Genomic DNA, 144,179 nt, shown 5'->3' on the forward strand with positions numbered 1-144,179 from the left:
AGTAGTGCACAAAGAGATCCCTTTGCTGCTTTAAAGAAGCCCTGCAACCTTCAGCAGTAATCAAATGAATGGAATGGTGTAAAACGCTTCTGAATCTGTCAAGTGCCAGCGTATTAAGATAGATTTGTCTCTGGCTTTACTCTCTCGCTCATTTCAACAAAAGTGCTTAAAGGCACACAGCAGACATTGCAAAGGACTAAAATCTACAGCAGAGTGCCATATCACGTCAAATATTTTTTTTACCGATTGCAGGAGTGTTGCAATAACAAGCGCGAAATTATACCTAGTCTTGCAGCACAGATTGAGACGTGGACACCCTGCGTTGCCCAAGGCAGCCGGGTTGGGAACGTCGCGTGCAACGGCTCAGTAAAATTAGTGAACTTTCATTCCCCGCATCTAACGTATTTGGGCCCGTCTATCTTGTCGAGATAAGTTATTCGAGAGAAGACCAACTGATTGAAAGCTGTCTTCGAAAGCTCACGTACGGCCTTCAGTGTCGCAAGTGAGCTAAAAACACGTTTGGCTCACATGTTCAAACAAACTTAACAACCGACTGGAAGATTGTGTTAAAAAGTGTTCCAGTTCTTCGTTGAATGCACAAAAAGAATGCAATTATTGAAACGTCAATCCATTATAAAACAAATCTTCCACTTTCCCTCCAAAAGGGATAAAAGATATTCACCGACATCTACCTGCAGTACCACCAGCCTCACGTCACCACGACAACGAAATTCTCACTGAATGACACACACATTCCTAAAGCTGAATGAGGTTTTGAAACATTTCAGTGCGGGAACTACATCGCGTTTTCACTATTTACTGTGTGGCACCTGTGACTTTTGATGCACTGGGACATGCCCCCAGGACGTTTCGTATGTCAGTGGAATGTAATCAAAGGGACTGAAAGCAATCGGCAGGGGTGTAATCTTTGACACTGAAGACCCTATCTCCCTCACATAACTTAACCGAACTAAAGGTCTTTAAGTAGGTACAGGGGAATCTAGAAGGTGACGGAAGTGCCAGAAAAGCATAATGTCTTTCCCAAGACATTAATTGTGCCATTTCACAGTTAATATCTATGATGCTTTGTTCCTTGTTTTCGCTGTGTATACCACCCGTATGTAGTGTATTGATACCCAATGGTACTATATAAAAAAAATAAATCACCTCTCTCTGTAACGAAGCCAAAAAATGTATATATACGGATTTCGCTGACACAAAATCTGAAAAGAAATCTACATATTGCGAAAATAAAAAAAAGGAAAAATTGCAAAGGTGTTGCTTTCGGGTTCAGTCCCCAGATTTTGACGAATTTGGATACAACAGAAAATCTTTGCTTTATAATGAATCATAAAGATTTGTTTTCTTTTTGTTCTACAAACGGGTTGCTGGAAAATAACTCTTTCATATCAAGCTGTCAGTTTTGCCAGTTCTGTGCTCGTCGTCAAACAGCGAGGCGAAAAAAAAATAAAGACGTCAGAACCCTTGATGCTGCTTTAATTATCAGCGGCCAATCAGGATAACAATATGTTTCACGTTTTCGTAAGTAAACCCCGCCACGGTGGTCTAGAAGCTAAGGTACTCGGCTACTGACCCGTAGGTCGCGGAATAAAATCCCGGCTGCGGCGGCTGCATTTTTGATGAAAACGGAAATGTTGTAGGCCCGTGTGCTCAGATTTGGGTGCACGTTAAAGAACACCAGGTGGTCGTAATTTCCGGAGCCCTCCACTACGGCATCTCTAATAATATGGTGGTTTTGGAACGTTAAATCCCACATATCAATCAATCACGTTTTCGTAAGTATTGTGTGTGCATTTTTAAGATTGACAACTGACTTGCGCAGGTATTCACTTCAAAGGATTTAAAGAAATTCTCATGGGGTTCTTTTTTCTCGAGAATTATTACCACTAGGATATCGCGATCAAACAACAGTACATCGAACATTGATATCAAGAGGCCACTGTTGACCTAGTAACTCAGTTACCAAGAGGCTCATTATCCCAGAAGTTCAGAGTGATAGTGAGCACCCTAGATATTTTCGCAAACCTGACATATAAACTATATTGAAAACTTGGCCATCATCTGTTACCATGCTCTTCCACAATGATGGAATGTCTTATCATATGTAAGGTATTGTAGTTGGCATGTGGGGTGTATTGCTGATAATGCCTTCCTATATGAGGAAGCCTCGCATCTGCGTCTGTTTGGCTTCTTATGAACCAAGGCTGGAAGAGCGCCCGTAACCTCACCAAGAGATGTACACGGTTGACATGTCCTCCTACCCCAGAATACGCTTACCATCTGTAATCCCTTGATTGGACGGCTCTTCTCGCTCGGTACCCGTTCTAGGTTTTCAGCAGTACGCCGAGACATGAGTTTTCCTTTGTTTAGGGGCGTGGGGTTGACGCCTTAAGCTGGATATATTCTGCGTGCACTGATGCACAGAAAGAACATCCCCTGTGTCGCCGCTGAATTTTGTCCACATCCGCAATTAGGATGGAAAAAGTTTACCCTAATTGTGAGTTATTTATAGCATAACTGAGCTCATCTTTTGTTGATATATATTGAAGAGCGGGATAATTTTTGTGTCGTTGTAGCTAGCGCTGTGTCATATGATGTCTTACGCTTTCTTTTTGTGATGCATAATGTCGCGGGATCAAATCCCGGCGGCGGCGGCTGCATTTCAGATGGAGGCGGAAACGTTGTAGGCCCGTGTGCTCAGATTCGGGTGCACGTTAAACAACCCCAGCTGGTCTAAATTTCCGGAGCCCTCCACTACGGCGTCTCTCATAATTATATGGTTGTTTTGGGGCGTTAAACCCCACATATCAATCAATCTATCAATCATGCTACATTGCTGCTTAGCTTCATTTCATTTTATATGCGTATTATTGATAGACTTTTGCTTCCGTGCAACTGATAACCGCATACACATATTTACTGCTGTTTACCGCTCTCGTCTGCGTACATTTTTTTTTCTTTTATTGACGTATTATGAGGAGATGTTGGCGCAAAAATAGAGCACCAGCTAGTGCGTATAAATTAAAGCGTTTAAGTTGGAGCACGTAAGGTTCACGACTCTAAGCGTAACAAGTTCACATCACATACCATGGACTATTTTGCATAACACTTATGATATGACAATTCATTTGTAGTTAGTGATCACATATATGTGCACATACGGTGACGTTATACGAGTTGAAGAGCAGCCGTTACATAAACTCCACTGTCACATATTTGTCAACATACAAGTCAGCATAACGCATAACAGTAACAGAAATATACGTTGTGATATAAAAAAAACTGAAATGATCTATTACTAGCCCTGAATATATGTTTTAGAGAAATGTTTTAATACCTTTCCTGCGCATTTTTCCAAACCTCTTTTGGCCACAGGCCCAAAACTTTGCTAAACTGAGTGGTCAGTGATCTAAAGTCAATAAGGACAATCCAAGTCGGCGGTTCGGTGTATCGTGTTCTGAGCATTCTAGGAGGAGTTGGTATATACCTTCGTGTACAGAGGCACAGTCACATTTGGAAGTTTCAATTTGGCCGACTTCGTGTAAAAAATTGGAAATCACGGGTTTCCGCAGTTCAATTTACGCAAAATAGAATTTCAAATTCAATCAGCGGATCTAGTTGGGTCAAAGTTTTGGGGTTTTTGGCTAAATCGCGTATTTCTGGACATATTGAATGAAGAAAAGAACGGTAAGCCTAAGCGCATCTTTTCTTTGTGAGGCACAATAATTACAAAACTTAGACAATTATGCCATCAAAAGTATAAGGGACGCTGTCAGAAGTATCTGCACTGTAATTGTGAAGAAATAAAAGTTGTCGAAAAAATAAATTCCTGCGGGCAGAGCCCCAACCTCTGACCTTCCAATAGCGTTTCCTATGCAGTTGAGCAACCACGGCGGCTATCCTTCTATCCACTTGATAGGGTATGTGTTTGCGACTAAACTTGAATGATGTTGTCTTAAAAATGCCGCACAATCATTTTTTTGTATTGCATTTAGAGCTAAGCCACACTTGTTATGTGCTTGACGTGCTTATTCATCAGCTGCTGCGTCAGTACAACAATTGAGCAAGTCAACGAATTCCGCCATTTTTTGATTGTCGTTGACTTGACTGCTCCAAGATCCTTTGTGATTGGGTCAAATTATGATCACCGCTAAAGGTTGATGCATGAACAGACTATCAGTCCACATTGGCTACAGCCATTGGTTAGAAAATGAATCACTTTTACCATTAGAACTAGTAACGTTTTAAGGGATAGACACCACGACTGTTAGAAAGAAAAACAGAAATACAAAAAGGCTTAAGCAACGTATTACACTTCTTTGCTGGTGTGCTCGACTTGGCTGGTTTGTGCGTCAAGAGAGGGGAGTGAGACAAAGCTCAGAGCGGATAATTGAAGAAAGCAAACAAGGCGTCGTGTGTGTTGTAATGACTTCTTCTTTTTGAACATCGTATACTACCAATAATAGAAAAGGAAAATTTTCAAGTTTTCGTTTGAAGCTAAGTACACGAGTAAATACAGATCTTTCAGACGAAGGCAAATAATTTATTTAAAAACTTGTCCGATTTTGTGGTTCAAAACCAGCACCAACGCACCTGGGTGGTCGTTTTTCTTTTTAAGTAGGAAGCTAGCAATGGGTAATGTAAGAAGCTCGTATACTCAAAATATTGCAAATTAGCTCGGAGAGTTTGTCTAAATTGAGGAAAGGACAAGAAAAAATTTAGCTTTGTCCAACAAATTCGTCGTTCTCTCTTTTTATTTTTTAGCCTTTTCACCGTGCTGAAGGATTCAGCAAAACTAATTTCCAATACGTTATGTCAATGCGCTTCGAGTTTGTTCATTCACCCCCTCGCTGCTGATTCCTACTTTCCTGGTTAGATCAAACCGCAGAGTGACCAGACCTGATGATATAATATTTGGGCTTTAGCGGCCCAAATGACCATATGATTATATGAGAGACGCCGTTGTGGAGGGCTCCGGAAATTTCGACTATCAGGTTCTTTAACGTGCACCCCAATTTAAACACACGGTCCTACAGCAACTTCGCCTCCATCACAAATGCTGCGGCCGCAGCCAGGGGGACCAGACCTACAGGTGTTAGTACAGGCGCTTGTCAAGGGTTCGGTCACCGAACTAGGTTGAAGTTTTCCGCTTCAACCAAGCTTTCAAAAACTTCACAGGTTTCATTGTGCCATCGTCTCGGAAGCGGGTACTTGCCGCTAATTTGCCTTCCTTATATAACCCTTGCGTCACCTTCCAGAGAACACTTTTGCATTATGCTCTTTTAGACTTCTATGTATTTTATCATTTTAGAGGGCATACGCGGGCCCGGTATTTCCACATGTATCACCCGAGATGTCTGAAAAGTTGTTCTTGCGGATGAAGCGATCACTCTTATAGTGGTGGTCACTACCTTCTAATGAAGGCTGGAAATTGTAGCGACGGCTGACGCAGCTGCGGCTTTGACCGACGTGTTCGTATTCTAGACATGGCTCCGGTTGTGCTCTTCGCACTCGTTCTAACGGCCTTAAGTTGGCTGGTGTAATCATGGCATCATTGATATCTTTTCCTCGGTTTGAAAAAAATACAACTCGTGTACATATTTTCGCTAAACATCCCCGTTGCACTCTCTAAAGGGTGAAAATAATGCATAACCCCTCGTTACGGCAAACGCTACAGTGATATTTCAATTCCCGCTAATGAAGCCCTGATCCTCGTGGCCCCGCCGCCGTGGTCTAGCAGACAAGGTACTCGGCTGCTGACCCACAGTTCATGGGATCGAATCCCGGCTGTGGTGGCTGCATTTCCGATGCAAGCGGAAACGCTGTGGGCCCGTGTGCTCACATTTGGGTGCACGTAAAAGAACCCCGGGTGGTCAGAATTTCAGGAGCTCTCCATTACGGCGTCTCTCATATACATATAAAAGTTTCGGAAAGGTAAACTTCACATATCAGTCAATCTAGTAAACTTACCTCGTGTGACCGTAGTTGGTGGTTTGGGAGTAGTTGGCCTTGAAGTCGCTCGTGTGGTAGTTGGCCGCATCGTTGTTGTCGTTCGTCTGGTTGTCGGCCGGCTGGTAGTTCGCCACGTCATGGTTGTCGTTGGTCTGGTTGTCATCCTTGTGGCAGTTGCCCGTGGCGTGCGAGTTGTTGGTCTCGAAGTCGGCTTTTTTGTGGTTGTCAGCGGTTTGGGACTTTGTGTACTCCACGTTGACCGGGTGCTGATATGTGGTCTACTCGGAGTCGTGCGGTGAATAGTCGACCGAGGTGTTTTGCTTGGAGTCACACGTGTGGTAATCACAGGTGGTCTCGTACTTGGTGTAGTCGGTATCGGGCGCCTGGTAGTAGTAGTCGTCGTAGCATCTGCGATATACGGAGTAGGACTACAAGGGGACGAAGTCACTCGTGGTGTGGTAGCCGGTGCCCTCGGAGTAACATTGGGTGTCGGTTGGCGAGTGGTGTGCGAGCTCAATCGCTGAGGATCAGGCTTTACGCTGGTTGCAGGTATAGCTGTGCCAGTTACAACATTAGGCACAGGGTGGATTGGAATTGGCAAAAGTATTGAATCACCATCTCCTCCTCCCCTTCCACCACGTCTACCGAAGCCTTCGGTTCTGTCGGGAACCTCTTCTACACCTAATGAAAAAAATATATATATACAAGCATCGATTAGGCCTTATCGGGACCTGCACAAGGAAAACGAGTTCTCAACTTGTTTGAGCACAAATGACAGCATTGCCTCTTTCTTACTTTTTCGCTATAAAAGATTTGTGAACTTGCAGACGAGTACTATAGCCCCACATGCATATTACTGCCTCTAAACAACCAAACTTTATCACAACTTTTCACACAGGTACTTTTTATTTAAAAAAGCCCTTAAGATTTCCTTAGGGGCAATGGATAAGCGGGGCGTTACGAAAACAATTGTCATACACAGTGAATACTTATTAACAAAGAGAATGAAAAGAATCAATGCAAGCACATAGCTTCACGACACAGTAATATAGTGGCTAATAATGTAGAGAAGAATCAAAAGAGTAGTTCAGCGCATGTACAATTAGGACATATTGAAGATAACATGAAAAGATAAACGTTACAGGACGCGCAGCCACTTTAAAGAGAAAACATGAGAGTACAAAAATGAAACGAAAAGAAATAAAAATCATAAATAGGAACTAATGAATTTTACATAACCATCGCAAAAAAACGCCTTTTTTGACAAGTTCATGCATAAAAAGACGCCGTAGTGAAGGGCTTGAGAATTTTCAATTTTCTGGGGTTCTTTAACGTTCTCCTAAATCTAAGCACACGGGCGTCAAGAAATTTCGTCTGCAATTAAAATGCAGCCGCCACAGCTTCGATTCAAACCCTCTACCAGCGGCCAGCAGCCGTGTGCCTTAGCCACTATACCACCGTGGCGGGTCTAAACAACTCAACTTGACGTATTTTATATGTTGGTAGAGCGCGTTGCCCTTGTCCGGTGAATATTGACTAGCGCAATTACTTGAAAAGTAAGATTACATTGCCGAAGATGTCATTGATCTTCGCGTGGTCAGCATACCAGGTGGATACCTGGTATGCTGACCAGGTATCCACCAGGTATCCACCTGCTGAGAAGTTTCTTTCTAAGTACTCAGGACCGTTTGTCGTTACTCGGTGCTTAAGTGACATCACTTACGCTGTCGCGAAAGTGACAGCTCAAAACCGGCGTTCGCGCAAGACGCAAATTGTGCACATTGCCCTATTGAAGCCCTACAACAACCGATCGCTTCTACTCGCTCGGTGAGCTTCGTCTGGCCCGGAGGGAAATGTAACGCGGACTGAAAGAGCGAGGAAGAAGAAGAGATCGGACGCGCTCGAGAGATGGTGATTCGGCAGTGACGGTAGAGCGCTGACATTTTTCATTGAAAATAAACCCATCACATCCGTAACAGTTTTGGTGGAGCGGTGCTGGGTAACTTGCCATCCTGGACCCCGCAGCAGAAGCTCTTCGAAGAAGCAGACGCTTAGCTGGCCTACCTCCGGACAACATCAGCATGGACGACGACACAGCAATCCCATTGACGTACTACGCTGCTGCATCCACCAGCGCCACCGACACGGCACAAGGTGGCCGTCGACCTCGACAACCAGACTACTGGGCACCTGAGCCACGAATTTTCTCAGGTAAAACTGACGAAGACGTGGACGCTTGGCTAAAACACTTCGAGAGAGTGAGCCGCTACTACGAATGGGGCGCACCGGCGAAGCTCGTGAACGTAGTATTCTTCCTTGCCGGGACAGCCCTGCTTTGGTTTGAGAACCATGAACATGTCCTCCCCACTTGGGATATATTTGTTAAGGAACTGAAGGCCTGCTTTGGGGACACGAGTTCCATGAAAAAGAAAGCTGAGCAAACGCTGTCACGTAGGGCTCAGTTGCCCGGCGAGACGTGCACAACCTACATTGAAGAAGTGTTGAAGCTTTGCGGAATTGTCAACGCAAATATGTCTGACGAAGACAAAGTCGGTCATTTGTTGAAAGGCATCGCCGAGGACGTGTACAATTTTTTGATAACAAAAGAAAACTTGAACACTCCTTCAATTTTCAGGCAGCAGTGTCGCGCATTCGAGGCGTTGAAGACCCGAAGAATTTTACCCAAGTTCGGGCGCTTGGACAATGTTCCCACTGTCGCAAGTATGGACGTCGCCACCTGCGAAGACATTTCCTACCTCGTACGTCGGGTAGTTCGAGAAGAGCTCGTACGACTTCAAGCAGGTGACGTTCACCACCAATGCTCGTTCGCCACGTGCCCCGAACCACCTCCCTACTGGATGCGAGAGCGTCACGTCGAAAACCGACCATGCACAGAAACTGCAGATTTTACCCCGTGGCTTCCGTTTTCCCCGACGGGTCGTGGCCACCACCGGATGTCATCATCTCGACGTGCGCCGCTGCGAACCCCCGACCGTCGTCAACCAGGCCTCTACCAGAAGATTACTATGCTTCATCACAAAATGTTCCTGCGGAGCACGACCCGTCTCCGCGTACTTCTGCCACCTCTGCTCCGGCTAACGTAAGTCGACAAGTCCCCGTTTGCTACACATGTGGTCTCCCAGGGCATATTTCGCGCTTCTGTCCCAGACAGCCGCCTGCACCGCCACGTTTTTCGACGTATCCGGCTCATATGTACGAAACGCTGTGCCGCCACGTTTTTCGACGCACCCGCCTCGTATGCACGAAACCTGGACCTCTCACTCGGCCGACCACCGTCCCCGACAGCAATGGCCTAACGAATTTCGCAGCGAGTCCCCTGCCTCCGAGAGAAGCCTGACGCCGCCTCCGACACGGTCCCGCCGGTCGCCGTCTCCGCGTCGTCGGTCACCTTCCCCGCTTCAGCTGGGAAACTAACTGGTGCGACCGATGGAGGTGCGGTCGCGGGACGGTCAGTTTCGCCAATTCCTCCTTCTGCTGTGATGTTGATGAACAAAGTGCGTGTGTGTATAGACGGTGTAGATACTCTTGCTCTTGTAGACACTGGTGCTGCTGTTTCGGTTATGAGCCTTCGTTTCAAACATCGTTTCTTGGGTCACAAAGTTATGTTCGCGTGGAATCGTAAAGAAACTTTTCGTGGAGTTGGAGGCGAAACGTTATGCCCTGTTGGTATTTGTTCAGTTGTACTCACGATTGGTGGACAAAATTTCCGAGTTGAATTCACCGTACTGGCTCGCGCAACTCATGACATCATTTTAGGGATAGACCTCCTTCATGAATGCGGCGCTACGCTTGACTGTGGAACTGGAGAGATTCTTCTACAAAATACGTTGCCCGCTGCAATAGTTGACGATTTTCTGACTCTGCCCATCGATGCTCTTTCGTTGTCTGAAGATGTGACGATCCCTGGTCGGACAGCAGTGTTTGTACCCGTATGCTCTTCTCATGTCCGCACAGGACCCTGCACTGGACTTGTGGAGCCTGATCATGCAAACGCCATTAAGAAGAATCTGCTGGTCCCACGGTCTGTCCTTACAGCCATCGACGGACATGCTTGCTTGTGGGCACTCAACGCAGCCTCAGAGCCTGTTGTTCTACAAGCCGGATTCAAACGGGGTACGTTCGAGGAGCAGGCCACAATTGACGTGAGAATGGTCTCAGAGTCTCCAGCTATCAGTCAGACTGCGCCCAACTACTCAGCCGAGATTAAACGTATGATCAACAAGTCGTTGCCTTCTTCCGAGCAGAATGTCCTTGAGGAGGTACTTACACGCTACGCAGGAGTCTTTGATTTCGCTCAAAACAAGCGTTGTTCCATGTTGCCCGAATCCCGTATGCACCACCGCATCAACACGGGAGATGCTACACCAATACGCCAGAAACCCTATCGCGTATCCCCGTCAGAGAGGCAAGTGATCGCCGATCAGGTCAACGACATGCTGCAGAAAGGCGTTATTCAAAAGTCAAGCAGTCCCTGGGCAGCTCCTGTTATATTGGTAAAAAAGAAAGACAACTCTTGGCGATTCTGTGTAGACTACCGCCGTCTCAACGCCGTCACAAAGAAAGACGTGTATCCGCTACCACGCATCGACGATGCTGTTGATTGTCTGCACTCGGCCACATACTTTTCGTCTGTCGACCTAAGGTCTGGATACTGGCAAATACCAATGCATCCGTCTGACAAAGAGAAGACTGCTTTTGTCACGCCTGATGGATTATTTGAATTCAAAGTTATGCCGTTTGGCTTATGCAATGCCCCAGCTACCTTCGAGCGATTCATAGACTCAATCCTTCGCGGTCTCAAATGGGAGATATGTATGTGTTATCTCGATGATGTAATTATTTTTGGCAAGACACTCCACGAACACAACCATCGGCTTAGCGTTGTTCTAGACTGCGTCAAACAAGCTGGTCTCGTTTTAAACGCAAAGAAGTGTCATTTTGGTGAGCGTCAAGCCCTTGTGCTTGGATATCTAGTTGACAAGGACGGTATACGACCAGACCCGCACAAAATCAGTGCTGTCCGAGACTTCAAGCAACCGACGTCTTTGAAGGATCTACGTAGCTTCGTGGGCCTGTGTTCTTATTTTCGTCGGTTTATCAAAGACTTCGCCCAGCTTGCTCATCCCCTGACAGAGTTGCTCCGCAAAAACACTTCATTTCGATGGACCATTGAGTGTGAGGCTACTTTCGAGCAGCTGAAGTATTTGCTTACTTCCGGGCCCCTCTTGCGCCATTTCGACCCGGAGGCACTCACGGAACTGCATACAGATGCTAGTGGTATCGGAGTTGGTGCCGTGCTAGTTCAATATCACAATAGCCGGCAGCACGTCGTGGCGTATGCAAGTCGTACTTCGACTAAGGCGGAGAGAAATTATACGGTCACCGAACTGGAATGTCTTGCAGTCGTTTTCGCCGTCCAAAAGTTCAGACCTTATTTGTACGGCCGGCAATTCAAGATCGTAACAGATCATCATTCGCTTTGTTGGCTTGTCGGACTACGTGACCCAGCTGGTCGGTTGGCTCGCTGGGCCTTACGGCTTCGAGAATATAATTATTCTGTGACCTACAAGAGCGGTCGATGTCACGCAGATACCGACTGCTTATCTCGTCTTCCATCTCCAACTGTGGATGCTGATGATGATGATTTTGACAACTACCTGGCCGCAATCTCATCCAACTTCCCAAATTTGGATGTCTTTCGTCACGAACAACAGCGTGACCCTTCGCTGAAACCAATGATTGATGTGGCTCGTAGCTCTAAACGCGCCACGCCATTCGTGATTCATGACGCCCTACTATATCGCAAGAATTACTCCAGCCATGGTTCCACACTACTACTCGTCGTGCCAGAATGCCTACGTCTTGCGGTATTCCAAGCCATGCACGATGACATCACGTCTGGGCACCTTGGATTTGCCCGAACGCTTCACCGTATCCGACAACGTTTTTACTGGCCTCGACTCTGGAAGACCACCAAGCACTACGTCGCAAGTTGTGATGTCTGCCAACGCCACAAACAACCTACCACCCCATCGGCCGGCTCACTGCAGCCGGTTAAGCCACCAACATCACCATTCGAAAAAGTCGGCATAGATTTACTGGGCCCTTTCCCCAAGTCTACCACTGGCCGCCGCTGGATTATTGTGTGCGTAGATTACCTGACGCGGTATACTGAAACGATGGCAGTTGCTTCAGCCACATCATCTGATGTGTCATGGTTTCTTCTACACTCGATCATACTTCGTCTTGGGGCCCCTCGTGTGGTGATAAGTGATCGCGGCCGTCAGTTTACCGCTGACGTTGTCGAAGAGTTGCTACGGCTTTGTGGGTGTCAGTATCGCCATTTCCACGCCATACCACCCTCAGACCAACGGCCTCACTGAGCGCACCAATCGTACCATCATCAATATGCTTTCAATGTACGTCGCAGCGGATCACAAGAACTGGGATGCCGTATTACCTTTTGTTACATACGCCTTTAACACCGCGAAACACGAAGTCACAGGTTATACGCCTTTCTTTCTTCTCTATGCTCGTCATCCGCAAAGTTTCCTTGACACCATACTTCCATTTTCGACGAACGAAAATGCCAGTGTCGCGCAGACTTTGTGTCGCGCCGAAGAAGCTCGTCGACTTGCTCGGCTCCGAACTCTTTCCGCCCACGCTCGCGCGAAAGACCGTTACGACGCAAAACACCCACCCGTGACTTTCGCTACAGGTGATTTGGTCTGGCTGTGGACGCCTGTTCGAAAAAAGGGACTTTGCCAGAAGTTTCTTTCTAAGTACTCAGGACCGTTTGTCGTTACTCGGTGCTCAAGTGACATCACTTACGCTGTCGCGAAAGTGACAGCTCAGAACCGGCGTTCGCGCAAGACGCAAATTGTGCACATTGCCCGATTGAAGCCCTACAACAACCGATCGCTTCTACTCGCTCGGTGAGCTTCGTCTGGCCCGGAGGGAAATGTAACGCAGACTGAAAGAGCGAGGAAGAAGAAGAGATCGGACGCGCTCGAGAGATGGTGATTCGGCAGTGACGGTAGAGCACTGACATTTTTCATTGAAAATAAACCCATCACATCCGTAACAATATATTACTGGCTAATGTCTGCTTGCCTGCTGCAACACACACTGCGAGAAAAAAACAAACAAAGCCGAACATGGCGGTTCTTATCCATGCGGGCACCACAAACTTTGTGAAAGCCCATCGATGTGCTAAACAGTTTAACGAGACGTGAGCGATACTAAGTATGAATAAGTTAAATTAAAGCAGTGTAACACTGTCCGACGGGTTAACGAAAAAAAACAACAACAGTGTGATGAAGGCGTGGGATTAGAATCGAGAAGGTTGCTTTTTTAAACAATCAAAGCATGGCCGCCTAGATCATTGAAGAGGCCCAAACGATACAGAACAAAGCAAACAGTTTAGGTAAAATGTACACTATGGGACAAAAATATTTGCACGAGAAGTACAGGCCACGGTAAATTGAACCGAGTATTGATTCACAAGAATGACAATGTCTCCCAACATCAATTGTTATAGAGCAAAATAACCAGCTTTAACAACACAACTTCCACAATTATTCAGATAAATATACGAATGCCCTTATGAAAAATTGCGATAAATATGTAGAAGCTAACAACATAAAGCTAATGACAGAAAAAGCAATAAGGTGAATTTGTATGCAGTAATGAGAATGATAGGTAATGTAACAGGGCAAATATTGTGCTTGCATAAGCACTGAGACACCGAGAGAGAAAAATACCACAAAATATAATGACAAGAGCGATAGCCTCAAAGACTAAAATTGTCCCTGTTGAAGTATTGCATCTGATAGTATAACCAGTATGAAACTTCGTGAAAATGTTTACATAAAACAAGTACAAGGGTGGCAGCCTTCTATCAGAGAAACCGAAGCAAGCCACATGAAGAAATCATACTTATGAACGAAGATAATAAATGCCTAGCCGCTTTATATTGTGTATTCATGAAGCAGTAACAAATGGAGAGCTATTTTTAAGATCATAGTTTGGAGAGAGCTTACCCGTTCATGAGTGAAGTCCAAGAAGGACACAATCAAATAAAAAAATATTCATATTTACCATATATACTGACGCAGTATGCAATGATCGCAGAGATTTTACGGCGGTAGAAAGCAGCTTGAGCGTAAAATTGATCCAAGGCGGAGATAACTGTTGACCGACCAACTATACGTTAAAAAATTAATAAGTGGTAATATCCCTGAAATATATTGGACTGACTTCCGCTGTCCTCATTATGAATCTCCTGTATGCGTTCGCACACAATGCACCCTCGGCGGCTCGTGCCCGTATTAGCCATGACGGGACACGGCACGTGTACAGGAACAAATATAGATGTGGGAAATACGGCGAATGAATGGGACGGTGCTGCTTGTGAAGGCGCAATAAGCCAACGTCGAGCTGCTGCACCATGACGTACACAACGGCAAGAAACTAACGGTGGTGGGCCTGCCAGAGGCGTCAACAACAGAAGCCAACGGAAGCCACAGCGTGACCACGTCAAAGGAGAGAGTGCGGCCAAACACAGCAAGAACGTAGTATAGGTTGAGGATTGTTACAACGACGATTGTGTACTCTATTGATTGATTGATATGTTCGCCTCCATTGAAAATGCAGCCGCCGCAGATGGGATTCGATCCCGTGACTTGCGGGTCAGCAGGATTGCGTACTCTACAAAATGACTGTACGTGCGCAAGGATCCAGCGTACAAGGCATCTTTCCTGCTATGACCAAGACCAATACAATCGTTGCAGACAGGCAAGTAGTCAGCAGCAGCCATGGTATCAAAATGTCACAGGTAAAGCGGAAGAAAATTATTGTTGATTGTGATCTGATATATTTGGGAAGTATTCGAGTGCTGTCACACCAGCGCCTGTATACGCTGGCAATAAATATATGCATACTGCATACACAAAGACGCAGCATTCGATCAAAAAGAGAAAAGCACTGGTGGAAGCTACACCGGAACAATAAACAATACAGAGTAAAAGTACAGCACTTATTCATAGAGGAAGGGAACATTTAATGGCGCATTTTCTTTATTAGACGAAATGTAAATGAGAATCACCAGACAACAATGCTAGGAGAATCACAGAAATACTTGTTATTAGTAATTGTACTGTAAATGTGAAGAAATAACAGCAGACCGTAAGATAAATTGCCGCTGGCAAAGACCAAACCTATGACCTTCGAATAACGCGTCCGATGCTCTACCAACCGTCATATGGCGGCGGTCATCCCTCTATCCAGTTTATAGGGTACAGATGTCCACCTAGTCGTGGAAGTGTCACTGAGCGCCGCTAGTAAACGTGACGACGAGCGCGAAACACTTTTTCTGCCTGTTAGCGTGACGAAGAACGTGTTCTTATACGTGCTGGCAGCAGCCAAATTATGCTTCGTATACAACATGAAGGCTCCTAGTCTGCCATAACGTGACACCACTATGACTGATGGAATTAATTGTATTTTAAAGGGCGCTTTTTCGTTACACACAATATATTGAGTACTAACACACCAATGAAACAACTTGGGATGTTAGTAGTAATTGTACTGTAAATGCCAAGAAATAAATGTGTACGAAAAGATAACTTGGACCTGGCGGGAGCTGAACCTGCGACATCAAAAAAGTGCGACTTTGCTAGGGCAAGTTATTCCTGTCAGGCATTGTGCGTGGATAAGAAAAGTATTTTTATGCCTTATTAAGCAAAACGTTGGAGGTTAAACCACTGTCGAGACGTTGGTGAACAGTTCTCGCCATGATCTGTTTTGCCATGCATTACCGATTTAAGTGACAGCTTTAGAAACTCAGAAAAATAGAGCAGTAGTTTATCTGACGTGCTCCCAAATGATTGAACATCATTGTAACTTATCAGTTTATTTGACTGTTGAGTGTACGCTATTTTTGATGAAGAGACCAGATAGTTCGCCATTTCATTCTCAAGTTTTATTACACCGTAAGAAAGTGTCCCAGAAAATACTGTTGTACTCCAGCATCTGTCGAAATAATTAGTATTGAGTAGTTGTTTGAAGTATACTGCTCTGAATACGAAGTACACAATTGTTGAGCATTGTATCAAACTGAAAAAATTACAACAAGATTTCCAGCGGCTATTTTACTTTTGTATTGCTATTGAAGAAATAAAGCCTCCGTCGAGGCCTGCTTTAAGAAAGGGGCATGAACACAATTCTTACTTCTTTCCGTCACGAGTATGATGGCGGTAATGCCGATGAGAAAACAGAGGACGAAGCAGACGCTGATTGTGAGGCAGTACAGCGGGACCAATGAACCTCTGAAATTAAAAAGAAACAGTGAAGCTAAAGATAACTGTAGATCTCACTCACTGAGGAATTCCTGATATGCGAAGTAACCAGTGAAAAGTCTCAACATAGAAGAGTTTGCTTTCAAGTCAGATGAATGTATTCCCTGTGTGGCAACTCATTTACTTTATGATGACCGTCATAGATGCACATTATGTCATGCGTATGCCTTGCTAATAAAATGATTGTGACAACTTCGTGATTTAAATTTATTTGTGTTATGTTCTGACAGACATGAATGACATAAAAATTCAAGACATCATCTGTTCCCCACGCTAGCCATCCACTAACGTTATGTTGTGCACATTTAATTGTGCAGTAAGGCAAGGAAATGATCACCTTGCCATCGTTATGGTGCCTTGTAGTGTATGTCATGACGTCGAAGCATGTATGTTCTATTATATATGTCATCATATGTAACTCATGTTCGCCCTAGTTGATGAAACTACTACTGGCACTCCAAGACGGACATTTGCATATAATGACGCAATGTACGTACATAAAAAGATAGATAGATAGATAGATAGAAAGATAGATATATAGATAGATAGATAGATAGATAGATAGATAGATGGATAGATGGATAGATAGATAGATAGATAGATAGATAGATAGATAGATAGATAGACTCCTAATAGCAGAACTCTGAGGAAAGCTTCGCGTGTAGTAGAAGACCAATCTTGACACTTAAATGTAATCAATGCAGTTTGAGATTGTTTTCAAGTAACAAAAGCTGTGGTTTCCAAGTTTTAGCTTACGCGCAAAATGCAGGTGTTTGCGAAAAATAAAGGCACACAAGCCAAAAGAAAAAGAAGGTAATATTTGGAATCGTTGAAAAAACGAAATAGTTTCCAAAGGTAACAAAGCTTTTAATTTTTAAATTCTTTGCCGTCATCAGCCAGCAAATCTGTCACTTGAAATATTCATTCCCACGGTGGGCCACGATTATTCTCTGATGAAGAATTATTCAGCAAGAAGCAATTTTGTGTGGGGCTTGGGTTCAAAAACAGAGTTGGCAGTTGTGACAACTTGTTTAGTTACGGCACATTTTCTGCAGAAAAGCTCCGAGTAGTCGGAATTTGTTAGCCTGTGGTGAAGGGGAGGCTCAGTTTAGAGCTCGGCTTGCAGCAGCCGCTCTTCAGGTGTGGTCGATCAGACTGGGCTGGTCTTCCGTGTTCTGGCTGGCCAGCAGCTCTTTCCATCGGTCCGCTTTGGTATGCGGTATGGGTGATAAAACTGTAGTGGCCAGGCATTCCAACGTGACGTAGCGCAAAGCAGCTTCAGCTGAGCACCACGGTGTGCAGGGAAACTATACCGAGGGATGCATTCTACTCAGGGTGTTCAAATTTGGAAACGCGCCGGTTTTAATATGCTTTCAGCTGACGCATTCCTATTTTTTTAGTTTTCGGTGTGGCAGGCAAAATTTTTGAAGTCCTTTTTATTTGCTTGAATGGCTGAATAGTTGCAGGGGTTGGGAGAGGTTCCTCACGGGAGAAGTTAGAAAGTGCTCAGCTCGCATACCCTCGATCTTCCCTATCCACTACATGGTTTATCTCCAGTTACGTGTGACCCGTGCTTCATATAACATATAATATGATGCCGCAGTCGGATTGTGTGTGTGTATGTGGACGCTCGCCAGTGTCTGTAACGCTCAGTATGATATTGCTTGGCTGAAGTGCTCTTAAACGTAGGCAGTTGTGGCAAACTGCTTAAGAGTCCATGAGAACTTTCAGCGACCGTCACTCTACGTAACCGAGGGTGAGAGCAAGTGTGATCGCAGCTTCTTCAGCCTCGGTGATGTTATGGCTGGTAAGTTCTTTGCATGGTACGCGACTGTGGCTATGGCCCTGTTGTTGGCGAGGTGGTGGTTGGCGGCGTCAACATAGTACGTAGCCTCTTAGGGCATGCTCTCATTTGAGAGGTTCCACTATGGCTTCCTGCCGGCCTTGATGCGGTCTGGGATCCATATTTTGGGGAATAGGAAAGACTTTATAAGAAGCATGAAAGTGGTCGGGAATGGGCTTGCGGTGATAGTCAAGTCCGTCATGCATATCAACGGCTTGCAATCAATGAAGGATTCTGCGTGCATATTTTGTAAGAAATAAGTTCTGATAAGCAGTGGATGAAATACCGAACAATAAGCGACCAACTGCACTGTTATTTATCATTTTAAATACCAATTTTGTTGCCGTCTTTAAGTGGAGTACAGTTGTCAATAAATAAGGGTGATCGTAATGTACAACTCAAGAGTATCATACATGCGGGATAATTACGCCATCTGCCGCTGAAGCGAATCGTGTGTAGACGTGACGCAGTGGGCGCCAACGTTTACGCTTGTGGTGTCGTTGACGCTGGCTCTCCTCGCAGCGTTGCGCAGGAGCGAAACGTTGGGAGGCACAAAGCACGCGGTAATGAACCTACTGAAACTTGCCGGTCGCTGCTAATGGGCAGTGAGAAACAGAAGACTCCAATTTGACACCGAAAGCCACAGTCCACCTTTAGTTATTGCGCACGATGCGAATTCTTATCGCTCAACAATGCACAGAAGAAACCCCCTACCGGCACTACTTCGGAGATCAAGGTTCAATGCCAATATATAAGGGCTGGCCAGTGAACGGTTGGACAAAGCGAGCAGTCAGTTTTTCAATAAAGAAACTTGCTAGCAGAACCTGCCGATGTTTGTGTGGCGACGTAAGGGAGAATCAGAGGACGAGCATATGAAATGGCGGTGTAACTCCATGGGGAGGAATGTCTACAGCAGAGCGGGGAGCGAGCGTAGGATGTAAGATAGAGAGGAGGGGCGCGCCTGCGCAATAGGAGTGTTAAAGACGCTGCGAGGGATGCCTCGATAAGAGAGAGCAGGAGCGAACGCAAGCAGACGAGAGGAAATAAGTGGTGAGAGGAACGTGCACCTGCAGGAGCGAAGGAGCGAAGGACTGGTGCATGCGTAGTGCGAGTGCAGATACCGCCGACACCGTGGGACATAGGCCCGAGCAAGATGTGCTTCACATTCAGAACGCAAATTAGTTTAAATATCGCATAACTTGACATTCCCCTCTTCTTGTGGCACAGAACATAGACGATGCTTTTGCCCTGATGTGGGCGCAATGAGGCTCAAGAGGATGATTGCATAAGTCGATAAAAACTTGTAAATAATTACCTGAACATTTACCGCGAATTTCTGTGTGCTATGCGCCGATAGATCAACGAGTGAGAGGAAAATAAAAGGTCCATTTTACAAAAAAAAAGCGAACCAATGCAAACGATATCAATAAAGCTGTATTGATATACCAAGTAAGGCCACCAGCTAACTCAAATATGATCTGATAACTCGCAATTCTATGAAATGGTGGAGTAAGAAAATAGACGCTCTTGGGAAAATTTTCGAACAGTCTGTTCGCGTTGGGAGCGCTGCATGTAGAAAGCCATACGAACCACCCGCTAACGGCTGTCGAGATAGCACAAGGGCCAGTGATGGTGACTGCACCAATAAATCAAGGTGTCTGGTTGCTGCTGAACCTTTTACGAGACATGACAGCAACGAGACATGACGGCGAAAACCCCTTCAGAGTGTCCGCATATTTTATATCGCTATAAAACTGCGTAATGACAAGCTAGTTGTTTTGCACGGCACTCTGCCCACCAAAATTTGTGCGGTAAATCCGTCTAATGATTGATTGATATGTGGGGTTTAACGTCTCAAAACCACTATATGATTATGAGAGACGCCGTAGTGGAGGCTCCAGAAATGCGGACGACCTGGGGTTCTTTAACGTGCACCCAAATCTGAGTACACGGGCCTACAAGATTTCCGCCTCCATCAGAAATGCAGCCGCCGCAGCCGGGATTCAATCCTGCGACCTGCTGGTCAGCAGCCGAGTACCTTAGCCACTAGACCACCTCGGCGGGGCGGAAATCCGTCTAGAAAAGGAAACTTCTGAGGAAAAGCCAGTCACTAGGAGTGTTTTTTTTTTCATTGATGAATGTACCAAATCTTTCAGTCGTATTTTTGTTTGTAGCCGCAGTTTTAACCCTTGAACTGATCTTGCAGCGTTCTTGGGTTCAAAAATAGTTCGAAATAGTGAATGAGTTTACTTAACTGATTTCTGATATATACGGTTCTGATACCAATGTTCTGCTATGTTTGCTTCTAAACAATTTTCGGTCTGTTATCGATTATAAGTGCTACCTAGGTTGCAAAAGAACATTGAATCGCTGATCTACAAAGAAAAAACGATATTTTTCAGATGTATACTTACTTCGAGTCAGCTAAAAGTCAAGGTTATTCAGTAAGAAAATAGCAAGCTGAAGCCACTTGAAGCAAAAACCAGCAGCAACTCATAAATACTTACTCGATCCTATGCTGAATATCGACCGCATTCCTAAATTAGGTGAAAAATGGTATGCATTTATCCGTATTACTGTAGTGTAGTGACCAAGAAGTGCTGATTCACGCAAAACTAACGCAGCTGCCGCTATGTTCGATTGCTCAACGAACCATCAACCATGCTTTTAAAGAGTACTAGAAGTATATTACTACGCAATAAAAGGCCGCACGTACCAAACATTTCAGTTATATTGTACGCATTCTACACTTTCTTAATGCGAATTCACTCTCAATCACCGTACTTATCAGGTAGAGCTCTTGTCAAAATCTCAAAGAAACGCAGCAAATTTTCTCCAGCTAAAATAGCTTTCTCACTCAATGAAAGAGACGTGGACACATGTTGTGGTTGGATGCTGCGGCCTTTTTAATCATGCCAGAGTGCGTTTCTTAAATCAGGAACAGACTACACCAGCAGTCGTAGAGCTTTCAGGCTTTACTCATACATAGAGCTTGTATACAAGGTTTTTAATATTTCATGCAAGATCACTTCATTATTTGCGTGATGCAAATGAACACACGTAAAAACATGTGATTATCATAACAACTTGGTGGTTGAAAGTCGGCCGCCTATTACAAAAGGAACACACGTTACAGCACGTATTCTTAAAGCCCGTAGTGGGTGCCTAGCCAGCTCAATATTATGTCACTCGCACAATTGGTCATGGTTTAAAGCATGCTACCCGTTACAAAGAATACAGCCATATCAAGAGCTTTACTGACACAAGAAACTAGAAACTTTATTTAATACAATATAGTAATTTCGATTAAAACTTCCAGATAGCCATCCTACAATAAAAAGTATATTCTAAGTGATTGACGTACATGGTACGGATAGCACATTGCTATCGCCTTCAACTCTTAATGCGCAAGCTTAAGCATCGCCCAGTTTTTGCTGCTTCAATAGATATTTCTGACCCACTCGCTCTCGGAAGTAGCGACTTTAATAAACAAGCTCAGAATTATTGTATCTTCAGATCATTAAAATATATGATCTTCCCCTTACCCCCATTCTGCCTTTAATATATTATGTGGTGTCTTTCCTCGCTAAGCTAATGTTTGCTAAGGGCGTGTTTTCGGATGACCTAAACTTCACCAACGAATAACTAATGGTCAAAAGTGATAAAAATTATAAATATCAAACAACTAAACAATTCCTGAGTTGCGTGCATTTTGTGAAATGTTCAAGGAAGTAATCAACTACAAGCTTGAATGTTTTTTGTCGGGTTTTTTTACTAAACAAAACTTGATTCTTCCTTAACATATTTTCAAAAAATAATACACATGGCAGGTGCCACTCCTTAAAGGAGACAAAATACTCAAAACTAATTGATATGCACTGTTCTCTTGGTTTGTTCTTAGATTTTCGAAAGGCGTCTGACTGTGTAATGCAAGATAACCTTTAGGAAACGGTGAATTTTTAGTGTCCTCGGTGTTACATTTGACTTGGGGTAAGAATATTCATGCCATAGGATGCAGCACGTATGGTCCAGCTAATTGTCATTGCGCAGTCACTCAGGCCTCTATATCAGAAGCAATATAGCTTTTATATATATGCACGACATTACTAATCATCGTGGCGCTTAGGACTGGATAATGGTCTAATTATACGAAGATATCTTAGACATGACCACCGCCGTAGCTGAGTGGTAGACAATTGAAACCGCTATTTGAATCTCGCAAGTTGGAATCCTGCTGATGGCAAGTTATCTTCTCAGTCCTTTTTCTTTCTTCGCGTTTGCATTATAAGTTTTTGAAAGAAATACACTTCCTTAGTGCGCAGGGAACGTTCTCTAAGGAATACAGATAGGACACCGCTCACAATTGCAACCATTCTTTTGCACAGATAGCGGCAATATACATACACAGTCAAGAGTGGAAAGAGATCACACACAGAAAAGAGGAACAACTAATGGCGCATGTGCCAGACCATCTTATTTCAATCTTGAAATGAAATTTTGACTGAAAAATGTACATGTCTTCATTTTTCAACAGACTGATAGGCGGGGCACTTACACACTCAGTTCCTGCTTTGCGAATCAAAAACTCTTCATATAATTGCCGTGCCCTCTTGTCCTTATATCTTCCCATTACTTGGCATTCAACAAACTTCGTGGTGCACTCACAATTCACACAGTGACTTGCCAAGTGTACGTTTCTTGCGCGCTGAGAAAGTGTATTTCTTTCAAAGTTGCATTACCAACCAGCACAGGTAGCCAATCTTTCACATTTTAATGAGTAATTAAAGCATCCACCAATACTTTCCTTGGCATCATAGTCTGTTTACTTTCAGTATTATTTTGTCCAAAAAAGAAAACTAGCGCTAAAATGTCTACTTCTTTTCATCACACAAAAAAGTAATATGTTCATTCTCCATCACGTTTACGTGTTATATCTTTTTGTTCAATATCTATCAGCGCCGGTAAATGTGGGTACAAATAATCAGGTCAATGGCCATGCAAACGCAACTGACAGCTTCCATGTGCCATTTCTCTTGTCATTCGGCCAGAGCGCTGCCAGTGAAACGCAAATCGTGAAATAAGTCCTCATTTGGTGCCATCTCCCGATGAGAACAAATCATCTGATTCGCTTGGTCGTTATTGGTAAGAATATGCTCGTTGCTTAGGCACATTTTCTCAGCCCAAGCACCGAGTATTACATTGTTGTTCATGAGGATAGCGCAGTAGATTCACGAATGCACTTCTATTGAAGCGTCAGAATATAAAGCTAAAGCGCATTCAAGTTTCGATTTGCATTTTATATTATTATTTTATTTATTTTTTCATACTGCTACCTCACCGAGGTTATTGCTTGAGTGGGAAAAAACAAAAAGCAAAAGAAACAAATCAACATTCGTGAGCATGCTCCCAAAAATTCTTGAAGTGATAGCAAACAAACACTTCCGGGCATCATAATCCAGGCTTCTCTAGCTGAAGGGAAGAAACTGTATTTGAACATGTCAGTGCAGTGAAAAAAGTTGCTATGTTAAGGGCAAAGTCACTCCTCGTAGACAAAAGTCTGCAATATTTGAGATGTGATTCTAGAGTGCCTAATCAAGAAGAATTGATTAAGTTGTGCAAAAGTTGAGGCATTCAACATTGCGACCCTTCGCGAGTGTTGTGAGACCTAGCTGGGAAAGCAAATTTTTTGGAGAAAAAGGCCTGTCATATGTCTTGCAAATTGTTATGCCTGTGAGTCCACGCCGAACGTCGATGCCTCTGAAAAAGGCATTCTGTGTCAAAGCCAGCACGCAAGCCGGCTGACGAGAACAACTCAACGGCGTCATCTGGCGGCGGTGCCTTTCTGCCGCGCACGCACAGCGAGCCCGTTGCAGCAATCGTCGCCTTCCTGTCTGGCGAGTCTTACGCAATGCGTGGCGACGTCACTCGTCCTTGGCTAAAACCATACGTAGCGGCTCCGGATTTTATGAGAATGACGCGGCCCAGTGGCGACACCATTGGAGGATTCTGACCTCATGGCCAGTGGCGCTTCTGGTTGACCATTTGGTTACTCAAAGAGTCCTCCCGGTGCACATAAAAAAAGCCTTGTGGCGCGTCGCGATCACCAGACCTATGTGTCAGAGAAGGGAGCTTGGCTCTTCTAGTCGCTAAACTGTCGGCCCCAGTGCCGCATTTGTAACGCCTCTGTATACAGCCTGTACATAAACCTTGCTTAACTCACCGTCATCTCGTTCGCTCGTCTATCAGCTCTGCGCAGAAGGAGTCGTGAGCTGAAAAACCTACGCTACCGAATGGTTGGTGACCTTCCCGGCGGAGTTCGAAGCAGTGGCGCCTTCGGGACTGTGGTGGTGTCGCTGTCTTTCGTAACAGTGGAGGTCAGCAGTGAGATTCGTGGCGCCCTTCGTAACGTCGTCGGAGGTGCGCTTCGTAACAGTGGTTGGCAGCTGCGGGATCAGCCAGCGTCAGCGACATCGATGCGGTGAGTGCCTGATGTGTTCCCCTCAGTTCACCAGACTACTCTAGTTCAGGTTATAGTAGTTTATAGAAAGGCTGTGTGAAGCATTAGAGTGAGCGTTGATTGTTTCAAACAAACTCTAAGTGCTTTGAAACTAAAGTTAATGCGGAGGGGGGTAAACACGGGAGTGTTATAAATTGCTTGCGCGTCTTGCTAGTAGACTTATAGCGGGTGCGGAAAGTGAATTCTTAACAGGGGCAAACAGGAAGAGGCTAGTGTGAACGATGGAAAACCTTAAAGTGAAGGAACTGATCGAAATTTGTGGGGAACTTGGCATTACTTTGGGCCGTGCGAAACGAAAGCAAGCGATCCTTGAGATCATGAAGGATGAAGGAGTGTCGGCTGAGGAAGTCGATGAGGCCTGGGCGGATATCAAAGCACGCCGCGAGGAGGCCGAAAGGCAAGAAGTAGAAGCTCGCGAACGTGAAGAAGCTGAAAGGCGAGAAGCTCGCGAACTTGAAGAAGCTGAAAGGCGAGAAGTTCGCGAACGTGAAAAAGCTGGAAGGCGCGAACGTCGCGAGCGTGAGGATGCCGAGAGACAGCAGTGCCTCGAGTTGAAACGAATAGAATTGGCAATCTTACATTGTTCGCAGGCGCCTAGCGTAGCTTCTCCGACAGTTCAGGTCAGCTGTTATAGAATTCAGGACCAACTACCACCGTTCGTAGAAGGCGAGGACATGGCGAAATATCTCGTCAAGTCTGAACACGTCTATGAGCGAAATGCTTCAGAGAGGTCTCTTTGGACGCGGAACCTGTTAGCTCTTCTTCCCAGTGATGTGTCCGACGCGATAACTCGCTTGTCGAGGGAAGCTTTTGAAAGCTCTGACGTGGTAATGAAGTGCTCTTGAGACGTTATAAATTGTCACCCGAGGCTTACAGGCAAAAATTCCGGTATGCAAAAAGGGAAAAGAGTCACACGTGTTCTTCGTGTTTCGTTTTAAAGCCGATTTAATTGAATGGCTCAAGGGCGAAGGTTTTTTATGACGCTCGCGATAAAGTGGTAGAATGCATTGAATTGAAGCAATTCTACCACATCATCGAGGAGGATGTCAAGCTTTAGCTGCAGGACAAACTTGGTGAAGTACAGCTAAACAAGGCAGCAGAGTTAGCTGATGAGTATTATACTCGCCGAAAGTTGCACAGCAGGGCAGTGGGCGCTGAGAAGGATGAAAGGAAAGAGGGATTTTCAAAAAAACCGGATCAACGGAAACCCGATCCGCACCGAAATTTCAAGAAAGACCCGTCACTTACAAAGGACACCGTAAGGGAAGGGCAAACGGAAGCGGAGAAATCGAGTGAGATTCCTAAACAACGCACTGATACCACACGGGTGTTTGAATCACGGAAGCCGCTAATCTGCTGCGACTGCAAAAAGAAAGGGCACATCGCGATAAACTGTAAGCAAAAGTTTGCTTTTGCAACTATCGAAGAATCGGAAAAAACGAAAGCCGCGAATCTGCTACAACTACAAAAAGGAAGGGCAAATTGCGATAAACTGTAAGCAAAAGTTTGTTTTCACAACGATCCGAGAATCGGAAAAGAACACGCGGTTGTGAGATTCGTACATATCTCCAAGAAATTAGTATGAATGGGAAAACGTGTCGAGCACTTCGAGACTTAGCGGCAACCATGGACGTTGTTTATCCTTCATTGGTGTCTCCGGATGACTTTCCAGGAGAATGCGCGTGGATCAGTCAAGTCGCTGAAGAGCAGAGTGCTTGCGTACCAATCCCTACGGTTGTCATTGAAGGCCCGTTCAGTAAGGTTCGCACCAAAGCGGCTGTGTCTGCCGCGCTTCCCGACCGTTTTCCTTATCGTTTCTCTAACAACTCAGAGCAGCTTCTCAAAGAGCGGGGTAAATCGTTCTTCCCCAACTTAGCGTACATGGCCCTAACACGATCGCAAGCGCGGAAGCTTTCCCAGGAGCTTGATCTTATTCAATGTTGTGAATCATCAAGTGACCTTGGCAGAGAATGGACGGAACCTCAGAGAGGAAATTCTCCGTGTGAGTCATGTGAGCAGTCACTCGAGTGGCCCGTCGCCGAAGCGACTGGCGCGGTTTCCGTAGCTGGGCGAGACGACATGGCGCCATTCAGTCAGAGCGAGAGGGTGCAACGCTCTCGCCTGTAGCGGAAAGTTGGAGTAAGCTGTCGAGGATTCATCGAGAAACGCTCATTCGAGAGCAGCATTAGGACCTCTCGATGAAAGCGCTAATGGAAAACGTAAACTTGGGAAGAAAGAAAAAGAATGTTTCTTTTTTTGAGAAAGCAGGGCTCCTGTATCGGAGCTACACAAATGCGCAAGGTTGCAAGTATGAGCAGCTCTTGGTGCTACAAAAGTATCGTCGCCAACTATTGGAACTGGCGCATGAAAACGCGTGGGCCGGGCATCTCGACACAAAGAAGACCTAGGCTTGAGTTTTCCTTGAGTTTTATTGGCCGCAATGCTGGAAGGATTCTGAAGACTTTGTACACTCATGCGACACTTGTCAGAGAGCGGGGAAATCAACGGACAAGTGGAAGGCTCCCATAAAGCTTGTGCCAATTATCATAGAACCTTTTCGGCGCCTAGTAATTGATATTGTTGGGCCATTGTCACAGTCAAGGCAAGGTTGTCGGTACATCCTGACGGCTCTCTGTGTAGCCACAAAATTTCCGGAAGCGATACCACTTAAGGAGCTCAATTACCTTCATGTCGTGGATGCACTGCTATCTATATTTGCACGCGTCGGATTTCCTTCTGCAATCCAATGCGACAATGATAGTGTCTTCACCAGCTGCCTTACCTCTACCTTTATGAATAAATGTGGAATAAAAGTAGTGCACAGCTAGATCCATCACATACAATCTAATCCGGTAGAGCGTATGCATTCCGTTCTGAAACGGATACTCAGAGCTCTTTTCCACGAGCACAAATGCGACTGGGAAGCCTGTATTCCTCCCGCTATGTTCGCTTTGAGATCAGCTCCTCATGAGAGCACTGGTTTTAGCCCTGCAGAGCTTGTGTGTGGCAGGAGTTTGAGAACACCATTTAGAATGCTGCGCGAGTCCTGGGAGGGATTCGATGACGACCCTAATGTAGTTGCGTATGTTCTAGAGCACCTCCAGTGGCTTGGAAAAACGAAAGATCTAGTGAAAAGCAACATGAAGGCTGCACAAGCGTTGTCGACGAAGTACTACAACAAATCGGCGAAGAAGCGCGCTTTTGAAGAAGGAAGTCAGGTAATGCTGCTGCGGCCGTCCAAAAAGAACAAGCTTGAGGTTCATTGCGAAGGTCCCGTCAAAGTAATATCGAAGTTCTCTGATACCAATTATGCAGTGAAATTAGGAAGGCGGCTGAACAAATTTACCACAGTAACTTGATGAAACCATACGTTCAACTTCAAGCGGTCATAAATCTGCTGTTGAATGCATCAGAGGAAGAGGAAGCGGAAATTTTGAGTTCAAGTGATGTAATCGAAAGGGGATCGGAGGTAATCTTGGACCAGTTGAACCTACAGCCTAGGTTAAGTGAAGTCCAAAAGGAGTACCTGAGAAGGATTGTTTACGAGTTGGAAGAAGTGTTTTCGGACCGTCCCGGAAACACGACGGTGATCAGACACGATATCGAGCTAACTTGTGAGGAGCCAATCCGTAGCAAGCCGTATCGTTGTTCACCTGTGCAACGTGGCAAGTATGAGCCGCTCTTGGTACCGCATAGGTATCGTCGCCTAAAAGTGGCCTGTTACTGAGGTTGAGCGTGGTGCTCCACCTGCACAACTTTGACGTTCGCTACAAAAAAGGAAAGCTAAACGCGAATGCAGACGCAGTGAGCCGTGCGTTTACTAAGTACCTTCTCCACCTTTAGGTTTCTCGCTGGCGATTCGGGGCATAATTTTGTCCTCATCATGGCCTTAGCTTAGCGCTCTCGTCTGCAGTGAGCTCAAGGAGCCAACTTTATGTTCTATTCTATTTCGTTACGTTGTTGTACGTGTAAAAATTTGAGTTCTCATTTCAAGAGTCTTGTGTCCCACATGTGCCTCTTGATGTAGAGGGAACGAAATTCTGATACACACGTAGCTAGGTATATGTTGTCATATACTTTCTCTGGTGTTCTGTCGAGTGACCGAGGGCGCTTGCTTGTGTCGTGTGTTGTCTGTTGTCTAATCGTTCTTCACAAGTTGTAGAAACATCGACAAGTGCTGAGACCAAAGATCGTCAGAAAAGACGAGCGAAGCTTGCCGACAAGTTGTGGTGACAAGCCAGTGGAACTGGGATACGCCCTCAAGAATGGGATATGTTTCGGAACAGAGTCTGGAGTTGCATTCTCCCCATGGCCCTGGAGGCGAACCTGGAGGGACCTGGCGAGCAAGCGCGCCTGACATCCGAGCCACGTAGAAGTAGGTCGTCTTTCCGGCGCATTGACTGGCGGTGGAAGTGCTGTTATGCCTGCGAGTCCACACCGAACGTCCATGCCTCTGAAAAAGGCAATCTGTGTCAAGGCCAGCACGCGTGCCCGCCTGACGCGAACAACTCAACGGCGTCACCACGCGGCGGTGCCTTTCTGTCGCGCACGCACAGCGAGCCCGTTGCAGCAATAGGCGCCTTCCTGGCTGGCGAGTCTTACGCAATGCATGGCGACGTCACTCGTCCTTGGCTGCAACCTTGCGCAGCGGCTCCGGATTCGATGAGAATGACGCGGCTCAGTGGCGACACCATTGAAGGATTCTGCCCTCACGGCCAGCGACGCTTCTGGTTGGACATTTGGATACTCAAAGAATCCTCCCGGTGCATATAGAAAAAAAGCCCTGTGGCGCGTCGCGAGCAGTAGACCTATGTGTCATAGAAGAGAGCTTGGCCCTTCGAGTCACTGACCTGTCGGCCTTAACGCCTCTGTATATGCTGTACATAAACCTCGTTTAACTCACCGTCGTCTCGTCCATTCGTCTATCAGCTCTGCGCAGAAGCAGTCGCGAGCTGAAAAACCTACGCTACCAAACGGCTGGTGACCTTCCCGGTGGAGGTCGAAGCAATGGCGCCTTCGGAATTGTGTTGGCCTCGCCGTCTTTCGTAACAGTGGTGGCAGCGCTGGGATTCGCGGCGCCCTTCGTAACGTCGTCGGAGGCGCGCTTCGTAACAATATAAAGCGCACAGCTCTTTTTTGAACTGATTCAAGTTTGTCGATGTCACATTTCTTATGGGGGTTTCAAACGACACGATCATATTCAAGAATGAGGCGAATAGTAGTTTTGTATACCTAGGTAAGAAGTTTGGTTTGCTGAGGAGCAAGACGAAGCGTACGATGTAAATAGCCTAAACTCTTGAGCGCTTGTGGCATGTGAAATAAATATGTTTGGACCATGAGAAATTGTGTTTCATAAGAATACCAAGATACTTATATTCGGACACCCTACACTGACTAACATTGTTAAAATTTTAGTCAAACGTCAATGGGCATAAACGTTTTGTAAATGGCATAATGACTATTTTGGAGAGGTTAACATTCACTTGCCACGAATTGGACCAGGCACAAAAATAAGAAAATGAATTGCATGATCCAGTGATGATTTGACAGCATCATAAACGAAGCAGTCATCTGCGAAAAGGCGTATTTTCACAGAAGTGTGCAAAGGGAAGTCATTGATGTCAAGTAGGAATCAGAGGGGTACTAACACAGAACCCTGGGGAACTTTTGATGAAACCAGCATCGAAGGCGAGTTAATAGAGTTGAAGCGTACATATTGTGAAAGCTGCAAAAAAGAAAGTCGGATATCCAGCCAACCAATGATTCCACGGGAAAACGGCGTACGGCGACGACGCGATATGTTCGACGTGGAGGGCGCCAGCTTCGGTGGGTGCAGCCATGCTATTGCTTTCGCCAACGTTGCCATCTGTTTACTTTAGTCACTCAACGTGTATGTGAAGACGTTAGGGGGTGCTGGTGAGCACATTACACGTCGCTTCGTGCCTGCCTATCGGCCAATGAGGCCTAAAAAGCCTCCGAATTGCTGAAGGAACTTCTGATAAGTAGTTTGCTTGCAACAGTAAGTTGCCAGGCTAGTTCATAGGATGGAAAATTCTAGATGCCTCAAACCCCACCGGAAGAATGAGCAAGCCTAGGAAAAGAGAAAGGTTCTTGTTCATTGATGTGCTTTTTCGTTTTTTTAACAGAAAACCGGACTTCGCGTCGGCTTCGTTGGTTGTAAGCGAGAAATCATTTCATTCACGAACGAAATCTCGTAAATGGTGCAAACAAAATCAATAATACTCAAATCCTGTGTCATAGTGCGAAAGTAACCCTGGTAGTTTGGGAATCGATACCGGGTCGTTTGCGTGGCAAGCTCACGTTCTACCACACAGCCACGCCGCTGACTGCAATTACAGCGAAATTAACTTCACCTGCTCGAAAGTGAAGTTAAACTAACTTTGATGCTTTACAAGCCTACGTATGCTGTATACATGCTTCAGAATACGCCATGAAATGTCGCAGCAATACTGCATGGCACAAGAGTACAGTGCCATTGGGCGTCAGAACATGCGATTATCGTAATGACTTGATGACTTCAAGCTGGTCACCCACTAAAAAAGGCGCACGAGTTACTGCACCTATTCCCTTCAGGCCACGTAGTAGGTTCATAGCAAGTTCGTGAAGACTTCATCCGCTAAGTGTTACAAATATGCAGAAGAGACAGGTTATCTCTATTACGTTATACTCCTAAAGTTGAGGCTTCAGAGTTCCACATTTTTTATTTACGAGTGTTTTATGCATCAAGAGGTTCTCTTTATGACGATGTGCCAACTATCCCAGTAACAGAATATTATTAGCCACTAAAGAATGCATGATTTGACATAGAGAACGCGCAACATCACGTTTGGATCCTGCCAGTAGCAAGTCATCTTTTCACCCCATTTTCTTTCATTACATTGACATCACAATTACTCCTGATAACAACTCTTATGCTGTCCTTTGAAATAATGTATGTTGGTTCTTTTCAACAATATTGTGTCTAACAATGATAACGAGCCGTTAAGTTTCCTTTCCTTTATTCATAACGAGAGTCTCACTCTGGCAGGCATGATGCATTGAGGTGGTATGTGAGGAAGTGTTGGCCAGCTGCCATCTCGTAATATGATAACATGCTACGTGACGCCAAACAGGCGATCAGGTGTGTTCCATACTCGCCTTAATGATAACACGTGGCGCTAACTGACAGTTCCACATTTAAACACACAAAAATACCCTGTAGAGTGAACCAGAGAATGCTCTACCACTGAGCTACCACTGTAGCTCAGTGGTTGAGCATCGGACGCGTTATCTGAAGGTCGCAGGTTTGGATCCTGTGAGTTGCAAGTCATCGTTTCGACCTGTTTTCTTTCTTCATATTTACACTAGAATTATTAATAACATCCTGTATACTTTTTCTGGCATTATTGTCTCATATTTCTCATTATTGTGTCTAACAAAGAAAAAGAGTCCTCCAGTTTACACTTTCTTTCACTGATAACACGATATACACATAGCTCTATATATGTATTCTGAGTCAATACCCTGTAGTGGTAGTTTAAATAAAATTCCACCGATTTCTTCAAGTGTTGTGGTGAATACCACACTATTGCAAAGCTACGTCAAAATTAGACCACGAAATCTAAAGGCCTTCTTTGTAAAGAGAATGCAAATATATCTTTTAGGAGAAAGACACATTCCTAATTAGGCTAGGAAATTCTGCGCCTTGTCAAAAATCATGCACTGCACACATTTGGTGTATGCAGAGATAAGGTAAATACAAAAAGTGCAGCAACATATTTGCTCACCGTAGTTGCTCTGTTGTAGGGCGGATTCCAACGCTGATTGGTCAACAGCGCTCTCGAACGTGGACTCTTGGTCTGCAAGAAGAGGAACACTGCTAAGGATTTTCTTTGTGTTTAAAGTACAACGTTCCTATGAACTAACACTTATAGATATGGCTATGCTGAACGTGAAGCGGGAGCGAACTTTCCGCATGACCCTCCGGTACTTGTGATGTATGAAAGAAACAAGATCAGTTTCAGTGCAATGGCGAAGCAATGAATGCGATAATAGTAGACAAAGTTGAGGAAGTAAGACTTCCAGTTAACTCTTTTGCCTTCAATATCGCGTACTTCTTCAAAATACTGTTGTAAAATAATACGGCCACTGCATGAAGAAATATTTTTTGGCGCAACATCTTCCTGTTAAGAGCGCAACACGTAGCTTGGCATACGAGCTGTGCGCTCATGCTTGTTAAAAGAACGCGCGTGTAGCAATCACCACCGAACCCTTAAAGTGGAATTTCACAGGGGCTGCTCAAGATCCTCTTCCTCGCGTTTTTTTTTTTTGATGTCCGTTCAAGGCGAGGAGGTTTGCTATTTTAGCTCTCAGCGGCAGGTATAACAAGCAGGCGGGGACAGGCGATGTTGTCACATGCAACTTCCGAGCAAAGGACATAGGCCGGCTCGCTTGTACTTTCCGCGAGTGGTAGCGTTCACCATATCAACTCGCTCACCACCACTTGCGGGTAGCACAGAATGCCAAAGAGAGGTTATCAGTGTGGACTTTGTAGGGAGCTTGGCGGCGATGACCATAGCAAAAGCTCGTTTGGAATGCCCATATAACTTCTCTCGCAATAAATTGCTCGCTGCTGAAGGCAAAAAAAAAACAGGGCACAAGGGCGCTTCTGAAAGCAAGCCTGTAAGCGTTGACTACGTGATAACAAGGGGAAATGAGTATATTTAAAATAAAGGCTCATGAGTCTCGCACCATCATTGTCATCAAAATTGGGCATGGACCTAACGCAGCACATTAAAAAAATGTGAGATATTTATCGCAATGGGGAAGCAATGAGTGCGAACTAAAACGTCACGCGGGCAGCAGCTTAATTCTTGCAGCGTGCTGGTCAAGTATATCAGAGGCATAAAAAGAACACATACAGGACGAGCGGGAACGAACAATGGGCAGGGCTTGGCCCACCTCAGCGCGTTGTTCAAAGACAAGGAGGGATGCTCGAACAGAAGGCGGTGGTATAATCAGAACAACGCACATTACAACCGCAACAGTTTTCAGTATTTTGTTCTTGAGGAGCCCGCTACAACCCAATGAACTTCGATACTTTTCATTTTTTCTTGAGAACTATGGTGCGTGAAGTGACCCTTCTTCTGCGATGCTTATCCATCGCTCCACATTGCTAGTGAGAAAAGACAAGCTGAATTTTTGTAGAGTTTGTTTGAAGCACGCGTATTGGGCAATGTTTGAGCTGCCAAGTCCATCTACGTAAACGCCGTCTAAACCAAGACGTCAGAATATCGCGGCAACAAGCCCGTGGCCAAGGGCAATTTTATTGCTGTCGCAATGAAATGGCGATACCGGGCCGAAAAAAGTCAGGGTGTAACTTCTTCAGTCATGTCTGGCATTATTTTTTTTCAATGAGAATATATGTTTCAAAGCCAGTGGCTGTGCAGTATATAGACCGTGATGCAGAGGAGAATGAGAGTGTGCGCTCACCCCCCCCCCCCACACACACACACGCGCGCGCGCGCGTACAATAAACAGTGTGCTTACACAAACGGTTTCGTAAACTGGACCTGTATCGTGCACGACCGGCGGACATTGATTCACGCCGTCAAAATAGGATTGCATATCTAGAGGCGTCTCTAGTAAATATGCATTGAGCCGGTTGCACCGCGGTGAGAAATGAAACGAAATGGACTCGTGAGCTCCGCGCTGCAGCCAACACATTGGCAGAGCTGCGTCCGGTACTGTCGAGCGCAGAAACTGCTGTGATGTAAGAAGTGGCAGTAGCTATAAGAATTGCCTACCTATGACAAAGTTTACAAGTTTTCTACCATGACCATGTTTCACTTACCTGCGCAAAAGCTCTACTGAGAGCGTGAAAGAGCTGTGATTTTGGGCATGTTTATGAAGTTCTCAAGGAACTAACTCTTGAAGTAAATAGCAATTTGACAGTGCTGGTGGAATAGTGGAATTAAGTTCTTTAGCTGTTTTGGTGGAATCAAGTGCTTTAGCAGCGCTGACAGCCGGCAAAATGACCTAGAGCCTGCAGCCTCTGTTTTGTTTGCGAAGCGCCATCAACAGATTCAGGTATTATTCAAGCGTTCTTTTTATTTCGCGCTGCACCGCAGTTTGTATATTTATTTTCAGATACCGTTGTACAGTGGAACATACCCGCTCGACCTTATCCTGGAGAGTGATAACATGAATGCCAGCTTCCCATTCAGGGCATGTGTTGTCTCCCATGTACATTCTTCAAAAATGAAACCCTTCTCATTCCGCACAATCTGCTCTTCTTCACTCTCAGGTTACACTGCTTCTTTGTGCACTTCACGAACCCCCCACTCTACCAATGAAATGGACACGCGTGCTTTTCACTGCAAGCTGTAGCAATGCCCCGGGGCAACAATGGGCAGAGCATAACTGTGCAACAAACAGCGTTCAAAAAATGGTAAGAATCAATGACAGGGATGCTGCAGGGTCAAAGGGAAGAACTGCAAGTAAAGGTAAACATTAGAGATAACGCGGCGTCACTAAATGAAACCATTTATTCTGAATGGACAAGCTGAAAACCAAATAAACTTTTGATGCCTTAGACAAGTTAGAATACCTCCATATCGGTCTGTCACGATAGTTTTACACCAACAAATTCGAGCTCGATTACTTGTTCCGTGATGAATGATCAGTGTGCGAAGGTGCATCTTGGAGGGGGTGAGACGGAAGTCCCCTGTACCTTCAACCACCTTTATGCAGAAGCTGTAATTATTGAATGTGTGTGTCAGCTGGGTATTACCAATTCTATCGACGATTACGATACTCCTTCGTGTTCAGAAAATGCCACCTGTTTGAAATTTTGGCTATCTGCAGTAGTAGCACTGCATCACTTGTTACAATTCCCTATAAAACTACTAGGGCTGCCATGCAACGCGCACCACCCTTTGCTTTGCCGGCGTCGCGACAAGCAAATCCAGTCACAGTGCACGTTCCAGTCCTGCATGTGCGCGATGTTGACAAAGGAAGAAAGCGATGTTACAGACCAGTGGCTCATTATGTCGCCAGACTCCTCAGTCAATCTGTTGTCCTCTTTCGCTAACTGTCGTACTGGTTCGCTCTATCGGTGACACCGGGAACGCCAGCGCCTACGGTGACGCAGCTCAACGAAAGAATTTCCGAAAAGTTCTACGATGTGGCGGCAAATCAAAAGAAATTCTTTTCCGAGCCCTCATTCGTTGTCTAACAATTACCAAAAGTTATAAAACCAAACTGCTGCATTGCGGCTGCCTCAAGGCTACGAAAAATCACATTTTTTGGGAATGTCAGGGGAACCCACCATTAAAGCCAATACTGCCAGCTTCTTCACTCGAGTCTCTTGAGGCGTGTCAGTCACTCCCATCATCAAGTGACAATCGCATTCAGGTAGAAGCGATTAACTGGGCCGAACCGGTCATGGCAATCTGCTGGCAACCACCCTTCACACCACCGGCATGTTCAATTCAACGCCTCGTTGGGACTTTTAACAAAGTGGTTTTTCTCTCTCTTCTTAAAGTAAAATAGCACGAAAAATGTATGGAAGTCCTCTGGTACAGAACGCAGAGTGTTTCATGCAAGGTGGTAAAGCGACACTCTTTTTACAGGGATACTGTATATGACTTTTTTAGAAGCCGCTTATACTAACTTTACCTATCCCCTTCCAGTGGCACCGCGGCGGTAGCCCGGGAAACCAGCCCTGTCACACCAGTTTCGGGGCACGCGGCAGGAGGCACCAGATGCGTTTTCATCTAAGTGGTAATGGCAAAGCTACAACAAAATTTCGTCTTCAAGCGGCCACCATTCTAAGTTCGCGTACAGCTTGAGTTCAATGCGACGCGTTGAGTAGCCTGAGGAAACGTGGAGTGATAAAGTGAAGTGGAGCTCTGCAACACCAGAGTCGCACGTTAGGAAGAAGGAGAAATGCATTGTAACAGACGGGGCCTACGCTGCTACGAACGGCTAGACTGCTCATAAGTTACAAAAAGGCGGCGTAATACATATCTTCATGCATATAAGGTTAAACGGGGAACAGCACCACGCTCTTTATCAATCAAGCAGATAGCACTCACTCATTGCGGCCGAAGTGAGGTTGGGCCCTGTACTTTGCTCGAGATTCAAAGGAAAGCTGAGGCCCAGCTACGGCTCTGACGGCTGCAAGAAGGTCGAGAAGAGAAGACTGCGGCGCAGGTTCTTTTCTTCTTCTTGCTGACTTTCACTTGTGGCTCATACCCCCTGTGGGGGATTGACCAATGATTGAGTGGCCTTATAGAGTATTATGCAATTTTAGAGTAAAGGAATTAGGAACTTACAAAGTTTTAGAACAAAATTTTGATGATCACTGATCAGCACTTTATAAAGTTTTTGTATTAGTAATAGATAATAACGTAGACAAAAACCTCGCTTTAGAAAAGAAAAAGGGAGAAGTTTGAGTATGTCCACACAGAAGAACTATGTTAGTTTGTTAGTCTTTTCGTTTCATTCGGATAATTCTGCACTGCCTCGCAAACTTTCGCAGCTCCGGCTCAAAACGGGTGGCACGCGCTGTGAGTGGAGATGATGATTATGCACAGCAATTGCATGTATACCCACTGATGACTGCCACTTCGGCATATTGAAAAGGGTCTTGATGAAACAAGCGCAGTATGCACGATGACTGTGAGATGGCAAAGAATGGAGCGTCTACTAGCAAGTGAAAAACTTTTATTTCGGAGATAACAATCTTTTATATCCATCGCATCAAAGTACGACCCCGCAAATGATTTTTTTTAATCACGAAAAGCGTGAATACACGAAAGACCGCTCGTATGTATGGATTGTTACTTTCAAAATAAGTATTTTCGCTAGCTAGTACGCGCTTCGTCCTGTTTTCTTTCTAAGCATTTGTGCAAATCGCACTTGTGTCATTCTGATCTTTTTCACGCTTGTTAAATCATAGTAGGAACATTCTCTCAGAAGTGGGCTTACTCTGCGCCGCTTATAGTTTACAGCACTCCTAAAAAGAGGGTTAAATACGAGGCAAACACGCACTTTGGGGAAGAAAGTTGCAAGCACAGTTTTACCGCTACGATTGTGTAGCAAATATGATAAAAGCGTGACATAGTTAAAGCAGTCAGAAAGCCAACTTGCCATCGGCAGGGATCAAACCTGTGGTCTTAGGATGACAAGTCTGGTACTTTCTCCGCTAAGACACCACGGCAGTCATTCCATAGTCCAGGGTTGGTGACCTGCTGCCCACGGGCTGAAAGTAGCCCGCGAGGCATCGTTATAGACAGCTCTTAGATGACGTCAGCACCACAACACCATTTCCCCTTGCCGTTTCCTATCTTATAGAAGACATGACTTTTTGGACCTCAAATGCATGTTGCAATCACTTCCATTCGGCATTGTGAGAAACCTTGACTTTAATAAAAATTTTCCAAAACTTAGGTAGAACTTAGACGTTTAATACATCATTGCCAGTTCGCCAATTTTTTTTTCTCTTAGCCTGCGAAGCAACCCCCCTCCCTCCACTTAATTTGCCGTGCAGCCCCCAACCTTGTCTGCTCTATTGACTTGACTCTAAACTTCTTCTCACCAATTCTGACTAACTTTTCCAGGTTTACACACGCAAAAGTACCTGTCAAGGCCGACAGAATGACCACCACCTCTGTAGGTCAATTGGGAGAGCATCAGACGCGTGATTAAAAGGTCACATGATCGGTATCTACAGGAGTAACTTGTATTTTTGCCCTGTTCTTTATTTTATCACAATTATATTATACTTATAGCAGCAAGCACAGGACCGAGATGACTGGCGGTACGTGGGAGAGGCCTTTCTTCTGCAGTGGACGTAGTCGGACTAATGATGATGATGGTGGTGGTGATGATGATGATGACAATGATACTATAATTGCTGCTTTCAAGTTGCAATGCTACAAATAACGTGTCCTTTGCCTTCCTTGTCTTTACTGTTTCTTTTCTTTATAACTGTATCAAAAAAAACGAGCGCTTAAAAACGGCACCGCGTTCATTTGCAGCAACGGTCTCATTCTCTCAGACCTATAACCTTTTGGCAGTCTGCAAGGGCTTATCGGTCGGGTGTGCATTCGCAAAGAAGACGTATACAAATAGCTTGCCCGTCACGTCACCATCGCAGCTCCATAAAGTACTGCATCAACAACAAGGTGGGCTTGATTGTACAGACAGCATATTCTACAGCATATGATTGAGCTGCTTTATTATGATAACGATGTGGGCAAAATTTTTATTGGCCTTTATCTGTTAATAACAAAAGAACATAAAATTATATAGTAATAACAATACCGCTAGTGCCTTAAACCTTGCGTGTGTCATGTGGTTCATCAACAGGGTGGTTTCAATGACGTCAGTGCATGCCATCTATTGCGTTTCACGCGACACCAGCAGGGAGAGAAAAGTGTTCCAAACTTGTCGTCATGGATATACGAATGCCGCTGACTGTCAATCGCGTCTTTCCATGCACAGAAATACTCGACAAAGTGGACCAGAGAACAACCACTGCCGTAGCACGGTTTCTTCTGCATCAGCCGCGTTATCCGAATGTCGTAGGTTTGGTTTCTGCCGACGGCACTTGCCTTTTATGCAATTTTCTTTCCTGGCATTTGTAATATAACTACCAGAATAGAATGGCAATAGCGCAAATTAAGCCATCTACGCTGTCTTTAGCGTCACAATTCTTATTATCCATTGAGGTCACGTCCCGCTGATTCTCACTTTCTCAAAAAATAAAACGTGCTAGTGGAACAGCTACAAACAGTGAAGACCCAATAGTGCGTACAAAAAGTAAGCAACTGAAAATGCTGCTCGCGAGCCGTCAGGGCAGGGCGGAATACATCAAGAGCAAGGCAGGGGTGAGGGACTCCCGCAGCTGTTACTGTTTCGTGTATGTGGAAAACACATTCGCTCAACTGGCATAGCTTACTGTCTGCACTACTTGGGTTATTCATTCTGCTTCAAAAGGTCGATGTCTTGGCAGGCATAAAAAAGAATGCATGTGAATTTAGATCGAGTCTCATCCGACTAGATGGGTTCACCACTGAACTGCAAGAATGTTCGAACAGAATATTCAAACAGAATGCACCAGTGCTGCATTACTTCGTATATTAGCAAGCTGCAGCTGTGTTCTTCTGAAAATGCTATTCGCACGTGCAGGCACGGATTCTGTAGCTGCCTGTTCGACTCCGCGGATCAAAGAAATATACAAGAATGAAGGACACGGTCGGTCCGTACAGGGCGACGGTGGAGAGTAACAGTGACGCACCATCAGTTTCTGATATTGCAAAAACGAGTGAAAAAGGTAAGGTGAGGCAATTATTCATGTACCATATATATATATATATATATATATATATATATATATATATATATATATATATATATATATATATATATATATATATATATATATATATATATATATATATATATGTGTGTGTGTGTGTGTGTGTGTGTGTGTGTAACATAACGTTTGAATATTTAACGAGAACACCTAAATCACTGCGCATAACTTCTCAAACATTGGTTTCTCCGCCCAAATAAGATTGTCTGAAACATGCGAGACGACAAATAGAAATTCAGGGAAGCCCTGTACAACGAAGCACAGAACGCTCTACTCACAATGCCCTTGCGATGTGGCTTACAGGATTGCTGATACATGAGAACGCCAGTATGTATATTAGAGTGAAACTTGCTTTTGCCAGGGCGTGAATGAACACATTTTGAATGTGTTTAACAAAATTGAGAGCTTTTTAGCAGAGCAGTGCATACAGTGCGGACATGTTCACTTTGTTTGGAACACCCGATTTCCAAAAAAAAGAAGGGAGGGGGGTATTGCGACGCACAACACCAAGACGCCATAGCGTTTTATTATGAGGGAAGCAGCATACAACAGAATCAAGAAGCCATTTATTTCATTCACTCACGCTTAGATCCAACACTTCCAAGGTTTGGATGGTTGGTTAATTCTTCAACATTTTGGCACAGCCCACTCCAGGGAATAGGCCATGAAACGCGCGGTGCCTCGCTTAGTAAAATAAGTCAGTTGCAGAGTGAACGGATGGAAAGTGAATTGTTTAGTCAGTACAAATAAATAAATTAAACTCGTAAAAGTATTAAAAATATTGAGTAATCTAACCAATATGCCAAAAATAAATTGATACGTCTGTAACTATGGCAACTGAAGTAAGATGCGCCTACCAGTCCATTCTTTTAAACTCTAGTAAAAAGTTATATACAGCGTCGAAAATACTCCTGCGGCTGAAATCGAATATGGCTACACCAAATGAAAAAAAATCACCGCAAAGGACAAATTTCTTTATTGCTCTTCTTTTACCGTCCTTGTTGTTAGTAATTCTTTTTCACCTATTATCTCACAGGAATTGTTATTTCGCTGACACTGCCCGTTTTTGTCTGCTTGCTGGCTTCGCTCGTTCAATTTCATGAATGTTGGCTTGTCGAATTTTTATTGCGGCTTGTAAATACTTTCGTGTTGGTTGGTGTCTGTTTTCTTTATTTTGCTTTTTACATTATGGTACAAGTTTCTTATGCGTAGCGTGAAAGAAGTAGACGTTTTATCTCTTCGTGAAAACTACGCTTGACTGTGCATGGACGCTTTCTAACGCGGCAGGTTTGACTGTAAAGGCAGTGAGTTATTGCACGCTATAAAAGAAAATGGTTCTAGCAATAAAGTTTAATAGTATGCTGAGAGAGTTGACTGAGTTTGTTTTCTTTTTTTTGTGCTTCCGAACAGCAAGTACTTTCTTACATACGTGCGTCCTATAGCAAAGCTCGAGTGATACAGTTTGATAAGATAGACTAGTGAATGTAATGTTTTTTTAAAACTGTTTTCGAAAGTCAATGCGACCCAAAAAAGATGTCGGAATAAAAAAGTAGAATTTAGGTGCCAATAAAGGTTACCCACCTATAAAATTATGAATGATACCTGGAGTTTACGTTCAAAAGCCACCACATGATAGAGACGCCTAAGTGGAGAGCTCCGGAACTTTTGACTACGAATGGTTCTTTAACGTGCACCAAAATATGGACACATGCACCTGCTGTAATTTCGCCTGCACCAAAAATGCATCCGCCGCAGCCGAGATTTGATCCCGCCGCCTGCGTGTTAGCAGACGAGTACTTTAGCCCCCAGATCACCTTGGCGGGGCTGGCTCTAAAATATGCTCTAAAAATTCTCAAACCGTTATTTTTAAATCACAAGCCAAACTGCGACCCCTAAAGTAACTACGAGCTCTTCATTTGAAGTTTTCATAGACATTGAGCGAGAGTTGAAAGCATAAGAAACAGGAATATGAAAAAAAAAGCCGCGGAAAGAAAGGAGATCGTGATTGCACTTGGGTTGCAAACATGCAACCAGCACCAGCGCTAGTACCTGGACGCCCTAGGAAGAAGCTTCCTTTCAAGCCCGGGCGGCATCCTCGCCTAATAAAACTACACACGTTAGGTGAGGACATGTCACTTTGGGTTTGTTTTGGGGTCTTGGAGAGAACATATATTGTGTGTACTGTGGCGTGATTTTTTTGTTCTAGAGGTCACGTGACTTTATTGTGCTTCTTACGTGATGTTCCAATCTTTCCCTTTTCTATCTTCTTCTATGTCTCTTTGCGCTAAGTATTTTATGGTAACAGTAAGAATGAAACGCATTTCGGTGTTTTGCACTAACCTTGTTGCTCTGTGTTATTCCGCTTTTTCAAACACCTATTTCGTATGATTGTATGTGTGATATAATAAATTACGTTACTATACGTCTAATTTGCATGACATCTGCTGGCCGCTGCTGTGCGCACGCTAATTGTGCTAAAACTGTGCATGATTCATATGTATTGGGAATGGCGCTCTGCCCTTGTCAGCCAAAGCAGGTGACTACTGGCATCAATGGTATTATAATAGTTTCTTCGGCACTATATGACCACTGGAGCGTCTATATATTTGCATAGCTATATAGAAATAAAAATAAGCATAAAGACACAGAGAGCAAAAGGGACACCTAGAGCTGTCACGGAATCTTAGTGTTCCTGCTTTTTTTCAACTGTCATCGTTATTTTTGTTTTTCTTGACTTGCCTAATGCCTAGATCTGCATTCGTATTGCAACAATTCCAGCAAACTGCTCCAGGCCCACACTACAACCTGCAGCTACAGCGAGCCGTCACGTTCACGCAGCTTTTCACCAGGTACTTCATGCGACACGACAGTGACCTATCCGCTTTCCTGCCTGTCAGTATGATCATATACTCAAGGTTCTTATGCAATATTTTGAGCTCGCAGAGAAGAATAGCCGGCTGTAGGGGCCACCCTATTGTTCTTTTTCTTCTTGATCTTATCCACATCTCCTGATACTATCCTCTCTTATTGTCTTTTGTTTTTATAAATGCTCAAACTACTGCCTTTCTTGCCAAGAGCACTCATTGTACGCCTAAGATTCGTTCATGACTGTAATGGGTGGGACACCCAATCAACCTCCACCACTTTCTGACCTCTTGTATTTTATTTCAATGGGAGCTTGTCGCTTCGCAGATTCCCTGGCATCATCAATATTGGGATGGAACTCGAAGCAGCACAAGTTTTCACACTGCGGTGCTATGTGAAGCTGCAGAAGAAATGGAAGTGACTTAATGAGAGACCGGGCGGTGCACACTATTTCAAGGATAGTTTGAAGCATACCTTCGATCCACCATGACAGTGCCTACAGATCGGTGATATTGCCACACTGATATACACTAGTGATATCAGTGTCGCCTGTTAACTTTTTCTACAGATGCGAAATTTCTAGTTCAGAAATTTCCGCCTGCTCACTCTAGTTTCTGGGAAAAAAATGTACTTTTTCCCCCATCCACCAAAGCTTTGAGGACATTTTTCAAGCGCAGGAATAAGCCAGTAAAGTTTATAGAAATTGAAAAAAAATCAATATTACTTAATACACGGGAGTAAAGCCTATAATCTCTCGGTTCACGGCACCAAACTCTCTTATCAACTTTTGTGGACGTCCACGGCCGCGAACGTCGAGAAACAAGGTGCCTTGCGAACTTCGCTAGAGAAGCTGACGCATGGGACTGTACATACGTGCCTTGTATCTTAACACCTTTTCTCTTTCCCAGTGACCTTCTTGAGGCAGTGCGGACAACCGTATTGGAGAGGTTAAGTGAAGTGCTGCATCATGGCAATAATGGGGGCTGACAGGACACGCTTCGGTAGTTTCAGTACATGAGCTCCTCGATGTTAGAATTTATTCGTTCAACGCTCGCTTCGAGGCACGCTACCTCGCTACGTTGAGACTGGCTCCCGATTTCCGCTCTATGTTGTTTCAGTACACATTTAGTGAGTGCTTCGAGGACTTACATGTCATAGCCGGTGGCGGGACACCTTCACGCATTTATGGTTCAGGGTACGAGCACGGTCTCTCGTATTTCTGAAGCACTGTCAGGAAGTGTGCGCATGACGAATCCTTTAAACGGGTAACCTACCATTGAAAGGATACGGCACACCTATCCGTTTCCCTCCTCACATAAACACGCTTTCCACGAGCCCATTTAGAATACTAGTGTTTATTATGTGCCTGTAGGTGCCATCTTTCCGCCGCAGTCCCTGCGCCCTCCATATGGGTTAAAGTTAACTACTTCAGCTGCCAGAAAGGTTTTTACTTTATAATTGATGTCGATCATTGCTATTGAAGTGTTCTACGAAGTTTGAACGTAAGTGGATTCACATCAAACGCATCAAACAATACGATATGTACAAGAAAAAGCAGCAACCATAGCAAGCCATCATGCATCAGTGTACAATGAAGATTGAACTATTTTTGTCAAGACGCGTTTAGCTTTCCTAATATAACAATTCGTACTGGTAAAGGAATAAAACATGCTTTTTTGTTTACGACTCTTCACTGACAGGATGGGATTCCCAAATATGCTGGTACGAAAGAATCATGCTTATGGTGCTACGACAAGGAACCATACCTCAGCACTTCGCTATCGTCGCGGATGGTAACCGGCGTTTTTCTCGGAAAAAGAAAATATCCCTGAGCCAAGTCTACTCTCTTATGTTTAGGAAGTTCACTACGGTAAAGGGTCTTACACTCGGCCGAATAAAATGGTGTGCCCATTTCAGTATGTTTGAGTTTAGCACCATATTTGCAACTGTTCAACCAGTAGTTCATGCTCATAATCGCTTATGAATGCACTTTGACCCAGCAAACTAAGCGTACAGAAGCGCCTTCCAACGTAATCTCATAAGTCACAGTATTGGTTGCTGACTGATGTTGAAAACAATCATTCGTACATTTAAATGAGTGCCCTCACTGTGGAGGAACGTGCGATTTAGAGCACATGCTTTGGCGTCGCTCTCGTTACGTTTGGACAAAGAGCTCATGGAGCAAAAATGCAGCTCGGCTCTCAAGGGCTCGGAATATCAGCATAAACTTTGGCCCGTTCAAGAGAGCCTGCGATATGGCAGTTAGGTCAAGTTTAACTGTCACTGCGTAGGAACGGTCCGTGGTGTCGCCGTAATAGGTGGCACTTCTTCATATACTCCATATCTTTAAATAAAATTATTCGTTCTTCCTATCTTTCAACACATCTTCTTGCCACAAAGTCGGTCATTATTATTCTACTCACTTGCTTGATGTTAAACCACTCGGAGAGAGTCTATAAAACGACTGTACCTGCTTCGAAATTGAAATGGCGTGCTAATACAGGGTGATAATCAAGTATGGTTGCTTGCTGGGCTAGTTAGTTCATTTTAATGTATGGATCAGCGCATGGAACTAGAAAAGAAAACACGGACAGAAAGAGCGCTGACTTCGAAAAGTTTTATTTCTCTGATGATCCCAGACAAAATACAGCTTACTTAGCTTTGCAAATCTGAGTTTGGTGAAACCGGCATTGTTTATTGTGACAAATACCAGAGCTCCAAAGAAATAGTATAGGCGGTAGATTGAGATTGCTCGCTTGGGAGTGGAATGTGTCAGCATACCATCGCTTGCATTGGCTAATGAGAAGTTTTAGTTTTAGAAAATTAGTGATTAGGACTGCTTTATGTCAGCCAGTGCTTTCATTGCTGATAGAAATTTCTTTTGGCTATCATTCTTATCTTACTCGCTGTCTCTGCGCAGGTATTTGTGCCTGGTATCGTCAGTGCAATAAAGACCGTCGGCGCTTTTACTTTTCTTTTCGTGTCGTCTTTTCTAGCTTTACGCGCTATGAAAGAGGATAAAATGAGGACAGGAAGTGACCATTTTCTCTTTTCATTTGAACTTCTACTCATCTATCCCACAATCATATGGCGAGCGCAAAAAAAAAAAACGCCTGGTCTGTGCGGAAGGCGCAGCACAGTCACAGCGAAAGCTACAAGAACGGCCTTTCAGAGCCTTTTTGAAACACTCATTGGGTAACTAGTGCAAGCACACTTGCTTGATACCCAATACGTCAATATTAATAAATTTATTTGGGTAGTAGGCCGGTATTCAATATGCTATTTTTCATCATTCTTCTGAGAAGCTTCATTTACGCTAAACACTTGCAAAGTATTTTGGGCCAATTTTTCATGCAGTGGCTGACATAGATGAGGAATAATGGTTGAAGTGAGTAATCACCACAGTTAATAGAGGAACAAGAACACGCTTTTGTGATGGGTTGAGGTAATGGACGGCACACTCGTTAGGCTATCCGCATTGTGCGACGACTGGTTGTTCTTTCGCTGTCTTACAACGCTTTATAAGTCGTATTAACACGATTGCTTTCCCGACATCAAGCCTGCCAAAGGCAAGTTTGACAAGCCACAAGCACCGGTGAAACTCCGTGGTAGAATGCTGGGCTGGCACCCAGGAGACCCGGGTTGCAGCCCCACTGTGTCATTGGTGTAAGCTTTTTTCTAATTTTGCACGATGTGGTTACGGACACCGGTACCGCTGGTGTCCGTAACCACATCGTTATGTTATGGGATCGTAAGTTATGAGATCACAATCAGAGTTGTGATCTAATAAAAGATTTCACCGTAAAACCATATTTCTAACAAGCACTACCTCTCCCTAACAGCCCACCACGCATGCAGTGTGGTCTAAAATAAAGTTGATAAGAGCCAGTACACTAATACTGGCGCCGAGGCCTTCGATAATATATGAAGGGTCCATATAAGAATGAAGTGCCCTCATGTAAATCCTATTTAACCAAAATTAAGGCTCAGCCAGAAATGCTGTTTTATAAGACGTCTAAGAATATTGTCAAGTACCATGAAAATTTTTCGTAAACGCGTGTTCTCCGAAACCTTTTCATCCTGACGTTGACATATACCCTCGTCTTAGTCACCATTTCATACAAGTGATTTGCGCATACCGTATATGATATTCCAGTACCACCAAGTGGTACAAAACGCTTGCCCGATTTATGTTGATTGTTGTTGTGTGTAACCTTCCCTATAAAAACTGAGATATTACAGCTGCGAAATTGAAGTTATGAGCTGCGTAATGAAATATGGTATTACGCGTCTATGTACAATCTGCAGGCCTGTAGTTCTGCTGCTTCGCATTCAGCACAATAATATTTTTTTACCTCTGGATTGTTCTGCTATCACCAATGGAGCTCATGTATAATTACTTTTGACAGACTTGGCCCTACATGGCAGCTCTCGGTGTTCCCGAGGTCACCTAAATCATGATCAGCACTCGTAACTTCAGCCACAATACCAGGGACCTCGCTACTGCAATTGATGAGATGATGAAATTCTTCGCCAGAACCCTTCAGTGCCTGTGAGCATTCCCACATTCGTCACATTATCGTGAATTTGTTGGTAAGGCAAGCATGACGTAGACGTTGATTGCTCTTATTGCGATATCAATCATATGGACATCCTCGGCGGGATTTCGCCGCTGGCGTCCACTGACATTTAGCGTATATGGATACATATCTATATATGAGTGCGTTGCTTTAGTCACTGAGCCAAGAAGAAGCAGTTTCTTCAACGCTTAAACGCAAGCTACTTATATGTACTACTTATTACTGGCGATGCTGATCTCGGTAGAAATATTGTCTTCTCTGCATTACCAGCGAGATGGCACAATGAGCGCGCTTCACCAAATCGTGTTGACGCGACGACGCGCGCTCATGCGCTGATCTCCCATGCGTACTTTGCCCCGCGGAGGAAACGGGGGTGGAGTGGGCGTTGATGCTCACGCGTGTACGTCCTTGTTTCGTGGTGGGGACAACCGTGCGCCTTAGGCTCTCCCCGGAATCAGGCTGCTGTAGTTACCGGGCGCACAAAGGTCACTGCACTCACTGCATAGTCTCCATTTTATGTCTGTTGGCGAAATGAGTACGCTTTGTAGACTCAGCAAAGTAACAACTTAAACATTTATTCGCGTACATCTGTACTAGTGAGTTAGTTTAGTGTGTCATTTGTGCATGAGCAATGCGGGGCACATTCATACCTGCTTGCCATTCTTCGCATGACATTCCAATACGTTGTTCTCGCATTCATTGCTCCGCCTTTGCGGGAAAGCTGTGGCTTTTTAGTATAGAGAGATTTTTTCCTTTGCTAGAAGTGCAGTTTCCTCCGACATCAAGATACTTTCTTTTTCTACGTATTTTGCAGTTCCTATAGTTTCTTTATTGCCCTGGTCTACATACTCAGTGTGGCCTTCACATCGCAGTTTTTTTATTTCTTTACTTGAATAATATTAACGTTGATGCTAATGCTAAACAGCCGTGACTGTTCTTAAGCATTTACTTTTTAGGCACCCTGCGTTGTCACTATGAGTTGAACCATAGCCACAAAATAACAACTCACTGTATCAGATTGGGGTCTACATTTTGCATTTTGAAGATTTGTAGTTATTTGTTCTTTGAGTCCTGACGGATATCTTTAGAGATAACTGATGCATGAATTATGATGCATGAATTATGGCGTCTTTGAACTTTAAAATGACAATGTTAGGTCTCATTGAGTACAAACTAGGCACCTCATATCTCTTGCGGGGCTAAACTCAGTGACTGTGGTTCCCTAGGGGAGGTCACTCTGAGGCACTTGCTTGAAACGTAACGTACAAAGGAAAATACAAAACTGAAGCGACAACTAACTTATTTTCTAATAATTAATTTCATTTCAAGACCTTTTGCGCCAATTACCTAAAGTTTTGTATTTACCCCCTAAGAGCCTGCTCAAGTGTGTATATTTGCGGCAGCCTTTCTGATCTGCCCTTTGTCAAAATGTAAAACCATTCCAGCGGCTAATCTGTGAAGTGCCTGGATTCTTTTCAGTGTCACCATGTCTCTACAGTTATTTCCACTGAAGAAGCGAAATGCGAAGTTTAAGGTATCTTGAGAATATATTATAAACTCATCAAAATAACAGAGCGTGAACATTTGCAAAGCGTTGCAAGTTTGCAGTTCCAAACATTCCTACACAATGAGAAGCAGAAGTATTGGTATCACCGGCATTTTGGCGTAAAAATCACGGAAAGCGTTTACGTATTGTGTAACTGCTTTTTTAGTGCAAAAGTTTTCGTGTAATACTCTTGAACACGAAGTTCTCTCAACCATGTATCCGTATGAGCGTACCGGCTAAGCGAATGGCCACGGCTCTTGGTGACAAATTAACACTGCGTCAGCATTCTTGAAAGCTGAACACCTAAAAAAAGCGCCATCAACTCTGATAGCCACACGATGACTGTCACTGCACACAATTGTTTTTAGAAAAGAACGTTTGAGAGCACTTCAGTGAAGTAGCGTGTGAGCGCAGTCACGTGGTTTTAATGAAAATTTTGCGGTTTCCAGTAGGCTGTTTTCTGTAAGACGTCTGTGTACCACCATCTTGGGCTCTTAAGCCAATGATTTTTTTCTTGTGTGTATTTCAACGTGCATTATTAAGGCCATAAGTGATAGCACAAGTTACATTCAAATAGGTTGCAAAATTTGGGGCGAAAAGTATGTCAGAAGCTAGGGCCATTGACATCTAGTACTATTAATATTTTTTGCCGTTTAACGTCCCAAAACTACCATATTATTATGAGAGATGCTGTAGTGCAGGGCTCAGGGGATTTCGACCACCTGGGCTTCTTTCACGTGCACGTAAATTTAAGCACGAAAGCCTCAAGAATTGAAGAGCACAAGCCTCAAATAGACAGTGCCTGCTATTTTCCGCGTGATCGGTGAGTAGATCTCCCAATTGTCTACCACGCTACAACTCGCATGTCTGCATTTGCATACGTTACAGTAATGTATTGGAGCAAGACAAAACATACCACGTGTACTGTACAGACACTTTTTGTGATTAATACCAGACCAGGTGCTCCATGTTTACAGTGTAGTAAAAGTGAGTTGTTGTGACCATGGAATATCGCTGACGTGTCACAATATTGGCGTAGCAAGGCTTCTTCATGGTGCTACAATAACTAGGTTTTCATCAAATTTTGCGCCTTAGGCAACAAAACGAAGTAACTTGTTTACGAGCTGTATACAGTCACGCCCAGTTTTGTTGTTGTTTTGCCGGAAGAGTTTCCTCCTCTTACAGATGGCGCTAAGCCGCATAACAAGCTGATGAGCCGCCATTTAATGATCTAATGAGTACCTATGGAAGCTTCGCAACCAGTTACATTTGCCTAAAATTGTGTGCAACAACCCAGTATAATACATACGTGTGCGTCTAGAGCAACACTTCTTTTTGTTGTTAAAGATCCAAAACATAAAAGTTATGAGCGTTATGTCGCGGCTCAAGTATAGAGAGATGTTAGGCGCATACATACGCATACATACAATAATCCGTAATGCCGGAAAAAAAGAATACGCAGCATGCACGTTGGCAGGAAAATAGAAATCACTGCCCGAGCACTCCGTACAAATGTTTCACTAATGAAAGCTCCAACGTGCGACCCCGGTGCTCAACTGTGGGTTCAACCCGATGTGGGACTGAATCCTTTCGCAATCATTAGTTCCGTGTTCGTTCTCCTTTACGAGGTTGGAGACACGTTTGGCTTCGGTTTACTACAGCATTTATTTAACATGTAGCACGTTCCACCTAGCGTGATCGAGGTCACGGAGGAGTGAAATTAGCGGTGAAATGCGTTTCGCATTGCGTTAATCACAATGGTTGTTGATGAACGACACACGGTCACAGACGACGCAGCCAAAACCAATGTGCCGCTGGAGAATGAAAGCGGATTTCACCCCGGTGAACGCGCTCCTGCAAGCATAACATTGATGCCGCAACGCCGCCTTGTTGAAAGCCTCTGACATCGCGAGCCAACTCGACGGGGGGGCTTCAGGAGGAACTATTGCGTGCGGGCTCAGCCCCATGGCTGCGACGACGTCACTCACAACACAGGCACTGGCGTGTGTGCTTGAGAACGATGCTGACATTGAAGAAAGTGATACAGCAGTCAATGGAGACCACTCATGACACCGCTGCTGAACGGAATTTCGTTTCCCAGCTTTCGCTGTAAAAACCGGATAAGTCGTTTTCCTGATTCCTCTACCCTGGATCAAAACGTACTTCGCCCTGAAGTATCCTATGAAAAAATATGGGCGAAATCTTCGTCATAGAAATCAACATAACAAAAAAGTGAAACCCGTCTTCATAGAAGTAGTGCTTTAGGAGTACAGAAGAGCTTGTACAATTTTTATTGGTGTTTTTCCGCTATAGCGTCGTCTGATGTGGTCACATTCACGTTGACGCCTAGTGGCACGTCTCGGTAATGACGACCACTATTCATAATTATGATTTAATCGATGTGGTAACTGAAATTTTTAACACATACCAAAACACAGCGTATCGTTAATCGTGCACAAAGACGACAGCAACAAGCACACACTGAACATGCGATATTAGTTATTGCAAGTCGATCAAGTGACATAATGCTCTGTTGCAATTCCGCCATCGGTTATTTCTTCAAGATACTTCCCTTGATATAACTCTTATCAGCTACGAATTCGTCAAGCTGCTTCTGGCGCAGAGCCATGAAACTGCTGAATACATCAACGTTTTCGCGTCGAAACAAGCGCCTAGTGGCATCACCACTGTCACCAAAAGTATTGTGTAGCCTCCTATGTAGGTCCTACATTAATAACCCAGGGCCCCTTTCAGCTCTCCACCCTACGATCGAGCGGAGTCGCTTGTCTGTATACGCACTGCAATTAGAACGTTCGGGCAATTGCCAAGAGGGCTGTGTATCGTCGTCGTACTTTACGTTCGCCAGTGTCATGTTGGTATTGGTGTCGCTTGGCTTCGCGAATTTTTCTTCGTCTGAACCATTAGAAGTATTGCATACTGTGTGAATTCAGCGTTTTGAAGACGACGAAGTGAGCGATGGAATTGGAAGTGATAGCTGCAACCTTAAGGGACCAGAAGAGAGTAGAGAGGGACGTATGTCAAGGAACAAACCGGGATTAAGGATATCATATTTGAAATAAAGAAGAAGTGAACAGGCTGGGCAGATAGCACGTAGGCAGGATGACTACTGGTGATTAAAGGTAACTGACTACCTTCTCAGAGAAGGCAAATGCACAAAGGAGAGAGAAAAAGTTGGGTGGCCTGATGAGATTAAAAAGTTCGCAGATGTGGAGTTTTGTTAGAAGGACTTCTTTCTCTCTGGGCTGTTGCACGAAAGTACGAAAGCCAATGTCACAGCCTCGTCAGTGCATTTCTTTGGGGCTCACGTGTGCTAACAGCAGCCCAGAGAGGCTATTGCAGCGCCAAGAACGCCTTGAGCAAAAAAGTATATAATGTAGCAACGGAAAGCACAAGACCGGGTTTATTGGCGGGTTATGGAGAGGCATTTGCCCTGTAGAAGTCGTATACAAGCTGATGATGATGATAACGCAACGTTTTAGTGGCTCATTGGTAAACCAAATTTAAATATTTGTTAGGTGCCTTACGGTGCTCTTAATTTTAAGACGAGCCAAAATATTCTTGAGATAAACTTTTATATCATGGTTTTGGATCTACTACAGTGTAATATTTTGGTAAATTCTGACAGTTCAGGATATATAAATTCTTCTTTAAAAACCACAGAAAATGGAATGACGCGGAGGTGATTAAACTTCACAAAGCGTGCGCAATTTTAACAATGAGTGAAATCCATAAAGACGCACCCAAGTGGATAAATTTGGGCTCATCTTCAAACAACCCAGCTGGCAAAAAAATTATTCCATAAGGCGTGCCTCACACTTAAGTCATATAAACTAAGGCAAAACACAATTTTTACGCTTTCTTGAGTGAATTTGTGGCAATATTGACTGACGGAAGCATCGCACACTGTAAGCTTGAAGAAAATACAGTTCTTTCACAAGATTACCGAGCCTTTCCCGTATGCCTCTCATGCAGATAACCGATGAAATTGTGTGCTGAACTGTTACCTTTTCATGCTTCTGTTAGAGTAAGCACAAACGCACCAATACCACGCCGTTTACCTCAAAGGGGTTAACTTATCATCTATGCCACGTTCATTTCGTAAGTAACTAAATAAAAATTGTGAATGCGTATACGTGGTTGTTTAGCTCACCGCCCAAAAATATCGCAATTTTTTCTTCTATTTTGAGTATCCGAGGCCCGGATTCAAGAATCAAATAATAAATTGAGTCACTCTACAGCAAGCCGTAGTTGGTGGGGCACGAGGTCAACACTTTCTAATAAAAATACAAGAAATGTAATACACTGCCAAAACACAGACAGTCACCCAGTGTGAACATCACTTTCCATGGTCGATTGCGTTTGTCTCAGAAGTGATAGCAACGTTCAGCGAGCTTCACACACACATTCGGCTAAGCGGGTCCAGTATATTCATGGGTAAGCAGCAGTGAAGGATGTTTGCGGCAAACAACACATTTTAAACGCTGACAATCGGCTGACATCACTCACAAGAAAGCGCCGCTGTGTTCATTTGCACGCCCACCGCTGGCTACCCATCCCCACTATAGCGTGAATATGGTGCTGCCAGCTGTAGCCTGATCTCTGCAGCTGTAGCCTGAGCAACTGGAGTCACCAACTATTTCACGAAGGAATTGAGGACGTGGTGTATAGGGGGGGGGGGGGGGAGGGCGTTTTGTTTTTCGCAGTATCTTCCAGGCAGATTCATTGTTTCTTTGTTGTTGCCGCATCTTTTTGTGGTTCAGCTGGGGAGCCACTCAACATTGATGATAAGATAATTGTGTATTGTGTACTGATCTGATTTCCTCTAGTCTCTAAAAGCTAGTCGCAGTACGAACGGCTAGAAACACTTTATTTTGAAGGCCTGTGAGAGTGCCAAAGTTTGAAGCGAACATCAAGGTACTTCATGAAGCTAGTCTTCCACCGTTACGTCTTCTCGCCTCTCGACGACTGCCGACACAGCTTTGAGAACTTAGCCAATTGAGGCCAGGACGAGCACTACTCAGTCGCCTTCGGCGACGCACGGAATCGGGAGCTTACGTAGCCCTCGACACCCTTCATTATCTTGGCATCAAATTCCCAAAACACAGACAACTTCGACAAGACCAAACTTGGTCACACGAGGATGTCGACGGTCAGGTGACGATTACACGGATGCACAGCAAGTTCTTCACACCCACAGCAGAAGTACGTTATTTGGTGCTTGAATGCAATGAAAGGAAGTAACCCAATCGTTTGAAAGTTTTCACCGATAGATTGGTTGACTTAGAACGCGGAGCAAGGGCTGCAGCGTTTGTGACCTGGTCTTCTGGTGCCCTGGGCAGTGCGACTCGAGTGCGTTGTTTCATCGACAGCATGAGAAAGCATGACATTTCAGGCAGCCCTGAAGAAACAGAAGTTTTGTAGGCAGCAACCAGTCATGCTGTTTTTGTACAGTAAGCCCGCTTTGCATCGGCTAAAACATGGATTGGCTTTAAATCAATGCACTCAAATTCCTAAAGACCTGTATGGCATTGGTCTAAACATAAAGTTTCAATGGATTACTTCACACGTGGGTATGAGGTGGCTGATAGACTTGCACGGAGTGCTTTGGAACTTATACCAACAAAGGAGGTTCCCAAAGACAATCAGTGCCTTTCACGAGATGCCGTGAACCAGCATTTCCGCTCGTTATCACTGACGCCTCACCAGCCATGTGTGACAAAAAGGCTATCAAGGGTTTCAAAGGCCAGCTTGCTTAGTCGCATCTGAACGTTATCAGCGCATGCATCAGCATGGCTACAGAGGTTTAGACTCTCCGCGACGTCAATGCGCTCAAATCCAAAAAAAAGTGTTGACCTAGAACAATGTTTGCTTAAGTATCATTAGCTTAACAATTACCGGCAAAATTTATTTCAGGAATTTCAATGTTTAGGCTCGCCACGTGACAGCGTGACTGATATTCTGTTCACGCGTTGCCACTGGATCTTCGGAAAGCAGGTGCCGCAACTTCTCTTGAATTTTTTGAATGCTACAGACTCCGCACGTGACTGGTGATGAGTGACAATTATGTTTGGTATATGGTGCAGTGAGATATAGGTACCGGTACAATACCGCACGGAGGGGACCGGTTTATGGAGGCTAACGTCACGCTACGCGCGACTTCTTAAGAGTCCGCCCATGCTTTGTTAAAAAAACTTCTTTGGGTTTGCGTGTGCTTAGTTGAAAAACAAGCAAACAAAACTGCTTTAGTTACAAATATGAAAGAGGACTCGGGGTGGGGCGATTGCCTAGATGTTATGCAAGGCTAGACTCACCGGCTACCTTACAACGTCCTAATCCTAATTATGGTACGTTGGATCGTGTCATCACAGGTCTGATAGTTCCTTTTGCTGGATGATGCTTTCTAAAAAGCGGTCAATTTGCACAAAAGTTCAGCTAAACTGGCCAAAACCACGCACCGCCATTGCTAGCCACCGCAACACAGCTTCGTACGAAATTCGTGCAAACTTCTTGTTAGGGTAGCGCACGTTTTGCGACGTGTGTTGTACAAGATAAAAAACTGAATAAATGTTCCGGAGAAATACGGAACCTTGAAAGCAACATTTTGGTCCAGAGAAGACACAGGGAAGACCCCGTGCAACTCGGCTAGTCCTAAGTAGTCACCACCAAGCCGAGATTGGCGGCTCGTTCATGGGCGCTATGCACGGCCAGGATTTGATCGCTGAGTTGGGGGCTGCGCAAGCGAGCTGCCCACCTGTCCTCGCGGACGCTGGAAGCGATGGCTTCAGATTATAAGAACACTTCGTTGAATGCTCCTAATGGCCTACAGGTGGGGAAGTCTTCAGTGAGATACGTTCAGGTCATATGACATGAAGAACCACAAGGTTAGGATACAGATGGTTTTGCAATAGTATAATGGTAACTGCCTGCGCCATGCAAAGTGGGGGACAGGGAATAGTCGCCAGCACATTGAAGTATTTAGTTATTTCGTTGGACGTGAGCAAGGGTTCCCAGCGAGGCAGCGGGACTGCGGAGGTGGCGCGGTGAGTCCTCACGGGGCCTCGTATGCGCCCTCATTAGGGTTAGAGCTAGAGCCCTCAGTGTACCCCAGGGGAGTGGAAAAGCAAGAGGGAGAATAGGGCGTAATACTCTTGATGCTTTGGAGAATGCGGAAGGTCTGAGGGGCACCATTCCTTTTTGATAAGTCCTTATAGTCGCCTTAGAGCCACTGTATATTGACTCTCTGCGACTATCAACAAAGCCAGTGCGATTGCCACTTGTTTGCCTCTCGCATGCTTCGATGTGCCGACCGGGGCGGAGCAAGTGAGCCTTGAATACTACATAAGTTCTTGTAGACCCGTGTTTTTTCTAGAAATGCTGTGTAACAGCCTGCTTCCATGTGTCCCAATCGTAAGTAGTAACTAGGCCAGTCGCGCACCGCTCTACAGAGATCCGTTAAAGCGTTTAACATAGAGAGCTCTTGCATCCACTTCGCAAGAGATTCTACGCATTATATCTGTATAAGCCATGCTGTCACGCTTCCTAGCAGCCGTATCACCAAAATAGTGTACCTTATGATGTTCAGCGTTTTGCTGCAATGATTGTGCAAGCTGCCATTGTGTCTCTACAATGATGTCAAGAAGATCGTTCAAAGCGACAGGGTGCGTTGCGTTGTCTCCATCGCCAACATGAGCGGTATCTGTGTGTCAAACGGTGAACATACCTAGCTCTGTGGTTGCGGCTAGAGGACGGCGCTCTAATTCCCTGCTTCTGCGCGATACAGGTTGGTTCCTTACTTATTGTTTTGTCTTGGAACTCCTTGCCGCTCCCACTGCTGCCAGCAGTTTTTGTAGTTTTTAGCGTTGTCTTTATTATACTCTTTTTTAGTGTTTTCTACTATTGCTGATGATTATTAGTGTTCTAAGCATTGCATCATGCCAACCACGGCCGAGCTTTCGAGGCAAATTGAGCTACTTCGTGCTGACCTTGCAGAAATGAAGAATAGCTTGCAAGTGCATAGCCAACTCTACGAGTCCGTTAAGAGCAGAAATGAAGAATTGTCCAAAGAAAACAAAGAACTCAGGGACGAGAGTAAACAACTATGTAATCGTCTGGCTGCCTTGGAGCAATACTCACGCTTAAACAATGTTGAGATAAAGGGTATCCCTGACACGAAAGGTGAAAACTGCCTTGCTATAATGCAGGCAATTGGTGAGAAAGTTGGGTGCCCCGTTGAGCCGACAGACATCGATGTCGTCCACCGTGTCCCGGCGAAAAATGGATCGAACATTATAGCGAGATTTTGCTCCAGGACAAAGAAAGCAGACTTTGCTTCCAAAGCACGGAAAGCACGAATCACGACGGGTGTCATTGGCTTTCGTAAAGAGACGGAAAAACCGGTGTTTGTTAACGATCACCTAACCCCAGAAAACAAGAGATTGTTTGCTCAGGCTTTGGAACTAAAAAAGGCGAAAAATTGGAAGCATCTATGGACAGATTCCTGCGTAATAAAGGCCAGAAAAAGTGATGACAGCCGCGTCTTTCGTATACGTGAAGCAGGCCATCTATCTGTCTTTCAGTAGATGGCTGCCTCTAAGATATCTGGAACAACCATGGATTCCTCTGTTTTGTCTTATCAGCAAACTAAAACATTTCTCAAGAATAAACCCCCAGCTTTATCATTGATTCATTTCAATGTCCGCAGCCTCAGAAAGCATCATAATGACCTCATACACTTCCTGACAGCAATCAATCACACGTTTTCAGTCATATGCCTCTCTGAGACATGGTTAACAAATAACGATGGTAATCTATATGGCATGTCGAACTATACCTCTGAGTACTGCAACCGCGATTCAGCCCGTGGTGGTGGTTCTGCGGTCTTTATTGATTCGTCATTGTCATATAGGCGTCGTCACGATCTTTCTTTTACTAACCTAAACTGTGAATCGGTCTGGCTTGAATTTGACCAAACGGTTTTTTCACTGAACGGCAGAAACACCATCATTGCATCAATCTACCGCTCTCCGTCTTCATCTATTGTTCATTTTTGCTCGCAACTTGAATCCCTTCTAAACCTTCTCGTTTTTGAAAACAAAAACGTCATCATATGCGGCGACATTAACATTAACATACTTGACCTTTACAGTCATTCATGCTCGGATTATGTTCGCGTTTTTCAAAGTTTTGGCTTCTCATCGTTAATCACAGCTCCTACTAGGTGCGATCCATCAGGCACGAATACACTGATTGACCACATTTTGTCCAGTTTGACAACGAGCGCCTCTGCGGCTGTAATAGACTATCAGTTTAGTGACCATTATCCTGTTTTTCTCAGAATAGAATCCGCTCTCTTGCCCCGTGCCACAAATCTTAAACAAGTCATGAAAGCGGTGTTTAACACAGAAACATTTGTTTCCTTGATTAACCAACTAGACTGGACTGATGTCACACAAAACGAATCTGCTGAGCAAGCCTACGACTCATTTTCTGCTCTAATAGCAAACTGCATAACACAGAGCACATCACATGTCCCTATTTCTTGGCGGTTTAAAGAGCGAAGAAACCCATGGATCACCAACGGATTATTGCACTCAATTTCAAAAAAAGATAAAATGCATAAGAAGCTTAAGGACCAACCATTTAACACAGTGCTACAAATTCGCTATAAAAAATATTCGAATACGCTTGGTGCAATTTTGAAACGTGCTAAACGTGACTATTTTCAAACACGCATATTGCTTAATGGAACTGATACTAAACGAAACTGGCAGCTAATTAAAAAGTTTCTGAACAAAACCGATTCCCATGCACGGTTAACGAAAATAAGTACTGCATCCTGCACATTCACTGAGCCAATTGACATTGCCAATGCTTTTAACGACCATTTTGCCAACACTGAAAACAATCAACACCGGCCATCACTTTCCCACTTATCGCGCTGTCCGCAATCTTTTTACTTATATCCTACTTCTAGCGCTGAAGTTCGCTCTGTCATATCATCGTTAAAAACAACCGGGGCGGGTTTAGACTCCATTCACCCTTCACGAGTTAAGCTGATAATCGACTATGTTTCACCTGTTCTTGCTAACATCATCAACAAAATGTTCAAGGATGGCACATTTCCAACCTCCCTAAAAAACGGCAAGATAACTCCCGTCTTCAAGAAAGGTGACCGTGAATGCATTAACAATTACCGTCCTATTTGCATTCTTCCTTTTTTTAGTAAAGTAATCGAAAAGATTTTGTACAAACGCCTCATGTCATATTTCAAAAAATTCGACTTGCTCTCTCCCCATCAGTTTGGTTTCCGTCCAGGTTTCTCAACCGAACTGGCGCTCATTAGTTTCACGGACAAAATCAAACTAGCCATTGATGACGGTTCACTATTTGGTGCAGTCTTTGTTGATCTTACTAAAGCTTTTGACACTATTAATCATTCCATTCTTTTTCACAAGCTCGCATCTTACGGCATTACAGGACCAGCCTTGAGCCTTATTAAGAATTACCTAAAAAACAGGTCGCAAGTTGTACAAATCGACGGTAGTGTTTCCTCTCCCAAGGTTACTAATACAGGAGTGCCTCAAGGATCTATTCTAGGCCCGCTGCTTTTTCTACTCTTCATCAACGATTTGCCCCTAACACTTCGCCATACTGACTGCTTGTTATATGCGGACGATACAACCATATATTCATCTCATAAAAGCATCGCCGTACTGTTACAAAATCTAAATGTTGACTTAAAAAATGTAAGTGATTGGTGCAGTCGTAACTGCCTGCACATTAACCCCACTAAAACTACATTTGTAATATTTCATTCTCCATTATCAAAAGTGCCACCCGTGGTGCTCACGATGGGGGACAATGAAATACCCGTTACTAACAGCGCCAGGTTTCTGGGTGTGACATTAGATGAGCACCTAAAATATAATATTCATGTTCATTCACTAATGCATAAAGTTTCTTTTGGCATACACGTAATCATTAAATCACGTAATTATTTCGAAAGGCCCATTATTCGTTCACTTTATCACTCTTTCATTCATAGCCATCTGTCTTACTGTGTATCATCTTGGGCTAATACTTACTTTTGTCACCTCGATTCCCTTCAACGCCTGCAAAACCAAGCTATACGACTAATGACCTTCAGTAATGTTTTTACCCCCTCTAAACCGCTATACCAAAATCTAAATATTTTGCCACTCTCAGAACTACTTAAACAAAAACTATCTCTATTTATTTTTCGGCTAAAGAGATGTGGCACCTCCATTCCGGCTTACTCAAATGAATTTTTTGTCAACACTAACATTACGAGGTTCTCTTCAAACGACAATCTACTTCTTCCCGCCGCTCGAACAAATTACGCGAAACTAACAGCCCTTTTTTCAGGCATATCCATTTGGAATTCGTTACCATACGAAATTAAATCAGCATCCTCTGTACATACATTTCAAAGCCTTCACAAAAAATACTGTCTCGGCAAATTATGTGGGCAGGCACACTAACTCAGGGATCTGCCATTTTTTTTTTTTTTTTTTCGCGCATGCTTGATTTGCTACCATTACCGCTGAATATTTTGCTATCATTTGCTGAATATTTTGCTATCATTTGCTGAATATTTGCTATTATTACCGATATGAATTAATCTTGCTTTTGTTTTGTAGCCGTAATTATTATAGCGTTTGGTATTCACTATTTTATATGCTGCTATTGTGTTAAAACTTACTATGTTCACTTTGTTTTGATGAATTCATGACGCCTGTGTCATGAAGATTTCCCTTATAACTGTGTTTTTATTTTCCAGCGTATATTACAGTCATAGACTTAAATACCATGCCAGTTTTTTTGTTGCTTTTTGTCTTTTTTTTTTTTTGTTCATTTCTTGCTTTTACTCTTCTTATGTAGCTCCTTTAGCTTTCCTGTAAATTTTATACATGTATTTTTTTTTTTTTTTGCTATCAGAGCACGCTTTTTTCATGCTGCCCACGTTATTCAACTTACACATGTTCTAGTATTAGGAGGTCCCCCCGTCAGTTCCTGAAACTATGGGACCTCCGAATGTATTACTTACTACTAAAGATGTTACATTGTATCCAAAGAAGCTGAATAAATTGATTGATTGATTGATTGATCTGTGGGTCCTTAGTGTCCCCCTACTGGCCGTTGATCTTTGTCTTGAGTGGTGCCGATGTTCAGGCCAGGCCATGAAGAAATGCCTGCAGCTTTTACTTGATGTCTCGAATTTCTCCTTCGCAGATCACTGTTCCTGATAGGTGCTTGATGTCGGCTGCGCCAAGTTATCAGTAAAGACGTAGCTGACTGAACGCTAATCTTGCGTTTTCAGGATTGTGCACATTTCAATAACAAAAAAATCTCTTGGTGTGTACGACAATTTGTGTCTATCTTCTCATCTTGATCGTTTGGTGTGGCTGCCTTGCCACGTGCGAAGTCTATGGGAATGCTCACACAATTATTAGGGCGATTAAGAAGCCAATCTTGTTGAAACTGTTGTCATAATAAAGTGCAACACCGGGGTCCTGATGGTGCGCTAATCACAAAGCACCTATGGCCAGCAGTGGAAGAACCCCAGTTTAACTTCAGCGCATTTCCTATTCATGTAAAAGTATGGCTCATGCACCGTGCCTTTCATATTTGTGTGGTGAGGATGGGATAGAAAATCTCTTTTTGTCGAGCCCTACTCACCAATCTGTGCTCGTTATTATTTGAGAGACATATAACGTGTGATTAAAGCAGCAACTGTAGCAAAAATATATGTTTTCTCAATTTACCAATTTTGAGCGTATACTGTCTTGCAGGAACATCTTCAGAAAAATACGCTTGAAGGTCACTGCAGTGGGTAACCTTGATCTACTTCCCATTGAGATGCGAGAGAAAATAGCACAGACTGAAATCGGCAGCGATGACGAAAGCCCGTAAGGAGGTTGCACCAATGTGTTCTTTCGAGAAGGCCATGTGGTTTGCAGTGTGGTGTTTAAGGGCATGTGAAATTTCTCCATCTCTTATATACCACTCTCTGTCTTTCTAGAGCAGCAAAACTTAGGCTCTGCGTAGCGTATAACACCAAGGTCGGATTGAAGAATATGGTGCTGGACTTAGTAAAGGCCGTTCAAGCGGGAGCCATTGAATCAGAGTAAGTACGCAAAATGTCTGAAGATGGGTATTAATTTACCATTAGCATCGTTTCGCCACAAGGGTGAAGGCATGCATGTTACAGCAACAAAGTAGAAAGTAACGCGAAGAGCAGCAAGCTATTGGAAAGTTCCAGCTCGTACCTCAAGCAGAAAGCGCTTAGGAATTCATTATACATGAAACGAGCACCAACTGACACTCTCAGAGCTCAACAGTGTGACAGTTGTTTGAGCTTGTCGTGTGCATACTTGTGCGCTCTTATTGGTGCGCCTTTCCTTCTGTTAGAAGAGAGCACTTTGTGTGTTGAAAAATGAGTACTTCTTCATGTGCGAGCAGCGTGCTCCTTTCGTAAACGCAGCCGCGGCAGCAAGAAAGTGTCCTTGGTGCTCTCCTCAATCACAAGCCTGAGGAGCGTGCGTGCAGGAGAGGTCATGCCCCCCGAAGGCCGTCGTTCATGGAAACGGGGAAGGGTACGACGTATAGAGGGCACCCAATGGAAATTCTGCGAGCCATGTCCCTACTGATGACGAAAACGCAATCAGGTTTCGGAGCTCGGAGGGCCACCAAACGGCATATGGTGTATATGAATAGCTTGCTCTTAGCTATCTTGGCGACGTACGCTTCGTGGTATAATGGATAGCGCCAGTCGCTGCGGAGTGAGAGGTCACTGCTTTGACGCCTAAGGGCGGAAATTGTTTGGCTCGTTTTATTCTTTGAAGTCTGATAGTAATATCTTGAAACGTCTTATTCATAAGGGGAAATACGTCAGCATGTCCGTGGTGAACCGCGGCATGACATACTTTAGTGTTAAAACAATAATCAACTCATGGTGACACACCATGACGTCATCATTACGGCACATATGGCAAAATCTTTGGGACGCCAACTTGACGTTCCTCAATGCGTTGCAAATGTTAAAATTTTGGTTGAACACAGATCTTTTGTAAAGCCACATGTTGGGCACAGTTTTTGTAGCTCCCGATCTGAAAGCTGTGCGCGTGCTGCTATATACCCTGATTCTCTGATAACTATAAATTAGTATGCAACACTTGTGATTGAAGGCTGATATATCTTTTTAAATCTTCATCTTGTCAATGCAAACGTGCCAGATAAGACCTTTTGCGCTATAAACTTTATAGATGTTTCGCTCTAATACCTTCAAAGGGGTGAAGATTTACTCCTCAGCCTTGTACAAACAACACATCATTTGGAAAGCAGACATGACTGTGAACTGCTCAGGCCAGTATTGCAGTCGTGCGCGCCGCGTAATGTCTACAAGAGAAGCGCATAGTTCAGGTTCTTTTAGGCACCTTCTTACGAAAAGCAAGCTGGTTCTTGCGCTTGTTAGTGGGCGCGCGCTTGTTCTCGTACGTCCCATTTCTGTTATCCGATGTCGCGGAAGGTCATTGGGGAACGGCCCCCATAAATCAAGAGCGGTGTTTGGTTAAGATGCGCCTGATCCCGCACACACTTCAAAAAATAGTTGTAATTAATTCAACAAGCTGAAATATGAAAAAGCCTTCGTGGCAAGTTAAAAAAAAAATGACTGACTTCCGTCGTCGTCTGCTGAACTCATTGCATCCGCAAACACTTGAGCGCAACACTAAAGGACCCCACTTCCTTTTTCAGGAGTGTTGACTCTTGTGCCCCTTTCATTCGATTAGTCTTAAATTTCGAGTAGGCTGAAATATTGAAAACTAGTGTTGGGCGTTGAGTTCTATTTCCACGGATATTGCGATGACTTTATGAGTGCGTGCATCGATCGAGTTGCAAGCAGGTTCTTTGTCAACGGGCCGGAGAGGCGCTCATTGTGAATCATGAGGATTGAAATTAAGCTGAAGGTTTTACAACTTCAATTGTTTTGACACAGATTGCACATTGTTTCTTAAGTTTTGCATAAGACACTTTTGTCCAAAGATTCAAAAATATACCAAAGTTGCTCTTATAAATTGCGGATTCGCCGACAAAGTAGAAATATTAAAACCGTAACTCCACTGTCATTTCGGAGTACTTCGTACATTTTTAGATTCATTTTCTCACAGCTATAGGAAAACTAACAACAAGATCTCTGGAAATATGCTTCAGAAGAGTTCGACACTATCACAGGACTACATTTAGTAATACCAATATTACGCATGGTATTATCACAGGACTACAAGTAACAATATTTATATTTTGCATAACTAGTACACTTATTTGCTATACTTCCTTCACTATTGAAATTCGGCCTTGTGAGTACTTATTAATGACTCTCGCAACCAATATTTCTATGCCAGCCAGTGCCATCTGCAAGCTTATGTTATTCCTTTTCAATTATTTACGTTATAGCTCAAGGCAAAGCTCCACATTAGGAATTGTGGTTGGCACTACGGCTACAAAGTCGATTTGAAATTATGCAAGCACCGGCTTAAAAAAAGCACTCCTCTAAATAGTGTCTGAACTCTCGTCACATTATATTATAAAACTTCGTATACCTTGAGGTTTAATGAACCTTGACCACGCTCGTATAGGGGTTGAAATTTACAACACACAAAAAACAGCATATCCACCGAGTGAATGATCATGAGTGGGGCGAAGGTCTGTCTGTCTGTCTGTCTGTCTGTCTGTCTGTCTGTCTGTCTGTCTGTCTGTCTGTCTGTCTGTCTGTCTGTCTGTTCGTTCATCCGCACCAGCTGAGGGAGTCATAGAACTAGACGTTCGCGTAGCAAGAGAGACAAGCATGTACAGAGCCACGGCTTAATTAGCTTCGCCCCTAAACCGAACGTTACAGAACGACGCGCTAAGAGCAACTGAAGTTTAAGTCAGCTTTCGCTTATTTCGCAATGTTGGTCAACGTATTTTGCTAGTTGCGCATCATCTTGTGACTTTATTTCTTATTTTTTGGTGTTGAAAATATTCTTCCGCAGTCTTGAGTATTACTACACATCAACTGGGGCACCTGTCCATTTTTGCATGCAGTTTGGTGAATAAACCTGGTTACACTTATTTTGTTTTAAAAAATGCTAAATTTTTGATTACCCATTCAACTTGAAAGGCGAATACAGTATAGTGCACAACATTCTGTGTCAATCCTAGTATTTGCGCAAGTGCCGTAAGATGAGCGAAAGGTTCCAGATGGTGTACAGGGAAGAGCATTCGAGTGTTCTCGAAATGCACTGTCTCGTACACAAGCAGGAAGTGAGCAGTTGTGGCTTTGTGAAAAGTCACTTCAGAAAATGATACAAAAAATACGTCCATTGAGTTTTCCGTATTCACCAAAATGAAGTTCTTGCCAGGGTCCCCTGCTTGACTCTTCTTATTGCCGACATTATAATAATACATTAAACAATTGTGAAGTTCAAAACCTACTAAGTTTTTCCTTGTGAATTTTCCACTTCATATACACAGGGCAATAAACCCAATTTAAAAAAGTATGCCAAATACTAGAAGTGTTATTCTTGTACAGAGTACAATCGATTTGGCTGTTTAAATGTGAGTGAATCTAGAAATAGTTCATAAAATGTGAATTATATAAAGATTCTACTTACAGTTACTCATTTGGACGCTAGCTTGCTGGTCAACAACAGCTGTTCTATTCAAGGCTGGAGTCTGAACGACCTAGTATTGATTCAAGGCGAAAAGATAGCATGTTTGCGTGGAGGACCAAGCGATACTTGAAGCAATACCAGCACTTTTACCTCGTCAGAAACTGTGCTGACAGCGACAATACTGTGCACAGGTAAGCACTATGATAACATGTGCAAAACAAAATAGCAAGAGGGAAGATGAAAGAACATTCAAGAGCTTCGTTCAACAGGATGAAATGACTCATATGAATGCCAATGAAAGAACATTGCACAACTAACGCATATTTTAGCTTTATTTTTTTCACTTTGCGCGCACAGGTGTCGACATGACGTGGCTTATTACCTCGCTCTTGCTGACTAGCAGGCAATGCAGCAGCAGCCCGAAGGTCAAAGGACATTTTTCTGCCCTTCCTTTTGTTCAGAGTGACCACTTCTTAGCAATCATGCATTGTTTTTAATATGAAAGATTTTCATGCCGGCGTCCAGCACTGCTCTGCTGTCGTATTTCCGGCATGGATATGCCATCGTAAATTGTATACGAACAAGAGCTTCGCCCCTACAAACGCGACAAAAAAGTTGTTTAGCGTGGCGTCGAACCAGTGACTTCTCGCTTCTCAGCACGCGGCGCAGGCTACTGGACTACAGCACGCACGTCGCTCGTCTATTCAACAGAAAGTCGTTTATATACAGCAGACACCGTTGGCTGTCCTGAGAGCTCTGAAATTTTAGCGGGTTTTTGTCATAAGTAGCGAGATGGCGCAAGGGTTGCAGGTTAGGCACGCGTGTCCTCTAAAGGTAAAAGCCCCCACGCAATCCTACGCGTTGAGATGCGTGCGCGCCGCCCTATGACGAGCTCAAAGCTTTTATTGGCACCGTGCAGTCTGGTTTTTCATTGTGATCACAGCGTCAGAATGCAATGCCAAGCGGAGAAAGAAAAACGCAATATTAGAATGGATTCAGTGAAATTGGAACGTAATGCCCGCGTCTCCTTGCCCACGTGAGCGGGCGGACTAGTGCAGGGACACACGTGGACTGCGTGCCCCTAACGGCCAACGTCAGTTACCTAAGGATGGGCTAGTGCCAGCAACGCAGCTCCCTTTGGTCAGCTGACAGTTTCAAACGGTGGTCTCCCACTCGCCCGCGCGCTTACATCAGAATTCAAGAGCGTTGTACATCTTGCGCTTCCACCTCAAGCTTGCTTTCAAGCTAAAGGGAGCAAGAAGGTCCCTTCGCTCGCTTCCGCGGCCACGTTTAGGAAAAGAACGCGCTGTTCACGCACTAAAAAAGAAGTGTGGAAGTCCTTCTCGTCGGTCCATGTGTATACTTGTGTTCGCTTTGTGAAGTTTTTGTGTTTGAGCGGCATGCTTCAAGTTTCAGCTGTGACAGTTTGTGCGTGCTCGTCTTGTGTGTGTTCATTTCGTGCGCGTTTTCTGCATAAGGCGCGTGCTGCAAGTTTCAAGATGCTCGCTTCGTTCTTCGCGTGACTTTGCAATTTGTTGCTGTAGCATTCATTTCTCGCGCTTGTGACGAAAGAAGGCACCGTAAACGCTCATCCACCTGCGTGTAGACACGTTTCAACTTTTTATTGACACGTGATTTTATTCGGTTCTCTGAGGCACAACACGTCTGCCCAACTTATTATCAAAAAGCGTATATGTAAATTTCGTACAAATCAGTCATACCATAAACTTGGAGGCGTTCTCTTTAAGTTATTTTTCTTTGGATAGAAGTATGACATAAGCGAAGTCATTGTGTAGTTCAAGGGCTGCCCAAAACCAATCTCAACTGTCTAAAGGGCACCCTCCGCAGCATTTCGTACGACGATGTATATATGTGGACTATGTAAGGAAATCCTTGATTAGAAGGTGTTGAGATGTTTATTTAGGCTTTGTGAGAGACGTGTTTGTTATGAGAACACTCTTTCTTTCCACAGCTTCATGCATGCCCGCCAGTACTGAAGGAAATGCAGGAAGTTTCGCGTATAATTAAAAAAATGAAAAGGAAACTTGAGAGAGGAGGTGAAACATGAGCGTTTGTTGGACTCGTTCACGCAAATGACATCATATCGTGAATATTTCTTCTCTCTCCCACCACTTGTTCACATAACTTCTGACTGAAGTACAAGGCAAGACGCAGAACCATACTACACCCACTACAGTACATTCTAAGAGAGTATAGTCCTGGCAAAGGTAGAATTAACCAATCTTAGCCCCTACAGCACCGAACTAGGTTATTTTTGTATTGCGGGGACCACGCAGATCTGTTTCCCACGGTCAGTGACAGCCGCCCATTCCCAAGTTGCGGATTTCATGTGTTCATATAAGGAATTAAACCTTTTTGTCTTATAGTACGTTAAATCTGTGCTCAGGGCGCTCACTTCTAAGGCATGTTGTCACGCCTGCTGCTGACGAACGTGAGCAATCGAGAACAAGCTGCGCTCTGAGGGCGTTTGCGTGCACACTTCCAAGCCAGTAGGCATACGACTAAGGATACGTAGTGAAGAAGACGACAGTACCAATCCAAAGATCTTGTGTGAGTGCATAGACCAGGGACGAAAAACATGCCCTGTGCGTCTTCATGCCCTGACGCACAGGGCATGAAGCAGAATACAAAACATTTATATACACAGCCAAAAGCAAAGCACACATCATTGAAGCGAGCTGACGCAATGTACTGGATGGGGCGCTACGAATGGCACTGGCACCTTCTTCTGAATGAAACAGTAGATGGGGCATGCGTCAGATAAATCAATCGCTATATCTCCAGCATTACTTTACCTTTTCAAATAGTTATTACGGCTACAATTTCCTGGCAGCCATCAGATTTATTTCAAGATGTTTAGAAATTATTACGTACACGCAATATTTTACAGAGGCCACAAAATATTGCTTTGCTTCGATCAGGCTTTCTCAGTGCTGCATGCAGTATACAGCTGGCCCCAACAGTCACACATAGTGGTCTGTCACGTTTACAATGCGGTGATCAAATGTGGAGAGACCACTGAGATGTGGCGATACATTGGTTGGCCATGCATGGCCTTCTAAGGTTTCACATCACGGTTTTAAAAGTTATCCAGCGACCTCGGCATTTAAATCTTAGTTGTGGCTTAAAGAAGGTCATCAAAAATAACTCGAGATGTCCGTCTTACGGCCGTACCCATTAAAATGACAAGAATAGTTATTTTTTGTGGGACAAATGGATATGAATGGCAATACTGTGGTAAGTTTACTAACAAAAGCTGTTGGGGGTGGCCAAAAGTATTAAATCTGTCTGAAGTGGGAATGGTTTTAAATATTTAGGACAGTCGTTAACGAGGCGTTCCTTGTATGGGCTAGATACTAAACGTAAGAAACTGCAGTATTCAACTCGAAATATCTAAAGGGAGACTGACCAAACTGCAACGACTTGCAGCCGAACTTTGAAGTTAGTCGAATGAAGAATGCAACTTAGTGTACCCGTGAATGGCGCATTGTTGCGGTGACTAAATTTGATTATCTCTATTCTCAACCACGGCGTTCTTTTTTTTCATCAATCAAGGGAACTTCCTTTTTTAGGAAAATAATAATAATACAAAGAATATTTGGACCGACAGCCTTACGGGCTCGTGGCTGTTTCATTAGAATGCTCACAAAGATTGTGCAGGCCAGCTTTGAAAGGAGACACCGAAACGGTCATATAAATACAGGTATTACACGTATATATATTTTCTTTTGCTAGGATACATACTTGGTAGGTTCCGACTAGCTTGTTTAACGTGGCACTCATTACAAAAAACACATGAAAATAAAACGAAACAGACATACACACAGGCTTACATATCAAACCTGTGTGTACAGAATAATATCTTGTGTGGCGAAAAAAAAACGACTTGCATGCTAGGCCTTTAAAATCTTTCTGAATTTTGCTTGTACTTGGAGTAGAATTCAAGTGAGTCCCGGTGACACTTCATGTTAACCTCTGGCTTTGAGCTTCTGTCTACGAAACCACTTCTGTATTTCGATATACTGGACCTCTATATCACTTCCTCTTTCTTATTCCAGCCAAGATGCGAGTTAGGCAGGACTCTTAAGATGACTATGGCTGCTCATGGTTTCAGACATTGCGAAAAATGTCACATAGTGTTCTTCAATTAGGTTTCGTAGGGTAATGCGAAACCACTTCTGTATTTTGTTATACTGGACCTTTATATCACTTCCTCTTTCTTATTCCGGCCAAGATGCGAGTAAGGCAGGACTCTTAAGATGACTATGGCTGCTCATGGTTTCAGGCATTGCAAAAAATGTCACATAGTGTTCTTCAAACAATTTTCGTAGGGTAATACAACTCGTGGAGCTGGTCTCAGTGTTATATGACAGCAAGAAATGTGAAAGGTCTCTAATGTGTGTATTGTATAAAGATGCGTTTGATTTGTTTCAACGTATGCCACATTGTCTGAGCTCTACGTCCAGGTTTCCATGTTTCACATAAATGAATAAGTGTTGATATTTTGTGTAACTTTCAAGGAGATCACTTTTGCAGCGACATAACTGCAGGTTTCTTGGCGGATTGGCTCGCTGTCAGTGAGGCTCCTGAAACTGAGCTGTCGTTTCGCAGCAGCGGCGAAATGCATTTCAGTGAATTCTTGGTGCTGCAGAGTGGCTACTCGTATATTCACATCGACCAACAGTTGTGGCCCGCCATCACATCCTGGAACTGGATTTGGGCAGTTCTGCAATTTCAACTTAAATGGCCGTACATCAAGGTTAGTGGATATTCTAAGCAGCGTCTCGTAGTTTTATTATCAAAACATTTCAAGCGTGCCATACGATGGACTGCGCATAAATGCGTCAAATTTGTTGAGGAGTTTCGGAAGGCCCTTAATTGCGTAGATTAACAAAATAATTTCTAATGCCTCCATTTGCGTTTGTCTTAGTGAAGAACTTTTTTTGTGTGTAACTCTATCACTAAATATTCTCAGTGCATTTATCTTTGACTTGAAAAACCAGGTCACTTCTTTTATGGTTCTATTTCTGTTGAGCGAAAAAAAATTGTAATTCACCAGTGACCCGGGAAAAGAGGAGCGTTGGACAACTCTTCAAGTATTATGGAGCTTTTATCATAAGCAAGTTATCATAAGCGACAGTACACAGTGCAATGATTCAAGTGCAGATACAATTTCACGCAGATAACTTTTTATTTAACGATGAAGTACGTGCTTTTCATTAGACATGGCTCGACTCGAATAGAAAATGATGTTCTGCAATTTTATGTTCTCAATTGTTCGTATGAGGTCACATAAAAGCAGACTACGAACTGCTACTGCCAAACTCAATCATTGAAGTAAACACTGTCTTAAAGCCACTCTTTTTCTGTCATTTTACAAGTATTGAATGCGAAGCGAGAGATAACTCTGACAAAGACTTTTGTTTTCATTATTTCTGATGCAGGCCATTAAGGACAGTCATGGCAACTTGTGGGCATCTCCCCAATACCGGAATGGCTGCGCGAGTATTATTCGTCAGAAGTCTTTCTTGAGGCGCATCAAATGTGCAAAGATGGCGTATCTAAGCAGCCAGTGCTTCAGCGAAATTAATCAACCGACGAACGCATCCTTGCTATTCTCCGGGAACCATCTTACTGAATGAGGCAGTAAACATTCTTTCACTACTTTTTCTTTGGCATGAACACATCTTTTCTGAAAAGCTCAGTGTTGTAAGGATAGTGTGAAGAATAAATTAACCATTTTCGGTGTACCTCCCATACGAATGACTCGCAATTAAAATAAAACTGACACAAGTGTCTATAGAAGTAGTTCCAATCTCATGCCTGATATGAAGCTTTCACAGAGCTCATGGTAGTTGGGTTGGCAAGACAGCCTTGCAAATTGATGCATCGAAATTGAGGGTCATGGCTGAGAATTCTGATTAGGCTCTAAAGGGTTGCCAGAAGGCCTGCAAGCCTTAACGGGAGGTGCCTATATGAGTTAGTGCAAAGGTACATTTCATGATCACAGCAGCGAGAGCCAAATATAGGAATGGCAATTGCAGACACTGACATAGGGTCATGCAGCTGATTGTTTATCTTCTTGACCCTATTATGCGGAACAGCCCATCAAATGTATGCGTAAAGATGCAAGAAGCTTTCAGTTCCCGGTTCATGCCCTTGCAGTTCCAATTCTAAATGTGGAACGCTGGGCTTTTGTTCTTCGTTTTTGGAACAGTTCATTACTTTTTGTATGCTTACGGATAGTTTTTTATTATCTAAGAATTTTAACAGCGGAGCTGCTTAGGTTCACCGTAATTTCGCAATTCGAGCACCACAAGATGAGTGTGTCCTGACTTTTGGTTTCGTTGGCGTGACATCACTGAAGTGGTTAAGGACATACCTTTTTTCAAATGGAGCAGAACGAAGATAGAAAACACGAAACAGTGCAAAAAATGAGACACTAGTCGAAGGAGCACACATCCAGAGCGCTGACTTACACATACAGAGCTGCTCATGCTTTGATAACAGAGCGGCAGAAATACAGCCTAATAATCACAAGGTACCGCTTGGATGATAAATTTATGCAGTAGAAGGCATACCTAATTTTAAGTTTATGGCACTAACAATGGCAGGGTTAGAGACGGGGCACGAGTGGATGTATATGAACTCATTATTGTTAAAAACAGTACGGACAGGAGTGTCATTTTATAGTGCTACAGAAGTCACGTGAAATGTAGCGCTGACTTTCTTTATTCCATTAATACCAGCACATCAAAAAGGTGTTTATACCACATTTTAGTTTATGTTAACCAATGGTACATCACGAAGTATTGAATTTTATTTCTGGTGTTTTATCTGAAGTGATAACTAGACCAAGTTATAGAGAATTCCTGTCGATTGAAGTTGGCTCGTCGACGCACAATGTATGCATGCGAGCCATCCTGGTGGAATTCACTTGCTTCAAGAAAGAACGTTCACGAATGACTTTTTCCAGATCTTTGTGGTCGCACGCTGAAGTACGCTGCGTGTGATGGTTCTCCTTCACCGCCTGCACATACGACACACATAACAAAGAACATGCATTCATGATTACTCGTTGCCCGTGCTTTCTGCAATAATACCACCGTTTTCGTTTCGGTCATAGTTGTTACATTGTGCAATAAGTAAATATAACCCACTGAAAAGTACCTCAACTGCCTTCCTGTAGGCTGAGGTGTTGTGTGCAATCTACCACCTAATCCTCCATTAAGTTTCGCAGTTTTTTTCGAGAGCAGCATACTGAACAGAATTTGCTGCGGAGACTGCTCGCCTTTATAGAAACACCAGGTTCTGCAAGTGCATACATTATACTTGCGGAGCAGGAACACGACGTGGTGTGTCGTCCTTCCGTCATCTCAAGTGGTGGGACTGTAAGACGCTCAACATATGCGACAACAAGACTAGCAGTGCTCAAACCCCGCGCTAAACATAACAAACAAGGTCTAAAACATTATGGTGGGCCTCTTGTGCCTAAAGCTTCATGTTACACAAGGTAGGTGGATCCAATTCAATATTGAAGCGATGTAATAAAGAAGTAATCACATTAACCTAAAATCACTGCAACGATCCGCCAACATGATGATCACTTTCTAGTGCACATGTGATGATTGAGGAGCCACCACCACATCACCTAGCAAGCGAATGCACTTCCCTTTGCGAAGCTCGTGCTTGAACGCTGCGTGGCTACATCACTAGATGTGATGGCGGAAACAACCAGAAGAAATTCGCAGCAGACAAAGTGCATCGCAACTGCCCTAACAAGAAGAAAAGCAATAAATCAAACCAAAAAATGAGTACATCTCGCACACCAATTATGCCAGTCCACTCGCAAGATTTCACTTGCTAGGCCGATTACTGGCTAGGACTCTTAAAGAAAGAAAGAATGCGAAATCAAGATTGAGAAAAAGGCCCAGCTGTGTGGATGTGTCGTGGTCTACAGAATAGCACTCTCGTGTGGTAGAGTATGTGTCAGACATCCGACATGCTTCGTTAACAATAGGCTGAAGAAGCGCAGCGCTTTTTTGAAGAACGTGGACGATTCTAATCTAACTGTGCACTCTAAATCATGTACACACAGTCATGTTTTCACAAACACCAGATAATATGCCGGTGAGGTCATGAAGGATGTACATAGAAGTGGTAAAAGCCACTCAAATTGTTTAAAAAAGAAAACTGTGTAAGCCGAGATTTAGTAAATTTGTATGATAAAGTGTTTGATTTTCAGGGGCAGACGTTTTCAATTATTTTATCCTTACAACTTAGACAAGACGCTGAAGCAGTCCTTGGCACGTTAACTTGCAGGTTGCTTATATGAATGTTTACGTTAAATAAATCGTTCATTTGCGAGTCAGCACTTTTTTTAGCGTCGTTTCTTCACCTATGTCTCAGCTCAATTGTTATGCGCTGCTAAATTGGGATAGGAAGTTCATTCTTTTGGTTAAACTTTTGATTTGGACAGAAAAAAACACCGAATCTACTGCTACACTTCCAAGCAGTTCAATGCTTCTCGTAAAATTATAGGTCCCAAAATAAGGGACTTGTAAAATACTCTTAGCTCTCTTGACCAATGAAAAAAAAGCGATTGCTGCGTGAGATGATTTAGCGTAATGCGACGAAGTATGTCCTCCTTCATAAGAGCGGTACCGCTGCCACGCTATCTGTGACTGTACGACATGTCACTTGTAAGTCTGCTTTAGTTTTCATCACCTCGACGTTGCCTATTGTTTTGCCTATTGAAGGCTGAACAGAAAACTCCACTGTAACAGTAATAACTTTGCACCCAGCTTGATATGTGGCCAGTTGAGTTGAAATTGCACGATCGCCCGGACCCAGTGCCAGATTGAGACTGCGGGCCAAAGTTCTGCTTCCCGGTGCATGTACGCGTACCCACTCTGGAGCACAAGAAATTCACTGAAGCGCCTTTCGCCACTGCTACGGAACCACAGCTCTGTTTCGGAAGCCTCATTGAGTGCCAGCCATTCAGTGACCAGACATGGGCAGATGTCACTGCACATGTGTTGCAAATACATTTAGGTGCTTATAATCCGCATATGAACATCTTTATTCCAAAAACTATCTTCGATGAAATACCAGAGTTCTGTTCTTGAGTCACGATCGAATACCTCAGTTCGGAAGCCAAATCATCGACTCAACTCGCCACATGGGTGGTTCACATGAATTAGCATGCCTATGTTAAGTATATAAACATATTATTTCATACACCGTTATTGACCGAATACCTCTGTTCAGAGGCCAAGCCCCGCGTGAAAAGTTACTTGACGTTAGTTCACTTATAACTTTATTTCATGTCTGCTTCGATGGTGAAGTGGTTGCAGTGCTCAGATGCGGACGCGAAGATGGCGGTTCAGCCTCTGGCCACAGGGATCAGACTTTGGCGGACGTGTGGAAGTGAGCGCAGTTGTACTGTGCGATATCGGGGCACCTTGAAGAACACCGGATTATCTATATCGCAGGAGTGTTCTTTTGTGGTGCTCTTTAAAATTATATTGTGCCTTTGGCAATAAAATTCCTGCTATTATCAATATTTTTACGATAAGAGTGCTATTACTATTGTTATTAGAGTTAAGGCTGGTATAAGATGACCACGTGGGCAGCCTACGGCGCCATAGTAGTCTGCTGCCGCCGGTGTCTGTAGTCCCTATTGAACGAAATAGGAAAAACAAACTTGGTAAGTAAAAAAAACACAAATGACGCAATGGCGTTCCAACCCTGGTCCCCGGCAAACGGGCCCAATGTTTTACCACTGAGGTATGCCAGTTTTTTTCTTGATTGCCTATGCACATAGAACAATGTAAAACAAACATACACCTCGTTGTAAGAATTAAGCTTTCCAACGTCTACATGCAAGCCACATTGGGGAGGTACGTAGCTTCGTAGGACTCGGACGAATCTTAATGTCTCACTGTTGGTGGGATGAAACTATATCGGTAAGGCTAAAAAGAGAAGCTAGAGCAGAAGTTGCAACACCAACATCTAGCTGTGCTGTATTAAAAATAGGAAGATTAGATTTCAAGACAATTGCACTGAAATTAAAGGCCCATAAATTATATAGACAAATTAAGAAGCCACCACTTCATTGCTTCCAACGTGTCTTTTTTTTTCTTGTTATATTTAGTCTATTTATTCTAGTTTACATTAAGACATCAAGTTGCATTGTTTTGCTCTTTTTTACTCTTCAATAACTTTGTCTATTGAGTACTGTTGTGTACAAAGCTAGGTTTAATAAGTTTTAAGAATTACAAGCCATGTACGCGTATAAACTTTATTTTGTTTTATGTTGTCACAGTCCTGTCAGAAGGGCCTTCAGGCACTCTCAAGCTGTTTGCAGCAGCCTTTTGCTTAAAGCATCCTCTCCGAATGGTCATAAAATAATGGAACTAAAAATTTGAATTATTATTTGTACGCGAATCTAGGAAAAGAAGAATGCACGCTGAGAAATGGAAAATGTATTGTTCACTGACAAGAATTTAAAAGATGATATTTGCTTTCGTAAACTACAAACTATAGAGAAATTAAATTTACAACATCACTGAAATCAAGCAAAGGCATTTTTTACCTGCCCCCACATTGTGAGTCGGAGAGAGAAATAAGTAGCCATCATTTTGACTGCCAATAGTTAACATACCATAACTTTATCTTCCTTAAAGACCCCCCAGGAGGTATTACATAAAGAATTGGTTAACATATAAAAACTTTTATTACCACAACTATTTATCTTAATTAGACACAAGCAAAACTAAACTCACTTCATTTTATTGACAAATAAGATCATCCGCCTTAACTTTACACATACTATACGAAACACAACTATCGACAAAAGCGACCAAGTAAAATACTTAGGCGTTACTTTCTCATCGAATCTCAACTGGGAACCACATGTTTTAGCCATATGTCGTAAATTGGAGAAGAAGATATTCTTCATGAGGAGGAAATCGCGCTCTGCACCATCGCACCTTAACCGAATGCATACAAAGCACAAATTATACCATGTTTAGTGTACGCCGATCTCATCTGGAGTCCACATCAAAAGCACCTCATTAATAAAATATAAAGAATAAAAAAATCGGCATTCAGATTTGTATATTCAGACTTCTCGAGGCAATACAGTTCTGCAGGCTTGCTCGCAAGGGCAAACTTAAAACCTCTTTTGCAACGCAGAATTATTGCGCGACTAAAATTTTTTTACCAATTATATCATGGTCTATTCCGCGTATCGCGATCTCGTTACCTGCTTGACCAGCCCCAACACTCATCGCGACTGAAACATTTCAAAACTATATACCAACCTTTCAGTCGCGCTAACGCTCACAAACATTGCCTTTTTCTGTCAGCTATCCACCATTGGAATAGACTAAACAACAATATCGTATGCTGTAACACTATACAATCATTCAGGAACTTAATATAGTGTGTCCATTTTGACTTATGAGCTGTTTGACATTATATCTTCTTTCTTGTTCTTCCGGTGTGTGTTTTCTTTCTATGCTTTGTATGCATCTTCTTCTCTCCACTACTGCATTGGCCGTGAAAAGCCTGCAGTGTGTTCAAATTTAAAAAATAATAAATCTTGAAATATGGGCACATAATTGATCAAAAAACGATGTTGGGCACTCAGCGATGACAAAATCACGAGGAATGTCATTCCAGTATTCTACTGTCCGTACAAAGCAGGACATAGAAAATATGGTCGTCTTAATTCATGGCTGGGCAACTTGAAGTGAATGATAAGTGCGGTGAAATACGTGGGCCGGTGGAATGATGTACGGATGACAAAGCGTGCTGTGGAAAAACATATGAAAAAGGCTTGTGCGTACACTTACTCTGATTCAATGACATCTGCTTTGACGGCATTGGCGAAATCACTCACCATATTCTTCAGGTCGAACTTACTGCTGTAAGCTATGCCTAATCTCAGCTTCTTTGTTCTGCAAGATATAAAAAAATGTGTTCAGAATTTGCGTCATTCAAGATTGAAGTCGAATACCAGATATTTTTATTACACAAGTTGTTCGGTCTTTGCCTCATCATAATTTTATTCAGTTGCCTTATCAATCTGAAGAATAGTCTTGGCAGAACCTACGGTGAATACTTTCTGTAACCCTCATTCACGCCTAACAAAGACCATCTCGAAACTGCGCCCGAGGAATCGTCTTTAAAATGCTTAATGTTTTGTTTGTTTGTTTGTTTGTAGCCTAAAATCCATGGCTCATACCCACTCGGGGGGATAGGCCAAGAGAACATATAGTCTCATGAGTGTTGAAGATTGGGCGAGTTGGTTCGTCGTACTTGAACTGGTATAGCGCATATAGTCTCATATGGACGATAACTGCACTATTGTTTACACAAAAAAATGGGGGGTAGTTGTAGGGTGAAGGCAGTATATTTAAAAAAGCCAAAGATTAAGATAGTGAGAAAAAATCAACAAGAAAGTAGACACTAATAGCTATACCTTCATTTTGGGAGTCGACCAGACAGTTGGTTTTGCCAAACTAGATTAATTTGGTTCTTCACAGATTTATCTAGATTTGAAAATTACTTTCCGACCCGTTTTTTCTGAGTACATATTAACGTGGGCTTTATGTTGAAAAACGTTTATAGTCTTGAATAAAATTACACACCGCATCGAATGCATCTTTGTGGCAATTTTCCAAAACAGAGGCACCAAAATTTAGAACATTTTTTGTGGTTAAGTATAAACCATGCTTCGCAAATGAAATATCTCGAAGTCGTTTCGTAATTAATGCATAGTTCCCACATGAGCCAAAATAATGTTCAATAGTTTCTGATTCTTTGCAGAACGGACAAAAGGGGGAAAGTGTCAGACCAGCTCTGTGTAAACAAAAACTTAATGGGGGGACGCGGCACCGGCATCTGGAGATTATATTTTTCAAGTTTTTTTTGACGGACTCTATTGGGTTTTCTATGGAAATTTTAGGTACTGATAACTTGTCCATTGTGCGATCTTTTCTAAACTATCTGTAAAAATAGCAAATTTCCTATATCTCACCTCTGATAAGTATTCTAACTCGGGAAGTACTGAAAAACTGCTCGATCAAGTGCTGCTCATGCCAAAGCATCTGCCAATTAATTTATTTGTAATCCGCAGTGACCTGGGACCCACACTACTTTGAGGAGTTTTAAATGCGGCGGTGCTAATGTGTGGAACGCTGCAAGGGCACGAGATTGTTCGGAGGTTGTCAGAGCTGCACACACCGAAAGTGAGTCTGTTAGGATGATTGCACTGGTCTCGGTCATAGGAATTTTTCGAAGAGCTAAAATAATATCTACTAGCTCGGCTTCAAATATAGGAGTGAAATCTGGAAGCCTTACTGAAAACGACCAGCCGAGGAAATCAGACGCAATTCCTACGTCTGCAATTTCATTGTTGAGAGAAGCATGTGTAGCTATTACATTTTTTGTTTCTGCGTGTACCACGTAATCTTTTATTGTAGTGGTCAAAAATCAGAGAGATTGCAGCTTGGCTTGTGGGGGGAAGATTTCATCGTACTCTATTCTAATGTTGAGGGTTGAGGAATTAGTTTCAATTACTGTGCTAATGTGTACATTTATGCAATCCAATTTCTTTTTAACAAAAATCACCTGAGGAGTATGAAATTGAGGCCAATGTGCAACAAAGAAAGAGTCAGGATCGCCGATAAATTCGTACTCTGATCTTCGCGCCGGTAAACTGTAGAACTTTCGGAAGGTTTGAACCGTTAGAATGCGGAATCGACAGAGGAGTGTTGGCAATCGCCATTCTTGGTAAATACATTATTTGCCACGAACCTGGGAAGCCCCAGGCATATTCACAGGGCTTCTCGCTTTAACATTACTAGTAGTTTAACTTTATAACCAGTGGCCCCCCAGAATAATGCACACCGAAATTCCAATATTGGTCGCATATACATTTTATATATCATTAACAAAGTGCGTCTGCGCAGCCCGTATTTTCTGTTGCTTAACCTGCGTAATAAACCTAACGCCTGCGTTATGCCTTTGCTGTTATATACTTTATGTGTGGGCTACAATTTAGCTTTTCATTATAATTCATTTCTAAGTACTTGACTGAATGTACTCATGAAATGGGTTTCCGATTATATATAATACAGAAATTGGAACCGTATCTGCTGTAGGAAACACCAAGAGTGCACTTTTACTGATGTCCACTGACAATGAAATTGATTGCAACCCAATTTCTAGAGTAATAATATATCTGCACTTTTTGATGTGGTGAGTAAATGCCGCTTACTGCAGCGAAGAACGTGATATCATCTGCATAAATGTAGACACTGACATCCTGAACAATTGGAATAGAGCTCATCAGTATATTGAACAATGCTGGAGATAGGACGAAACCTTGGAGAACACCACGTTTCTGTTTGAATTTATTCGAACAGCCTTCCTTCATGCAGTACAATTCCCTTGATTTTAAGAATTCTGCTATCCTCTCAGTAATATAATTAGGATACTTTAGGCTCTGCAAGGTGTTCAGCAGAATAGAGTCTTCGACACTGTCCTACGCTTTAGCTATGTCGAGAGCGGCGTACTGTTTCTTTTTACGAGCAAGCTGTAATCGACTCTCTAAATCTGCATGGGCGCACCGAATTGAGCCTTCACTGCAAAAACCAATTTGGTTTGGCTTTTATATGAACTTATTTGTCACCCAGGAGTTTATTCGGCCATTTAGGACCCTCTCTATGAGTTTCACTATGTTCGAAGTTAACGAGATGGGTCTGATATTTGCTATGGTAAAACCTAATCCTTGCTTTATTATTAATGGAATTACTTTAGCTATTTTCCAGTCGTACGGTATTCAGACATTCTTTAAAGAGTCGTTTACAAGATTGAGGACGTCGCCGGGGGATAGCTTGAATAAAATTTTATTCATAGGAACTGTGATTCCATCTGGACCAGGAGCTGACGAGGGTAGACTCGAAATACTTTTGATGCTTCAGACAGCGTTACGTTTTCGAAGTCAGTGCTTATGCTAGACTTTTGCCAGTTGAAAGCCATAGTCCAAGAAAATCGAATTTCTAGACCTCTGCCAATTGACTCTAAAAAGTTTCGGTGCGCTCTTATTCTTCGTCTTCATCTTCACTATGCCTCACGATCTCAAAAACTGGCGTTAGTGAAGTGACAAAAAATACCTGAAGTTATTAACAATTCGCGTTGATTCACTTTTTTCGCTAATACAGTACTTTTCTCGGTAGAGCCTGAAAGTGACACTTTGCCTTTATCTCAGCAGCACTTCTTCAAAAATTTATTCACCGTACTATTCGTGACTTGAAAAAACTGCTCAATTTAGTCATAATTTCAATAAATAGGCAATGAACAGTTGACTTCGTTGCTTGAAACGTATAGTAAAAAGATGCCACCGTGATTTGTTCTATAATTTCTTCAATATGACAGGAACTTGGAATAACGTAGTCACAAAATTAAGCTTCTAATATACTCAAGCTTTAGATGTTTTTAAGTAAACGAAAACGTTCAGTGCTTCTCAGTCCTGAGTTCATAGCTAAAAAGTTTGCCTTGATCATATTCATGCAGAATCCTTTGTCTAGGTATATTATGCACGCAAATAGGACGGCAATGTTAGTGGCTGCCAAGAACACGTTTTTTTTTTTCAGTGGCGGTCTGTGGCTGTAAATTCTTAGCATGCTCGGTCATTGTAACGAGCTGTATAGAGAGACAAAGCTCTAGACGAGACGCTCGTGTTTCTGTACGGAAACTTGCGATGACTCAATCGTCATCGGGCAGTAACGAGGCCGTTTATGCAGTCACACAAAAAATGTATTTACAAAAGACATGAAAGGTGTAATAATAAATAAAGGGAAAAAATATAACACGCTGGGAATGCTGGTGTGAGAGTCACAAGGGCATAAAACAGAAAGAGTTCACCGGAGAGGAAGGCGGTGGTCAAGTCCCGGCGGCAAACTCAACGCTGGGAAGGGACGGCCGACGCTTAGGTAGCCTGGTAAGTCCAATGACAGCCGCGGCCAAGAACGCGGCTCACTGCGGAGGTCGTTGACCTGGAGCACGCATGGCGTTTGCCATGCCTATCTCGAACGCTGGCTTGCGCTCGCTGCCGTAGGTGCCGGTCTCGCCGGACGGAAACGTCCTGGCGACGTTTCGTCCACGCCAGGCCCGAACTGCAAGGACGGCTGGTATGGCCCCAGGCGGGAGCCCGCTGAGACCTCGAGTCCCCAACCCGACGGGTCACTGCTCCCACGCCCTGGTTCTTCAACCTTGCTTCTTCCTTCCAGCCACGTCTGCCTCACTCCTTCTTCTTCGCACACCCCACTGCCCTGATTTTCCTGCGTCATCTTCTTCGACTGTCTCTGCGGCGCGCACTTCAAACACAATTTTATGTTCACGATCACGCACGGTCACTTCACTCATCACAGTCATGGAGCTGCCCATCAGAAGGCGAATATTAGCCCCTGATGCATTGGGTTCCCGTCATATTCAATGGAATTAGTGTTAGGACAGATAAAGAACTTCCATTTTTTCCGAGCAGGTGCTACAAGTGCATTGATGAGAACGAAGATTATATGTCAAGGAAAGTATAGCGGATGCTCCTACGAGCTCATGTAGTGTAAAACTGTACAAATAAAATTGAATTAAAAGATAACGAGACACCGGCTGGATCCGAGCCTGTTCTGCTCGATGCACGCACCTGATGCACCACTGTGCTACGCTTGTAGTCATTCCCCCATCAACATTTTAGGGTATACTTGTGCATATAAACCTAGGAGCGCCATTCAGCGCCATCGCTTGCAATTACCGCCAATAATTGTCATTACAATCCAGTCCTGCAAAACATCAGTATTGTGTTTAACATACTCTCGCTACCAATATATCCTCTCGCGTGATGGTTCAACTCTCACGGAGACTTTGTAGTAGGATATTTGACAGGAAACCTTAGATGAGCATTACCTAATGGGCAAAGCTGATTTGTCACCTTACGACGGATTGTATTCATTATACATACGCTAAGTCAGATTGCTACTATTCTCAAGATGATAAAATTTTACAGGAGTTCTTGTTGGCTAAAACACACAATGCATAGCCTCGTATTCGAATAATTATAGCAGAGGAGAGGACTTGTCGATTTTGTCTTGTTGCAGAATCGTTCACCTTCACTAATCATTGTAGGCTGTCCTACAAGGCGTAATTGAGTATGTAGTGAAGCTTTGAACGAAAAACTATAGCAGGTGTTTTTGGTTGAGTGCGCTTCAGCGATCACAACTTACTGCCACGCGGAGGAGTATGTAGTGATCATAAACTACGTAATAAATAAAAACTGAATAATCGTCTCTCTTGAAAAAAATGTGGTGTGCAAATGAATTGTTTCTGCCAATCCTGTCGGTGCGTGTTTTTCATGGGAAAAGCAGAAAACAGAAAAAACACTAGGAATGCGTGCAACGCCCAGCACAGTCACAGCAAAAGCCGGAAGCGCGGCCTTTCGCAGCCTCTTCTAAACACTCTTTGGGCCACAAGATGGGTGCACACAAGATGGGTGCCCACTATGACATGAATAATCATAAATTTTCTGTAGTAGGCCGCCATTCACTGAGCTATTCTTCATCACACTTTGGGGAAGCTTGGTATTCCCTGTTTTCCGAGGCATTTTTTGCAAGAATATGTGCAGTGGCTGACGAGGATGACGAACTATGCCTGAAGTCGGTATAGCCGACAGTTAATAGGGGATCAAGAACAAGATTCTGTAATGGCTCGGAGCAAAGTAGGATTCAATTGTTGCGCAATTCGAATTGTAGGACGCCTGGTTGTTCTGCTGTTCTAAAACGCTTAATGACTTATATTACCACGAATACTTTCTTCACATCAAGTATTTAAAACGCTAGTTTATAAGTGAGTTTCAAGCAGCGGCGTGGCTTGGTAGAAAACTGTCATGGCACGCAGGCTCTGCCTCTCATTTCCCGTTAACAGTGATTGGCATGTCCTCGTAGAAAAGATCGGTCAAGCACTGCGTGCTTTGAGCTTTCTGACGTTTCTGTCTTGCGCAACACCGCTATGAGGGCCCGAGAAATAGCCGCCAGCAGTGTGAGAGTTAGCTCCCACTGTTTTGCTTCTACTCATGGTTTCCTTGAGCGGGAGATGTAATTTTTTGAAGGGAGTTAGCTTTGAAGGGAGATATAGAATTCCAAGCTGTAATAATTGAATGCTTTGCTTAACCTTTAGGTTACCATGGCTAAAGCTTTCTCCAATACTGCAAACATGTATACTTGGCTTTAATTCATCTCTCTCGTGTCTCTCTTCCCTGCTTTTTTTCACTTCAACATAGAATTGATAGGAGTGGTTGCGCAGTGGGTGTTTCGGCTTCGTAATTTCTCACCTATGCCGCAGAAGGGACGACCAATAAATATCGGCGAGTACATTCATTGGTGGAGAAACATCCGAGTTCTCCTCTTACCTAATAGTTCATCAAAGAATACACCGTGATTCACATACCTAACAGGGAGGAGGAAATTTCAGACAATTTTTATCACGAAGCCGTTATATGCTGGGGGTCCTTTAAGCTTTCAATGACGTACTTCCGTCATGGAAATGACGTCTAAAGATAACTTTCAGATGACCAAGTTCCGTCAACGGCCGTCGAACCCCCAATATCTCGGTAGGCGATAACATTTGCAGGGTATGCTATTCCCTGCACAACCATAACATACTTTGTAGGATTTAAAAGCAGGCCTTTTACATATACCACTGCCCTCTCACGGTACTCTTGGTGAAGTGCATCATAGCATCATTACCATGGAATCCAGGATTAGTTCTGAAATGCTTTCAGTGCATCGTTTTGTCCGTGTCCGTCCTAATTGACGCATTTTCAATAGAATCGGAGTTTTGTAAACACAATAAAATTCTGCCAGGTGGTGACCTTGCCCAAAAAGTTGGTGTGACTAAAAGCATCCATTCATTCATACCAAAAATAGTTCTGTGGTATACCAAGCATGCAAAGCAACGCGCTTTCTTCGTCTGGTTGTAACTTTGCGTTGCCCGCTTACACTCGCCACGCGAGAAATCATGGCCGGACAAAAAGAAAGTCACTATGCGCGTTGCGTTTCCCTCAAATCTTGCAGTGGCAATCACTAATTCGAACATGTCATGAGCAGCCGACGTTAGGGCACGTTTGGCGTACATTAAGTCGCACTCCTCTGGCTGTCACTCTGCTTTATTTGGTTTCGCTGTCACCTTTAACTACTAGAGCTATATCGGGCATCATTATTCAATATTGAGTCATTATTCACGGACGTTAGTAGTCGGGATGGGGATGTATCGGTAAGCGTCAACGTGGATGTATTTACAAGAAATGGCGCTTCAATTTAGCTGTCTAAAACGCAGAGGCATCACATAAGCTCTATTATAATAATGTACAGCAAGCATTAAACTGCTTTCTGTAAGGAGATGTTTTACTTTTGTGTTATACCGATTCCCAGGATGGAGGGATCAATCATGTTCGTTTACCTGTTTTCGGCAATGGTGTTGGTCTCAATTCGTGCCATATTTTGTCGCAAATCCTTGCATACCAGGTCAAGATTTCCTGCTGTGCTGACTTTGAAGTTTTGCCGACTGAAGATGTCTCTATAAAAGAAAACAACGTGAAAACGTATTGCGAAAACAACGAAAACGTATTGAATTAAAAAGAAAGGCACACGTTCAATAACTAAATGTTTTTTTGTTTGAGTTTGGCAGATTAACCGGCACTCGTCAGATTATTCTAACAAAGACCGGTCCAACTACCTAAACATTGTATGTGAACTGCGTTGTATGTGAGCCAAAGCAATGTAATTTAACACGAAAATGTTTATGCCAGCATCCGCCAAGATGTCAATCGCGTATTAAATATTGCGCATTACACTTCTTAGCTGGTTGGTTAGACGACTTAGTCACTGATAGCGGGATGACTTTCTGCTCTCCTATAGTAGAGTACAAAGTACTCTGAATCGTTGAACACTTTTTCTAGACACACGTATTTCTATCACAAAAGTGACGTCGAAAAAATACATACACTTATAAATTATATAAAAAACATTGGCTGCGTATCTGCATGTTACACAGCACATGTCGTCGAAAGACGATAGTCTAGCGTCAGGAGAGAGTGAACAAAACGTTTATTTGATGTTCTGCGCAAGAAACTTGGTGAATGGTGTGGATCCTTTTCATATATACGCCACCTGACGGTGAGCTTTTCGTCAGTTTCGCTTCGCAAAAGAGCGTGGGATAGCTAGCGCCATCATGAGGGCATGGAAAGCGAGCCGGCAAATGTGTGAGTGCTGTGATGTTTGTGTTGGCGGCCAGTTGTCCGTATTATCCACTGATATCGCACCGCTTTCTAGCTTGAACGAGCTCCTAGTAAACTCCGATAAGTATTTTGAGATGCTTCCGCTGCCCAATGAGCAACATTTTGTAATCTTCAACAGGTTGGACGAGCAGTTTGGCTTGGTATGACTGACAATGCATGAATCCGGCCTGCAAAAGACTTTCATCGGCGCTCCCTCCCGATGCGGTCCGCGTCCTGCAGGAATGCAAGAGGTGTCTGTGTGCCCTGCATTCAACACGCATCAGCGTCACTGGGAAACAGAGCTTTCGTCGTCTGCTGCGGTGCCATCACAATGGCGGCAGACTGCAGTTCACGTCCGTGGCGCTAGGGGCACCCTCTTTCAAAAAAGGTCTAGTGTGTATTGGAGGCGAGCGAGTGCATCAAGTCATGTCACACGTGCGACATGAGCACCATGTGGCAGTTATCTTGGAAAACACAGTGCGAGCACCCTGCACGCCTGTCTGGGAGGTGATAAGGTGTAGAACATCGTGTGACGGGCACGTGTCACCGCCGTATCGTCTCAGCAAAGCGTTGAAAACTCTTGCCTTTTCTTGCAAGCGCTTCCTGGTCAGCGCAACGTGATAAATGGTACGGTCCCTATAATTACTTAAGCACTATTTTTCTTGTAAGATACACACGTACAAAATATTGACGTGTTATGGTGCCTCAGATATGTGCAATAATTGCTTTATCATTGACAATCACACAAGTAGGAACGCTTAATTTCGAGCAATATTGGTGGGTGCTGCGGATGACTTCGGCCATTTGAAGTATCGTTTGGCCACTTTGGCGTCATTTAGGGTACCTTTAAGGGCACATAAACAGACAAAAGTATAGACAGACAGGCAGATCATAATTTTTGCATCGAATGTCTCCAAGAAAGACTATCGTCTTTAAAATTTCCGTCAATGGGAGTCAAAGCCAAGAGCCTTCAGTTCGCGACAACACGGGTCGGGCGACTTCCCAGTGCGTCTAGGCCACATATTCGCAAACCTTCACCAAAGCCACTGGATAAATGGTCATCACTTTCCAAACGCGCTTTTTGTAAAACTCACTTTTTATAAACTTACACTCAACTTCATTTCTACGCATCCGTTCTATTCGGCACGTTTCCTATAGGAGAAGGGTTAGTGATTTCACGTTCACTACTTGGCTCACCCTGCAAAAACAACGGCGGTTAAACAGTATGGAAACCGTTCAGTGGAGTTTTCCTGTCTGACTGCAGCGCCAGAACACATAGCCTAGCGAATAAAAACAGAAACCTTGAGACGGACGTTGTTGAAAATTGAACGCGAAGCGCGCGTCTGCTGTCGGCAGATTGCGGTCGACTGTACAGTGGCGTACCGACTCTTTGGCGAGGGGGGGGGCATACCTACCTCACTCATCAACTGATATATGTATATATACCAAGCCGACTCATAGCGAGGCCTTCATAGTGCAAAAAACCATGGTCTTTCAGCTTCTCCCTGATCCGGTGGGCCAAGCTGCGGGGTAAGAATACAAGCTTAGCTCCCACTGTGCTCGAGTCCACTGCTTTATTACACTTTACAAACGCCACTTTACAAACTGATGGCATTGCTCCTAGCTACCATAAGCAAAGCTGACCATATTTATCAGAGACTACTGAGGAGACTTTTTTTGGCGCTTTCAGTACAGCTAAAGTAAAGCATTTCAAAATATTCGTAACACACATCGGCTCACAGCATGCAGCTTCGACAGAACAGCGGTGATTCTATTCATTTCAACGCATCATCATAAGCCTGTCAGACAATGCCGTGCACTTATCAACACTATTGCATATGTTTCTGACAGCCATCTTCTCTGCTACTACTGCGAGGTAGCCTGCCTTACCCACTGTTATAGCGAATAAAACTAGGTGGGACTCAGAGCCTTCGCCGCCAACGCGCTGTGTCTAGAGTGCGGGAAACGACCAAGTGATATCAACGAGCACCTCATTGAAACACACTGGACCCCTCGAAGACCTTCCCAATCATCGTCGTCAGGCAGCCACAAGGCAGCGCTGCACTGGCCGTAAACCGCTGCCTCCAGCTACTGTCCGGAAACCTAAGAGCACAGCCTCCGCCACCACCGAGGATCACTGAGAATTCTGACACACAAAAGGATAGTTACATGAACTGCTACTACAAAAGAGCGCGCAGTAAGCCAGAGTTCTTGCTTCATATTGCGACCGTGGAGCTCGCAGATGCCCCCTCCTAGAAAGAAACCCGTAGACAAGGTGGTAACACAAATTCCTCCATTCGACACAGCCTACTAAAATTGATCATCTGTACAATGACCAATAAGCGGATGTTTTCGGGGCAAAAAAATATTCACTGCAAACAGCAGTTAGTTGCTCTAACGCATGCAGGTAACCAAGATTGATAGCTTTCATGAGATTGTTTTAGCTGGAATTTTAATAAAACCTTATAAATCAATAAAGGCTTACAAAGAATGAAGAGATTTGACAAAGAATCTCTTGGGCTCATTCAGAACAGCGCCAATTTCAGTGGTGTTACGGCTAAAGTTACGAGCATGGAGCAGGAAGCCAGAGACCTCGGTGACGCCCAGGGCTGACATATGGTGCCATGTCTGTATAAATCGAAATCTATGAGCGATGACAGGTAGCGCAACACCAAAGAAATGCAGTTTGAACTATACTTTACGTATTTCGACAACAGTAGGTTAAGTATGATAGATCTCTGAAATCACAGCACGTATGGTTGTAGTATCGTAATGATCATGTTCGGAGCCTTTTCCAGTCAAGCAAAAAGCAAATTCACCGTAACCTATGTTTCAGTCTATAGGGGCTTCAATTAAGTGACACAACGAGTAGTCATACTGAATGTAACGAGAAAACAGCGAGTGTGCGTCATATCTATTGCATATATTTGGAAATGAAACTGTGCATTTTAGTCATGAACCTCGCGTCCGTGATTTTAGACGCACTCACTTCCACCGGTCAGGCACAACAGAACTTTTGGGCGAGCTAACGAGAATTTTTTTATGACGACTCTCTTAACAGGCCCCCTAGGCATTTGGCGCCGTAAACGTGCGGAGTGTGAGCTAGCCATCCTAGGCGAGGTATGACGTGCCGCTTGTGCTGGCGGGGCCCCAGAAGACCGAGCAGCCGCGGCCACGGTACACCATCTCCAGTACACCATCTCCGGTACACTAAAGTTTATTAGCTCTGTCACCATGCTCGGAGTTACGGGATATAAATTTTAAGATTCTTTCTCAGGATCTGGTACTCTGATTGAAGTCGAAATTGACAACGTTGTCTCCCCTGTCGCATGTACTATGCACGAGTGAAAGTGTGTGTGTGGGTGGGCGAGTGGAGGCTAATGACAGTTATTTCTCATGCAGAACAGAAACACGACAGCCATATTGTGTCCTGAGATTGGTGCATGGAAATGAAACCAGGCAGGTGGGAGGGGGGGTGGCAGTTCATATGGCTTTAGCAAGTATGGGTCCGTGAGAAAAGTGCAAAATTCGAAAATTTCGCTCGTAGGCGAATAGTGTCTTCAGGACAAATACGCCTAGAAAGATCGAGCAGTGCGTGTAAACATTGCCATTTATTCTAGCGAAAAATAGGCAGATCCAACGTACAGTGGAAATTGACGATATGCAAAGCACGAATGAGGAAGGTTAATAGCTCACATTAAAATCAGCCCAAAGTTATGAGGCAGAGATTAATTATGCCGTTCATGACTTTTATGTTATGATTATCATGTTGGAACTTCTCATTTACCTTCGCCATCTGTTCACGTCCCCTGATACCCAATTTGGCACTATGGAAGCCAGCGAAACGGCTGCGAGCGCATCATGAGCGTAGCAAGTAGTCTCACGTTGTTACATGGCATGCATCTCACAATTATCATGTTTGCACCAGCCACTAACCTTCGTCATTCATTGACATGACGTAATACCACGTTTGTAATATTTGAAGCTGGTGAAACGGCCGCGAGCGCATCCTGAGCGCAGCATGAAGTCAGGTTGTTACATGACACGCATCTCATGATTATTATGTTTGCACCAGTCATATACCTTCATCATTCATTGACGCGACGTAATACCAAGTTTGGCATATTTGAAGTTAGCTTTTGCTTGGGGTGTTTCACTTCAGCAGACACATACCACGTGCCAGGTGACGAAGTTGCTTTGCAACGTCTGTCCTTGACAAAGGAATCGGAAAGGTGTGCTCTTCTTGGTGCGATGTGCGAGCCACGTTGTCTGCGGAATGATTGCCGCTGATCCCACAATGGCCAGGTAGCCACTAAAAATTTATCTCACTGCCTGTTTTTATGACGTGGAGAAGGAGCTTGACAACCTCGTAAGTTAACTGTTCATGGCAACTTCGTCGAAAGATTGACTGCATGCTTTGTAGGGCCGGCTTCGAGTCAGAAAACACAACCCATTTGCTCGGTCTCTGGGATTTCATACACTCTATGGCGCCACGCAAAGCCGCAAGCTCTGCCGTCGTAGACGTAGTGACGTGTGACAACTTCATTCGCAGAATGATTCCTCTAGCTAGAATCACCACCGCACCGCCAGAACCAGATGCTGTGGTTGACCCATTGGTATAAATGAGCACGTGGTTATCGTACATTTCGTGCAGGAGGTGCAAGCTCAATATTTTTAGCGCTGACGAAGGCAAATTTCATTTCTTCTGTATTCCTGGAATTGAAAGACGTACTTGCGGAAGTGTCAGGCACCACGGAGGATATACCAGCTTCTCAGCAGGCGCAAACTTGACGTAAACGACGCACGATGTGGATAGACAATTGCACTAAATTTCATGCGGGGCCTCTCAGTAGCGAAGGTTGCCAAGTGGTGGGAAGGATTCCTAGCATTTTGCCTGAAGTACGTACGCATCGTTTCAATGGTGAAGTGCGTCATGATTATGTTGTCCTGTGCAATGGCACTTGTTTCAGGTGTCGATGCGCAGTGGGGTAAACCAAGGCGTATCCTAAGTGCCTGGGCTTGAATATTTTGTTTTGTGTGCAGGTTCGTTTGGCAGGTGTTAGATATAACAGGTAGGCTGTACCACAAGAATCCAATAAATAATACCTTGTACAGCTGTAACATATACTCGACAGACACTCCCCAACTTTTCCTGGCAAGAATTCTGAACAAGTAACAAATGGCGGTCAGCCGCTTTTTCACGTAGTTTACTTGTGGGTTATAAGACAGGTGTCAGTCGATTATGACTCCCAAGAACCCGTGGCTCTGGTTGCATGACACTAACTGCCCGTTAATTGATATGCCGTAAGTGGACACTGGCTTTCTGCTGAAGGTCACGACTGCACACTTTCTACTTGCGATTTCGAGCCCTTGTTTGCGTAGGTGTGCGATGTCACTGATACTGCCTTCTGAAGTTGAGCGCGAAGTTAAAGTCGAGTCACACTTGATGTCCACACACAGATGTCATCAGCATACATGGAAAATCGTACACTGCTTGGTTGCTTCCCAACTAGCTCTTTGAGTGTTAGGTTGAACAGCGTCGGGCTTAGCACTCCGCCTTTCGACACTCCTCGGCTACAGTAATACTCGGGCGTCGGGCCATTCTCTGTCTGCACGTGAAAAGATCCATTCTGTAGGTAGCTCTGAACACACATATATATTTTGCTACCGAGTCTCACTCTTTCTAATGTACTGAGAATGGCTTCGTGGGTGACATTGTCGTATACCCCTTTTACGTCAAGAAACAGAGCAGCAGAAAACCGTTTGAAGGCCCTCTGGTGCTCTACATATGCCACCAAGTCAATTACATTGTCAATTGATGAGCGGCCTCGTCTGAACTCGGACATGTCATATAAATATATTTTGTGTAACTCTAAGTACTATTCTAGAAGCGTTAAAATCATTCTTTCCATGACTTTTCCCACACAGCTGGCGAGGGCATAACGGGCGGTAGGAGGAAATGTCCAAAGGTGACTTGCCATCTTGGGGAATTAGAATCATGTCACTTGAGTTCCATTTCTGCGCAACCATGCCCGTTTGTCAGGAGTCGTTGTATAGCAGCAAGAGTGCCTTCCGAGGTTTATCTTTTAGAAGACAAAGAGCACGGTAAGGGATGCCGTAAGGTCCTGGCGCTGAAGAACGTCTACACAAAGAAAGCGCAGCATTTAGTTCTTCCACTGAAAACGAACACGCCATTCGGAGAATACGTGAAGATACAGAAAAGTTCGGCTTCTTCGTCCCAGTTGAATTCGCCCCGCTGGAAATCCTTCGACAGAAATAATCTGCGACATCAATCTCTTCGCAGCGTAAATGAAGTGCCATAGATTTATATGTCTAGCGTTGAGTAATGGTTGTACGAAGACCCCGGACAGTTTTTCATATTGGTAACAGAGGCTTTCTGAGATCCAAAGACTCACAAAAAGATACCCATAGTCGCTTATCCAACTTGTCCAAGTGACGCTGTATTTTCTTTTGTGTGCGTCCAGCCACTCTCAGATCATCATGACTTCGTGCGTCGATAACGTCGTTCTGCACGACGACGAATCGCTCCGAGTTTCTCGAGATCAATGTCCATATCACTTCAAGGTGAGCTCACTGGAACGAATGCGTGGTGGACGGTAGAGCACTCTTTATTGCGTCCTCTAGGCTGAAGGGTGAGCCGCTAAAATAGTCTTCCATGATTAACTTGCATTTTTGCCAATCAGTGCACTTGACGGCTCTGGAGGACTTGAGACTTGAAAAGCCTTCAATGTTAAGGTATGTTGGAACAGCTGTAACAATGAGCCAAGCACAAGCTTGAATAGAAATTAACAATTCACCGCAGCTTCTAATATCTAAACTGCCGGTGGAATCGCAACTAGACGCAACAGATGATGTTTCGTTAGAAGCCACCTGAAACGACGGCGACCTTCCCTGGTGTAAGAAGCTATTTCGCTGCTTCTACAATGATTTTCTTGCGCGGCAGCGCTGTTTCTGTCACACTCTTCGTGGCGAGAATTTCCCGGCCCCAAATTGCTTGTGCTGTGTCTTTTTAAACAAGCATTAGCTTCTTGTTCTTTAAGAGTTTGCTTGCTGCATCCCTTTTCAAAACGATTCCCTTGGCCCCTTGAAACTGCAAGAAAAAAGAAAAATATAGTATTCTTGTTTTTTTACACATCATATAGCGAGGCTGCAAGAGACATGGACTATATGAAAAGTGGTGCCCTGTAATGCCCCATCTCGAAGCACAAGAAATAATGAACTACCAACTCGCCCAATTCATCACACTGCTAAACAACATATACATATTACCAATACTGCAACATATGGAAATAGAACTGAAATCAGCATTGAAAGTACGAACTATCAACTTTCTTTTTCAAGAAATCAAGGTGTGTCTGGTTGGAATTGTGTTAATGGCTCATATCTTGCTTGAACTCACGGGGCATCCACCATGTAGGAAAAATGAGGGGCTCCTTTCATATTGCTGCCATTTTTTTCGCAAAAAAATTACACAGACAAACACATATAGCAGTATTATACCAAAGAGTGTGGTGTGAATGCTTAAGTTGAAAATTCCACATGCACATGCCGCATTTTCAGTTGATCAGCACAGGGAACTGTGTCCTTGTTGTTACTTTCGTCGATGCACACAATGAGCACTTGTGTAAGCATAGCACAGCTGTGCAGCTCAGCCCGAGTTTCCTCCTCTTTTCCAGAGACCTGGAATTGAAATTCACGTTCTTTAGTTCGTTTTTCTTCATCCTGAATGCTTTTCTTTGATAGATGAGGAAAGAACAGGACTGAAAATTTTGCAATTTTTGGACGTCAACATACACATAAATAAGTTAGAGCCAATTGTGGGAGCACCAATATATAGAGGACTGCATAAATAGAAAAGCTCGACGTGCCAGCACGCTAAAGAATGTTTCGCATTAATTAACAAAATAGCAAATTTTTGCTGTAGCTGGGTCTCTCTGTGGGAGCCTGTTTTTTGCTATGAGCCTGTGGGAGTCTGTTTTCCACTATAAAAAAGCTAGTAATAGTATAAGAACTGGTGCACCGAAGCTTCGATCCTAAATTAACTTAGAAATCAAATGCCATACTTACAATAAACAATCTTGCTTTCCAGGCTTTTTTTCAGAGTTGCTACCTTTTCTTTGAAAAAATCATGTTCCTCTTTCAATTCTACAGCATTAGCTTTGCACATTTTAACCTTCTCAGTCATTTCTTTCAGCTCACTGCGAGCAAACACAGAGTGCGAACCACTCTCTGAGCTCCCTTATATCACATGGATGACATGGCTCTGTTTGCGCTGAAGCAGACAATGGCCAAATATCTACAGTAGTGATGAACGTATTGAAAAATTTACAACAAAGAGTAAGCCTATATTTCATACCAACCAACCTGTTTCCTATTGCCGCCTTTACTTCTTTATGTCCAACGCTAAGACTTCTCAACAGTGTTGTGGGCATCGTCAAGGGAGTTGGATAATATTTTGTGATACAAGGTCTCTCTTACATTTTCCCTGTTCTGCTTTTACTTCTGTATTGTGCATGTAAAGAATTTAAAAACATCAAAAAACAAATCAGATACAGAATTGTCTGGGAGAATCTGCACATCACTGCAATGATGTAGCTATTCCAAAATTTGTTTTGCTGTACTGCAAACACAAACTATAGACCGACCTTTTTTTTCTACTTTCTTGTTTTCTGTGGCGGCTCCTCTTCATCCAAGCTGCCACTCTGATTCCGTAAAATCTTCAGTACTGGCACTTTTTTATTCTGCATGTGTTCATGCTCTTCAGCTTCACTTTATGATTATCCAAGAGAGAGAGAAAGCAAATATTAATTCATTTACAAGCGATAGTAGGGGCATATCTACAACATTAAAGCAACAAAGGCATACAAAAGCAAATGCGCATTGATGATAAGGATAAATGTATGTGTTTGTGGCCTATCTGCAGAAAAACTGACGAGAAACGTCTATGCTGAAAACCAACATAGCTGACGAATCACAATAACAATTTATTCAACAGACATTAATTGAAGAAACATAATATTTAGCTATTTTGCGCTGTGGAAAGCTAAGATAGGCACACAGACACGATCTGATCATTGTATTTTTCCGGCAGCCGCAACAGGAGCATGGTCTTTTGGTACATAATGTAAGTGGAATAGTGAATTATTGAGACCTGAACGGACTGAACAGGCGCCTGTGTCTTCTTGCTTACAGATTCCCTGCACATATGTAGGCTATTTTACTTTGTGGATGTTTTTTACCGTGGCAGTCATACCCTATAATTAGATTCTCAAAGTGGCGAGCATCACCCGGAGGGCACTCAACGTTATCTTGTGATGACATCACTCGCAAAGGTAAGGTGCTGCCATAACGTGAAGCACATGTTTGCAATGTCCTGTTGGCACAATAAATAAATAAATAAAGGCCTCGGCGAGCAGCCCTTTCAGACGGACTACTAGAAGATCTGAGCTAGAACAACAACGTTCAAACATTTGTGCTATTATTTACGTTAAAATGTTAAACCCATATGCTCAACTGCTTTGATAATAATACGCGCACTGTTACAGAATCCTAAACACATACCTGTCAATATCAGGATCTCGGCCTGATTGAAACCAGGGTCTTCATCATCCACCGGGTCGTGCCAGAAAGCACTATACGTAGCGCGTTTATCAAAATCCGAGTCGTTTGAAGGCACGAAATCTTTGATGTCTCTGACCGCATTGACGTGACGTTTCTCGTCGAAATGGTTTAGAAATGTTACCACCGCAAGCGTCTCGATGACGCAACAAAAACTGCAAAGTGTTGGAAATGAATGCACGATCGAAGCACGAAAACCTTAGCCACACATGAACACACAAAGCAAGACCAAAATCCACTCAATTGGATAGGATTGCATTGACGTGTTTCACAAAATAGCCATTGTCATGCAGTGATTTCAGGAAACTTATTTCCCAAGTGCTAGACAAACTTTATAGTTAAATGTAAAATATTTATATGTAGTAAAGATCTGAATAATTTTTGGTATGTTTTAACACAAGCATCCGCCATTGACTAATGTGGGCGCATTGAGTTAATAAACAGAGCGACTATATTAACTCTTTGTGTGGGCGGGTTTGTTTTGCAAGTGTGATCCAATGCAATCCAGTGATATCGAATAGTGCCGACAACGTTAACAACGGTGTGTTTTGGTGCTGTTTGCCTCGGCCGTCTCTATTTTTCGCGAATATGCGTTCCATAAAGCAGCATTTGGAGCCAATAAACAATGCTTCTGACCTTCCGAAATCGTTGCGGACGTATCTGCAAAGCTGTGCGTTCGCGCTAGGCACCAATGACAACCAAAGCAGCATCAAAGCTGTCCAGGCGCCAGATGTTCCATGGTGAGACGACGACAATGCAGGCAACGTCATGGACGCTGCATGAGAAAATACTGCAAGACGGCAATTTTGTGCCTGCGACTAATTCGACCTCCCCTGAAGCGCTACCTGTGCAGAGTGATCATGAACAATCGGCTCACGACTTGCTGTTAGTGGTACTGAGCTTTGCACTGAAGACCGGCTCGTCTTGAGAAGCTGTTGAAGCTCTGCAGAGGCTGATTGTGCATATAATTGAAAAGCATGACGATCCGACGTCAAAGTACAAGTTTAAGGAGCAAGTGGGAGCCAGAATCTGGGCCGCCTGATTTCACTTCTACCGTGCGCTTTGCAGGAATTCACTAGGAGAGACGTCGGGTGATCTGCAGGAACCACGGAGGAAGGAAAGGTAAGGAGAGGCCCTGACGTCACTCGTTGTGAAGCCGCGATGAAGCCGGAAGTCGGCCATATTGACTAGGCAAATTCTCCTATCTTGTTTACATATAAATGCGAAGCAGAAGGCGCGAATCCTTCTCCGGCTCGGAAAGCACGTGGGCTGTGCAGCGCGTGTGTCGTGACGATCCGAAACTAATGGAACTGGGCTCATCACTCTGAGCCAGCGGGACACCTTCAGCGAAATCGCTTCGTCCGAGTAATAACAGGGAGTAACAGCTCGCCGACAACGAAACAACTACGAGAGAACGCGCGCTAGATGCACTGACAACGGTGAGTGCTTTCACGTCATTAATTCAGCAACTGTACAGACAACACGATCGGTCGTGCGCCTTCTACGGTTGCATTCCGCCACGCGTCCGACGCAGCGTCCTGCCACTGTGTCCCGTGTTCTGCGTGAAACTCACCGGCGTCAGCATTCTGCGACCGTGGTGACATTGAGCACGGTGCTAGTGACAGTTGAATGTGGTTGCTGTTACGTTGAGAATACATGCAATGCTGGTGGAGAGTGTACCAAGCGGAACAGAAAAGGTGTTTTAATACGCACATGCACGTTGGTACTATACATACACAACACGAAACTACTTATGTGCACATGGTTCTCACGGCGTCTTGCTGGGCTCAACAGCGTCGTCCGTTGTCACAAGCAGGAGCACTGCTCAACCGTCACTGACCTGCAAGGCATTGGTCGTCATTCGGCTTCGTCATGGTGCCCAACGCAATTTCGCTGAACACTAACTGCTTCATCCGCGTCATCCGCCGCACGACACATGGATATGCACTTGTTCTACGCACTGTTGAAACCCCGTGATGGACAAAGGGATTTGTAAACATTGCTAAGAGTAATGTATGAGCCAGGAGAACACTGCGTAACCAATAACGCGGCACAGAGCACAGATATTGTCCGCCACGGCTCAGCACGAGACCTGGGGAGGCACACATTCCGCCGCCAGCCGCGGCCGCTCACTGCTAGACCAGCTCCACAGCGCAACACGTAACCATAGCAACGCCGCCATTGTGCCTAGTGAATATGGCCGCCACGATGTCATTTCCGCCACATTCTTTACGCCCTGTGCCGGCTGGGCATGCCCTCTCCTTACCTTTTTCCTTCCTCCGTGGCAGGAACGAAACAACTTTCAGGCCGGCTGCTCAACTTGTAACAACAGCTACAGTGGACGGAATTTGATGCTGGACGGCCACTTTCTTGTTACCTTGCCAATTGTGCGGCAGCTTTCTTCCTTGCTCTGTGATCAAGCTGTCGCAAATGATTTAGGTCAAAGGCTGCAATCTTTCAACTATCAAGAGCAAGCCAAAACGTCAGCTGACGTGAGAAAAATCAGGGAAATAACATACGGCTCTATATACCAAGAACTGAGACAAAAACTGGGGAAGGGTGACCTCACGCTAACCTTCAATGCTGATGGCAGTCTGCTTTTCAACTCCTTCAAATTTTCTATTTAGCCGATACAGATTGCAGTGAACAAGCTACCACAACAGTTGAGGTCCAAAAACATTAAAGTAAGTGCCCTGTGGTATGGCCAGTCATATCCTGATATGATTTATTTCTTGGAAGCTTTGTACAGCAAATGAGAGGCATCAATGCCAACGAAGGTGTGACTGGCATGGGTGGCACCTGACCATTGCGTTCACAGGTGAGAAAAAAACTCTGTTTCAATCATGGTACTGAACATGTGTGGTTAGCTAGTGTCAGGCTCAAATGTCATGAGCACTGTATGAGGTTTACTTAATTTCATACGTCCTAATGAAAAAAAACTTAACACCTGAATTACAATAAATTATATTTTGACTATTATGCAATTCAAATACTTCACTGACAGGGCTTTCAAATCTGTGAAATAAAAGCAGAATGAGGAATACAGGAAGATTTGGTAACTTGGTAGTATAAAAGTATTGATAAGTATAAAACAGTGCTTAAATTTACGAATGTATTGTGACAATGCACATATGCACTCACTTAAGCAGTTTGCTTAAAAAGTAACGAGTCACTCAATAAACCCAGTTGCTGGTTCTGAGCCATGTGGGTCATTTTTCTTGTCTGATGTGCTTAGTACTCTCATATATTTCACATAAAAGTAGTATGTCTGTTTCAATATGAAAATATTTGAACAACAAAAGTAAAGTATAATGAGAGCCCTGCATGGTTTTAAATAGAATGTACTTATTGCAAGTTTACTGCCTCAGCTGTTGTGCTCATGCTCCGGCCCGAGCAGCACTGCAAACTTTTATGCAGTATAGTAGCTACTATGGCTGTGGATGGTGCTCACATCAAAGGAAGACCGTGGATGGTGGGTAAAGCTTGTAACAAATTTTGCTGTCTCATAGACGCTATAACATTCAAGTAAATCTTTTTAATTTTGAGGCCACGTTCTTATGGTCTTCGAGCAAACAAATCATGCATATATATGGGCAGTTATATTGTTCATTTACAAGCAATTTCTGTGTTCTTGCTAAAAGTTTGTTATTTTTCAAAAATGCTGCCGTTTGACCCACCATTATTATAAATTACATCTTAGGGGTATAAAGGAAATTCCCATGTTGCTTAGTATCTCCAATAAAAAAGTTTTGGAATATTGACGAGTCTTTGTATCCCCTTCACAGTGGCTGTGGCATTTTGCTGCCAAGCATGATGTGGCGAATTAATTTTAGATTGTAATGGCTGCATTCTGATGAGAACAGCAGGTGAAATGGCCATGTTTTTTGTGTATTTATTTAAGGTACATTTCTAAAATGTGTATGAGGCGTTCATTGTAGAAAACCAATTAACCCTAAATGTCAGCAAATAAGGAACTGGACAGGCATTTTTTCATGTTTATTTGTATTACTTCTTGTTTCGCCGAAGTGTAACTGTCAAGTACCAACTGGGCCTGGCAGCCAAGCATGAAGGAAATTTACGGAAAAACACTAAAACAACACACAAAAAAGGCGTCAACACTACACCATCTATACAAAGGGTTGAATGGCTCAACACCTGTGATTAACCTGCCACACTTCAATGTCATCTGAAGTTTCACCCAAGATTACATGAATTTTGTGCTTTTAGGTGTAGGGCAGCATTTCACAGAGCTGTGGCTGTTCGCAGTAAATGAGTCATTATACGTTGGTTCAGCACAAGCTTTATCTAATATAGATAAACGCTTTTGTGCAATTCAGCCCCCTCAATCAGTATCACGTCTTTCTCGCTCTCTTTCAGTGCGAAAATACTGGAAGGCTAGCGAATGGCAGCAATAGCTGTTGTATTTTTCGCTACCATGCTTTGAGGGGCTTTTGCCAGCACATTTTTTAAGCACTTTTCACTTTTCGTCCAAGGAACTGCACTATTACTGCAAGACACAGTGAGTAAAGCTGAATTTACTGCTAGTACGGCCTGCCTTGCACGGTTTGTAGTTGATGTACAGTTCATATATTGCGAGAAGCGCATGATATACAAAGTCCGTCAGCTGATGTGGTGCTGCAAGCTCTCCTCTGGGCACAGCCCTGCTTTAGCTTTGAGTTCAACATTGGCTACCTCAAAAATTGGCACTATCAACTAACAGACAGAAAAAGTACTTTATGGGGTCTTAAAAAACGCTACTCCTTTAGCGAAACGTCGCGGGCCGCTCCCACTAAGGCTGTGCCAATTGAAATAGTGGAACGGATCTTGATGGAAAGCAGCCACGAAAACTTGTGTGCACAAGCATGTCCACAGACTCTGCGTTTTTTAGTGAAGCCTGGCTGTTCAAGCAGTGAATCAGCTGTTACCCTTGTCAGTAAGCCAGGGAAGTATCTCAATCACTGCTTAGCTTGGTAAAAAATCAGCTTGAACACAACACCTGTGAAATTGTTTTGGAGCATGACAGAGTGATTGGAGCTTGGACCATGTTTCAGAGTCAAGCATACAAGAGGCCGAGGAAAACAGACAGCACTGCCCTTGTGACTGGGCAAGAAAAACGCCCAATAATCAAGCACACTGTTTCATTCAAAGATATTGCAAACTCTGTAATAATAGTTATTGTGTCACATAGGTTTTACTCTGAGTGTGCCTATAACACAAGTCATGTAATAAAATGTCAAAGGGCGAATTAGTTATTTTTAGTAGAATTGTCAACAAATGTTACTCTTTGTACCAATGTTGAGTGCGATAGAAAAAAAATTTTCATAAGGATGCCACAGAAAACACTGTTAGCAACAAAATTGGTAGCCATTCATGTGTGATGAAATTCAAAATATTTTAATAACTGAAATAATAGCAAAGTTTTTACACCACGTACAGTTCTTGTGCAATTTTTCTTTAAAATACTCCTGACACCAGAGATGGAAACTTGAGATGCTTCTCTTGTTTGATGATCGAGCAAATGTCAGCACTTCTAACTGATTGTAAGTAACCAATGTTGCTGTTAAGATATTTTAACTAGGTTTTGCAGACCGCATGAGTGCTCAGCTGAATTTTCAGCACCGCATGACACTGCTAATAGTATGATGTAGACAGGGGGGCCATTGTGATGTTCCACAAAAAATTGGGCATCGTCCGCGTCGCAGAACCATCATGGTGGGCACATTTGGGGTGCATATTTCATGAATTATACGAAGCAGTTTGTACAAGCAGTAATTCTAGCTGTGATCACTGCGTCTTGCAGTAAGAGAGCAATGCCTTGTACGAGAAGCGAAAATTACAATTCAATTTGGCATTACCAACTTCGTATGAAGCAGTCAAAGATGACAAACTGTGCCTTTTCTAGAAACAGGTAGTACATATTCGCACTATCTTACTTGCAAGCAAGTTAAATGTTTTGACCTTATTCATGTCATTTTTGTTAACCCCATAACAATTATTGGTTGTAATGATGGAGTTGTGTGGTTTCAATGGCTTGGAACCCAGTTAATATTTGGCATTCATTGGTGCCACTTTTCACCAAGTTTACTGGCTAAGGTATACATCTTTCATTTGTTTATACAGTTTTCATAACATAGATTACCATTCTTAGAAATGACCATCAGGCTTTCACAGCTATATGAGGGCCAGGATATGTGACTACTGCCATTATGATGTGCTAACCTGACGTTTTCTACCTTCAAGCAGGCTAACGTTCAAGTTTCACTCATTGAGTAATATTATTTTTTTTACTTTTCAATATCTATGGAAGCGAATACATCAAAAACGGTGTCTTGTTTTCCATGTGGTCCTCTGTTTAGGAACCTATCGATAAATTGGGGTTCTAGGACGACGACGAAGTGCCGGTGTGGCATAATGCCAAATGTTTGAGTTCCATGGATTTTTGTCAATAATTTTCATTTCACCTGTGAAGCGCGGTCTCCTGCAGGTGTGCAATGGAAGTAGAGCCCAACGGAAAACTACCCGACACCGGAATGACCGTGGGTGTTGCTTACAGGAAGCGCTACAGCTCCGAAAGTGGTACTGACAGTGATGACACCAAACCTTACAACGTCAGCAGTGATGAAGCAGGGGACGACAACTTCGAGCTTGTCAGGAACCCCAAGAAAAAGAGACAACTTCTGATCACGTCACTCAATTCGAGTGAGCCCACTATGCGATCTTCGTGAAATACGGAGGTATCAACTATTCTTTTCATGACAGTTCTCGCTAGTGACAACATGAGACGTCTTAATTGGCAAGCCGTGTCTCTACAGCTAGAGGCACTGGTGCCGAACGAAGTAAAGGAAGTCAGAGTGAATAGCCGCAAGAACACCCTAGCGATTGACGTCAATCATGTGACTGCGCGGGACAGATTGCGTGAAGTAACGGAACTTAATGGGATGAAAGTCCGCTCTCGTATATCACTGGGCAAAGAAGTGAGCAGTGGGGTGATATATGAAGTTGCCGAAGCCATTAACAACTCGGACCTACCAGTCTTGATTAAGCCGGCTTCGGAAGATGCCATTGTTACAAGTATAAGTCGTATCGGGACATCACGACGCGTATGAATTAGATATAAGGGGGAATCACTTCCATCACACGTAAAAGTGGGCCACTCCTGTGACGCAGTTCGCCCTTTCATTGCGAAACCACTTCAGTCCTGGAAGTGCATGATGTTAGGTCATGCAAGTGGTGTGTGCATGAACTGTTCTATCTGGTCCCGATGTACTGGGCACCACAACAAGGAAACGTGCCAGGCCACGAATTTGAAGTGCTCAAACTGCATTGGACCCCATGATGCCTTTTCGAAGGACTGTCCTTTTATTCGAAAGGAGCTAACAATACTGAAGAAAAGGGCCAGAGATGATATCTCATACCGAGAAGCAGTTGCATCTATTACGCACATAGAAATTAATGCAACGAATGTGCTCAATTGTTTAAGACACGGATGTGACTGACCGTCTGTAACGTTAAGCAAATAAGTGCCGTTTTATCGACGGAATGAGTGACATTTCTCTCCTTCTCTTTCTATTTCTAACTTTTATTCCCCTTACCCTCTCCACAGTTCAAGATAGCCAACCGAGCTCAGCCATGGTTGACCTACCTCCCTGCCTTTTTTTCATCCTCATTCCCACTCTATATAGGAATAAATTCTGTGTAAGGCAACGCAGCTGTAGAATTTAGTACCATTCTTTCTTTGATCACTTAGTGGTTTCATTAGTTATGTGTTGATACGAAGAGCAGTGTGCATATTTTCGCTCAATACTTTACAATGATATGATTAGTAATTGTGTGTTAACATATTCATAACTTATTGGAACATAAGTTACTTGTGTAACCCATTTTTTTCTTGTATGTTAACTACTGCTGTGTTAACTCCATTCATTCATACTGAAAGCATGAACGGATGCATGTTTTCAACTTATTTGCTGCCTGCAGGACCACGAACAAAGTGCTTTAAACGAAAAGATTTTAAAATTAATAGTAATTATGCATACCTGGTTATGTGTATTCTGGGTCCCTTAATTCTACACACACCTTTGTTTCCATACCAACAAAACAGCACATGTGCCTTGAATAAATAGAGAAAATATTTATTTTATTTATGTACCACTTTCAGGGAATGTTTGCAGAGGTGAGTGAGAATTGCCATTTAGCTAGCATTTATGTTTACGATTGTTTGCTTTATACTTAACCTCATGAATGAACTGACTTCAGAGGCGATCTCTCCTATGAAGACAGCCGTTTTGAAGTTGAAACGGTGTCAAGCTAGTACAATACTATTTATTCACTTGGGATGTGTCGCTTTTTTAGCATTATGTGTTCAGAAGAGCTCATTGAGGTCACACTGAATATTTGTCACACTGAATACATGACTCTCCAGTATAACTCGCAGTGCCACCTGGGCACATGATATTCATGTATGTTTCTTGTCAAGATTAGTTGCCAGTTTTTCTCTTGAGTGCGAAATTCAAGACGCGAACATCCATTCCAATCACTCAAAGCTGTGCGTTTACAAATAAGCACTATCAAGTGAAACCAATGCAATCCAACTTTCAAATCAGCAGCTTTCCACGAAAACCAATTCAATCTTCAACATGAGTTGTCCAACTTGAACCAATGATACCTCAGTTCAAGACCAGTAGCTTTCACAGGAACCTGTGTGTTCCCAGTGGAAGACAAGCAACATTTTACTGGGGTCTGTGTGACCCTATTTCAAGACCAGCAACATCATACTAGTACCAGTACTCAGTCGCCACGAAATCAGCAACACTTTACTGATACCAGAACAGTACCAGTTCAACACCAGCAATATCCCACTTGTGCCAGTATCCTGTTAATTCAAAACCAGCAACATTCTACTGGTACCAGTTCAAGACCAGTGGCCTTCTGCTGGGACCATTTGAAATCAGTTCACTTCCAACTGTGACCAGAAGAAACCAGTTCACTCCCAACTGGGACCACTAAAAACGAGAATAAACCAGTAGAGAAATTTTTACCAGGGCAAATTTGGCATATTTGAAGCTAGCGAAATGGCCCCAAGCGCATAATAAGCGTAACATGTAGTCACGTTGTCACATAACGCGCATGTCACGATTTTAATGCATGAACCACTCACATACCTTCGTCATCCAATAATGTGACGTAATACCAACTTTGGCATATTTGAAGATAGCGATCGAAACGGCTGCGAGCGCATCATGAGCGTAGCATGTAGTCACGTTGTTACACGACACGCATTTCACGATTATCATATTTGCACCAGCCACATACCTTAGATATTCATTCACGAGATGTGATACCAAATTTGGCATATTTTAACCAAGCGAAATGGCCATAAACGCAGCATGATCGTAGGATGTTGCCACGTTGTTACATAACACGCACCTCATAACTATAATGTTTGCGCCAATCATATAACTTCGTCATTCATTGACGTGACGTAATACCACGTTTGGCATATTTGAAGCTAGCAAAACTCCCGTGACCGCATCATGAGCAAAGCAAGTAGTCACGTTCTCGAATGACATACATGTTACGATTATCATGTTTGCACCAGTCACATACTTTCGCCATTCATTGACGTGACGTAATAGCAAATGCGGCATGTTTGAAGCTAGCAAAACAGCCACGAGCGCATCATAATTGTGGAATGAAGTTATGTGGTTACATGCACGCATCTCATCATTATTATGTTTCGACGTATGATTTACTTAAGTCGCCCATTCGCGTCACGTAATACCAAATATGGTACATGTGAAGCTAGCGAAACTGCCGCAAGCACATCATGAGCGGAGCTTGTAGCCACGTTGTAACATAATAATCATCTCACAATTATCATGTTTCTACCTGCCACATGCCCTGGTCATCTATTCACGTCCTGTAACACAAAATTTGATATATTTGAAGCTAGCGAAACGGCTGCGAGCACATCATCAAGGTCACATGTAGTCATGTCGGTACATTACACGCATGTCAAGATTATCATATTTGGACGTGTGATTTACTTAAGTTGTCCGTTCGCGTCACGTAATACCAAATTTGGTACATGTGACGCTAGCGAAACAGCCGCAAGTGCATCATGAGCGTGGCATGTAGTCATGTTGTTACACATCACGCACCTGATCATTATAATGTTTCAATCAGTCACATGCCTTTGTGATTTATTCACGTCCTGTAGTAACAAAATTGATATATGTGTGAAACTACCGAAACGATCGCGAGTGCATCATGAGCGTAGCATGAAGTCACGTTGTTACATGACACGTATTTCACGATTATTATGTTTGCACCAGTTACAAACTTTCGTCATCCATTGACGTGACGTAATACCAAAATTGGCATATTTGAAGCTAGCGTAACGGTCACAACTGCATCATGAGTGTGGCATGTAGCAATGTTGTTACATGCACGCATGTCATTATTATTATATTTGGGCGTGTCATTTGCCTATGTCGTGCGTTTTGAGACGTCATACCAAATTTTGACCACATGAAGCTAGCGAAACGGCGGCTAGCGCATCAAGAGCGTGGCATGCAGCCGTGTGCCCCGCCGCGGTGGTCTAGTGGCTAAGGTACTGGGCTGCTGACCCGCTGGGCGCGGGTTCGAATCCCGGCTGCGGCGGCTGCAGTTCCGATGGAGGCGGAAATGTTGTAGGCCCATGTGCTCAGATTTGGGTGCACGTTAAAGAACCCCAGGTGGTCTAAATTTCCGGAGCCCTCCACTACGGCGTTTCTCATAATCATATAGTGGTTTTGGGACGTTAAACCCCACATATCAATCAAATCATGCAGCCATGTTCTCTTATGACACGCATCTCTCGATTATCTTGTTTGTACCAGTCACCTAACTTCGCCATCCATTCACGCCCCGTAATGCCAAACTTGGCATTTGTGAAGCTAGCGAAACGGCTGCGAGGGCATCTAAATGTCTTAGATAGATAGAGAGATAGATAGAAAGAAAGATAAAAAGATAGATAGATAGATGATAGATAGATAGTTAGATATAGATAGATAGATAGATAGTTACGCCCAAAGCCGCCAAAGTTCGCTAAGAAACGCCTTGCATTAAAAAAGCCAAGCTTTCCTTGGTACGAGGCGTAGCTCACCTTTCTCTTCTTCTAGCACGCGCAGTGTTCACCGTTTCTAACAGCAACCACGCGTAGTCGCCCTCGATCGTAGTCAAAGTATCAAAAGAGGACACAAGGACACAGCTTAGTGGCTGAAAGTTTTGCACGTCTTTTGCCCTCATCGCGAAGTTCGGTTGCAGCAAACGACAGCTTGACTGCCACTCTGCTACTGAAAGTGGCCACGTTTTCTTTAAGGAGTAAGGTGCAAATCATACTTCATATTTTTGTTATCCTATTCGCTGATGCACCCGGATTCCTTTTGGCACAAAATGCTTTTCTTGGTTTCCCGAGCAAGTGTAGTGATGTGAACAAGTTCAGTTGCGTTTATGGTGACGAATAACAATAAAAATCACGCAATCGCAGAAGCACAGGTAAGGAAAGACCCAGGAAGAGAATTAGTTGCGGACACAGTGTACTTTTTCAGACTTTTTCCCGGTATTTTTTTTTTACACGTGTTTCTGAACTTCTGTAATTCACGCACGCCATGTTCGTCAATTCACCCCAATAAAATTCAAAGAAGTTCCTGGCCAATGAAAACTTCGAACTCAGAAGCCTGGCGTATATACATAAATCTTCTTACCTGTGCAATGTATTGAAGCAAGATAGCGTAAACTTGGCTCAGGTTCAGTCCGTTTTTCTTGGCGAAGCGCCGGTTACCGTCAGGCGTGATTGCATCATGCCGTGGTATGATTCCCTGGCGAAGCACCCAAAGCACTACTCTGTCGTGCCAGTTCAACTTGACGTCCCAAGTTGGCGAGAACTCTGTGCGGGGAAAAAATAACTTGCAAATAAATCCTAGAGTGGAGGGGAAGGGCAAAAAATTGCGTATTGTAGCACTTAAGCTTAGTAAAACAAATACACTACATGCCTCTCTACAAAATTTTTTTGAGTATTTACATGCCCCTACATCACATTTGTGCCATATTTAAGGCCGAATGGTTTTTGTAGCGAGGTCCAGGCTTCTGCGACAGTAAGTCAGTCAGTCAATAAACTTTATTTGGTCCTGAGAAGACGAGAATGCCCCCGTCAGGGGGCACCGTCTGGGGGCCCCGCCCACGATGGCACCGGGAGGTTAAAGCTCTCGGCGACTTCGCGGGCTCTCTGGACAGCCCTTAGCTGCTGGTCATTTGCAGAGCTGGTGATAAGCTGGAGCCAGTCTTCCTCAGTGGAGGGAGACCCTGAGCCCCCGTTCAAGTCGTGACACTGCCACAGCATGTGCTGGAGGGTGCACCTCGGACAGTAGACTCTACTTCATACCCGCCTGGTGGAACAGTGGCTAAGGTGCTCGGCAACTAACCCCTATGTTACGAGTCCACTCTCGGTCGCTGTGTTCGCAGAGGTCGGTGTACTGTTCGACGCCAGAGCTTGGTAAAGAACACCAGATGGTTAAATTTTCCCCAACCTTTCACTACAGCGCCTCTCACAAACATGCCGTGGTTTTGGAACACAAAACTCAGGATATTATTATTATTATTATTATTATTATTATTTTATTATTATTATTATTATTATTACTATTATTATTATTATTATTATTATTATTATTATTATTATTATTATTATTATTATTATTATTATTATTATTATTATTATTATTATTAATATTATTGTTATTATTATTATTATTATTATTATAACTATTGATATTATATCAAAGACCAATCATTCTTACTAAGCATTTTGTCCACGTGCTGGTGATTTTGCATGTATTCAGTATTCTTCTGTATCGAGTCTGCTAGGCGTTCGCTGTATTCGGAATTCATTAGTGGTAGAGTAATTTAGGCCAATAATAGTTTTTTACTTCATTAAAGAAATGATGGTATTTTCCAGAAGGTTTCAGAATTTGTGCTCGAAAGTGTCACTATAGAGTTTTTTAAGAACTTGCCTTGTAGTAATGAAAATACAGGCATATCAAGTCCTGCACAAATTTCATAAAATACTTTTCAGAGTTAAACAATTATACACACTTTAACCTCACGTAACTACTCACTCAGCACCTTTCTCCTTCATATCATTCTCACATTGAGTTGTATTCACTGCAGAAGTCGTTCAACAGTTTGACGCCTGGAATAAGCTATGTAAGCTCGCTTCAATGTTTGATGAATTAGGGTAAATAATGAATGAGTTCCCGGCCACCATAAATGAAATTACATTTTATGGCCATTTTTCACACTTGCATGGCTTTATTAAATTCGAGAGTTAAAGAAAAGGTGGTCTTCTAAATGAACCGGTAAACTTTTTTATTCATTCTTCAGATCTTTCTAGTTTAACGCTCATCTCAATCTCTGGACAAACAAAAACAGACAGAGTAGCCGCCAAGTGTAAGTGATAAATGACACTTTTACGCAGGTACGCAGAATAATAACTGTTTGGGTTTCAAGGACTATCGGTAAGGCAAGGTTGCTATAATGAAAGCTAACCTTACTCTACCAGCTTAAATCACATGGTATTTCCTTGCATTTAGAACTTTAGAATAAAACTTTTCAATGCTAACAGATTCGTTTTTGTTAAAAAGGACCCTTCTTGTCGCCCTGTTTTGTATCTGCCTAGTTCATTCAAAACTTCATTAATAAAACTCCCTTGAGCCGCACAAGCTCTTGTTATATTTCTTCATTTGCAACGAGCTAGAAATGACTGCAACTACCTTCCTGCCTTCGTTTTCGCAATCAAACACGCTGCTGCCTGCCTGCGTTTGATAAATACTTGCCAAGTCGCCCTTGTCCATACCACCTTGTGGCCTTCTGAGTATGAAATAAAGTTAATAAAAATATGTAAACGAACAAAAAAGAGAGGGAGAAAAAATGAATAAACAACACAAGGGCTTCTGTTGAATGAATCAGCACGGTTGAATTGCTCAGTCATCTCAATGTGTGGAACATATATGCCGCCCCTGTGCAGCAAGCAGATTAGCTTGTCAGTATATGCTCCCACGCATCACAGACTAGATTTTTAGAGAAGGCACGCGGGCTGGGGGGTGACAGAGTTAGGGGCGAGTTTAGGAATTTAGCAGGTGTAAAGTGACAGCACAGAGCACAGGACCGAGTTGACTGGCGGAATATGGAAGAAGTATTTTTCCTGCAGTCGCCGTAGTCAAACTGATGATAATGATTGTGAAGATGATCATGATAATGATGATTATGATGATGATGATGATATGTACCCAAGCAACAGTGGTCATATGCGTCTTTCATGGCCTATCGGAGTGGAATGTATAACTCACGTGCAGAAAATTAATTAGAGCCCTATGCCACGGAGTGCCTTAAGACAATATTGTAATTGGCACACGCAGAAAATTGAACTTATATTTATAATCAAAATAGATGCTTACGTAGTCTTATCAACAGCACTATGGCACAGATTTTGTGCTCGCATATAAAGGAAAAAGTCTTCAATCCCGTATTAACAAGTTATCCTTACCATTTATTCACGTTTTCCTTATTTGCCTTCACAGTAACATCATATGATGAACAAACGTCAGGATTTTTTATTATATCTTGTGGTTATCTTCACACTGTTACCTTTTTGTAGACTAATAACGCACGTCGAACGTACATAAACATAAGGAAAATATAGCGCAAAGATAAGAATACTCTACAAGTGTGGGCCTCTCCCCTACCGCAGCCTCTTAGCAAACCAGAGCAGGTGAATGATCTGGTATGAGTACTCACATTGTCTACCCTGTACCAACCTTATGCTTTGATGTAAACACCTGGCGTAGGGTTAAAGTCAGAGACAAATGGAAGCTTGTGAAAGCACGAAATGAGCGCACACATGAGCACACCATCACATACGTTGTATCCTGTCGTGACGTGGAGCCGTCGCTTTGCAAAATGTGGGTTCATTTCGCAGGGTATGGCAGCACCACGTCAAGCGCACAAAGCTTGAAAGAGGAGTAACAAAACGACTGGTTGAGAATCACGAATTCGCTAAATGCGTGCCTCTCACACAGCGGCTAGCGGCGACTTCCAAGAATAATGGTCCGCGATCGTATGGCAAGTGCACAGCGATATAGGGAGTGGGGTCTTGCCTTCTGCATATGTTGTGAGAACTAACGTGCTGCCAAAATTTATTATTACGCCACATCTTCTAAAGTGCGAGAGAATGATATATGTCACTTTATACAACCACCCTGGTTTTGCTAGCCCTCTCACCTACATGCAGGGCAACGAGCTTGACAGTGCTTTGACCGGCTTTCAACGTGGACGGTCTTCCATAGACAATGTTGTTGATCTTGTCACGTCTATGCAACAGCAGAAAAGCCTAAAGAGGTTATCAGCGGCACTTTTCTTAGATATTAGGGCTGCATGTGACAATGTACTACATGAAACCATCCTGGACACCTTGGGCAGCATTGGATTGGGAGGCCGCGCTTACCAATGGATCTACAGCTATTTGAAGGACAGAATCTTCTTCGTTCAGATAGAAGATGGTGCAACAAGGCACCATCATACTTATCACGGCGTACCTCATGGTGGTGTCATAAGCCCCATACTTTTCACCCTTGCGCTCATCGGCCTCGTAAACGTCCTGCCACAGTCCGTGCATCTGTCGACCTACGCAGACGAAATCTGCATCTGGGCATCAAGGCTCTAGCGCCTACACGTTCGAGCCAGGCTTCAGAGAGCGGCTATCCTCACGTCAAGCTACCTTCAACAATGGGGAGCGGAGCTCTCATCTGCATATTGCTCACTGGTTGCGTTTACGCGCAAGACAATGACCCCACACCTCACCAGAAATAATAGACACACGATCAGCTATCAAAATACCCTCCGTTTTTTTGGGAGTAATAACAGATCGTCAGTTGTCATGGAGCCCTCACATTGCTCGCATGAAAAAGAAAATTACCACGATCACCCACGTCCTAATGTTTCTTGCGGAAAAATCAAGGGGTGTTTCGGTACGAGCTTTGCTTCAACTGTATACTGCTCTTTTTCTCGACTTCAGTGTTACAGCCTGCCCGTGCTTGGCAAGGCCCGAATAACAAACGTAGGTGTCCTCTAGTCAACAGGAGCTTGAGCACTGAGAATATGCCTCGGGCATTCGAGACGCGCATCCTCAGCAGCGACTGTCGAAATCGCTTGTGAACACCCTATCACGACCCACGTTCGTGTCGATGATTTGGAACGCACATAAGACATGCCACCCGCGGAGTCAATCGCATCACCTCACCTTTCTTCTATCTTCCAGACCACGCTCTGCATTCTGAACTATTATTCCTCCACATCGCACGGTGATTCCCAAGAACTTCACGCACACATCAAGACCACCATTACTTTTGTGGTGTCTACATTCCCTGGAAGCCCTGATAATCATTCTCGGAATTAAAAAGAAAGGAATTTGTCAATTTTGGTCTTAAAACGAGTAACACTACTGTTTCTGCGTGAGAAACACGGTGGCCGCATTGACACATTCACATTTACACAGATGGGTCAGCTACTTGAGCAAGCTCGACAGGTGCAGAGGTAGGTCAGAAGTCCGTCCCAATAAAATTCAAGTCATCGCAGCTCACATCATCTACGGCTGCAGAGCTCGCCGCCAATCGCGCCACTCTGGAGTTCCCGTTAGAAGAACTACAGCAGGCATGGTCAATCTTCTACGAATCTTCAGCAGCCCTCCAGGGCATCGCCTCGCCATATCGTCATGGACAAAATAAATAGCTATTTGCTGAAATAAGGCTGCTTCGTCACCGGGCTATAGAGAAACTGCATGACAAAGCATCTGGATGAATACCAGGCCACTGCAGCATCGATGGTAACGTAAGTGCAGATGAAGCAGCCCGGTCTGCCCACGATGATTCTCTTTGTGCAGCTACACGTTTATGAAGAATGAACGCCGCTACAAAGCTTCAATCACTTGCACAACAACTAACACTTACTCGGTGGAATTCGGCCGCATTTGCCAACGTCCGCCTTCATAAATTGAACCCTCACCTACAGCTCCGCCTTCCAACAGCAATAACCAGAGCTGAAGACACACTTCTGTGCCGTTTCTAGATAGCGATCGTCTTTACGAATGCTTATTCGTTTTGAATCAGAATAGCCAACAGCCCTACATGCAAAAACTTTGGCTGCGTGGAGAGATTTTCCCATCTTCTCTTCGGGTGTCCTCACTTCACTGTGCCAAGGACGTCCGAAAGTTATTGATAGACTTGACAATCGCCAATTGTCGGAAGAAAGGGTATTAGGACACCGGCAGAGACCGACCTCGGCACGCAAAGCGTTGAGGGCGTTGTTGCGCTTCTTGATGTCAAGTGGTCATAGAGACAGACTTTAAGCAGCGTCGTGAATGGTATTGTTGACAATCTTCCTTTTTTTTCTTAAGCGTCTCTTCTCGGTCATCTTTTATACCTCTTGACCACCTTCCAAAGCACGGTGTAGCCAGCCGGTTTGAGAACTGGCTAACCTCCCTGTCCTTCCTCCATTCTTCCTCCTCCTCCTTTTCCATACAATTTTGTGTTAGCACAACGATGATTATTTGACTAGGAGGCTGTCACGGTAATCTCACTCCAATTTTTTTAGGCACGACTCTGGTTTTCAAAAACATTCTAAACAGACAGCTTTTTCGTGTATTATTAAAATGAAGTGAAGATAACAGATATGTGAGAGTTCATGCATCTGTTACTTCAATAAATAACTTACCGAGAATGTACCTGTCGCCATAACAAGTACCTGACGTCCCTGAAGAGTTAATCTCAACCATTGTTCTAATCAGGTTGCTAAACATCCACATGTCAAAGTTGTTTTCTTGAACGTAGAATATTGGGAAAAATTTAGTTCCCCTGTCCTTGATCGCGGACAGTTGATGCGTCTCTAGCTGTGTACAGTATAACAAGATCTTCTAATAAATTCTTGTTTACCGTACCTGTTGTCTCACTTGCGGAGATGTCCATATCTGTTGTCTGATGCAAGTAAGGTCGTTTCTCTACTTCGTCTCATTCCTGACACGTCAGTGCCTACTAATACATCTGGGAGAGTTCAAAGCTATTCTTATTGCAAACAGACAACGCGAATAGTGCAAAGGGTCAGCTGGATGCAAGTGTTCGCAGTCGTAGCATGACAGCACCGTTACCTATATGCAAACAAAAGCGACAGCCACACGTGTGAGTGCACGCCTTGCTTTTTTGCTGCTTGCAACCACTGACTGCAGGTTTATTGCCTTTTCGAATTACTCTTTTTAATTATAAATATCACTACATTACTTGTCTTCTTTCTAAGCTTTTCCGAACTCAAGTTCAACGAGGGTCATTATTATTTGTTATTATTTGTTAATATTATTTAACATTGTTCATCAGTGCCCGCTCCCCTCTGCAATGCTGTAAAGCCCTGAGGGTACGACGAATGAAATGAAATAAAATGAAATTTAGAAACGAACGTCACCTAAGGTGGTAGCACATGAACATCTTTCGAATTAGACGTTTAAATATGGTGCGTCAGGGGTATGCATGCCTAATAATTCACACAATTCGAGGATGTAAACAGTACGAAACTCTGCATGATACGAATAGTCCGAAATAAAAAAAACAAAGTCATGTACAAACCATAATGTATAGTGAGGAGATGTGCGTGTGTTTCTCTAGTATATTTCATGCACTCAAAACACACCGTCATTGCACTATAATAATTTCACGTAGCTATCGCAATAGAAACCAAAAAAGCTTATTAGGCGAATCATGCGCTCACTGGACAAATAATAATGAGCACTTAATAGTGTTGCCTGTAATGAACACTGGTGTTGCCAATCCACTATATTGCTTACGGGTCTCTTACGTATTTCAAGCAGTACTAACAAGCCGGCGATCAGCACTCATTGATTATGTTTTACCAAGACAGAGTTGTACTGTTGAAGTTTTAGCGAATGATATTAGTTTTTCTTTTTTTAATATTTATGTTGTTGGTAAATAACAGCATAGTTACAGGGGTTCCATGATAAATGCGTAGCAAGTGGACATGTCAATTATGTTTGAATTTCAAAGAAGAACTGCTTCAACAATTCTAAACCACTTCCCTGGACAGCAAAACTTTGCTAGCCAAGTCGGCGAAACAGTCACTGCATGAGCGGCCACACATAAGGCAAACATAGACAGGAAAGAAGGTCTGATGAGGGCGTATTCTATTGGTAAGCTATGAAACTTCTGGTGTAGATACCCGGAATTTAAAATCTGACTAAAAATTTTTAAACAGTGTTGCACTTTAGAGACCCAAGAAATTTATAACAAAACATTGATATCCAAGACGTATTCCAGTGTGAAGTTGCTTCAACGCTTCTCAATACAGCTCTGCTCTCATAGCAACCAAAGTTTAAGCACAGACACCTAAAGAAAATTGGAGGTGCATTCTTAGGCCAGCCTGTTACTCTAGATGGTCGACAATTAGAAAGTTGAAAAAAGCGCCAAGTCATACAGTTAGCAGAAGAAGGTGACAAATGAAGAACTAACTTGTAACATATCCTTTTCCGCAACCCCACATTTCTTCCCTCGTTTGTCGTCGACAGCGCATTTCTTACAAGTGAACGAAACAGCATATATGCCCTGTATAGTTCCTTTATTTAGTCGACTTCGGAAGCAGGACCACAGAGAGATGGAATTAAGCATACCCAATGAGCTGTGATGTTGCATTTCAATCATCATTGTTGTCGCACTCGGAGCAGTAAAGTGCACAGCCGCGATCTGTAGAACAGCGCCTCTATAAATGCGCGCATTCACGTGCCGGCCACGGTCAGAGGATAACCTGCGAGAGGCTTGACGTGCGCGACTGCATGCCTTCCAAGCTGCTTATCACGTCAGTGTGGTGGTAGAAGTATTTTTGTTTTCGCGTACGTATCATGACCTGCACGTTTGGTAATAGCGGTGCCTTGTCAGAACAACACGGCACTACAATTTCCTACGATAGCTTTAAATATTTTAAGCGTCACTGTCGAGACAACAGCAATTACTATAGCTCATTTATAAGCGTACAGGCAGGCCTTTTCATTTGTGTTATGACTAAGCTGTCAAAACAGACAGAAGCCATTGTATAACCATCAAACTCTGATGCAATAAACACCGACTCATACACCTACAGTCATAAGAGAGCACTTCAAAGACCAACGACCTCACGCACACTACCTTCTTGCTGTTTTCATTTGTTTTCTTCGTTATGAATATTAGCTGCAATGTTGTTGGCATTACATAGTCCTCTAATATTAAATGTTGCTGGTACTACCTGAATAAGCTTAGTTTTCACTAGGTAGAGGCTATTGACTGTTCTCGTCGCTGTCACAGAAGTCATGAGGCGTTGTAGTGAGTAAAGACACTTTACCTAAACGTAAGAATTAAAACACCGCGTAGGCATGTTCATCGTAGGAATCTTCTGGTTAGCCCAAAAGCGCTAAGTATGTTAGTTATGGGAATGCCACCGGTCTTCGAGACTTTACCCATGCAAGGGCCAAGGTTTATTACTTGTGCTACCACATCCATAAAACAAAGGAAAGAAAAGACGCGAGAAGCAACAAGGGCAGCACGAGGCGCTCTCGCTGGGCGTATCGACCGTCGTGCTGATTCTTAATTTGCGTGCGCATAGCTAGAAAGACGTTAGCTCCACCGCAATGCAAGCGCGATTCATGGAAGTCACCGCACTCTAGCAGACGATGCGGCGAAGGCCCCGCCTACAGCTGTTACTGCACTTACGCGCTAGTTCCGAAGTACCAGCGAAAGGCGTCCCGCGGAGCCATGACCCGTGGCCACACTGTGCGGTGTTGAAGGTGGAAGTAGACACTCTCGTACGCTCGCGTGTTCACGCTTGATTCGCCCCGTACGAGAAAAAGACTTCCGCACGTCTAAGGACCTAACAAACAAGACGATGTACTATCTGTGTCAAATAAAACCCGAAACGCGGCAAGCCATCGCGATGGTATGGGCCCCGGGACCTTATAGTGGCACCTTCTAGCGTGTGACGTCCACATGAGGATTCGACTTGCAACCGTGCTGCAGTCGCTGCTGCACCTGTACGCAAATCGTTTGGTCCAGAAGAAAACTCGTCCAATTAACAGCCTTGCGAGAAGAAAATACCCCTTCAACGACTAATATCGAGTGTGATTATATTTTTGTTTTAGTTGCGGTTCATTAGACAGGTTCAAGAAATGTCTGGGATAGCCGGCGAGTGCCCCAAACCCACCGACAACATTGTGAATAAGATAGCAAAACTATGCGTTTGTGTGTTTTTCTTTGTTCGCCGTAATACCAACCAGCCCCGCCACGTTGGTCTAGTGGCTAAGGCACTCGGCTACTGAGCCGACGGTCACGGGATCGAATCCCGGCGGCGGCGGCTGCATTCTCGATGGAGGCAAAAACGCTGTAGGCAAGTGTGTTCAGATTTGGGTGCATGTCAAAGTACCCTAGGTGGTCGAAATTCCTGGAGCCCTCCGCTATACTGCATCTCTCCTAATCAAATTGTTACACAAGGCGAGGTAGATTAATGGGGGTTTTTTAATGGGCCCTGAGTCCACGATCACAGTCTAATGATGATCACCACCATGGCTCGTACCCACTCAGGGGGATCGCAGTGGAGGCAACGTCGTCTTCCTTCTCTGCCCACGCTTCCCTTGTTTTTCCCGGTAGTGATACTTTGTATCATTCCTCCTCTCTCAGACGAAGCCCTCTGGGCGAGTCATTCTTGCATCCTTGGTGTAAACGGCTTCAGGCGGGCAACATGCGTCACCTCCGTCTTGCATGAACGTCGGCCACTAGTGGTGACACGTACAATTTCGTAGTTGACCTCACTGACACGACGGAGTATCACAAAAGGACCGGCATAGTGTGCCAGTAGCTTTTGGCTCAAGCCACGTCCGCGTATTTGGGTCCACACCCACACTAGATCACCGGGGGCATAGGTTACATGCCTGTGTTGACTGTCGTAGCGAGTTTTGGATGACTCTTGCGCTGCCAGTGTACGTAAGCAGGCAAGTCGACGGGTCTCTTCCGCACGACACAAGGTTTCAGCAATTGTTAAATCGTCATGGATGACAAAAGGAAAGATAGTGTCCAGCGTATGTCGAGGTGAGCGAGCGTAGAGCAGATAGAAAGGGCTATAGCCTGTCATTTCGTGTTTCGACGTGTTAAAGGCGTACGTGACGAACGGTAATACTTCATCCCAGTTTTTGTGGTCAGAGGCGACGTACATTGACAACATGTTGATCAAAGTTCGGTTTGTGCGCTCGGTGAGACCGTTAGTTTGCGGATGATACGCAGTTGAGTGTCGGAACTTGGAGGCACACAAACGAAGTAATGATTCGACAATATCAGCGGTAAATTGTCGACCACGGTCACTTATTATCACGCGAGGAGGTCCGTGTCGGAAGATGACTGAGTTCAACAGGAACTCCGAAACCTGGACTGCCATGGCGGAGCATTCGGCAGCCGTCTCGCAGTACCGCGTCAGGTAGTCGGCGCATACAATTATCCACCGGTTACCTTTTGAGGAGCGTGGAAATGGTCCCATCAGATCAATGCCGACCTTTTCAAAAGGGGAACCGGGAGGCTTTACAGGTTGCAGGTGACCAACTGGACCCGAGGAGGGCCGCTTGTGGCTCTGGCACTGCATACAGCTGGCCACGTAGTTCTGAATTGTTTTGCTCATTTTCGGCCAATAGAACCGCTCTTTCGTGCGACTAAGTGTTCGTGCGGTGCCTAGATGGCCAGAGGTGGGGTCATCATGCGTGAGACGCAGAACAGACGTTTGGAGGGACGCAGGAACACCCAGCAGAAAGCGGGCGCCCGTCGTTTCTCTGGTAAAGAAGACCATTTCGGACGCAGAATCGGCCTTCGCTTAATGAATTTCTCGCTCCAGGGAAGAGAGCTTTCAAGCTTGGGTCATTACGCTGCTCAGCGGCGAAAGTCACGGCATCGGGAAAGCCAGACGACAGCGAAGCGATAAGGTGGTCGAAGTTATCGTCTTCACAATCTGTCGATGGTAGCGGCATTCTGGAGAGGCAATCCGCATCAGCGTGTAGACGGCCAGTCTTGTATGGGATGGTGAAGACATGTTCTTGCAAACGAATGGCCCATCGTGCGAGGCGGCCGGATGGGTCACGAAGGTTGATCAGCCAACACAGGGAATGGTGATCTGTGACGATAGTGAATGGGCGACCATAGATGTATGAGCGAAACCGTTGCACGGCAAAGACTACCGCTAGGCATTCCTGTTCGGTCACTGTGTAGTTGCGTTCAGGCTTGCTTAAAGAACGACTTGCGTACGCCACAACGTGTTCCTTCTTGCCAGAACGCTGCACGAGAACGGCACCGATACCGATGCCACTTGCATCTGTGTGAATTTCCGTGGGCGACGAAGGATTGAAGTGCCGAAGTATTGGCTGCGAAGTTAACAAACACTTCAGCTTGTGAAAAGCGGCATCACACCCGGAGGTCCACTGAAACAGGCTGTTCTTGCGTAGAAGGCTCGTCAGGGGGTGAACCACATCCGCAAACTTGGGTACGAAACCCAAACCCCAAACTTGGGTATCCCGCAAACTTGGGTACCCGCAAACTTGATACCCGCAAACTTGGGTATTGTGGTTTTGGGACGTTCAAACCCGGATGATATAACTATTACTCTTTTCACCGTACGGGTGTTTTTTTCGTTGTTTCAGTAGGTGTACCTATCTCCCACACCTAAAAGTACGTGAGCAAAGTTTGTAGTTATTCACCAGGCCCCATACCGAATTTTAGTTAGACAGTGGAAGTTGTTGGGTTTCTGATGAGGAACATTTTGCCAGAAAAATTGTTCAAATCGGTTCATCACGAGTGGAGAAAACAGGTTTTTTGAGTCGGCGCGAAACGATAATGAAAGGAGGCAAGCTCAAAACCATTCCCGATCCTCCCTGTAGCCTTCGCAAGCCAAATTTCTTCCCCACCCTCTCCAGCATCCGACCATGAGGAGACGCACGCATTACGCGCCCAAACATGTCCAACATCCAAGCACGCGAGCAGCGTTATTTTGTTGACCAACGTTATTTTGTGGCCTTCTGCCTGTTTCTGCGGGATGGTTTGGAAACGCTGGCTTAGAGCGTTGTATATGAGCACAATGAGTGGGCGAATGCGTAGGAGCGTTCTACGGCGGTCGTCTGCTCATTGCGCTGACAGCGGGGACACGAACTTATGCGAAACGCTGGCACATTAGCCCCGCCTCTTGTTGTATTTCACGGGGAAAAATGAAAGAAAAACGCGTACAAATTTTATTGCGTCTCATAACTTATTTCAGGTTTTATTAGTCTCTTGAAGCAACCAATTGATAATCTACGCATGTTGTCTAAATGATTTTTGCCTTGTCACGTGGTATACTGCTGACAACGTCAGAGAGAGTCGTCTACGTAGATGACCAACGTCACTGCATTGCCGTGTACGTAGGGCCATTCATACGTCCACGTCATGTCCTCATTCTCTAGGCGTGCGCCGGCAGAGGGGAGGGGGAGCAGCGTTCATCTTGAAACTCGACCCATTTCTGCGGCGCGTAGCGATGCAAATTTAAATTTCGGCAGACGGCATCATGAACGGCTCGTCTACGCATTGTGCTTGTCAGCTCAAAATTGTCAAACCTGGTGAGTGGTCCTCTAAGAGCGTTTCGGAAACTCCTCGTTTTCGTATGGGCGTTCAAACCCATACTCTGTCGCCGGTCTGGTAAGTGACTGGTCTGCGGCGAGAATTGTACCGGCTTGCGCCGTATTCTTGTTGCTGCTGGATTCGCAAGCGTGCTAGTTGCCTTGCTTCTTGCGCTGGTTCTGTAAACATCGGGGCGTCCAGTTCAATGTCGTGGCATTCGTGCGCTAGCATCGCATCTAACATCGTTCGTACTTCTCTTCCATGAATTAGGCTTAATGGGGTCATCCGGGTTGTTTCTTGCTTGGCCGTGTTGTATGCAATCGTGATATATGTCAAACTTTTGTCCCAAGTTTTGTGTTTGACGTCTACATACATTGAAAGCATTTCTTCAGTTGTGTTATTCATACTCTCTGTAAGCCCGTTCGTTTGCGGGTGGTAGGCGGTGTTCTTACGATGGGTTGCTCCACTCAGCATGAGGACTTGATTCAAAAGAGCTGCCGTACATGCGGTTCCTCCGTCTGTGATTACGACGCTTGGTGCACCATGCCGCAGAACAACATTCTCGATGAAAAATTATGTTACCTCCGCTGCTGTATATCCCGGAATATACTTTTTTCAGCATAATGGGTAAGGTAATCAGTTGCGACAATAACCCAGCAGTTTTCGGCAGTAGAAGTAGGAAGTGGGCCCAAATAATCCATGCCCATGTGGTCGAATGGTGTTCTTGGGACCGGCACGGGCTTCAGCAGGCCAGTTGGTTTTTTCAGCGGTGACTTCCATCACTGGCAGTCGAGGCAAGTACGAACATGGTGCTTTGCGGCTATGGTCAGTCCTGGCCAGTAGTAGCGTCCGTACTCCAGCCAACGTTCTCGTGCAACGTAAGTGGCCTGAAGTCACCTCATTGTGGCATGCGTCGAGTATTTCGGAGCGAAAGATCCAGGCAGATCCAGTTGAAGAGAAGTTTCTTTTCTATAGTACTCCGCCCCGTAAGCAAAATGATGACAGTGCTCTTACGAAAACAGTTGGTGCGTTTTGATATCTTCCGTTCAGGTAGGTAATTAGGGCAAGTAGCTCAGGCTCGCGACGTTGTTACTGCGCTATGACGGTCGTGTCAAGCACAGCGAGAAATGCTGTTTCCTCCTCATCGGTTGAGTTGCCGATTCAATAGGTGAGCGGGATAGAAAGTCAGCGTCCAGGTGGCGGATCCCTGACTGTGTACGACCGTCATGTCCTACTCCTTAAGCCTGAAACTCCAACGCGCTAATCGCCCAGTAGGATCTTTAAGATTTGTCAACCAACACAGTGAATGGTGGTTGCTGATGACTTGAAAGGGCGGCCGTATAAATACGAGCGAAATTTTGTGACCGCCCATACCACGGCAAGGCATTATTTTTCAGTCGTGGAGTAATTAGTCTCGGCGCTTGTTAGTGTTCGGCTTGCATAGGCGATTACTCTTTCTGTGCCTTCTTGCAGATGCACAAGCACAGCTCCCAAACCAACATTGCTGGCATCAGTGTGGAGCATCGTTGGGGCTTTCTCATAAAAGTGGGCAAGCACTGGAGGCGTCTGTAGTCACTGGCGCAGGTTCTTTAAAGCAGCTTACTCTTTATTGCTCCAGTGGAAGGCAATATCTTCTCTCGTGAGGCAGGTTAACGGTGATGCGATGCATGCAAAGTCCGCGATGAATCGTCTATAATACGCACATAGTTCAAAGAATCGTCGGACAGCCTTCTTATCAGTCGGCACCGGGAACTGTGAAACAGCTGCGATCTTTCAGGATCAGGACGAAAGCCTGCGTGACTGACAACGTGGCCAAGAAATTGCAGCTCTTTGTAACAAAAGTGGCACTTTTCGGGCTTCAACGTCAAGCCCGCGGAACGCATTGCTTGTAAAACTGCCTCAAACCTTTTAAGGTGCTGGTCAAATGTTGCGGCAAAAACTACGACATCATCAAGATTCACAAAGCAGATTTTCCTCTTCAACCCAGAAAGTACGGTGTCCATGAGTCTTTGAAAGGTAGCAGGCGCTGAGCATAAACCAAAGGGCAAGATTTGAAAATCATATAAGCCATCTTGTGTCACAAATCTTGTGGTCTCTCGGGTCTACCTCGATTTGCCAATATCCACTCTTCAAGTCCATTGATGAAAAGTAACGAGCATGTGGAAGTCTGTTGAGAGAGTCATCTATACGAGGAAGTGGATACACATCTCTCTTTGTCACCTGATTGAATTTTCAGTAACATACACAGAAGCGCAGACTGCCATCTTTTTTTAGCGAGGACTACAGGTGACGCCCATGGGCCTTTTGAGGGCTGAATGACGTCATCATTCTGCGATTTGTCGCCTTGCTCTTGTATCACTTTGCGTTCTTTTGGAGCCACGCGATAGGGGTTTTGGTGAATTGGTCTCACCATGTCCTCGGTAGTTATCCGATGCTTAGTTAGAGACGTGCGGCCGACTCTCGATGTTGTCGAAAAGCCGTCTTTGAATTCGGCCAGTAGCTCAAGAAGCCTCTTTCGCTTGTTCTTAGGCAAAGTAGTTCTAACGTCAAGAACTGGTGTTGAATCAAGTTTTGGCACCTCGTCGACTACTGCCAAGCAGCCTTCTGCGTCTGTGATATTGTCGAAGTAAGCGACGGCCATGCCTGTTGGAAGGTGCCGGCACTCACCACTAAAATTTGCCAGAAGCAAGTCCGTGCGTCCAGTGGCGACACTGACAATACATCTTGCGACGGAAATGCCGTGTAAGAGGAGAAGCGATCTTATTTGGTCTGCAACTCCTTCACCACCAAACTGGACAGCGCCTGCCACAGAAACAAGCGTGCATGACCGAGGAGTGAGAACCACATCGTCATCAGTTAGACGCAGCTGGTTTGGTCGCGCCTGTTGACAATCAGGTGCGCCCGATCTGTTGCGGAACATAAACAAACTGTCTAGGATATTGATGGCGGCGCCGTACTCTCGTAAGAAGTCCATACCAAGAATTGGATTCTTGCAGCATGCGGCGAGAACGACAAACGACGCGACGAAAGAAGAACCTCCTATGTCGATTCTCGCTGTGCACCTTCCAGAAGGCATCAATAACTGACCACCTGCCGTCCTCACTTGAGGGCCTGTCCACGGCTTCTTCACTTTCTTGAGGCGGATGGCAAGGTCTAGACTGATAATAGAAAAGTCGGCACCGGTGTCGACTAAGGCCGTTACTTTCTGGCCGTCAAGAAAAACGCTAAGGTCGGTGGTCACAATGTCATCGCTCCCACGTCTTGTCGGCTTTACAGCGTCGCGTAATCGGGGATATTCATCGTCATCTTCATGGCTTGCAACAATACCCCCGAAGGTCGCCGCCTGCAGTTTCCCCAGCGCGGGCTGGCTACCTTCTTGCGCTAAGGTCCGTGGAGGTACGTCGGTGTGACGAAGGTGAATGAGCGGGATTGATGTCCCAAACCTGGCTGGTGGGTAGGTATTGCCTCCTCGTCAGAAGTACGGTAGTCATAAATGTGAGAACGGGCTTCTTGGAAAGAGGCGTCCTCCCGGCGTGGTAGGTATTCTTCGTTCGCACGTCAATCGTCAGACCACGTTCGATGAGGGCGGAACGAATCACTGCGGTACCAGCATGGACGGGCAATATCACCTTCACCTACGCAGTTAAAGCATAGTGGACTTCGATCGCTTGTGCACCACACGTCTGTTCTTTGGAGCGGTGGACGTCTCAGCCTCTCTTCTTGCGATGATGTCCATGGTACTGCTGTGGACGGCTGGTGGTACGTCGGTTGCCTTGGTGGTCGGCTCAGGGTCTCCTTTTGCGGTGGTGACCAAGGGGCCGTCGGCACAGGGTGGTATTGGGGCTATATACCAAATAGTGCACGTCGGAGAGCGTTGGAGTAGCTCATGGGATGGTGCTCGTCATCAGGACCAGCGGTAGAAAGTGCGTGGTGGATTTCGTCGCGCGTACCAGTTCAGCGACGGACGCAATGGGGGTTCGAGCAACCGGAGTCTCGAACTTTCGTAGTTCTTCGCAAACTATCTTCTAATGAAGTCTCGCAGGGAGCTTTGATTCTCAGGTATGGCTGCAGCATTGATTGGGGCGCTGCTAGTCATTCGATGATACTGCCTGCATCGTTCATGAAGGGTTCACTCAATAGCCGTAGCCTCCTTGATAAAGTCAACTACGGTACTTGGAGGGTAGCGCAGTAGCCCGGCGAAAAGTTGCTCGTTAACGCCACGCTAAGGTAGCTCAACTTCCTGTCTTCACGCATGTTCGGGTCAGCTCGACGAAAAAGACGAGTCATATCTTGAGCGAACATAGCAACGCTTTCATTTGGTTTTGGAACCCGTAGCTCCAACAGCTGCTGCGCTTGCTCGCGTCGATTGACATTGGTGAACGTGTCGGCATGTTGTTGTCGGAAGTCGCCCCATGTTAACAGACTGGCTTCCTTGTTCTCATACCAAATTTTCGCACCGTCGTCAAGGCAGAAATAGGCACGTGAGAGCTTTTCATGTTCAGGCCAAAGATTAATCTTCGCAACACGCTCATAGTGCTCAAGCCAGTCGTCAACATCTTCATGGGCGCCGCCACTAAAGTGATCGGGAACTAGAGGTTAACAGATGGCTACCTGTAAAGGCTGTGTCGGCGGGGGGCCTTGGAGTCCCGGTTGCGGAGTGGCGTTGGCTATTTGGAGAGGTAATCGGCACCTGCGAGGTTCCGTGGAAGGAGTGAACTCTGGCGCGAGACCTATCAGCCGCCGACTGAACGGGTGCACGGGAGTTGCAATGGGTGGCAATGCGCACAAACTAGAGGAACGGCTCCCAGTGGGAGTATGGAGCATTAGGTAGGGTTGCGGCCCAGTACCTCCACCAGTGTCGCGGTACAGCGCGACCAAAAGGCAGATAGACGTGGACGCAGCGATTCTCAGCAGCCGAACAGCAAGATCACTCACATTCTTTGTATTCTTTCAACCAGAGCTCCACTACCTGGTGTCCTCCAAATCCCCTTATCGTCGTTTTTGTCCTCTAGTACAGCCCCGCCGCGGTGGTCTAGTGGTAAGGTACTCGGCTGCTGACCCGCAGGTCGCGGGTTCGAATCCCGGCTGCGGCGGCTGCATTGCTGGTGGATTGATTGATTGATTTGTGGGGTTTAACGTCCCAAAACCACCATATGATTATGAGAGACGCCGTAGTGGAGGGCTCCGGAAATTTTGACCACCTGGGGTTCTTTAACGTGCACCCAAATCTGAGCACACGGGCCTCGACATTTCCGCCTCCATCGGAAATGCAGCCGCCGCAGCCGTGATTTGAACCCGCGACCGGCGGGTCAGCAGCTGAGTACCTTATCCACTAGACCACCGTGGCGGGGCGCATTTCCGATGGAGGCGGAAATGTTGTAGGCCCGTGTGCTTAGATTTGGGTGCACGTTAAAGAACCCCAGGTGGTCGAAATTTCCGGAGCCCTCCACTACGGCGTCTCTCATAATCAAATGGTGGTTTTGGGGCGTTAAACACCACATATCAATCAATCCTCCAGTACACACGCGTCAATTTAATAGTTTATATATATATATATATATATATATATATATATATATATATATATATATATATATATATATATATATCTTGTGAGGAAACGGTTTATTCAGCCAGGCTTGAGCTAAATTACGCTGGTGATGATATTTACAGATGAAGATGTACAGGTGATGTTATCAAAGAGAATAAAGAGTCATTCGCTTGTCGTGCTCACGCTGATTCCCCCACGCAGTGAAAGCGGCCGCCTGGTCGCTTGACAGTATTATGAAATGCGTCGTGCATAAGGCTTCAAACGAGATACGTGAACTATCTCTGATCCTCGGCAACGATGATCAGCATTAGCGCTAAAAGAAGAAACACGGTATTTGACAAGAGATGTCTGTTCGACCATCGTGTACGGCCCAATGAAGCGACTGATGAAATATTCGCATAGGCCGGAGACGCGTAGTGGATTCCATAGAAGAACTTCGTCACCAGGGGAAAAACTCACAACATGGCGAGACGAGTCGTAGTGAGATTTTCGAGTGTCTTGAGAGAGGCCGGTGTTACCACGGGCCTGGTGACGGCAGTGTGCGAATCGAGATAGAAATTCTTTATAGAAAGGAGCCCTCGAGGGTGCAGGGACCGAAAGGAAAGAGACATCCAGAGCTAAACTCGGCAAGCGACCATGGACGAGAAAAAAATGGAAAAAAGCTGGTAGTGCGTTGAACAACCCTATTATAAGCGAATGTCACGAAGGGTAGAATAGCAACCCAGTTCGTGTGGTTGAGGTGAATTTACATGGCGATCATGTCCAATAGGGTCCAATGAAAGCGTTCAGTCAATCCGTTTGTCTGCGGGTGGTAGCTACAAGTGATCTTGCGAACAGTGTTCGAGGCACGCAAAACTTGCTCGACAATGGAAAAGAGAAGGACTTTGCCACGATCACTCAGAAGAATGCGTGGAGCTCCATGACGCAAAAAGATGTGGCGAAGAAAGAAATCGGCGATCTCAGTGGCAGTGTCAGTTGGTATAGAATCTGTTTCTGCGTAGCGGGTAAAGTGGTCGACGGCCGTGACAATCCAGCGATTCCCATTGGATGATATGGGAAGAGGGCCATGCAAGTTGATTCCAACGAATTCAAAAGGTGAGGCGGGACTAGAAAGAGGTTGCATTAAGCCAGACGGAGCAGTTGTCAGTCGTTTTCGCCATTGGCAATGGACACAGGAGGCAACGTACTTAGCGATGGCTGAAGAGAGGCCAGGCCAAACACAACGACGTCGTATTTTGTCGTAAGTCTTGACATAGCCTAGATGAGTGGCGGTTGCATCATCATGAAAGGCTTCCAGAACTTCACGTTGCAAAGAACTTGGGATGACAGGTACCAACTTGTTGCCATCGATGTGGTAGATGTAGTGACATAAAGCATCACCGACAAGCTTAAATTGTTTAAGTTGTTAACGGATTCTGGCATTTGGAGGAGTAGTAGAGCCGGTCAAGCGGTCAGCAATGGTGCGGCAGTATGGGTCGAAACCTTGTTGTGAAACAAGGGCGGATAGGGTGGCAGGTAATGAACTTAGCGCTGCGATTGGAGAGGTGCTATCGTTTTGGAGTATCGATGGTGAGTGGCTTCCGCTGGGCAAAGGATAGCGCGATAGAGCATCAGCACCTTGATGCTTCTTCCCAGATCTGTGAGCGACATCGAAATCATACTCCTGTAAGCGAAGCGCCCAGCGACCGAGGCGACCCGATAAGTTTTTCAGCGATGAAAGCCAGTATAGGGCGTTATGTCGGTCACGACGGTAAAATGACGGCCGTGAAGATATGGTCGGAATCTTTGCATTGCCCAAACAACAGCAAGGCACTCCTGCTCGGTGATAGTGTAGTTTTTTCTGGAGCGGTAAGAGCACGACTTGCGTAAGCAACCACGCGTTCGCATGAGTTTTTGTCACGTTGCAAGAGTATCGCACGAAGACCATGACTACTTGCGTCGGTGTGAATATGGTGGGTGCGGTGGAATCGAAGTGGCACAGTACCAGATCCGACGTGAGGGCATATGAAGGAGACGTTCCTTGCGAGGAGTATGGAGCGGAGACGCAAGTTCCGCGAAGCCGTGTATGAAGCGCCGGAAGTAAGAAGATAACGCAAGAAAGCTGCGCAGGTCCTTTTGACGTAGTGGACGAGGAAAATCGAGGACGGCGTTAAGCTTCTCGGGGTCAGGCCGAATTTCTTCTTTGCTGACAAGGTGGCCGAGAACCTTGATTGTCTTGCTAGCACAGATACATTTCTCGGTGTTAAGCTGTAGACCGGCTTTTGCAAGGCATGTGAGGATTCGTCAAGACGTTGTAGATGCTGCGAGAACGTGCATGAAAACACTACTATGTCATCGAGATAGCACAGACACGTTTTCCATTTCAAACCACGCAATACGCCGTCTATCATGCATTCGAAGGTGGCGGGCGCATTACAGAATCCAAAAATCATCACATTAAACTCGTACGACCCATCTGGCGTTGAGAAGGCGGTCTTCTTTTTATCAGACTCCGACATTAGTATCTGCCAGTAGCCTGACCCAAGGTCGAGGCTAGAAAAATACTCTGCACCCTGTAACGAATTGAGTGCATCGTTGATCCGGGGGAGGAGATAAACATCCTTGCGCGTTATTTTGTTTAGCGCACGGTAATTGACGCAGAAACGCACTGTCCCATCTTTCTTTTGAACGAGAACAACTGGGGATGACCAGGGACTCGAGGAAGGACGTATGATGTTGCGCCGTAGCATGTCTGAGACGTTTTCCTCGATGATCTTGCGTTCTGCCTGAGACACGCGGTATGGACGCCGATGTACAATACGAGAGCCGTCAGTCTGGATGCTGTGAGTAGCGGTGGTAGTCATGCTGAGGGCGGGCAAGTTCACGTCAGTTATAGAACGGTGTCGATTTAACAGGGCGAGCAAATCTTCAGTTTGATCAGGTGTTGAGTCAGTGCTTATGGTTGCCGACACAGGTGTGGAAGAGGCATTGAGTGGCAGTGATTGTGACTTTGGGACATCGTTGTGGTTGTTGTTCGGAAGAGTAACAAACGCAACAGGCTCACTGTCGACCGCGCAAGATACTCTTGAGCCACAGGGGAGCAGTAAACACTCGAGCGTTTGATTTATGGCGGTTAGGTACGTAGACCCATCGAAGAATCGAATAATCCGAGTGTGATCACAATGCTCCTACGTAGGGTATAGCTGTGAGGGAGAATTAGTACGTCACCATCCACATTGTCGGTGCAATTAATACTTATTATTTCTTTGATGTATTGCCGAAAAACATAATCTGACGTGGTGACAAGGCGGACGCGTCCATCGTGTTCAAGTGGAGAAGAGTCAGTGGCATTTAGATGCAGCAGGCGCTGATGACAAGATATGAAAGTGGACTCACAAGACAAGAAATCCCACCCCAGAAAGAGAGAGTGGGTGCACTCACAAAATACCACGAAAACAATGTGATGACGAATGCCTTCTATGCAGACACGAACGGTACACTGTGCAAGTGGACAAATGAGACCGTTTGTCACCGCACGTAGAGGTGGGCCGCCACAACGTGTGGTGACTTTTCGAAGGCGGGAACAAAAATCAGCACGAATAATCGAAACGGCAGCGCCAGTGTCTACAAGAGTCTCAACGCGTACACCTTCTACAAACACTACTATCAAATTCGATGGCCGCTCTGGAGGATTTGTTAGCTGTCCAGTGGATGCAGTTTTCCCGCCTAAAATGGCATTGGGGAGTTTTCCGCGTGGGCGTTCGTGGAATGGGAGGCAGACCACAGAGGCGACACTGAATGGCGACCTGGCGAAGGCGACCTGTGGCGAGACGTACGGGAATTCCCAGGCATGTCAGCATGGTAGGTAGGAGACGGTGAACGGTAATAGGACGATCGGGAGGGTGGTCGTAGGTAGTTTATGGTCGTACGGAAGCTTCGTTGTTCTTCAGAAGCGTAGCCACGTTGCTCGTCTTGTTGGCGCCTTCGACAAAACCAAGCGATATGTCCTCGATAGCCGCAGTAGTAACAGAATGGTCGAGGTGGGCGCTGAGGTGCGTAATAAGGGGTGCACGCACTGGCGGTGATAACGAAGCTACAGGCGTATGGTCTGCTGTTGTAGGCACAGAAACGGTGGGTGCGGCACAGAGCGCGGCATCTTCGGCGTACGTGCGCGTCTGGCGCTCGCAGGGACCGTTGGAACACGTCGGATGCGATGCGGAGGCGATCTCTTGTTTCTTCAGGTTTCGCAAGCTATCTTTTTCAGAAGGAAAAGTAACTTCCGCAGCACAGGAAGAGCAGCGCCCGTGCAGCTCTTCACGAACGATGTCGCGAATAAGCGCACGCAAGTCGAGGGGTGCAGGCAAAGGAACGTCGGTGGCATCGTAGCAAAGGCGAAGAGACTGAAGCTCGTCAAGTCGCTGACAGATGGTTATCACGTCCTGGGTGGTGGCAGGATTTTGCGTGGCGAGGGCGTTAAAGGCGACGGTGTTAATGCCTTTATTAATGTGGCGTATTTGGTCGTTTTGAGACATGCCGGTGTTAACGCGCTTGCACAGTGCAAGGACATCCTCAATATAAGAGGTGTAATATTCACCCGGCAGCTGCGTGCGTTCAGCGAGCTTCTTCTTTGCTACTTCAGTGCGAACTGCAGGGGCACCAAATATCTGACGAACTTGCTGTTCGAAAGTGTCCCAGTCGGGAAGATCCGGGAGGTGGTTCCAGAACCAAGTTTTGGCAACATCGGACAAGTAAAATGGTACGCTGCGCAACTTCTGTGGATTGTCCCACCTGTTCAATTCGCTGACGAGGTCGTAGTTCTTGATCCAGTCTTCGACATCATCGCCTCGGAGACCGGAAAACACAGGTGGATTACGCAGGCAATGTTTCTGGGCGGAGTGGGTGGCGGTGGCTGCGGTAGGATGGCGACGTTGAATGGGTCGGGGTTTTCTTAGGCCGCCATGGCAGGGGGTTTTATGCGACGACCCGAGTGGAGCTCCAGCGAGAACAGGCGAGAGGACTTGAGGGAACGAAAAGCACCGTCCACCATTTGTGAGGAACCGGTTTATTCAGCTAGGCTCGAGCTAAATCACGCTGGTGATGATATTTACAGATGAAAAAGATGTACAGGTGATGATGTTATCAAAGAGATTAAAGAGTCATTCGCTTGTCGTGCTCACAGCACTTATACAAAAATCCGGAAAGCTACCTTTATGCCCTCTGCTCCATGAGTCGACTCACTCAGACTCGGGTCAAGCCGCGAGCCACGTTGATAAAAATGTTGGTGAGTTTGAGTTTGGTTGGGAAAAAGTTTAGCGAATCTGAGTCTCATTGAGTCCGGTTGAGGCTAATATTGGCAAATCTGAGTTCTAGTGAGCTTTTATAGCATGAATGTGTCTTTAGTGAGTTGAAAAGCCTGGCAACCTACGCAGTGCATTACTTTTTGTCAAGTACGGCAGAAGTGTCAAGGAATAAAAGCTGTCCACCATTATTCGGCATTTATTCTAATCAGATTCATTGAATTTATTTCTATAAACTACCAGATATTGTGGAGCATACATAACAAAGTCGCCTCAAGTCACACCTGCAATTGTCATCTGCTCAAGCACATGATAATAGTAACAGTGGGTGCGGTTTAGCTTATATGTGCCATTATTGTCTTTAAGAGGCATAAGCCTTCAATACATAGTTCTTTAAGGTCTTTCATTGAGTAGGGGCACTTTATTTCAATGATGCCATGAGCTTCTTCTTCCTAGGGGTCCCATACCCCACGATCGGGAGTGGCACAAAGCCCCAGGCATTCTGGGTCCACGACAAGGCCACAGTGAAATGTATGGATGTTGTGCCTGATCGTGCGCAGCATTGTTTCATATTTCTGATTAGCCATAGCTTCACTTGAAACTCGATACTTGAAACGGCAGTAATTTTCAGGCTTAGTCATGAATGCATTACACGATAAAATCAACCTTTTGCAGTGCATACAAGGTGTGTAGATATGTTAAACAGAGCATGCAGAGCTACGCCTTTTTCAAGGTTTTTTTTAGTAATGTGATAACAGAGACATGACTGTCCTTTGTTCATAACATTGCACCTGTGCATTCATTACTGTAGGTAGTTTATAGCCACTTATGTTTACTGGAAGTTGTGCTACGTATAGCAGGTGTAAACAGGACATAGGAACGTATTTATATAGGTTTACACTGTGTTGCTGTACCACTGTACCATATCTTCTTGCTTTCTTACAAACCAACTTTTTCAGTAAAATGTTCAACTAATATTTACTGTAGGGCTCTTACTCGAGACAAATCTCTGTGAGTGGTGGGGACTTGCAGGCCTTTCTCTGTCTACTTTACACTAGAGACAACAACAAGGTTAGATGCCATTAGGCGGTCTTTGTGAGCATGTTCCATGTTGTACTGTTGCTCTGCTGGCGAGAAGTAGGCTCAAGCTTTCGAGCTTCGTCAACAGACATCACGAGAGCCTGCATATAAAGGTGCAGCACATGTTGAGGTTAACACAAAAATTGCCAATAAAATCACACTTTGCCTGTTTGCTAAAACGAACAAAAGCAGTTGTATAATTAGGTTGCTTAGTATAAGTTATGTTTATAGGACGTGACAAAAGCGCAAAATAGAAAATAGGTTCTACCTAGAAGTAATGCACAATATTTTTGTTTTCCATGCTTTATTTTATGCTACACGTATTCTATTCATGGACCCTACTGGTAAGGGTTTTGTTAAAGCTGCTGAGTTTCCACCAGCACGAAAGCCTGCATATGAGGGTCCAGCACGTTACACGTACAAAATAGCTTTATATTTTTAAACCATTAAAGCTGAAGATACATGGAGTATGAAGGAGTGGAAGTTGGTCAGTGAACACTTTATGGTGTAACAGATGCCCAAAGAATGGTACGTGCTATGTAGGAGGAAGGCACAGAAGACGCAGAAGTCGTTCACTTTATACTGTTTTTGTATTTTGTGCCATTCACCATTCCAACAGGTATTTAAATACATGTGTTTGCCTCGATTACAGCTTGCTCTGGTGGTGGCAGGCCCACACACGACACAATAGTGTGCACAGTTTTTTCAAAAAGTGCTTTCACAGCAGGTGTCGGCACGGGTGTCAGCTGTGTAGCTGAACCCCGCTGAATTTCTTGCCACAAATAGGTCTTGAAGTCATGAGAGACAAGCGGTTTCCGGCTCCACAAGAGGCAGCCTACACATGTGTCGCCAAACATGCTGTCTGCTTTTGTCTTTGCACTAGACTTCCAGTATCCCAGAAGTGGACTCTTAGTATGGGCAGCCGTCTCGATTGCAAACTGTTTTGCCGCTCCTTGAACCTCTTTTAAGGACCTCGGTCTTTCTTTGACCTCATAAAGACGTGACTAAAGAGGGTAAGAGACGCCTTCTGGCCTTGCGGCTCTCCAAATTATGTCATCAACGCTGAAAGCCGGTATTTCCTGCCCTCGGGGCCACCTCCACATTTGTGGAAGTTGTGTACATGATAGTTCTGGTGGTGGCTCCACATATCCATTTGTGATAAGGAGCATAAGAACTTTCAATAGTCTTGCTACATGGTGACACGCTCCATTTTCTCTGGCGGCACATTTGCATACACTATCTTGCACGTAGCCATCATGTGTCACTGCGGCGGACACGATGTATGGTGTTGCCGTCTTCTTATGGCTTCTGAAGCACTTCGCGCGTACGTGCTACAGTGTGGAATTCTGCGTCGGAGTACAAAGAACGAGTTAACATCTGCTGTCGCCAGCAAAGCGCATACATGCGACAGGAAATGCAGATGCATCAAGATAGACGTCATGCATGGCAGGTTACTCGTACACGCGAGCTAGTCAGACCGCGTCCCTCGCGATCTGCCGTGGTAACGTTTAACCACACCACCGGTGAACATGCAAAAAGAAAATGACTCTGAGAGTATTTACTTCGTTGTGTCTGCATGTGTTTCTATGGTCGAGCATTGAACGTATCTTTCTGCGACGAACTTGTCGCTCCGCAGTTCGTTGCCGTTTCCGGCGCTTTTCGACTTCTGATACGCCTCTACTTTGCTTATAACAAATCTTTTGGTCAAAGACATAATGCCGAACGCGCCCCACTTTCAGAAAAAAAATGCACAAGCCACCAAGCCATTATGGCCGTCCACGGCACACCTAAAAAACACTGTCTCCTGTACCCACGGAATGCCGCACACTCAGACTACCTGATGGCAGTCAGCAAATGGAGTGATGAGTCGTAGAGCCAAAGTGACTCTTGAATCAGTGATACCAGATAGAATGAGGAAAGGGGTCTATTTGCGCGCGCAGAAATTTTTTTCTGAATTGTTTTCCTTTTTTTGTGCTTTTTATATAGATGCGTATACATATATGGTGAATGACGACAGCGCCGACGTCAGCGGCAAAATCCAGTCAAGAGTGTGCATGTAATTGCTATCACAACAAACTAATCAGCAAAGATCAAAACCAGATAATGTCTATGGAAACTGTTTTAAAACAACGAAAGAGAAACTTGGTTGATACGATAGGTTAACGTGTACACATTCCTCATTGACCACGCCAAGCGCAGAAAATGTCGATGTCCACCTGTGTTGCAATGTTGGACTATAGTAGCGCTTCTAGAATTGGGTTTAATGAATTAATTTTTAAAGATTTGTCACGTTCATCCGCATATCTAAAAAAGAAAACTCCTATTCACCACAAAGATGAAGCTATGAATGCGATAGGGACACACTGTAATGTTATAAGAAGGAGTGAGATATTCCCATTTTGCGCAGTTCCTCCATGTTAGGGGTGTAACGCATAGATGAGCATGCAAACCATTCACGCTGGTGCCTACCGAGAGAGCGCACCTCAGACATTGAGAGTCGCGATTGTTGATTTGATGTTCGCAGCTGCTGCTCAAGCAGCCCCCCACTTCAAGCTAGCATTCCCGTTCAAGAAGGCGAGTCTTTTCCTTTCCGCTTGGGGACTTTAAAGCAGGTCTTACACGCGGGTGGACATCGCTTGCATCCTCCGAAAGACGTAGAAGAGCCGGCTCTTTTAATCTCTCCTTTAGCTACGATCATCACCCCAGCTTGCACTCATTTAGCCTTGGATAGAAAAAAATGTCTCCTCTATGTTTTCAATGCCAGCCAGATGTAACCGATCAAGTCATTCACCAACCTCTCCTCTCGCCCTCTCCGGCTCTAGCTCTTCGCCCAGCCTTTGCGTGCACTTTGCGGCCATGGGGGAGAGAACCCATCCAGTGGTGGCTCATGACGGAAATTACATGAAGCAATTTTTTGTTCTGCTGTAGGCATATATTCGGGGCGGCGCCTTGGATTCCTTGTGTTAACAATATTGGCGGTAACGGGAGCTCTGTAATAGATACGGTCTTTTTGTATAGCGTGTCACCGTTCGCGACGTTACGCGGTTAGCAGAATTGGAAGCGTCATTGCGTTACGGCTGCATGCTCTCACTTTAAGCGCGCTGTGAGGTGGTGGCAGCATTGCTTACAGCAACAAAGAAGGAGCGGGAAAAAAACTACCTGACAGACATATGATATTGTAGAGGGAAACTCGTTTATCGCATCTCCGTGGGAAAGGGCTGGGAAGCGTGTGTAATGCAAGCAGTGCTACCTTACATGTTGTGTTGCATCGCGACGACTCCCTGAACTAAAGTGGACCTATGGCATCCGTTGAGAAGGACGCGTTAACACAGGCAATGAAATATATTAAAGCAATCATTGGTAGAAGTTACGATTCGCGGGGGCGTGTTATCAATTGGGGCATTATGCGGGACATGACTGGAATGGTGGTGGAAAAAAATTGTTGATAGGGTTCATATAATTCCCATCGCAATACAAAACATAAATGAATTAGTTTTTTTGGAAGCACGCGTAATCCCGTTACAGTACCCTCATCGTGTTTGTTTTTTTTATTTGCTGCGTCACATACCATTGTTACGGTATGGCGGAGCTGTCTAATGTTTCTCTCTTTTTAAGGTAATCGCTTTACAACAATCCCCTGGAGAGAGAAAAAGCACGCTTGAAAAGGCAGCAGAAACAGTTTTGAAGTGCCATGCAGATGGCGCAGCTCATTGACTTGCTGCTAGGATCAAACTGGCGTGCCACTTTTGACCATTCTTTGCCAGGTACAAATAAAACAGACTTCTTTCGCCGTGCACGTTGGGCTTACTTTAGGCGCCCAGCTGCACCACAACGCCCCCTCCCCCCTTTTATTCGCTCTGCAAAGGGTTCCTCACGACATCCCCCAGTTCACGAAGGGTTTCCAAAGCATTCAAGGGTGACCAAGAGTTTATTAGGCAGTAAACAACAAAAGAAGAAAAAAAAACTCCAATATAAATTATTTCCGGCCTGGAAGGTACTGGTGTTTTCCGAATGTATTGCGTAGTGCAACGTATATTGTACAATTCAATCTCAATACTTGTTGTTATGACTATGGGTTTAATTGTTCTCATTTTGCAACTAATGTAAGATATCGTTTCTTTAATTTCTCGCAGCGTGCCTGTCCTGTATGAGAAGCCCTCTAACAATGCGTACTACAACAGCGACAACGGCGGCAAAAACTACGAAGACGACAAGCACGACTACAACGACGGTAAAGACGACTACGATAAGAGAGATCCCAGGCCCAGGTGAGAGCACGTTTCTATGTCCCTTTGGTGCCAAATGTCGTAATATATAAATAAAGGCAGCTGCTTTTTCTTTGGACAGATGTACACATAGGTTGAAGACCATTATGGGGGAGCTTTAGGAGTAATGCAGTGCATACATTTTATTTCTTTATTGATGTATCTATTTCTTTCTATATTTATTTTTTCACTCATTTATTCATATTTTAAATCGTCATAAAGGGTCATAACTGAGAGGACAATATAACTATATGGGTATCAATGGTGCAAGGTACACAGTGCCACAACTTTGCCCGCCACAATGAAATGAGATATCTTCCAAAATACTGTTCACAACAATACAATTTCTCTGGTATTCTTATGATAATTACAACAAACATGTAGTCACCTATATTACTTGGCACTGAAAAAAAATAAGTCGTAAAGGCTCCTTAACAGCATTTTTGAAGTCGGCCACATCTTTCAGCACAACATTGACGTTTGGTACTCTATTAACATTTCAATAACATCTGGGAGAAATGTATTGGTATTTGTTCAGTGTGATTGTATTACATTTTTTTCGTAACATCTTAGTAGACAGTAGACACTAAAAGCGTGTACATACAAAAGTAGACAAAACTAGCTATAGTTACCCGAGTAAATAGACAATTGCACGTGTAAACACGACATTCCTTTAGCCAGTAGGATTTTTTGAATCTTTCCGTGTCCCACTGATTAGTTCATCGTATGATTAGATATTAGCGTGATAGCTTGTGGGCATCATTTTAGATCAGAACCATAATTTCTCGCTAAAGCCATACCAAGGTAGAATATAACACTCATAACCGTTTCGCAGTACCAAAGTGACCACTATACTCGATAAAAAAGGCCTGGCGGGCTTGAAAACACGCAGCAAGTAAAAGTAAAAGCAACACGACGCTCCCGCTCTTTCACCGAGAGTCGCTGCTACGACATGATTGTCGCCGCCGTCTGCTAGAGCGCGCGAAGTTCATAATTGCTTTGACGATAATATCGAACCACTTTGAAATGAATATTGTTGAGATAATGTTGACGTTCATGCTCTACATTTTGAACGTGAAATTTCAGCTAACCTATGCATCTTTACTTTGTCTTTTGTTAATATGCTTGTGATGATATTATGAACAGCCGCATGGCTTTCGACGAATAACTGTCCGATTGAAGCGGCTTTGTCGTCTCATTCCTGTATTCTGTTGAAGCTCAAAATAACTTTAATGTAGACAAAAAAGCACTGCACAACAAGACTCGTTTAAATCCTACAATATCTGCTTGCTATGAAGCAACACACCCAAATGAAAGTCCTATTGCAACATAATTTTTGTACTTAATGCCTTCTTCTGTCCTAAACTTTTTTCCACTGCTCCAGTCCTGACATGCGCGAACTTGATAGCCATTTCGACATGTCATCCCTTATGTTAAAAAAAAGCAAAATTTAGAGTTGGTCTCTGGTACGTGTGTTCATTGTCGTAACTGTGGTGTTCTTTTCCATGGAATATTTGGAACATTCAATACGCCATCCAAATGGTTTTCTCCTCCCTTCCGTTCGAAAGTCTATTTCACTAACGGAGTGTTTCTGCACCCTTAAATTTCTGAGCATATTCAAAACGGGCTTGTAGAGCCCTCTAGTTACAATGAACCAGTTGTGTTGCGTTCATCATGTGTTTGCGCTTGTACATAATTTTGATGATTTCAGATACCAAGCAAGAGACCTTCAGTAGCTACCAGTACATTAACTGAAAAGGCAAGTCCTGAAATTCTCCTGTTTTCTATTCATTGTGCACCCAGTGAAAGTAATCATTTGCACTGTAGGCGAGACAGCTAAATCTGAAGAGATGTACCAGTCATAATACTGTGACTACCTCTCCTAAACTGACGTGTACGCAAGAGATGGCCGAGTTCAAGCCAGAAAAGACTACCGCTGCTGGATCCTGTTTCAGAAGATGGCCGCTAGACACCGCAATACAGAGTTCGGCATTTTATTTTTCTTTGACTAAGTCCCACATATTTGACTCTTAATGCTACTACAACTGTTTGAAGAAAGCACCTTTCGTCCAAGACTAGAACTTTTTAGTTTGTTCGGTACACTCTGCCATGAGCGTATGGTAGCTAAGGCACACAGCCGCTGACCCGCAGGTCGAGAGATCAAATTCCGACGGTGGCGGGTGCATTTTTGAGAAAAGCGAAAATTCTGTAGGCCCGCAGCCTCAGATTTGGGTGCACGGTAAAGAACCCCAGGTGGTTGAAATTTCCGGAGATCTCCACTAAGGCGTCGCTCAAAATCATATGTTGGTTTTAGGACGTTAAACCTCACATATTGATCAAGCACTAATGATACGTGCAGATCCCACTTTGGAAAACTGTGCAGTATTGCGCGTACCAACGGCTGAATTGAAGGCTAAACATCCAAAGAGCTGCTTTAAGAATGAGTGGGCAGTAGCAGCAAAAGCAGAAACACGAAGCCAACGTTAAAGTATTGTACCAAAGAAAAGTCGGTAGTCTTGTTTTTTAACGGTAAGTCTTGACTTTTCTCGCGACTTTTGTTGAGCTATAGAAACTTGGGAATAAATATCAAGTGCTTACTTTCCAGCGTTTTTTTTTCTTGTTTCTCCGTGTGACCAAGGCATTGTGCGGACGTGGCATACTTAGTTCAGGGGGTCTGATTTAGCCTAGGTAAATCTAAATGGAATACTTCTTCAGAACTTTAATACGAGTTCTTAAGATTTGGCCTCAGGCTGCACTATTCCCAAGGTTGTGCCCTAATTACAAGAACTTCGTGTTTCCATAATTTAATCTACTACATAACTGCAGGTCTTGGTGACGACCTCATGAACATTCACCTCGCTCTGCCATGGCTCGTTTTCATGGTATTTGGCAATGCCCCTTTTAACAAGGAGCAATTGCCATGGTGAGGCCTGGTCGGGCATGTGAGTTATATGAGACAGACGAACACACGAGTATGTGCGGCTCTTCCCATGTTTGTGACCTGCTGTCCGCAGTCATCTACAAATAAAACAGCGACTACCAATAGGTTCTGCACCCCAATTTGTATGTTCGCATACATGAGCACGACAGATTTAGGGCTACCGTGAACGCCACTGGCCTACCTCGTCAATTGTCAGCAATATGCGACCAGAGTTTTTAGGAACGACTTTCAGCATGCATGGGAAAGTGTAGTCAGCGGAATTTTGGTGGTTTCGTCATTCTGAGCCTGTTTTAGTTCACTTAGAACATAGGCCTTTCCCAATAATCTCCAGTTTATCATATCCTGTCAGCAGATTCGATACTATATTTATCGAAACTTCTCATTGATTACTTTACTTCATACAACTATAACTACCTTCCTCGGCTGTACTTGCCCTTTCTTAGTAGTCATGTTTTGTTATTTTTTTTCACTGTGCATCAACTGTCAGTTTTGCGCAGTACTTGGCCAGCTGGAATACATAAATTTTGCTTGGTGGTAATTGAGATATCTGCATTTCTCGTTTATACCGTGGCTTGTCCCACTGTCCTCCGATCTCTCAATGATATTTCTATCTTTTTTGAAGAGGCACTGCACGGAAAATATGAAACATGCACATGTATTAGACACAAAACACATTCGCGTGTAACTGTTTTGTATCCTTCCGTGCGAGTGTTTTCTCCTCATGCGTGCGTGCTTTGTATCTTTTTGCGCGCTGCCACTTCAAATTCAAGGCCCGCCAACTAGCCCATCACAACATATTTGGTGCATTCCTATAATTGTTTCGTTCGATAGCCACCAGTAAATGATAAATTACAGCATTGTTCTACATTAGTTTCTACATACAGTTCTAACGCAAAGAAATTGTGTGTGAATGCAGCTACAAGTGACAGTGTAATTCAGGATTTCGAAATATTCTAAGATTCACGTTGTTCAAACATACTAATAATTGAAAGAGACTTGTTGATATAGGATTTTTTTAATGCAGCCGTGTTAATCCTGAAAGTTTGGATGAGTCGGCCACCTTTCTGGACACTCTGCGAAAGGGTGGCATCAAGCACTACGGACTCCTCACCGTGCTTACGTTTCAAAGCGACATACAATTTCACCGTTTCAAACCTGCGAGAGATTATTGCGGTACGTAACGGAGGCACGGCTGTGCATAAGCCGTCATTTTAAATTAAGACAAGTGTGTCTTGCAGCGTGCGAAATTATACGAAACAACGCGATGAACAGCACACAAGAAAATTGTGGAAGCACAGCGACCGACACTGTATATGGACAGTATGCGGGAACATATGGCTGTCAGTGAGTGCACAAAAACCATAATGACGTAATAAGGTTTCGGTATTCAGACCGTCTCCCCCTTACGCACTTCCAACAGTCACGTAAGGGCACTGCGGCACGCGCAGCAATGCTCCTTCGTGAGATGCCTCACAGCAGCATTGCAGTTAGTCGAATAACTTCCACGTGCGCACGCATCCCATGTAGCCCGCCCACAATCCGCCCAGTCTTGCAAAAAGGGAGACAAATGCATCCTGTTCTGTTCTGACCGACCTCGTCTTAATGTGCAAAGAATTTTTTTTTAAAAAGGTATATTTTTAATGAATCCTGGTTTTATGGGCATCGTCATAGCGCATGGTCGCCTGCCCCTGCCCGTATAATGAACTCGGGAACCTATAGTAAACAGCTGGTAGTCTGTGCTCTTTCCTGTCTCCCTTCTTTCGTTCCATCCGCTTGGGCAGTATGTTATGTTTTCATATACGTACACTTCCTATCTTGATACTTGTCCTCTTCATGCCCTGTATGTGTATTATGATCAATCTACGTGCAAGGGCAAATGAGTACTTTATGTCTACCGAGAAATCTTCTTGAAAAAACAGGAATAAAAGTATGTCGGTGTAGGCGAAACCTATGTATGTATGCACCTTCTTTCTTAAAAAGCGCACTCACAAGGCTTGAGTATGCCTTAGACACTCTGTACCACGTACTGTTGCAGTGACTTTCGCAAGGTTGCGGCAACGTTGGGTAAACATTTCGCGATATAACATCATTAGGCTCACTTATATATCTTCTAGGTCTCATAGTGTCGTGGTGTCGGTTGAATGTGAAATTTTCTGGTCGTTGCAGAAATTTGAAGAGCTACAAGGCTCAGACCGGAGAGCGAAGACCATACTCGCTTTTGGTCCCTACGAATAAAGCGCGTATCATATGCCCACCATCAAAGCGACATTCATAAGCGTGGTGAAGTAAGAACATCACTTCCTCTTATGCCTTATACAATGCTCGTTATTATTCTGCTGCAGCAGCTCTGTGACACAGTGTTAATTCCGAGTGGTCTGTGTGTGCATACTGTATTATTGTCATGCTGTAGTAATACTTGCAAAGCTACACTCAATAATGGCTTAAGAAAAGGACGTATCGGTGCAAAGTCGGAACTGAACTATCTGGCAATATTTTAAAGAGAGTTTTCAAGGTTTAATACTCAGGACTTTTTGTAAATAAATCAGAAGGAACCTAAAGAGAGTGGTGATAACATGACGAAAGTTTAAAACGTGATAAAGGAAAAATAACATTCTGAAAAAATTTCAGAGGAACCACAAAGACTCGTTCAAGGAAGAAAATCATGTGCACACTCATATATCAGTTTACTTGTTAAAAAGAATCACTAATATATAGGTACACCAGGAGTAGCACAAGAGAAGACATTGTTGAGATTATACGAAACTTCATGTACATCATGATAATAACAAGAATCAGTTTAACAAAAAAGTCATGTGCAATGTGCAGAAGGAAGAAAAAACATAAAAAGGAAGTGGCGTCGGTAAATAAGCATTACTTGTCAGTTTATACAATTGATTTCTGGCTTATGTATTCATATGCACAGCTTGTGATTTGGACGCACATATACCTATTTCTCTGGTTATATACGTACTTTTCTTTAAAGATTGCTCAGTGAGTTTCCGCTAGCTCGACCTATTTCTTAGAGCACTTGTGGTGTGCTCCAACATTCCCTGAATTTCCCTAAATCAATTCATACCAACTCACCCAATTTTTCATATTGTTAGACATAACATTGATATATATTCTCAGGTGGAGAGAACAACACTTAGATGTTGACCGTTTTATAATTTGAGCGTGTTCCATGAAACCAGGAGAAATATACGTGGGTGCGCCTGTTAGGCATGCCGACGGCTTATGCCATGCCTACAAAAAGGTAATGTACTGCATAAAAACTACAATTCTGAAGTCAACATCAATGCGTATGCTCAAATACTTGAAAAAGTAGCTTTCTATGTGAGATGATGTTCACTCAAATACTCAAGAGATTTTTCGCCCTTCTGGCATTCGTGCTAACAACCTTCTTTCTCACTATGCTTGATAATATTCATAACTCCGTCAGTTGCAGATGTCTCATACTGTGAAATACGGCGTCGTGGGGCCATAGCTCTGTAATTTTAATGAAACATGATCGTATTTGTCAAAAATTACATGTTCACTTTTCGAGCGCTTATATTCGGATTCAAAAACATTTCAACCAATGCTCGATGTAAGTGCAACGAATGTCACCCAACTTTTTTTTGTATGGATTAATGACACTCGCAAGCTTGAATTCTCAGCTCAGACGGTCTTTCACTGTCTTCGACTTACCCAAGGTTTGCTCAACGGTGCTTATTCAGATAGAACAACACCCTTATTATGCACAGGCAGACTTATTCAGTTCCAAGCTCAACGTCTCGATGCTAAATGAATTTTAGTCAGTTTGCGAAAAATAAAGGTTGCCAACCTTTCTTGGGAATTACGTGTATGTGAAAAAAACGTCAAAAGAGCAACCGGTAAGTGGATGGGCTAGAATCAAAATGGGAAGTACATAACCTTACTGAGTCGATCCGTCGGCTGCGATCTTGATTCTCATTTTACCTTTCTGTTCGGTTTTGAAAAGAGGTGAATGATGTGCTGAGAAAACCTAAGTTAGAGCAAAAAGTCGTGGTTTTGCTTAATGAACCTTGCATGGCCTGGCCACCCTTGGCCCCCAATTAGCCTCATACCACCTTCAAAATAACTGTGCGTAAATATGTTATAATGTGGGAGTGACAATTGTTCCCGTTAGTTCGTTACAGAGCGTTATGTCATTCTTCCGGAAATTATTTCTGAATACGCCTAACACCGGCTCAAAATCACTGAAATGACCTATTTACAGCATTGAATGTCTCTCATGCTCGACATGATATACATCTGCTTCGGAGTGAACGGATGCGGCAAGTAGGATGCCTGCATGCTTGTTCAACAGTAGATCTTTTTCTCTCTCTCTCTCTCTCTCTCACACACACACACACACACGTACACGCACACGCAGACGCACACACACACACACACACACACACACACACACACACACACACACACACACATATATATATATATATATATATATATATATATATATCTTGAAAGTCTTCCTGTAGTTGGTCTAGTTATAAGTCATCAGATGAAGCGGACGAGCAAACGA

General features: G+C 44.2%; 2 protein-coding genes across 7 annotated transcripts; one reads left to right on the plus strand and one right to left on the minus strand.

Moving 5' to 3' along the window:
* The first annotated feature begins 39,882 nt into the window (after window positions 1-39,882).
* Window positions 39,883-71,470, plus strand: LOC119163903 (dehydrodolichyl diphosphate synthase complex subunit DHDDS-like). Of its 3 annotated transcripts, none has more exons than XM_075872407.1 (8): window positions 39,883-40,055; window positions 42,876-42,946; window positions 44,663-44,832; window positions 47,372-47,514; window positions 61,922-62,038; window positions 62,152-62,256; window positions 70,340-70,562; window positions 71,248-71,470. In XM_075872407.1, the coding sequence occupies exons 4-8, from the start codon at window positions 47,420-47,422 to the stop codon at window positions 71,443-71,445; spliced, it is 738 nt and encodes a 245-aa protein (XP_075728522.1). In that variant the 5' UTR covers window positions 39,883-40,055; window positions 42,876-42,946; window positions 44,663-44,832; window positions 47,372-47,419; the 3' UTR covers window positions 71,446-71,470. The 3 variants fall into 3 exon arrangements, with proteins under 3 accessions (XP_075728522.1, XP_075728524.1, XP_075728523.1); XM_075872409.1 differs by having other exon boundaries at window positions 70,488-70,562; XM_075872408.1 differs by lacking the exons at window positions 42,876-42,946; window positions 44,663-44,832.
* Window positions 71,398-115,660, minus strand: LOC119165111 (dehydrodolichyl diphosphate synthase complex subunit DHDDS-like). Of its 4 annotated transcripts, none has more exons than XM_075872411.1 (5): window positions 115,543-115,660; window positions 107,531-107,712; window positions 85,328-85,444; window positions 77,665-77,769; window positions 71,398-74,830 (listed from the first exon to the last, which is right to left on the minus strand). In XM_075872411.1, exons 3-5 carry the CDS (start codon window positions 85,363-85,365, stop codon window positions 74,554-74,556), a joined length of 420 nt encoding a protein of 139 aa, XP_075728526.1. In that variant the 5' UTR covers window positions 85,366-85,444; window positions 107,531-107,712; window positions 115,543-115,660; the 3' UTR covers window positions 71,398-74,553. The 4 variants fall into 4 exon arrangements, 3 of the variants coding, with proteins under 3 accessions (XP_075728526.1, XP_075728527.1, XP_075728525.1); XM_075872412.1 differs by lacking the exon at window positions 115,543-115,660 and adding an exon at window positions 113,812-113,930 and having other exon boundaries at window positions 71,398-72,833; window positions 77,712-77,769; XM_075872410.1 differs by lacking the exon at window positions 115,543-115,660 and adding an exon at window positions 113,812-113,930.
* Window positions 115,661-144,179: the final 28,519 nt, after the last annotated feature.

Source organism: Rhipicephalus microplus, chromosome 8 (assembly GCF_043290135.1).
Source record: "Rhipicephalus microplus isolate Deutch F79 chromosome 8, USDA_Rmic, whole genome shotgun sequence".
In the NCBI taxonomy this organism is placed as follows: Eukaryota; Metazoa; Arthropoda; class Arachnida; order Ixodida; family Ixodidae; genus Rhipicephalus; species Rhipicephalus microplus.

Bases quoted from the DNA above. Each gene is read 5' to 3' on its own strand.
- LOC119165111 (XM_075872411.1), bottom strand. From the start codon at position 85,365: ATGGCACGAATTGAGACCAACACCATTGCCGAAAACAG. The intron at 77,770-85,327 runs GTAAACGAACAT...TATATCTTGCAG, and splicing joins AACACCATTGCCGAAAACAG to AACAAAGAAGCTGAGATTAG. The intron at 74,831-77,664 runs GTAAGTGTACGC...ACACATGTGCAG, and splicing joins GCAGATGTCATTGAATCAGA to TGACATCTGCCCATGTCTGG.
- LOC119163903 (XM_075872407.1), top strand. From the start codon at position 47,420: ATGATCAGCACTCGTAACTTCAGCCACAATACCAGGGACCTCGCTACT. The intron at 62,039-62,151 runs GTAAGGAGGTTG...CTGTCTTTCTAG, and splicing joins GGCAGCGATGACGAAAGCCC to AGCAGCAAAACTTAGGCTCT. The intron at 62,257-70,339 runs GTAAGTACGCAA...TCACTTTTGCAG, and splicing joins GCGGGAGCCATTGAATCAGA to CGACATAACTGCAGGTTTCT.